Here is a 144,179-nt window from a genome sequence, read left to right as displayed (position 1 = left end):
CAGAGGAAGCCACAAGCTGCAGATCACTCCAAAGAGGCCCCAAACCAACAAACCCAGTGGCCAGCTTTAGATAACAGAGCAGGCCCCAGTAAGCTTCACAAGCAGTATATCCACAGGGAGATTTTACCTAAATGAATCTTTTAAATACACATACACATACTCTCACACACATATTTCATTGCCAACTTGGCGCCAGGCCCTGAGGTACAAGGGGAAGCCACAGCAGACTAAGGAACTGCCTTCTTGAAGCTCGGGGACTTAGGGGGAGAAGTTATCCAGCAGGCACACAAATGTGAACAAACCGACTCAGATAAACACCCTGAAAGAAATGAGAGGTTTCTCTGAGGAGGTGACATCCCATTAACAACCAAGAAAAAGGGGCTACACTGGAAGGAACAGCATCTTTTGCGGCTTTTTCGGTAAACTGGGGCCCTATGTTTCATTTATTCAGTCTCTCCAGTGAGGAAGGAAAGAAAAATGGAATCAGTCGTGCTACTTATCACCGGCTGAGAGCCAAGGGGAGCGCAGGAGGCCCAGGTCCCCCGCCACCTCGCGCCACCTCGCGCCACCTCCGCTCCGTTCTCACGACGTCCGCACGCGCTCAGAAGCCCTACAGGGTTGTGCGCGCGCGCGTGCACGTGCCCGGCTCGGGCGCATGCGCGAGGGCCTGCGCAGGGCTGAGCGGCCGTTAGCGCGCGCGGCCACCTGGCTGCGGGGCTCAGGGATGCCGCGTCTCCTCTGCTGGTGTCTGCTGTGTTTCGAGCTCCTGCTGGTTCGGGTCTCCCTTGAGCAAAGCTACAGAAGCAGTGCCAGAAAGCTGTGTGGCGAGCACCTCCTGAAAAGAATAGTAAAACTCTGTGGCGATGTTGACTGGAGCCACTTCGATGACAATACCCCTTTTAAAAAACAGCTGGTTCTCCAGGCCTTGAAGAAGGTCGACAGCGTCATCCCCGACCAGTGGGAAAGCTCCCTAACCACGGGGGGGAGAAGGACACACACAGGTAAAAATCTAAACCAAAGGCGTGTTTCTTTATCTCTGTATTTCTTATCCCCGAATCTGCTCTGCCAGTTGGGAAGCTTCCCCAAGAAATGGAATTTGTGCCAAGTGCACAGGTAAATAAACCAGTATATTGTGGATATACAAAACCTCTAAGAAGCGTTTTTTATTATTATTATTTAGAGGAAATAAATGTATATATGTAAGTCTACACATTTGTGTAAGAATGCTGCTTCTTCCCTGGTTTTCCCTTGCTTGAGTACCGTTGTCACCTGGCAAATTCCATTTTGTCCTTCAAAGGCTAACTTAGGTATCATTTTCCCTGGGAAGTCACTGCCCCTTCCATAGCCACTCCAGTGTCTGTCCCAGCACAGTATTAACACTGTGTTCTATTTGACCTCCACCCAGACTGGCCACATAACGGGGCCGGCCCAGTGCAAGAAGCAGGAAAGGGCCATTAAGGTTACTAAAATGCAAAGCTTTCCCCCCCGCCTTTCTTGGCATATCTCCTCTGCTCACATATGGTTGTCCCATCAGACTTCACTTAGAAGTTCAAAGATAAAATTGTTGAGAATTTCAAGACTGCGACAATACAGCACTAAACAAAATTCAGGGTTCTTCTAAGTGCTATGTCTGTACAACGACACAAGCCTTATTCCCGTAACTTCAGCCTCTTGTACCGTTCCTCCTCTCAGGCATGTTTTTATCTGAAATGCCTACCAGAGGGCCTAGCACATTGTATGTGCTTACTATATTTTGAAGTTATACTAAATGCTTTTAAGCAGTCTTTAGGAAGAATATTCTTGTTTCAGAGCTATTATTGCCTTCTAACTATGTTTTTACATTTTGTGACTGACACATTTTAGTCCCATATGGTTTGCCATTTTTTTAAAAAGAAAGTGTGCTTTATTTATAGGCTGTCCATAGCATAGTCTGATTGAAATTATTGCCTTATAAAAGTAATTACATTTATTTGATTTGGATATATTTTGCAAAAGTGAAGATTTCTGAAATTAAGGAAAGGATAGGACTATCGTGCCAAAATAAGAGACCCTAATGTTGATGACTGAAGCAATCCTATCTCACTATAGGCACTCATTAACTTTTTGAATGAATTAATTAATGAGTGAGTGAATGAATGAAACTTATAACATTAGTGCTGCTAAGGGCATAAAAACTTTTAAAGACAGAAACAGTAGAAACCATCAGACCAAATCTTGATCATTTTCCATCATTAAACCTACCTACATATAAACTCATTTTATCCTGCTCTTATAAAGGAAGCAGTGTCTCCCTGAAGTCTTTCACTTATATATTAATTTAGTGATTCTCACACTTTAAAGTGCATATAAATCACCTGGTGAATACTGTAAATATACAGTTTCTGATTCAGTAGGTCTGGGATGGGACCTGAGAGTCTACATTTTTAAAAGTTCTCAGGTGATGATGCTGCTAGTTGGATGCTTTTTGAGTAACAAGGGTCTAGTAAATCTCTCTATCTATTCCTTTTCTCCCAGAAATGCAAGGAGGACCTTCTCTTTCTACTTCATGTTGGGTGGGCATTTCTCTCACATCAAATATTGTGCTTTCACTACCTATACTACAATCAAAATTTTACTTTCAAAGATCCAAGCTCGAGTTTGTTGTTTTAAAAGAGCTTGGAATCCCTTTTCTTGACAAAGCCTGCTAGGGAGACTATTTTCTTTTTCTTTTTTATTTTTATTGTGGTACGTGCCCCTAGCAGGAACCGAACCTGGGACTCTCTGGTCCGCAGGCCGACGCTCAACCTCTGAGCCAAACTGGCCAGGGCAGAGACTATTTTCTTAATTCTTAAAAAAGTCACCTTTAAAACTCAGAGCTGATTAATGACCCGTTTGTTTCAGACATTATTCACACTCCCCTGGAGGAATGTGTCATTAATTCAATGAGGAGAGAGCTGCAATGCAACAAGATTTGTGGGAAATAAAAATACACCCGACAGTATTTCAGTATTGTCATACCCATTCAACATGTTACTGTGGGAACTATGTAAAGGGCATTTTGCTGAAGTGGAAATATCATGTGGCAATAAAGCCATGGTTTTTAACTATGTGGAAGAAGGAAAAATAGGTTTAGGTTATCAATATGAATTTGCATTAAAATTAAAAGTTTTTTTAATCTTTAAGGAAAGATAACATTTAATATGACTTATTAATTTCCAGTGAATAAATAGAAGTAGAGAGATACAGATCTCTCTGTATCTGTGTTTCTGTTCTGCTTGTTCATTTTGTGTTTTTAGATTCCATGTATAAGTGAAATCATCTAGCATTTTAATCTTCTGATGATCTATTTACCTCGGACACTGGAAAAGATAGTTTGGTACACTGACATTCAAAAGTGCTTTTCTTTCAAAGCAACTCATACATAACTTGAATCTGAAATTGTGTACTACTTGTTAGTGGATCTTAAAGGTATGGGCCATGTCTCCAAGACCTACCCCAAAATGAGGCTTCATGAAGCTGACATTACATTTCTACATTCTGGCTCAGTATAGTGCTTCCCAGCTCTTAGTGCCAGGTGAAACCATTAATGTTTCATCAGCAGCTTTTCATAATTCATAACACCTGTTCCGAACCCGAGACACTCTGATCCGCAGGCCAACGCTCCAACTGCTGAGCCAAACCAGCCAAGGTACCCCCTCTCTATATATTAATTCAAGAAAATTTGAGTGCCTATTATATGGTAGGTATTTCTCTTGGTACTAGGGATATAAGGTGAACAGTTTCACTCGGGAGGCAGGAAAGGCTCCTGTCCTCATGAAACTAGCAGAATAGTGAAGATAGATGATAAACATACATAAATTATACAGTATGTACACATACCACAACATGGATGAACTTTGAAAACAGTATGCTAAATGAAAGAGACCTGACACAAAAGGCCATGTGTAGTAGGACTTCATTTTCATAATAGGAAAATCCACAGAAATAGAAGATTAGTGGTTTCCAGGGACTGAAGGATGAGGGAAATGGGAGTGACCACCACTAATAGGTATGAGATTTCTTTTGGGGTTGATAGAAATGTCCTGCAATTACATGGTGGTGATGGTTGCACAACCTTATGCATACACTAAAAAATCACTGAACTGTATACTTTAGAATGCGGAATTTTATGCCATGTGATTAGTATCTCAAAAAATGCCTTTTTGCATAAAAATATGCCAGTGTTTCTAAGCCTTTTTTTTTTTTTATGGGAAAGCACTATCTACAAGTAGTTTAGTTAAAAATATATATTACTTTTGAATAACCATTTTATTATTTAAAATGTGATTACTTGCTTTTTAATAATTAACTAACTTTAGTATTCCAGTATTGTGATTAAATATTTAGCTAGAGGAAGATTTTAATAAAGTAGAATTTTTTCTTGTCTCTCAACAGTCTCTACTACTGCCTCTCAGGAAGAAACAACAAAAATGGATTTGGAGATTCATTCACCTCCTGTGTATCAGTATAAGAAGGACTTCATGCTACTTAATAAGACAAAAGAATTTGCCCCATCACAAGATATCAGTTCATATGTTAATGAGATTGTAGAATTTCAGGATAAAAATACAAACAAAGTTAAAACCTTAAGGAAATTGTTTTGGGGGAATCATCCCCAAAGAATACGCAGAGGGTACTCAGAAAAGTGTTGTATTAAAGGATGTACAGAAGAAGAACTTATTATTGCATGTCTTCCATATATTGATTATAAAAACTTAAAGAACGATAAGCATCCATTGTGACTGAGATATACTAATCATCATAGCATTTACTAACTTAATAAAAGCTTAATATATTTATTTTACTTTTTATTTATTTATTCATTTATTTTTAATAATTGTCCTTGTAGATTCTCTGCTGTGAACACCTGAATGTACTTGCAAGTACTTGACAATAAGTTATGGTGATAATAGAAATCTTAGTATTTTCTTTGTTGACCCCTATTTTTCATAATTCTTATATTTGAAGATGTTACTGGAAATGGCATGATCCATGTAGACATCTAAGAATTAACCTTTTCATCCTTGTCGTTATGGTTGAAACTCTCTTAACTGTATTTAAATGGATTATGGAGAGTTCTGCATTCCATGTGTATGACATACAGATTGAGGCCCATGACTATTAGGTTTACTCCAGTATGCCAATACATCTGTGCCACTAACTTAAAGATAACTAACCAACTACCACTCCTGTAATAGTAGGTACATTTTTAATTCCTTGAGTTTTATTAAAGTAACTGGTCAGAAATCTCTTTAGTTTCTATTGAGGACTTAAAAAGAGTTCATCTCTTTCAGTTGTAAAATCTCTCCAAGATACTCTGTCTTTGCTTGGAAGGTACTGATAAAATTAATGTGACAATCTATTCTGGCTTGATTTCTGTTTTGAGTAGACTTGAATGATAAAGTCCCTGACAGTGATTCAGATAGCAGTTCTGAATTGGTTTAGGGCAAAGGTGGTAAATGAGTTTCATCTTAAATGGAAACTGCAAATGATTAGTAGTGGCTTGCTTATTTGCAGTCCATGTCTCTACACATGCATTTCAGACCTCTTCAACAGTCTAGTTCAATTCTTCCTCCTGTCTTTTCTGCTATTTGTGCTATATCTTCTATTTCCACATCTATTATAAACCACACAATATATTTGTATTTTTTGTTTTAAATAATTTTCTTTTTTATTCATACACTTTTAATGAGATTATTGCCATTGTGTACATTTTCTTTAACTGATTTACATTAAGTCAATGTCTGTGATGTGGCCATCAAAAATCTGTAGTCCAATTTAGACTCTAGTTTCTTAAAATCAACCACTGCTGATTGCTTTCATGAAGTCTTTCTACACTGAAAACTCATAATCAGCATGAATTTTAAATATACCTTCTGCAGTGCAAACATTTCTCAGGTCTGCTCTATTAAAGCTATCTGGAAACGACATAATTGCTTCTAATAATCTATTTTATCATGCTTTGTAATGCTATCTCCATGTATTTTCAATATATCTAATTTTGCATATAAATAAATCTATCTGTATTTTTTCTACATGCCTAGAGACAGCAAAGCAGAATCCACTGTACTTATTGTAGCTATAATTTTTAACTCTGTGCACAGCATTGTATCATCCATTTGATTTAGTAACTCCATTAAAGTCCTCTGAATTTACCAACTGAAGAACTTTCAGAAAACCAACATCATCAGTGGCACCTATTTATCTATTAAAACGATGCATGGCTGATGATCTCTTTATAATTAAACATTTCTCTAATCATATAAGCATTTTCATTAATACACTTGTCTACAATAGAACTAGATAGAACGTTTAAGAAATTGCAGTCCAGCCCTGGCCAGTTTGGCTCAGCGGTTAGAGCGTCGGACTGCGGTCCGGAGAGACCCGGGTTCGGTTCCCGCTAAGGGCACGTACTTCGGTTGCAGTTTGTCCCCGGCCCTGGTTGGTCGTGCGGGTGGCAGCCACTCGATGTTTCCCTTCATGTCGATGTTTCTCTCTCTCTCTTCCTCTCTCTCCCTCCCACTCTATCTGTACAAAAAATGGAAAAATATCCTCGGGTGAGGATAAAAAAAAAAGAAAGAAATTGCAGTCCAGTTGGCTAACAGTAGCTCTTGTTACTAGTGTTTTTCCTATAACTGGTGGTCCACATAATAGTCTTTTAGAGGTAGTATTCGTACATTGGAATAATTCTAAGTTTTTTGGAGTTTTTGTTTGTTTGTTTTTTATCCTCACCTGAGGACATTTTTGCATTTATCTTCAGACAGAGCGGGAGGGAGAAAGGAAGACAAAGAGGGAGAGAAACATCTATGTGAAAGGGACACATCGGGTGGCTGCCACACACACGACCCCAACCAGTGCTGGGGACAAACTGCAACCGAGGTGCATGCCCTTAGCAGGAACCGAACCTGGGACTCTCTGGTCTGTGGGCCGACGCTCTAATCACTGAGCCAAACCGGCCAGGGCAAAGTTTTTAAAAGGTGATTCCATTATCTCTCTTAGTTCTCTGATCTGTTCTGATAAACCCCCAGTCTCAGAAAAAAATAAATATTCCCTGTGACTTTAGGAGACATGCTTTAAACCAGTGGATTTTAGCAAATATCATTGTAATCATATCCAAAGCAATTCTTATTCTGGCTTTAGCTTACTTTTTCAAGCTGACAGTGACAACCTACAACATATACAGATAGGTCCATTCGTAGATTTAACAATTATTTTTTTTTCCATTAGGAAGGGGACAATGGCGGGAAAGGGGGGGGACATCTGTAATACTTTCAACAATAAAAAAAATTTTTTTTCTTCCATTAATTCCTTAAGTACTTCACTCACAATCTGTCCAGATTTTGTGATTGTGGGGATGGCCTTCAGATCATTTTCAAACTTTTCATACTGATTATTCCCTAAGCTGTTTAAGGCAGCTGTTGATCTTGTGCTCCAACATCTTGTTTTGTGATAGTCTTGAAGTTCATTACCTCTATGGTCTACAATGATGAGATGTCATCACTCGTGGGGGATGCCAAGAATGCCCATGGCATATATGGCGAACCCACAGCTAACATTATACTCAATGGGGGAAAACTAAGTGTTTCCTTTAAGGTCAGGAACAAGACAGGGATGGTCCACTTTCACCACTCTTATTTAACATAGTACTGGAAGTCCTAGACAGCAGACAAGAAGAAATAAAAGGCATCCAAATTGGAAAGAGAAAATTCTCATTATTTGCAGATGACATGATAATGTATATAAAAAACCCTAAAGAGTCCCATCAAAAAACAATAGAACTGCCCGGCCAGTGTGGCTCAGTGGATTGAATGTCATCCCATGGACTGAGAGGTCCCAGTTAGATTCCTGGTCAGGGCACATGCCTGGGCGGCAGGCTCAATCCCAGGGGGAGTCATGCAGGAGGCAACTGATCAATGTTTCTATCTCTCTCCCCCTTCCTCTCTCTGTAAAATATCAATAAAAATAACAAATTTTTTTAAGCTACTAGAACTGGTAAATGAATTCATTATAGTAGCAGGATACAAAATTAATATTCAGAAATCAGTTGCATTTTTTGTATACCAATGATGAACTATCAGAAAGGGAAACTAAAACATCCCATTTATAATTGCATAAGAAAAAAACCTAAGAATAAATTTAATCAAGGATGTAAAGGACCTATACTCAGAAAATTATAAGGCACTGAAGAAAAATACTTAAGAAGATACAAATAAGTGGAAGCATATAGTGTTCATTGATAGGACAAATTAACATAATTAAAATGTCCATACTACCCACAGCAATCTATAGATTCAACACAATTCCTATCAAAATACCAATGGCATATCTCACAAAACTAGAACAGATAATCCAAAAATGTATATGGAACCATAAAAAAACCAAATAGCCATCAGCAATATTGAGAAAGAAGAACAAATTTGATGTATCTTATTACCTGATATCACGCTATAATGCAAGGCCGTAGAAATCAAAACAGCATGGTACTGGCATAAAAACAGATTTATAGATCAATGGAACAGAATAGAGAGGCTTAGAAATACACCTTTATGGTTAATTCATATTTGACAAAGGGGACAAGAACATACAATGGGGTAAAGACCGTCTCTTCAATAAATTGTGCTGAGAAAATGGGACAGATACTTGCAAAAAAAAAAAAGAGAGAGAGAAATTAGATCAACTTCTTACACCATACATGAGAATAAACTCAAAATGGATTAAGGATTTAAATGTAAGACTCAAAATCATAAAAATCCTAGAAGGAAACATAGACAATAATAACATTTCTCTTAGCAACATTTTTTTCTGCTGTATCTTCTCAGGCAAGAGAAACAAAAGGAAAAATAAACAAATGAAATTAAATCAAACTAAAAAGTTTTTGCACAGAAGAGGAAACCATCATCAAAACAAAGAGACAGCCCTGGCCGATTTGGCTCAGCCGTTAGAGCGTCAGCCTGCAGTCCAGAGAGACCTAGGTTCAGTTCCCACTAAGGGCACGTACCTCAGTTGCAGTTTGTCCCCGGCCCTGGTTGGTCATGCAGGTGGCAGCCACTTGATGTGTCCCTTTCATGTTGATGTTTCTCGCTCTCTTCCTCCCACTCCATCTGAACAAAAAATGGAAAAATGTCCTCGGGTGAGGATAAAAAAACAAAACAAAAAGACAGCCCTGGCCAGTTTGGCTCAGTGGTTGCAGTGTCAGCCTGTGGTCTGGAGAGACCCGGGTTCGGTTCCTGCTAAGAGCACGTACCTCGGTTGCAGTTTGTCTCTGGCCCTGGTTGGGTCGTGCGGGTGGCAACCACTCGATGTGTCCCTTTCACGTCAATGTCTCTCTCTCTCTCCCTCTCTCTCTTCCCCACTCTATCTGAACAAAAAAAAAAAAAAAAAGGAAAATGTCCTTGGATAAGGATAAAGGAAACAAAAACAAAGAGACAACCTGCTGAATGGGAGAACATATTTGCCAATGATATATCTGATAAGGGGTTAATATGCAAAATTATAAGAACTTTGATGACTAACACAAGAAAAACAACCCAATTATAAAGTGGGCAGAGGACTTGAATAGACACTTCTCCAACAAAGACATACCCATGGCCAAGAGACATAGTAAAAGTTGCACAGTATCACTAATTGTCAGAGAAATGCAAATCAAAATCACAATGAGATAGCACCTCACACTTGTCAGAATGGCTGTCATCAATAAATCCACAAATGGCAAGTGTTGGTGAGGATGTGGAGAAAAGGGAATCCTCCTGCACTATTGGTGGGAGTGCAGATTGGTGCAGCTGCTTAGAAACAGTATAGAGTTTCCTCAAAAAATTAAAAATGGAACCGCCTTATGGCCCAGTGATTCCACGTCTATGGATTTATCCAAAGAAACCTGATACACAAATTTGAAAGAATATATACACACCTGTGTTCATTGCAGCTTTATTTACAATAGCCAAGATAGGGAAGCAACCCATGTGCCCATCAACAGAAGAGTACATTAAAAAAGCAGTGGTACAGCCCTGACTGGTATTGCTTAGTGGTTAGAGCATTGGCCCACACACTGAAGAGTCTTAGGTTTGATTCCCAGTCAAGGGCAGTTACCTAGGTAGCAGGTTCAATCCCCAACCATGACTGGGGCACATGTGGGAGGCAACCAATCAGTGTGTCTCTCTCATATCAATGTTTCTATGTCTCTCTCTTAAAAAAAAAAAAAAATCAATCAAAGGAGCCCTGGCCAGTTTGGCTCAGTGGTAAGAGCGTCGGCCTGTGGTCCAGAGAGACCCAGGTTCGGTTCCCAGTAAGGGCACGTACCTCAGTTGCAGTTTGTCCCTGGCCCTGGTTGGGTCGTGCAGGAGGCAGCCACTCGATGTGTCCCTTTCACGTCGATGTTTCTCTCTCTCTCCCTCCCACTCTATCTGAACAAAAAATGGAAAAATGTCCTCAGGTGAGGATAAAAAAATAAAATCAATGGGAAAAATGTCCTTGGGTGAGGATTAACAACAACAACAACAAGCAGTGGTGTGTGTGTGTGTGTGTGTGTGTTTATATATATATATATATATATATATATATATATATATAAATAAATAACGGAATATTACTCAGCCATAAAAAAATAATGAAATCTTACCATTTGTGACAGCATGGATGGACCTGGAGGGTATAATACTCAGTGAAATAAGTCAATCAGAGAAAGACAAATACCATATGATTTCACTTATATGTGGAATCTAAAGAACAAAATAAACAAAATTGAAACAGACTCATAGACCCAGAGTGAGAACTGGTAATTGCCAGAGGGGATGGGGTTGGGGAACTGGGAGAAAGAGATGAAGGGATTAAGAAGTACAAATTGGTAGTTACCAAATAGTCACAGGGATATAAGTAAAGGGAATATAGTTACAGTCAATAATATTCCAGTAACTATGTAAGATGCCAGTTAGGGTACTGGAAATATACAGAGGAACACTACGTAAGCTATATGATTGAGTAACCACTAAGCTGTACACCTGAAACCAATACAAAATAAAATTGATAGAAAAAGAAAAAAGAAAAGGTGCCCTGGCCGGTTTTGCCTAGTGGTTAGAGCATTGGTCCACGGACCAGAGAGACTTGGATTCAGTTCCCACTAAGGGCGCGTAGTTTGTCTCCGACCTCAGTTGGGGTCGTGGGGCTGGCAACCACTCAATATGTCTCTCTCACATTGTTTCTCTCTCTCTCTCCCTCAACCTCTCCCTCCCACTCTATCTCAAGATAAATGCAAAAAAAAAAAAAAAAGGCCATGGCCCTGGGGTGGGGAAGAGGTAGGATGAGGGAGGAGAGCAGCACTGGAAGGAAGAGGATGAATGGCCCTGCCCTATCCTATTTTGAGGAAATCAAAAAGAAGGAAATATTTTATATTTGTCTTCATATTCATTATCTGGCTCTCTTTATTCCTTTATCATAGAATCAAGTTTTCATATGGTATAATTTTCTGTCCGTAAAACTTTATTATTTCTTGTAGTACAAGTAAGTTAATAAGTTTTCTCAGCCTCTGATTTTCTGAAAAAGTCTTTATTTTGGGTGATATTTTACATAAAAGTCTTTACTTTGAAGGATATTTTTATTATGGAGGATATTTTATATAATCCCAAGTTAACAGTTTTTAATGCACCTTGATGTGGCTTTATTGTGTTCCTTCTACTTAGGACTCATGATATTCTTGAATTTGTGGGCTTATTGTTTGGAATTTAGAAAAATTTCACTTATTCTTCAAACTTTTTAATTCTTCTTTAAAAAGACATTTTTTTAAATTGATTTTTTGAAAGAGAGAGGAACGGAGAGAGAGAAACATAGATGTGAAGAAGAAACATCGACTGGCTGCCTCCTGCTTGCCCCCTACTGGGGGTTGAGCCCACAGCCTGGGCATGTGTCCTGACTTGGGAATAGAAACTGGACATCTCAGTCCATGGGATGATGTTCAATACACTGAGCCATACTGGCTTGGCTAAATACTCCTTTTTATTTTGGAACTCCAATACACCGATTGTACTGCCTGATAGTATCCCTCAGGCCAATGAGGCTCTGTTTTTGTTCGTTTGTGTTTTCTTTGTGCTTCAGTTTAGATATCTTCTATTAGAACCATTATAAGACTCACCTCATTTGTTTCTCTTCGCTTAGGGAATCACAATTGTGCCTATTATCCAATATCTGAATTTAGGTGTTCTGTCCAGTTCTTCACGTGTTTATAGAGGAAGGGCAAATCTGGTCCAAGTTACTCCATATGACCAGAAGCAGAAGTCTCAGCTTAATTTTTGTTGTTGTTAATCCTCACTCAAGGCTATTTTTCCATTGATTTTTAGACAAAGTGGAAGGGAGGGAGGGAAAGAGAGAGGAACATCAATGTGAAAGACTCACATCGATTGGTTGCCTCCCACATGACCCTGACTGGGGCTAAGGATTGAACCTGCAACCCAGGTACATGCCCCTGATCAGGAATCAAACCTGCAACCCTCTGGTCTGCTAGGCGATGCTCTAACCCTGAACCAAACCGGCCAGGGCCTCAGCTTAATTTTTAAGGAAAGAATAATCAAACCAGATATGGGCATACCATCAAATTACCAGTCTTAGATGTCAATTTGACTTCAAATTTCAGTTTGAAAGTAGTTAGAGAAAAAAAACCCTCATGTTTCCATTGCCAAATCCTATAACTGCCTGTATTTACTCCATTTTATTACAATTGTAGAAGTGTCTGTGATCTATTAAAGAGCCATTTCTCTCTTGTGCTCTGGATTGCATTAAAAATTTCAGTCCTTTTTTAATTCTCTCCCCCATATTATCAGTCTCTCTTTTTTCTATGGCTCAAGCCATCTGCATATAAACTTGGTTCAAGATCTCCCAACTAATAACCAAGAATCCTCTCTTCGCGCCCACATGAAGTTTTCACATTATTTTCCTGATCTCCTTCATCACAAAACTTCTCAAAACAGTAGTCTACATTTACTGTCTCCACTTCTTTACCAATCTTATAACCTCTTCTGATAGAGTCTGGAAATTTGTCCTTTAAACTTATCCATCAGTTCACTGTGGCCAATTACAAGTCAGTTCACAGTGCTCATATTACTTGGTCCTTCAGTAAGTACATTCAACACAGTTGACCCCTTTCTCCTACTTAAAACACATTTTTCTCTTGCTTTTATGAAACTCCACTCTCTCACTTTACTAACAGTTCTCTGTCTTTACTTGTTGTCTCCTCATCCTCAATTGGTTGTCACAGATCCTGATCTTTACTTGCTTCCTTTTTCTAACAAGTTACCTTAACTATGTCCATTATTTTAAATGACCACCTACATGACATTTCTACTTGGATATCTTATAGGCAAAATTTAACATTTACAAAATGGACTTCTTCTAAACTCCCCACCACCACCACCACCACCACCACCACCATATACGTAGTTAAACCATCCATCTAATTGCTCAAAGCAAAATCTAAGAGACATGCTTGATTTGTTGTTTTTTTCTCACCCCTCCCATCTAATCCATCAGTAGCATACTTTTCTACTTTCCATTTCTATCCCCACCTCTCTAGTCTAAGCTACAAGATACTTTCAGAAAATGAATTATGAATAAACTGATTTAGCTGGATTGGAAAATTATTATTGATGAACAGTGGGAGATAAATCTAGGTAAGGAAGTTTGGGACATGTTTTGAAGGTCTTGGAATGACAGATAGAATCCTAGTTTACAAAGGGGAGGAGACAGAGTTATCCCTCCTAAGCATAATTCTCCTGAAAAGTGGTAATTTTTAAATAAAATGTATTTGACCCAGTGATCCCACTTCTAGGAATATACCCTAAGAAGCATAAAACACCAATCAGAAAGAATATATGTACTCCCATCTTTGTAGCAGCACTATTTACAATCGCTAAGATCTGGAAACAGCCCAAGTGCCCATCAGTAGACGAATGGATAAAAAAGCTGTGGTACATATACACAGTGGAGTACTATGCAGCGGTAAGAAAGAAAGATCTCTTATCCTTTGAGACTACATGGAGGGACCTGGAAAGTATCATCCTAAGTGAAACAAGCCAAACAGAGAAAGACAAATTTCATATGATCTCACTTATTTGTGGAATATAATGAACATAACAGTTTGAACGGGGTAGTCCCAGAGACGCGGAAGCGGGGTACAGACTGACAATCCCCTAAGGAGTGGGGAGGTGGGGGAGGGATGAACCACAGAACTTATACGCATGTATGCATGAACAGTGGACATGGACAATAATCTGGGGAAGGGGTAGGGAGGGGAGGGGGAGGGGGGAATCAGTGGGGGAAAAAAGGAGAATCATCTGTAACAAAAATTAATCAATAAAAAATAAATTAAAAAAAAATGTATTGACCTAACTGTTGTTAATATTATAATAAAAGGATGCTAGTTAAAGAAGTATGAAAGTAACACAAAAAGACTGGAAAAGGTAGTCAAATAATGGTGGTCTTTAAAAAGTAATTTCTTGAATATCATGAACAAAATAAGCTGTTGATCGAAATAGAGTCAGAGATAGAAGTAGGGAACAGTCTGACAAACCTCAGAGGGAAGAGAGTTGGGTGGGAAGGGTGGGAAGAGACAAACCAAAGAACTTATATGCATATATGCATAATGAATGGACACAGACAATAGTTTGGGGGATGCAGGAGGGGGGTGGGAGTGGGGAGGAGGGGTCAATGGGGGAAAGAAGGGGGGAACATCTGTAATACTTTCAACAATAAAGATAAAAAATTTAAAAAGAGCCCTGGCTGGTTTGGCTTAGCAGTTAGAGCGTTGGCCCATGGACCAAAGAGTCTCAGGTTTGATTCAGGTCAGGGGCATGTACCTCAGCTGCGGTTCAGTCCCCTGCCCTGGTTGGGGTCAAGTAGGAGGCAACCAGCCAATGTGTCTCTCTCACATCGATGTTTCTCTCTCTCTCTCTCTCTCTCTCAACTTCCCTCTCACTCTATCTGAAGAGAAATGGAAAAATATCCAAATATCCTCAGGTGAGGATTTTTTTAAAAAATAAAAAGTAATTTCTTCCTGTTGTTCAATCAGCAAGGCAGGCCCTACTCCAAATTTAACATTTTGATGTTAATTTTTTTTCTGCAGGAAATGGGGAGAACTGGAAAGGTTTTGAGTAGAAGAGTGACATGGCTAAAACTGTGCCAAGGAAATAATGGCCTGACAGTGATGTGCAGGGCTAATGAGAAAAGACAGGAAGAGTAATTAGGTTATAACACTAGTACAGTCTTGAAATTATAAGGTAGTGCAAGACAAGAGATTGACGGAGACAGTGAGGAGGAAGAATGGAAAGAGTACCAGAGATAAAAACAATAATCAAAGGTTTTTACTCAAGGGTTCTCAGCTCTGAAGACAAGAGAATTATCGTGCCATTATTTTGACTAAGTACATTAGGAAGGGAGGCTGCTTTGTGGAGAAAATACAATGTGTTCTGAACTGACAGTTGTGAATAATAGTTATGTATGGCTGTACTTGATGTAATTCTCTGGGTCATAGACCACACAATACTTAGAAGAAATCAGAGAAAAAAAGCTTTGTGACATTGGTTTTGGCAATGAATTCTTGGAAACAATACCAAAAGTAAAAATAAGTAGATTGGAATACATCAAAATTAAAAACTTGTGCAACATAGGACACACTCAACAAAGTAAAATGGCAATACACAGAATAGGAAAAGGCATTTGCAAATTATACATCTAATAAGAGGTAAAAATGTAGAATATATAAAGAATTCCTGTAACATAATAAAAAACAACCTGATCTTAAAATGGGCAAGACTTAGATATTTCTCTGAAGATACACAAATGGCCAATAAATTGCACATTAAGAGATGCTAAACATCATTAATCATTAGTGAAATGGAAATCAAAACCACAGTGCTATACCTTCATACTCATTAGGATGGCTATAATTAAAATAAAACCAGCATTTTTCAGTCAAAGATGAATATTGTGTCTTCTGGGTAAATTTTGTAGCATACACATCACCTTTATTTGGCATTAACTGTTAGTTTAGCTCCTTTTTCTCTTTGGAAATTTTATTTTGACTTTAATATATAGCAACAGGACATGGTTTTAATATCAAAAGGTACTTTCATCTTATCTCCTTTTATGACCAAGAAAAATTGTTAATATACTGCATGTTATTTTGCCCTATGTTAAGTTGTTTGAGAGACTCTTATTAATTTGTTATGAAATGTACAAACAAGCCAACAAAATGGTACTCAGGGATGTATCTCCACTGAACAGGACCCAATTACTGCATTATATCTTATAAGGAAAATCTTTAAGTCCTAGAAAGATTAACATTAGATTAACATTAACATCTTTTTAGAAAGATTATATGTCAACTAATTTTTCTCAGTTTGGATACACTAGAATATTTGCTTGAAGACCTAATACTCTCAGCTGTTTTGCCGTTAACAAAGCTACCCTCTCACTGAGGTCATTTCTGAGGTAGCACTGGTCCGGCTGATGCCCATGTGAGTACACTCCAGAGCGGTGATTCTCAACTTTCTTTCCATTATCCTCCTTCTCTTACTCTCTACCCCCAACCCAAAGAGATTTTACATTTTCCCCTAATCTCCACCATGAAATTTTAATACCACTGTATATGTTTGTGAACTTTGTGTGTTAATGTGCTTTATACCAAAAAAAAAAAAAAAAAGAGAGAGAGAGAGAGACTTTTCATTCCCCAACATCAAATTCATCCTTTAGGGGTAATATCACCTCTGTTGAAAAATCATGCCCTGGAGACTGAAACTCCGATTGTCACACTCGGCCCAGGCCAAAGATACCCTTTCTATGGGTCCTTTATATATACTATTGGGGCAACACCAAACTAGGTTCCCTGAAAACACCATGATTAGGGTTCATATCCTCAGAGATACAGCAGAACTGAAAGTTTTAATTTCATTTTTTGTCTGAATATTTGACAGGAAATTCTAAATGTATATGCCATCAGGATTTACCCTTACATATAGCCTGTACCTATCATTGGCTTATCTGCTCTCAATATGTGAATGGGATTTAGGATTTTATCAATTTAATGACACTGGCTTCCTGAAACACCAATCAGAAGGAATATATGTACCCCCGTGTTCGTAGCAGCACTATTTACAATAGCTAAGATCTGGAAACAGCCCAAATATCCATCAGTAGACGAATGGATAAAAAAGTTGTGGTACATATACACAATGGAGTACTATGCAGCTGTAAGAAAGAGAGATCTCTTATCCTTTGAGACTACATGGAGGGACCTGGAAAGTATCGTCCTAAGTGAAACAAGCCAAACAGAGAAAGACAAGTATCATATGATCTCACTTATTTGTGCAATATAATGAACACAACAGTCTGAGGAATGGGGTAGTCCCAGAGACGTGGAAGTGGGGTACAGACTAACAATCCCCAGAAGAGGGGGTGGGTGGTAAGGGAGGGATAAACCACAGAACTTATATGCATGTATGCATGAACAATGGACATGGATAACAAAGTTGGGGACAGGGTAGGGAGGGAGGGGGAGGGGGGAATCAGTGGGGGGGAAAAGGAGAAACATCTGTAACAAAAATAAATTAATAAATTAATAAATAAATACAATGGCTTCATTACCATAACCATTAACATGAATTACCTGGTACAACTTGAAAGTTGAGGGTAGCTTGCATTGTTAGCATTGATAAATGAATACAAATGTAGATGTGATATAAAATGTAGATAGTCCTTTTTTTTTAATTTATAAAGAAGAGAGGACTCGCCCTGGCCAGTTTGGCTCAGCGGTTAGAGCGTCGGCCTGCGGTCCGGAGAGACCCGGGTTCGGTTCCCGCTAAGGGCACGTACTTCGGTTGCGGTTTGTCCCCGGCCCTGGTTGGTCGAGCGGGTGGCAGCCACTCGATGTGTCCCTTCACGTCGATGTTTCCCTCTCTCTCTCTCCCACTCTATCTCTACAAAAAATGGAAAAATATCCTCGGGTGAGGATAAAAAAAAAAAAAAAAAAGAAGAGAGGACTCTACTAAAAATATGGCCATTAAGTAGGCAAGTTGTAGCTATAAGAAAATTACCTAGGTAATAACTAGAACCAAAGTATTTTTGACATTTGATTGAGTTATGCTCTAACTCAATACTCTATTTTTCCACAGTTATTATAGTAATCCTAAAATAGAACATTCAAAAAAGTTAGAAAAATGTAATTTAATAACAGATTTGACAAAAATTAAGAAATTCCCTTTTCCCAGTACCATACTCATGGTTCCTTAGGTCTCAGATTTCCAAATCATTTTTAGGACAGAAATTGTTCTTTACAGTACTATCAACTTTTGGAAATTTCTTCCTATGTGATAGTTTTGGAAATAAATGGGCCTCCTGAAGGAACTGTAATATATTCAAGATTCTAGAATTCAACTTCAATATTTTAAAGAAAAAGTTCTAGAATTCAACTTTAACATTATAAAATAAACTCATGTTTCAATTTTCTTTGTCAACAATACCTTTACTTATAAAAAATTTGTGTTCAACATGCTGCATTGCAGTGTTATAAAACATAACACAAAGTGGGGTAAAGTGGTACTAGGGAGATTCACAGTATTCTCAAAATCACTGATAGAAACAAGGAAAAAATATATATACATACATATATGTATATATATATATATACACATATACATATATCTATATTTAAAGGAAGGGAAAAAACACATTCTGGCAGGATTTGTGGGAAATATTGACTACAACTTTGTTTTTAAAATGGTCTCTGAACAGTAGTTAGTAAGTGCTATCATTCAACACAAATTACTTCCAATTTGTCATTTTTCTCTGGGCCACCTGATATTTGCACTTTGGTGATTCAGATTAAAAGTATTTTAATCAGTATTGTTAGATAATTTAGTTATTCTTAAGACTCACGATGAAGCCTTTGATTCTGCAAACAGCTTTCTTTTTACTTTTTCTCCAACCAAAAATTAAGGGGTCTTAAATGTTACTAAGAACATAAAATAATAAATTTTGTTCTAATATACTTAAAATTCAAAATAGCTATAAAGATTCATTGTAACAGCAACCTTCAAAAAAACTTTTATGCAGAGGAAGAAAGTATTATATGTGTATTTCAAGTAGTTGAAGATGAAAAGAAAATTTCAAATAGATATTTTCATAATTGAGTGCCTTGAGCGTTAGGCTTAACTTTCTTTTTTTTTTTAAAAAAAAAAATCCTCACCCAAGAATATTCTTCCATTTATCTTCAGATAGAGTGGGAGTGGGGGGGAGAAACACATTGATTGGCTGCCTCGTGCACGACCCCAGCCAGGGCCAGGGACTGAATGCCAACCGAGGCATGTGCTCTTGACTGGAACAGAACCCGAGACTCTTCAGTCTGTAGGCTGATGCTCTAACTGCTGAGCCAAACTGGCCAGGGCTGTTTTACCTTTCTTATTTTTTTCCATTTTCTTTAGTATCTATGATTTCCTTAATCTCTAATGTTTTTATTTCAGTAAATAAATTCCAATTAATAATTTTATATTGCTAACAGAAAACTCACACTGAAGTTTTTATATTTCTAACTTTTGAAAGACTCTAAATTTTTCATTGAAAATACTACCCACTTAATTATCTTTTTTGTGTGTGAAAAGCATACCTAAACATTTTTATCTATATATACAACTGTGCTTGAAAGGATAATTGGTCAACAAATCTTTCTACTGCATGCTATCATTTGCTTTTAGCACTTGTTCTGATGTCTAAATCATCCACAACTGATAATTTGCCTTCTCAGCTGCTTCCTGTCTTTCCAATATCCTGCTATACCATTGACAAGAGAAAAATTCTTAAGATATTCTAAATTAAATTACAGCAACTAGAGAGACAGACAAAAGTAGTTAACCAGTTAATAGCTGTGCAAGTGGGGTTCTTGCAGTGTTGTGAGAAAAAGCATTTTCAGGGACCCACAAGGGAGGATGAGGTCTGGTGGTAAGATTTATTTGGGTGGAAATAGAAGACTGCCCTTGGGTTTCCCATCTCCACCTGCCCTGCCATGGTAAAAGTCCAATCTTGTCTTCATCAAGGCCAGTGTACAGTTTCTGTTTCACATGAAAGCTTAGTCCTTTGAAGCCCACAGGGTCTGCTACAGGCCCCGGGTGGGGCTGCTACACCCTCATGGTTACTATGGAGGGAACAAACAGATGGGGCCAGTGCAAGTCGAGCAAAAGAGAACTCTTTGTTCCCTGGGATTATATTATCTCAGACTTAGGAAGGACCAGGAGCTTTTTCAAAATAATCAGCTTCCCAAGATTCAGGCTGCTGATGGGTCCACCTCCCAACCAATCACTTCTTTCCCAAGGTTAGATTGACAGGCCTCTATGGTCCACAGTTTTGCTCCTCCTGTGCATGCCTCATAGAAGCACCTCCACTTTCGCCATTTGGACTTCTACTGTGCATGTGCTCACCTCTGTCTTTATTGTTCATCACTTACTCCGATGGTTCCCTGGGAGTGTGTGAAGCTGTAACTTCCTGGTGAAGCAAGCAGGGTCATGCTTCCCATTTGATTTATACTTAATAATGTCCGATTCCCTTTGCTTCCTTCCTTCAGTAATATCTAGCTACCTATGCTAACAGCTGTAAACAATCATATAAACACTCAAATGGGCACTGCATAGTGCTTAGTTACACCTCATGGTTCTTTAATATCTTCAGCTGACTGCCCTCAGATATAGCCTTCTGGATCAGATCCATTCTTCAAATTGAACTTAGCATTTTGTTATTATAAAAACTTTTGCTGTTATAAGTTTTTGTTCTGCATAGATTGATGTTATAAAGACACCACTCTGATAATGGTTGCTCAATGATTTGAGATGATCTCTAAGACCTATGAGATTTAATATGAGAAATCTCAAGAAACTACGGAAGATACCCATCTTTAAAGAAATGTTGCAGTAAAAGCCTTTTTTGTTCTGGTATTCTTGTTGCTCAAATATGGCCTAAAGCTTCTAAAAAACCACTTTCCCTTCTCGTGGAATATCACATTCCAGGGATGAGCCTTCCTGGCTACAAAGGACTAAGAATGGGATGACATTCCAAAATGAGCCACCTGACAATGGAGGACCAATGATGCTTTAATAACTGATCCAATAATTGATCAGCAATGCTTTCAAGGAAAAATTGTGGTCAAAAGGGGGAAATGTAAATAATATAAACAGAGCCACTTTAAAATGGAACTGAAGCTACCATGCCAGCGGAATTGACTTGCATGTCTTACTTTGCAAAGATAACAAAAAAAAAAAAACACTTATTACAACAATTGGACTGACCACCAAACTCAAAATTAAATTTAAATGTTGTTTAAAATTAACATCACTATATTATGCCATCTGCACCACTAGAAATGCCTTTCTTCTTCTATTAATGTAATTGTTCCCCTTCCCTTTCTCATAAATACCCATTGCTTTGTCTCCTAATTGAAACACTATTTGGGTTACAGCCTAAATCAGTGAGTCCCAAATAGCTATTCTTAACTGATCTCAAATAAACACTTGTTGCCTCTCACATTGAAAGGCCTTTTTATTTTTATTTATTAGAGAAGAGAAACATTGATAGGAGAAACATCGATCAGTTGCCTTCCTTACACATCCTGACTGGTGATAGAAACCATAACCTAGGTATGTGCCTGGACTGGGAATCAAACTCACCACCTTTTGGTGCACAGGACAATGCTCCAACCAAATGAGCCACACCAGCGAGGGCCTCTTTTATTTTTAAGCTACCATAGTTGTGGGCCAACTAACAAAAGTCTACTCACATTCCTGAATGCATGTTGGAGCTTTGAATCAACCTCTAGGAGTCTATCAGGCAACCATCAGACATCACCGTATCCTGCATAGACATAAACTTTCAGGACTGTTGCCTATAACCAATCAAAAGTCATAAATATTTCTTCCTTACAGACTGTGCACCTATCATAGAACTGCTCCTACTTCACCTTTCCCCACTCCTCTTATCTGTAGCCAAAGTAAATTCTTTCAAAACACTTCATATTTTTTTCTTCCCCAAAACATAATGTATAAAAGTGCCCATCAACTCTAGAACAGCAGACATGTTTGTCTTTTCTTTATGACTCTGCTGATGTGGTTTAGACTTCATGCCCCAGGACCCAATCCTTTTCTGGCTAGCATATGGCTCAATAAATCCTTTAAGCTTTTAGCTGTGAAAGTTTTTGTTGTTCTTGTTGTTTAACACAATCTTTTCCTTACCACCCTGCACTATTTATTAATGTTATTTACCAACAGTCAGATCTAAACATCTATATTTGTCTGTTCATACTACTCAAAGCTGACCTACTTGAGTAGTTATTATTACTATTTTTTAATCCCCACCCAAGGGCATTTTTGCATGCATCTTTAGATAGAGTGGGAGGGAGAGAGGGAGGGAGAGAGAAACATTGATGTGAAAGAATGTGAAAGAGACACATCAAGTGGTTGCCACCCACAGGACCCCAAATGGGGCTGGGGACAAACTGTAACTGAGGTACCTGCCCGTAGCAGGAACTGAATCTGGGACTAGTCCGTGGGCCGATGCTCTGACCCCTGAGCCAAACCAGCCAGGGCAAGTTATTAAGATCAAAACTATTCACAACATCTGAGAATATCGATAACTAGAACAGGGATTCTTAGAGCTCTTTTAATTCTCTCATTTTGTAAATGTTATAGTTATATTAAAAAACAAGATGTTAAGCAATTGCTATGCCAAGAAAGTCCTTATAATGGAATAATGATTATGTAGTGTAAGCCCTGACACTTGAGTTTTCTCCTTTTCTGTAATGAAATGTATGACTCAAGCTTTGATTGATGAGGCATGCACTTCAAAGGCTATCTTCAATAAACACACTGCAGCCACAGGACTAGAACCAGGAGCCTCTCTCCACTAAGGCTCCTTTGTTTTAGAGATCTTGGTTAATTTCAATAAATGACCACTTGGGCTCCTTGTTTTTTCTCTTCCCATGCTTTAAATTCCTGCTCTTATGTTTCAAATTCTCCAATAAAGAGTGAGCCCATGGCCCTGGCCGGTTTGGCTCAGTGGTTAGAGCGTCGGCCTGCGGTCCTGAGAGACCCCGGTTCGGTTCCCGCTAAGGGCGCGTACCTCGGTTGCAGTTTGTCCCCGGCCCTGGTCAGTTGTGTGGGTGGCAGCCACTCGATGTGTTCCTTTCACATCGATGTTTCTCTCTCTCCCTCCCACTCTACTTGAACAAAAAAAAAAAAAGAGTGAGCCCATGAAACCCTGGGCCCCAAATTTTAAAAGCAGAACCTTAGGCCAATGCACATGCTTGCTTGGGCGCTCTTCCCCCACCAACCCCCCCAAAAAAACGATGGTTATTGCTAAATGGCCTCTTGCAATCATAAGAACCACAAGGACTAGTCTAACCACAACATTAGCTATTGATAGGCTTAGACTAACACACAAAACAAATCATTAACAAGTTTTTGTTTTGTTTTTTGTTGTTAATCCTCATGGGAGGATATTTTTCCATTGATTTTTAGACAGAATGGGAGGGAGGGAGGGAGGGAGGGAGGGAGGGAGGGAGGGAGGGAAACACTGATACAAAAAGACACATCTATGGGTTGCCTCCTGCACGACCCTGATGGGGCCAGGAACTGAACCTGCAATCAAACCTGAAACCCTTTGATCCTCAGGCCGACATTCTAACCACTGAGCAAAACTGACCAGGGCTAAGTCATTAACAAGTTTTAAAGCCATATTAATAAAGATTGGTGTTTCAAGTGGACACAAAGCTTTTCTTTATACATCTGTAAGACTGAAAAAGAACGAACCATATTTAGGGCCTGCACGAATTAAGCAATGCCATCTGGCATAAGTACAATAGAAATTAATTTAACATAAAGAACATATTACAATTAAAAAAATTAAATATTTTAATATTTACGTACATATGTACATTTTACTAAGAATCTGATTCGTATGAAAAGTTAAAGGCTATATGGTATGCATATTATACCAACTTGATTAATGTGAAAGGTTTTAAATTCTCTTCTCAGTTATTCTGAAGTCTCTCTAATGTTACTCTCAGGATCAGGAAAACACTTAGCAGCTAGCTACCTTGAAATTAATTACAACCAACCCAAATCTAGGAATAAATGCAAAGTAGATTTTCTGATATTCATACTCCAATTTTTCTTAAATTAAAATGAAATTCATTTCATATAATCTAGTCTTTTGTTTGGGTAAAAATCCTGCTGGCTTTACTTACTCTTATTATTTATTCTGATATAGCAAACTGAAAGATCTTTAGTAATACTGGAAAACTAGAGAAACTTTCATTAGAAATAATTTAAATACCAGAACTACAGTATATACAGCAATGTTTATAAAGAGTGCACAGTAGTTGATAGCCATCTTAGGAAGTATTTCTTTTTAAAAATCTAAAGGTAAATTTACTATTCTAAAAGACTTTCTCTGTATGTACCTAAACCAGTGTGTGTAACCCCACTTCCTTGGTTAGGTGACAATACAAAAGAAAATAACTTCTGAATACTTTTTACATCAATATTTCAATTTTGTGAGAACACGCTAAAGGCACAGTGAAGAAAATGACACAGTCTTCATAAACTGATCACATAATGCCACTCCATGGAGAATGGCTCCCAAGTATTGAACTGTAGATATTTTCTAATGTCTACTCAATAATAAAACTGTTTAAATAAAATTGAAATATCAGAGGTTATAGTTGTGATAAAAATTTCACTTGATTTTATATCAGAAGTCTTGGGTTGTAAGAAAGCATTCCCCCACAGCAAATTATAGTATGTACATAAATAACATAAAAAAGTGACTACTTCTCAAAGCAGGTAGCCATGGATATAAGGAATTATTTATATAAAGACTGTACAACTTAATATACCAGAATATTTACAGAATTACAGAATTCTAAGAAAATATTTATCCTCTTTTCTGAAGAATATTAATTTGAAGAAACAGTTTGGCATTAACTGGAACAATAATTACCTGTTTCTTGTGCAGAACCAACTAAACACCTGCAGGTTTAATTTCTTTTTATGTATAGTCAGAATCAAAATTTAAAACATCATTAATCCTTAATGAATGATAATTCTTTTAAAAACTTAACATTTTACGATAAGGTAGTAATCCCACTCTAAATACTTAAGAATGTTTATATAGTACTTTTTCTCTAAAACTAAAAACTGAAACATTAAAAATATTTTAAAAAGGAAATCTAGTTAACATCCTTGTTTTTAAAAACAAAATGCTTTAGACTTTTAAAATTCTCCCTTTTAGTACATAGGTGTTAGTACAAAAATCTTAAATCAAGCACATTATATGATATGCTACTTTTGACTTGAAAAGTAGCAAAACGGAAGATCTTTAATTGCACTATATTTACAGATCCTTGAAGAGTCTTTACAAATTAAATAAAAATTATATTCAACTTGCATCAAAATATCTACTAGAAATATTTTAAAATCTAATATATTGTTTCAGATAATTTTTTCATTTGGTAACCACTAAAATATTTTAAAGATCACGTAAAAAAGATTTATTTTTTTCTTCCTGCCAACCTCAAACTTCACATGTGAAACATTTTTTTCTTATATAATTTGCACTTTAAAATAAGCTTCAAAAAATAGGAAATCAAAAGTCTTAAGTACAAGTTTAAAAAAATACCATATACCACTGAAACTAGAGTAAGAAACTATTTTTTCTTTTTAACCAAAATACTAAGTATTTTAAACTTTGTGTAAATAATACAATAAACCCTGCCACACATTAGGTATGGTGTCTAAAATCGAGTAGCACTAAAACAAATGACAAAGACAACAAACAACTCTTTATACCTCGTTCAAAATATGTATACTCTCAGTCCTGGCCGGTTTGGCTCAGTGGCTGGAGCACTGGCCTGCAGACCAGAGTGTCCTGGGTTCGGTTCCTGCTAGGGGCACGTACCAAAAAAAAAAAAAGAATATGTATATTCTCATTTTTCTTAATGGCATATTATGAATTTTCTACTGGCATTCTTAAATAAAATAACAAGCATACTTTTTCACCAATTTACTCTCATTTTTCCCTTGTATATAAGACTCTCTAACAAGAGAAAATTTCTTCTGTGACTACAATAGAGATTTCTAAAATCCCTAAAATAGTCTTTAGAAAATAAAAATTCCTAACCCACATTATGAATCTTAATAGGTTTACACATTTAAAAAACAATGTATCTTATGGCTTACACTTAAATTTAATGCATGATTATAGGTTCCAGGGATTAAAAAATCTCATTGGCAGCCAACAGCTCAAGGGATGACAATATTCCTGTATTCGTAATCTCAAATTTTTAAAAGAAAACTATTTACTATAGTCTTAGAAAAACTTAGAGACAGTTCTATTTTAAAAACAAAAAACATACTCATCACAAATAGATACAAGGGAGACAAATAAGAAAATAGATTGTGTTACAGCTTTGTAAACTTGTTCCATTTCAAAATTTAGAGTCAGGGAGATTTCCTATACAAATAAAACTAAACATTTGTTCCCTTTTCTTTGAAAAATATTTACAGTACATAGACCGACAAGCGATAAGTGTACACCTGCTTACATTGCTGGCCAGTGATATAGATGAACAAGAACACAAAGGTGCTTATTCAATTATCTGAGCATCTTAATTTGTTTGTATAGTGAAGTTATAGATCAACTATGGAAAAATTAGAAAACACCATTAATGAATACCAGGCCTCATGTAAAACATCACACAAGATGCCAAGGTATTATACATTCATTGTGGTAAAAACTGTACATACATATTCTGTGTATCTTTAGCATTGCAAAATTTATATTACAATTTTTTCATCTCTCAAAATTCTGAGTTTAAAAAACGTCTAATTTTTTTCCTCTTGCCAAAGCAAGGTGATGTTAACTGACTGATTAGATTCATGAAACTTTTTACAAAATTCTTTGCCAAGAACTTTTCATCAATTTCTTTTACTGGTGTCCTCATAAAAACTCACTGAACTTTGAAAGTTTTGAGCAGATATTTCCACATCGTTGTGGCTAGCATCATGATATACATAATAATGGTATATGTAATAATAGTCCACAGCAATGTGAAATACAAAATTTTGTTCTCTAACTTTATTTTAGTCTCAGAGTAAAGTTCATTTCTTTCATCCAGTCATGTTGTCCCTTATTTGATCAACTCGAAGAGCTAGGTGTCTGAAAGAGGGGCGTTGATTTACATTGTTATTCCAGCATTCTGTCATGATCACATAAATCTGCAAAAGAGAAAAATAAATCAAAATTATAATGAGCACAAAGTGTTCTTTTTTGTCAGAAGACATGGATTCAGAACTCCCACTTAATTCTCCCATATAGGTAGCTGTCATGGCTAGGCCTAGATCCACAGTCATAAATTTCATAAAGTGACCTGAAGTCCTTATTTTAAAAGAGAAAGAAATTGTATGATTACTGTGAATTTAAAAAAAAAAAGTGTTACCTCATCTGGGCATCCATCTGGTCTTGGTAATCTTCCATTATTCTTCAAGAGTTCTATCAAATGAAACACAATCATCTGTCCTTGTTTGTCATTGCCAATCATACGCATGAATTCCTGAAACACAAACCCACATTTTAATGAGATTTTTTGCGTACATTTAATTTGAAGCAGAATTCTTTCTCAACTTCTTCCAATAAATGGGAAAAATTCTGTATATGTATGTTTTCTTATGTGTTTGAAACCTTTTAAAAACTATTTTAAGGATCAAAAACTTCCTTTTCAGTAATACTTCAGAAAAGATTGTTAAATGTGCAACCTCTATAATGCCATTTCCATAACTGTAATATACTCAACACAAATTCCCTGAGAGGGCCCAAAACAAGTGAACTAAAAACATATTCACACTTTTTTGGTTGTTATTGTTTTAACATGTCACATTACATTTCAGCTGAAATAACTTGAATGCAAAAGAGGATATAACAGAAAGAAAATGTAGAATGTATGTTTAAGCATAAATGCATGGAGAAAAAAATTGTTCAAATGTTAAAAATTCATAAAAGTCTGAACTGTAAGATAGAAAAATATTTACAATACATCATTTATTGAAATATAGAGAGCTCTTATAAATTGGTAAGAAAAAGTATCAATATAAAAATGGGCAAAGCACATGAGGAGACACACACATGCACCAAACACCCAATAGGAGAAATGCAAATTAAAATCAAATAGACACAACTTCTCTCCTACCAATCTGGCAAAACTGCATAAAAACATAATGATCAATACTGTCAAATGACATGTACATACTCTGGGCACTGCTACTGAGAGTATAATCTGATACAGCTTTTCTGGAAAGCATTTTGAAATAATCAAAAACCTTTATAAGAGTTCATATCCTTTCATCTGTTATTAAGCTTTATTCTAAGGTGACACACAGAGATAAACAAGTATCTATGTAGAAAGATGTTCACTGTGTTTATTGAGGTGTTACTTAAAAGACTGAAAAAATGAAAAATAATTGTTCAGAAATTATACCCTTATTATAAACACTACCCAAATTTAGAAGCCACATTTTCAGTAAATATTTACTAATATAAGAAAATATCCATGCTCTAATACTTAGTGAAAAAAACAGGATAGCAAGCTGTATAGTATAACCTTTATTTTATAAAAAAAATATTTTTAATAAAATTTCACAAAAGTAAAACATATAAAACATATAGTTAAAAGAAGCCTGGAAGAAAACATACCACAATACTAAAGTAGTTACCTCTGAGTAATTGAATTAGAGGTGATTTTTTTTTTTAATCCTCATCTGAGGACATTTTTCCATTTTTTGTTCAGATGGAGTGGGAGGAAGAGAGAGAGAGAGAGAGAGAGAGAGACATCGACGTGAAAGGGACACATCGAGTGGCTGCCTCCTGCACAACCCAACCAGGGCCAGGAACAAACTATAACCGAGGTACATGCCTTAGCGGGAACCGAACCCGGGTCTCTCGGGACCGCAGGCCGACGCTCTAACTAACCGCTGAGCCAAACCGGTTAGGGCTAGAGGTGACTTTTTTTTTCATACTCTTCTATATTACAAAAAGTTCTATAATGATCAGGAAAACATTACTTTAAAAAGTTTATTTTAACTTTTGCAGTAATTCCTATAATGAATGAGTTTATCAGATTTATTAAGAATAATATTAAGAAAATATAGTAAATAGTACTCTACACACCTCTTTTTAAAAATTCAAGTTAATTTGGAATAAGTTTAGGGTTATTTTATTGGATGCTGTCTTACAAATAAGCAATAAGAGGCTCTAAAATGGGTCTTTTCGAGGACACTTGTTGTATTCATCTTCAGATAGAGCGGGAGGGAGAGAGGGAGAAAGAGAGATGAACATCGATGTGAGAGATACACATCGAGTGGCTGCCATCCACATGACCCCACCGGGGCCGAGGTATGTGCCCTTAGTAGGAACAGAACCCAGGTCTCTCTGGTCCGTGGGTTGACGCTCTAACCACTGAGCAAAAATGGCGAGAGCTAAAATGGGTCTTAAGCTTACAACTGTTGTTTGGAAAAAAATTTTCTCATGTTAATAAAAAGCTGAAAGTAAATAAAAAACACACTGACCGCTGGTGGACTTTTACTCTTCTCAATATATGTGAAAAGTTCATACAGAACCACTCCAAAGCTCCAAACATCTGAGGCCACAGAAAACTTGCTCTCTGTCAGTGATTCTGGGGCATACCTGTGAAATAGGAAAAGCATTTAAAAGATGGTTACTTGATGTGCAACTCTTTATTTATTGTTGTTAATCTTCACCTGAGGATATTTCTCCACTGATTTTTAGGTAGAGTAGGAGGAAGGGAGAGACAGAGAGAAACATCACTGTGAGAGAAACACATTGATGGGTTGCCTCCTGGACAAGGATCAAACCTGCAACATAGGTACAGGCCCTTGACTGGGAATTGAACCCGAGACCCTTTGGTCCTCAGGCCAATACTCTAACCACTGAGCAAAACTGGCTAAGGCTGATATGCCAACTCTAGATTTTACCTGCAAACCATTGAATTAAAAAAATGCAAGGTGTATAGTTTAAAGTTAACAGAGCAGGCTTGAGGCCACCATCCTCAAAAAGGCCTGCTTGCAATGCTGACACTTTACTGGTACCTGGAACTTCGATTTCAGGAGGGTTTCCACAATTCTCTAAATGATAAGAGTGCCTCAACTGTACCCAAAATGTTTTTTGCAAACAGTATGGTTTGTGCTGAGTGCTTGCTTTCCCTCTAGGAATCTGGAATTTTGGTACATACAGATAGAGCATGCCTACGTGTCCAGTCCCAATAAAAACCCTGGGCACTGTGTTTTCACAATTTACTGCTGGGGAAATTAAGCGTGTCCCATATGACTTGACTGGGAGAGAACCCTTAAAAGATTATGCTTGGTTTCCTCCAGCTTTGCCCTAGACTCCTCTTCCTTTTGCTGATTTTGCTTTGTGTCCTTTCCCTGTAAGGAATCATAGCTACAAATATGATAGTATGCTGACTGTTATGAATCCTCCTAGTGAAGATCAAACCTGAAGGTGGTCTTGGGAACCTTCAACACACAAAGGTAACTAAAAAAATTTTTTATTTAATTTATTTTAATCATTTTTGTCTCTATAGGAAACACCAAGATTAACTGTAAAGTACTTTCTAAAAACTGAAAAATAAGCTGTTCTTTGCAAGTTATGCTTTAAATGAATACAGATAAGTATCATAAAAGGGAAAAAATGATTTCTAAACTGGAGCAAGACGTGAAGCTATTAAGATATAAAAGAGCCCTGGCCAGTTTGGCTCCGCGGTTGAAGCATCGACCTGAGGACCAGAGAATCCCGGGTTCGGTTCCCACTAGGGGCACATACCAAAAAATAAAAAAGGATATAAAAGAAAGAACCTGTTTATCCCAGGAAAGTGAAGGAGCACAGAAAAGAGAATGTTACAGGGGGAAATGGTGCTACTATCTACTCAAGTATCAACACTAACCAAGGGAGAATTTTGGCTGATGGGCTGTGAATATCCTGGTTACCTTGCTAAATTTATCCTTATTATAGAGGATAATGATAGAGAAATGCTTAAGACTGATGAGATTAAAAATATGAATTACAAGAATTTAATCTTTCCTTTAAAATATTCAGTTCCACAAATCCTTCTCTGACTACTCAAGGTCTTAATGACCCAATGCTACTGAATTTCTATAATACTTGTAGTCCACACCACACAATTAATGATGTAGTGCTATATTTGCTTTATATTTAGTTTCAGAAAACACTTTACATATTTAGTTATGATATATTTAAATGAATGTTAGCTTTGCCCTGGCCAATTTGGCTCAGCAATTAAGAGTGTTGGCCTGAAGGGTTGTAGGTTCCATTACCAGTTCAATTCCTGGTCAGGGCACATGCCTGGGTTTTGGGCTCAATCCCCAGTAGGAGGTGTGCAGGAGGCAGCCAATCAATGTTTCTCTCTCTCCCTCTTCCTAAAAAAACCCACACACAATAAAAACATACTTAAAAAAAAAAGAAACTGAATATTTAAAATTAGAAAAGAAGGAATTTTGGAAGGAAGGTGTTCTGGGAATATGCTTTGTTAGCTTCACTATAAACATGGCTCTGTACATGTGTTCTGCAATTGGTTTTTTAGAAATAATATTTCATAATATTACTATTCTTACTTGATTGAAAACTGAAGTCAAACATTTCTGTTGGAAATTAAATGTAATTTGTTTATGCTGGACATTGCCAGATGGGTTATAAAAAGGATATTCTTCATAAACTGACTCAATCTTTGAGGCAGCACAAAGATTTGCCATATTTAAATAATGTATTTAAAACATAATACAAGATGTTATCTTAAAATACTATATTAAAATTAGCAATATTCTATTTTTGCAACCTTTTCTGAATGCATCATTTTAAATAGCATGCTTCTAAATGAGAGTAACATCACGATTTCAATTTCTGGTATACTACTTCTCAAAGATGGAGAAAATGAATGACTCTAATGACTGGGTAGTTTATCCACTTTTGAAAATTAAGTGGCTTTAATTCTTTGCTTTCAACAGCAATGAAAAAGGAATGGATCTAATCAAATTACCAACCAAAAGAAAAATTTTAATGAAAGATCAATATATACTTTTTTACTATACATCTCAGAAGGAATCATAGAAATGAATGATACTATTATAATAAAACTTCCATTCCTATCTATTTATTTATACAAACTAGTTTTCTCAGTGTTTATATCTATAAAAATGCAAAATAAACAAAGAATTTATGCTAAATCTAGTCTAGTACAGAAATAAAAAATATTCATCCAAGGTAATATGAACTAATTGGAGAAAAGAACCCTCTAATTATCTCATTAAGAAATGTCTTCAATAAAAAGTTTGTGTTTTTTTAAACTTATTTGAGAGAGCGAGAAACATCAATAGGTTGCCTCTGCACTTGCCCAAGTCATGGGTCAAACCTACACCCTGGGTATGTGCCCTGACCGGGAATCGAACGGCCACCTCTTGGTATACGGGATGACACTAACCGAGTCACATCAGCCAGGGCTCCAATAAGACTTTTTATTGTTTTGTTTTTGCATTTATCTTCAGATAGAATGTGAGGGAGAGGGGGAGGGGGGGAGAGAGAGAGAGAGAGAGAGAGACATTGATGTGAGAGAGACACTTTGATCAGCTGCCTTCCACACAACAGGGAGTGAACCGCACCTGAGGTACGTGCCCTTGACCAGAATCGAACCTGCGACTCTTTGGTCCAAGGGTCAACGCTCTAACCACTGAGCAAAAACCTAGGTTTCAATAAAACTTTTTCAACAATTATCCAAATATGTAATTTATTTACATTGCTTAGGAAAACTGTATCCTGAAAACTTCATTAATAACTCAATCCAGAAGAAAAATGTGAATGCTTATAACTGTTGTGGTCAGAGACAATTTTAAAAATAATTTCAATTAATATACATACTTTGGTTACAAAGGAGATAGGTGATCGAAAGATCTTCCAAGTACAAAACATAATACAGTATGCAAAATTTGAGGCGGGAAGGGAAGTAGAAATATAATTTTAAAGAATAAAAGGAGTGACATAAAATTTCTATCAAAAATAAAATGTCTGCTCTTATACTTTAAGTGGATAACAATAGGTATCAAATTTTTGTGTTATTTAGATTTCATTAGAAACAACTAAAAGATTGATATACCTGTTATTTAAATGTCAGTATTTATAATATTTTAGACAATATATTATTTATGACTATTTAAATTTATAAGTAAAAACTTTGGCTATCAATTTTAAATGTGTGAGATAAAATACAGTTCTCATAATTCTTTCAGTGGATATATACAAACAAAGGGTTTAAAAACCAACAGCTCAGATTCCTGCAAAAGTTGCCTAACTTGCCTCTCCCTGCTGTTAGCCTTTCCTTAATATAATGCACTCTCTATACCAGTAGTTCTCCAAGCATTAGGTCAAAGGCCCCCTCCTATATACTCTTAAACATTATTAAAGTCCCACCCTGGCCAGTTTGGCTCAGCAGTTGGAGCTACGGCCTGCAGTCCAGAGAGACCCGGGTTCAGTTCCCGCTAAGGGCACATACCTTGGTTGCAGTTTGTCCCCGGCCCTGGTTGGTCGTGCAGGTGGCAGCCACTTGATGTGTCCCTTTCACGTTGATGTTTCTCTCTCTCTCTCCCTCCCAGTCTATCTGAACAAAAATTAGAAAAATGTCCTTGGGTGAGGAGTAAAAAAAAAAATTATTAAAGTCCCAAAAAAGCTTGTGTTTATGTGGGTTATTGCTACCAATATTTACCATATTAGATATTAAAACTAAGAAAATGTTAAACTATTTACTAATTCATTAAAAATAACAATAAGCTCTGGCCAGTTTGGCTCAGCGGTTAGAGTGTCGGCCTGCGGTCCAGAGAGACCCAGGTTTCGTTCCCGTTAGGGGCACGTACCTCAGTTGCAGTTTGTCCCCGACCATGGTTGGTCGTGCGGGTGGCAGCCACTCGATGTGTCCCTTTCACGTCGATGTTTCTCTCACTCTCTCTGTTCCTCTCTCTCCCTCCCAGTCTACCTGAACAAAAAATAGAAAAATGTCCTCCGGTGAGGATAAAAAATAATAATAATAATCCCTGGCCGGTTTGGCTCAGCGGTTAGAGCATCAGCCTGCGGTCCCGAGAGACCCGGGTTCGGTTCCCGCTAAGGGCACGTACCTCGGTTGTAGTTTGTCCCTGGCCCTGGTTGGTCGTGCGGGTGGCAGCCACTCGATGTGTCCCTTTTACATCGATGTTTCTCTCTCTCTCTCTCTTTCTTCCTCTTTCCCCTTCCCACTCTACCTGAACAAAAAAAAATGGAAAAAATGTCCTCGGGTGAGGATAAAAAAAAAAAAAAAAAAAAATTATAATAATAATAATAATAATAAAATCTCCCCAGTTGGAGGCAACTGATTGATGTTTCACTCTCACATCAATGTTTTTCTCTCTCTCTCCCTCCCTTCCTCTCTCTCTAAAAAAAAAAATCAATAAAAACATATCCTCAGGTGGGGATTAAAAAATAATAATAACAAATAACAATAAGCCCAGTACATGTTAACAAATAATTTTTTATGAAAAATAACTATTTTCGCCCTGGCCGGTTTGGTTCAGCGGTTAGAGCGTCGGCCTGCGGTCCTGAGAGACCCGGGTTCGGTTCCCTCTAAGGGTGCGTACCTCGGTTGCAGTTTGTCCCCGGCCCTGGTTGGTTGTGCGGGTGGCAGCCACTCGATGTGTTCCTTTCACATCGATGTTTCTCTCTCTCTCTCTGTTCCTCTCTCTCCCTCCCACTCTACCTGAACAAAAAATGGAAAATGTCCTCGGGTGAGGATAAAAAAAAAAAAGAAAAATAACTATTTTCTGTCCTGGCCTGTGTGCTTCAGTGGTTTGAGTGTTGTCCTGTACACCAAAAGGTCAAGGGGTTGATTCCCAGTCAAGGGCACGTACCTGGGTTGCAGGTTTGATCTCTAGTCCCAGTGGGGGCACATGCGAGAGTTAAACAATCGATGTGTCTCTGTCACATCGATGTTTCCCTCTTTTTCTCTCTCTCTCTCTTCCCCCTTCTTTACTTCCCCCTTTTCCTCTCCCTTCCACTGTCTCTATAAAAAAAAAAAAAAAAAAAAATCAATAGAAAAAACATCTTCCAGTGAGGATTAATCAAAACAATAAATAAATAGAGGAAAATTTCTAATTTCCAAGCTAGAATACTCTGGTGAGAAGAATAGTACTGTTCTACATTTTTAAAGTTTCTTTGACGTTTGGTTTAATAAAGACTAAGATTATAGACTATGGAAAACTCCACTATCAACATATGCAAAAATGAGAGTGAAAAAAGCAAATAACATCTTAGTATTATTATGAAAATAACTTTTGATAACAGAGACTCCCTAAAGGGGGTACTAGATGTCCCCACACTTTGAGAACTGCTGTTCTCCACCAAAAGTAAAGAGGTAAAGCCTCAATTTCTCACCTACACACTGTCTACCAAGTAAAGTCTGAACTCATTATCATGGTACACAGGGCTTAATACCATTCTAGCCCCAATTACTCAGTGTCTTCTGTAATTATGCCATTCACTCGTAAGCCCCTGGTCCTCTTGTTCTTGTTGTCCTCCTCATGAAATGCCTTTTCTCTGGTCTATCTGGTAAACTTTTAAAAAAAATTTAACTATTATTTTACTTCTTTTCTTTTTATTAAAGCACAGTTGACATAATATTATATGAATTTCTAGTGTACAACATAGTTATTCAACATTTATATACTTTATGAAGTGATCACTGTGATAAATCTAGTAACCATTTGTCACCATACAAAGTTATTATGATATCATTGACTATGTTCCTTATGCTGTACATTATATCCCTATGACTTATTTTATAACTGGAAGTTTGTACCACTTATTCCCTTTCACTCATCTCTCTAAGGACCCCAACACCTCTAGGGTGTCATGCTAAGTGCAATAAATCAGACAGAGAAGGACAAATACCCTATGATTTCACTTGATATAGTAGGTGGGATGTAAAAAACCTTGACCTTGAGTAAGCTACTTACTTACCCTGTCTACACTTCAGTTCCCTCATGCTTAAAATGACATACTAATACATATTCTCCAAGGGTTGTTATGAGCATTAAATGAGATAATCCAAGAAATACATTTAAATCCAATGTAAGTATATGATAAAATTTTGCTATGAGTATAAATATATAAATGACAGCCCAGCCAGTGTGGCTCAGTGGTTGAACGTTGACCCATGACCAAAAGGTCTCCAGTTTGATTCCCGGTCAGGGCACCTGCCCAGATTGTGGGCCAGATCCCCAGTGGGGTCATGCAGGAGGCGGCCAATCAATGTTCTTTCTCATTGATGTTTCTATCTCTCTCTCTCTGTCCCTTCCTCTCTCTCTAAAAATCAATAAAGAAAATTTTAATTAAAAAAATATATATAAATGACAAACTATCAATAATAGTAAAAATAATATTTGAAGTTTATGCTCTAAATTTTCATTTTATTTACTAAAATATACTCACCAGAATATAGGACTTTCACCAGGTTCTTTCACTTTGTAGTATTCTTTGTCTTGTGGCAAGACTTTGGTTAACCCAAAATCTCCAATTTTAACTCTGTTTTCATTCTCTACCAATATATTCCTTGTTGCCAGATCCCTGTGGATATACCTTTTTGTACCAAGATACTCCATACCCTACGGATAAAATAATATTTTTCTTTCAGCTGGTTTTGTAAACATAAACAACCTAAATGGTCTTGTCTATATATACACCTTTAATTATATAAAAAAACAACAACTAGAGAATTTTTTAGCAATTACTTCAACATGCCCACTTCATCTACAACAAATAATCAGAATATAAGGTACCTTGCATATTTGGGATGTATACTGCAGAAGTTTTTTATGATCGATTCGTTCTTTATGCTTTTGGAGATAGTCTCGTAAACTTCCATATGGTAAATATTCCATAATTAATCTTAGATTACGCCGGCCTTTTAAAATACAGATGGGAACATAATGCTATACTTTGCCATGTTTTACCAATGAAATATTAAAAAACAACCATACATAAATGATTCAAAGATATATCAAATCTGAGTCTAAGATGACAGAATGTGATTATGAATCAAAGGTGATATAGTAAAGAACACAGGCTTTTGGAATCAAAAAGTTTTAAAAATAGTTGTTTTAGTCTTCTGTAACCCTGTATACAAACCAAAATAAGCTGATGAGAAAACTTCCTTTCCCCTAATCTCGTATTGAACAAAAAGCATCTAATGTAAAATATAACGTTTTTAAAGAAAATGTGAGCAAAAACAATTTCTTTCTTTGAAAGTGATAATTGCCTGATAAGTGTAAGCAAGAGTGATAAGCACCATTTTCAGTGAAGAGAATGATTAAACAACTAGCCGAAGACTTCCTGTAGTTACAGTCCACCATCACCAAGCAGAGTCTCCAGTCTTCTCTCTCTGGGCACTGGTACAGTATAAGTCCACATCTTGTGTCAGTATATGTTTCAACATACCTTGAGTTCAAAATAGGTTTCAATGGGCAACATACCAGCACTGTAGCACACTCCCTTGTACTTCACAATGTTGTCATGCTGCAGGGACTTAAGGATTTCAATTTCCCTTTCAAAGTCTCTGAGGTGCTCTTCAGTACTGTGCTGGAGCTTTTTCACAGCCACCACCTCCCCAGTGTTGTCTTGTAAAGGGTCATACCGGCACATCTCAACACTCCCAAAATTACCCTAAACAGCACAGCAAATTAAGATAGAAGTCTCAGAATTCACACACGTCCCGAAACTTACATTAGGTTATTTTAGAACAAAAAAGGAAATAGTATTTCAACAGGTGGGTAGTAAACCTATATATTTAATTTCTTCAAAAGGAATTAAAAGCTGAAATACAAACAACTTCAAAAAAGCATTTAAACACAAATCATGAACATTAATTATTAAGACAACCCAAAAGACATGCTATCTATCACTAACTTCCTATCACTAAATTCCAGAAAGAACTTCCCTTTCTCACAGTACACCCTTTAATATCACCGTCAGTGAGCTGGATTGAGTAAGGGACTATTATGGGCTGAATATGCATAGGATAAAGCCCTAACCCCCAATATTAGTGTATTTGGAGACAGGGCTTGGGAAGAGACAATAAAGGATAAAAGAAGTCATAGGGTGAGGCTTTAATCTGATAGGGCTGGTGCCTTTATAAGAAGAGGAAGAGACACCAGAGTTCTGTCATGTGAGGACACAGCAAGAAAGTAGCCATAAGAAGGCCAAGAAGAGAGCCCTCACCAGCAACCAAACCCTGCCAGAACCTTGACTTCAGAATTTCCAGACTCTAGAACTATGAGAAATAAATATCTGATGTTTAAGCCACCAAGTCTAAGGTATTTTTTGATGGCAGCCTGAGCAGATTTATACAAAGTCTGATTTATTTGCTCAAGAAAGTAATTTTTAGCTTTTGGGGATATTCCTACTTTTTTTTTTTTTTTAAGGTAAGTCATTAAAGAAATCTGTTCTCTTTTTTATTAAAATTTATTATCTGTACAGAGTTGGTAAGTTGATATATAACATTTACAAATAAGTTTTGGGTATTAAAAAAAGTAGTATATTTTGGATAATTATGGCATTCTTAAAGAATAAAACAACAGTCCTGGCAGGTTTGGCTCAGCAGTTAGAGGGTTATCCTGTGGACCAAAGAATCGCACGTTCGATTCTGGTCAAGGCACATACTTCAGATGCGGTTCAGTCCCAGGCCCTGGTTGGGTCATGCGGGAAGCAACCAGTCGATGTGTGTCTCTCACATCTCTCTCTCTCTCTCTCTCACATCTCTCCCCCCCCAACCCCCAATCTATCTGAAGATAAAATAGAAAAATAACCTCGGGTGATGATTTAAAAAAAACAAAAAAAAACACAACATAGTCCTTGAGCTACAAGATTCTAAGTGACTATATTTTCAGTTATACAGTTGAAGCCAATTAAAAAAAAAACTTAGACCACATAAAAGCTCAAAGTTATTCTAATTATACAAGCCACACAACAAGTGATGAAATGTCTCTCCTGAGATTAGGTTAAAAAAACACCACCTTAGGTGTTTCTTCTCAGCTGCCATGTTATGATGCAGTCCTATGGAGAGGCCCATGTAAGTGAGCATAGTCCAGTCAACCTCTAGACTCTAAACAATCAGATTGTTTCTCCCTGAGATGATTAAAAAAGAAAATGAGTAGCAATACTTAATTTAGCCCTAGCCAGGTGACTCAGTTGGTTGGAGCATCGTCCCATCCACTGAAAGATATGGGTTCAGTTCCTGGTTGGGGCTCATATGAGAGGCAACTCTCTTTCTCTTCCTCTCTCTAAAATCAATAAACATATCTTTGGGTAAGGATTTTTTAAAAAGAAGCCCTGGCCAGCACTGCTCAGTGGTTAGAACATCAGCCCTTGCACCAGAGGGTTGCAGGTTTGATCCCCGGCCTTGGATGGGGCATGTGCAGGAGGCAATCAGTCCATGTTTCGCTCTCTCTCCTCTCTCCCCTCTATCTCTTTCCCCCAACCCCTCCCTTCCTCTTTCTCTAAAAAAAAAAAATCAATGTAAAAAATATCCTCAGGTGAAAATTACCAAAAACAAAAAATGGCTTAATTTAATTGTCCCTTTCTCTATTTCACAAATAAAGTGCCCTCTACCATGAAAGAGTCCCATGGCCAACTCAATTGGGGAAAATACTGCCTAATTTTCAAAGATGTTCAATGCACATTACATTTTAAGGGTTCTGAAAAGTTCTTCTTAAAGATAGCTGTTTAACACAGCACTTCTCAACATCTGATAACAAAACAAAACCCTTTTTTTCTGCTTAAAGTTTTGTGTAATGTGAACTTTAGAGAATTTCTAAAGCCTTTTTTCCCTAAATAAAAAGTTCTATGATTATAATTTAACTATTTAAAAAATTTCAGCCTGGCTGGCGTGTCACAGTGGACTGAGTGTTGTTCCATGGACTGAGAGGTACAGTTCGATTCCCAGTCAGGGCACATGCCTGGGTTGCAGGCTCGATCCCTAGTAGGGGGCATGCAGGGGGCATCGATGTTTCTTGCTCACGTTACTCTCTCTCTCTCTCTCTCCCTTCCTCTCTCTCTTTAAAAAGTCAATAAAAACATATTTTAAAAAAATTTCTGTCATCTTACTTTGCCAAGTTGCTGTAGAAATTTCAAGTGTCTCTCTTCAAACTGAGTAGGGTCTCGGTCTTCAAAAGCACCAGAAAACCCTAGGGCACCTATCCTCATATTTGGTAACATGTCATTCTCTGTTAATAGTTCATAATCTGCAGAAATAAAGAATATTACCACCATAAGCTGGAAAATACATTCTCTGGGTTAGATTAATATGTATTCAAACTGACCAAAAACATTAGAATGAGTTAGAAATACTAAATACAAATTAATACAGGGTAACACTAATAGTTTAGGTTATATTAATGGAGCCTTTAATTATTACCCATAATCTTACAGGTTTTCAAGAAAGATTTTTACAAAGAACAAATAATTACTTTACAAAACAGGTAGTTTTTATATTTATACCCTGGCCGGTTTGGCTCAGCAGTTAGAGCGTCGGTCAGTGGACCGGAGAGACCCGGGTTTGGTTCCCACTAAGGACATGTACCCTCTGTTGCGGTTTGTCCCCAGCCCTAGTTGGAGTTGTGTGAGTAGCAACCAGTCAATGTGTCTCTCTTATGTCAATGTCTCTCTCTCTCCCAATCCCCCCTCCCACTCTAAGATAAATGCAAAAATGTCCTCAGGTGAGGATTAAAAATAAGAATATATTCTGACTTTTGCTTGAAATTAGAGAGTAGTATTGGAACAGGAAATATCTGTGGGTCAAGACACATGCTAAACCTACATATTTTAAAGGAGAGGACAAACAAAAATAAATCTACCTCATGTTTAGAAAATCAATTATAAAATGTATGAAAACTAGTTTTTAAAAAACAAAGAGTTGCTTTTAAAAACTCAAACAAGACAAACTTCTGTAGTATATTACTCATCAAGTGGCAGATTAAAATGTAACTAAAGAAGAAAAAGCCTTGCCCTGGCCGGTTTGGCTCAGCGGTTAGAGCGTCGGCCTGCGGTCCCGAGAGACCCGGGTTTGGTTCCCGCTAAGGGCATGTACCTCGGTTGCAGTTTGTCCCCGGCCCTGGTTGGTCGTGCGGGTGGCAGCCACTCGATGTGTCCCTTTCACATCGATGTTTCTCTCTCTCTTCCTCTCTCCCCCTCCCACTCTACCTGAACAAAAAATGGAAAAATGTCCTCAGGTGAGGATAAAAAAAAAAGAAGAAAAAGCCTTTTTTTTTAAATGAAAAGATTGCTTAATCAAGGAGTCCAGAATACGTATAAAGTAGGAAAGTCATGTGACCATAAGAAATTCAGAAATTCTAGAAGATCAAAGAACTTATTGTAAGGGATTACACAGTTAGTAAAGATTTGTTCAATACAACAAAAATAGAAAGATAGCTGGAGAATCAGTAAGATTGCTCCATCAATACATACCTGGAGTAAACAAACTATTAAGATCTCGTATGATGGCTCTGAAAGAAGGTCTAAAATCTGGTTCATAATCCATACAATTATTAATAAGATTTGCTAATTCTGTCCACTTTGGTGCAGGAAGCTGGTGCCTATCTTCATAAAATTGTAGCTTCTATAATTAAAGAACCACACATTGAGAATTGCATAATGTCTTATCAACCTTCTTTTTAACATTAGATGGGCTAAAAAATATAAAATCATGTGAAAGAAACATAAAGGATCACAGAATTAATCTAACTCCACAGCCTATATAAACTTACTCTTTGAGAATCCAAAGCACTCAAAGGCTTATCTCCTCCACTGCAGATTTCCCACAAAGTGGTACCAAAACTCCATTTGTCTGTTGCCAAGTTTAAACTTTTAGGATTTTCAATGCATTCAGGTGGTACCCATGGTATTCTCTCCTGAAGAACTTTTAAAGATAGGAACACTGTATGGTTAAATAGTTCTCACAAGTAATTCTTTTATATGCAAATAATTTTCAAACGGTTTTGAATAATTATCTAATTCTTATCTCATCTTTAACAATGACAACAGAGATCCATAAAGACATAGTAATTTGCCCAAAGTCACACAATTTGTTAGTAGCACTAAGAGAATTAGAATCCTGTACAATAAATCCTGGATCAACTAAACTTCTTTCCAGTAAATCACTGATTTTCAACTGGTGTGCCATGAGAATTTTTAAAACATGCAATACCTGACTATTTAGTCAGGGGCAGTGACCTCTTTTCTCTCAGACTGTCAAATTAAAAAATAACAACAGCCAACACAACAATAGCCATCTAGTGAATGAATCAAAATTATACCTTTTTTTTCCAGATTGGCAAAAAACATATTTTTTGGTGTGCCACAGAATTTTAGTAATTAGATTAGTAATGCCATAGATGAAAAAGGTTGAAAATTGCTGCATTAAATCAGTGTCTCTCTACCCCTTCCTATTAAAATTCTGCATTTAAAAAAACATTTTTTTCCCCATAAAATTTGCCTCTTGATATTTTTTGTATTTCCTTACAATGTGTAAGCAGTAAAGATAACGTTAGCATCATTTGAATCTGTCTTAAATAGCAGTGGTAGTGCTATTTTGTGGGTGAAAAAATAAGGGCCAATAGGCAGATGGATGGCTAAATTATACCAAGATATTCTGGGTACAGAATCAATATATATAGGTTCTGCTCAGATCATGAAATTTTCCCTCCAAAAGGGTATTCAGAAAATAGCATATTAACTGCACCTTCTGGTATTCTGGCATAAAGATACATAAGAATGAAGGATAATCTGCTGTATTTTTTGGTATATTCAAAGAGTACATGTACCTTTCTCATTCACCATATGAATATATTTTCTCTTTCTTCACCTCCCATTCCAAAGGGTAAAATTTCACTGAGTACTGGGTCCAAGATTCTACAACATTTTCTGCCTTATAATCTATCTTCACTGTCAGATGAGCCATGAAGTTTAAGTACTATGGGCTCAAACAGGATAGCATGCATCAATACACAAAAAAAGTTGGTCAATTTTGATTCTAAATTTAGAACATTCTATTAGAGAAATTAGCTAAGATAATGAAATACAATTACATTATTTGGACCAAAATAACTCCTCTCAACTATTTAACTAAAATTTTCATTTAAATTAAATGGGTTAAAAACGCATAAGGAAGGTTATTTTATTTTTAAAAAGGTTTTAAAAGTCAGAATTAGCTGAATAATTAAACTAAATAAGATCTCAAAGTACATAAACATATCTTCTCAAATTTTTATTTAGTAACTAAGGAAAGAAAAATTTAGAAAATTTACTTGTGGTTCATAGAATGATATTTGAAATTTTCACTTAGAAAATGGATAAAATCTGCCCTTCCATACATAATTAGGAATTAAAACTGTTTTTTAAAAGTATGGATAAAGTAATAAAACAAAGGTCATTTGACACAGGTAAGAGAAGTACGCGTCTAAAGCACATCCCAGTATTAAGAGGAATACAGTAGATGACAAACGAAGGACACATTAATTAATACCAAAGAAACAGTGGGTAAAACTGGCTAAGTCCTCCAAAAAATGTCAATTTAGATACACTGCACATCAAAATAAACTCCAGTTCAATGAGAATAAGATGTAAACAAAGAACATAAAATATCTAGAAAAACATTATGTGAATATTTGATCTGTGTATTGAAAAGAACTTTCAAAGCATAAAAGCAATGGAAGAAATTATAGAGAAAATTATCAACAAATTTTAGTATTTAAACAATCTTAATGTTAAAAAAATTAAAAGGTAAATCAGAATTGTAAAGAATTTGACACAAAATGAGAAAGGTTAATATTACTCCATGAAGAATACACAGGGATCAATAAAAAGTTCACTAAGACCCGCAGAGAAAAATGAACCAAAGATGTTAAGAAAAAGTGCAGTAAAAAGCAAATACAAACATACAATAAATTTATGAAAAACTCTTCAGTGTCATGAATAATCACAGAACAGCAAAGCAAAACAGTGAGATGTGATTTTCATCTATGAAATTAAGAGTGCTCCAAAGCTTGAAAGCCATCTGAGGTCAGTTGAATACCACTTTTTCAGAGAGCTCCCTGATGACTTGATTCGAGAGCCTTAAAAATGTTCCCATCCCTGGATCCAGCAATTACACTGTAAGGATCTATTTTAAGAAAATATTTAGGAAGAGCCAAGATTTTTGCGTATTATCATAGTCTCTAAATAAATAAATAAATATGAAGAAAATCTGACCTTCCATACATAATTAGGGGTTAAAACTGTTTTTAAAAATCATCTACAGTACTGTGGCCCCTGAGAAAGATGCCTACTAAGAAGGGCTCCTGATGGCTAATTGAGCTCAAATTAAAATAAACAAAAAACAAGAACAGAGTCTAGCAGCCAAGTCTACACAAGGGCCTCTCATGCAAACTGCACTTTAGGGAAAAGCCGGAACTGTGTTTCTGCCATCTAAGCCAACCCTTATAAAGGAGTTCCTGAAATCCTATTTCAACCAACAGAACTTGGGCTTTCCCCATCCAACTGGAGCTGCTCAGCTGCAACCAATAAGAGCGGTTCTATTCTGACCAATCAGGACAGTGCCTTTTGGACTAATCAAACTGTGAGGATTTGTAGTATTCATTTACATGAGGACAGACCAATCAGGGACCAGGGGCAGGAACTTCTATTTATATAAGCCAGCTCTTCTCTGACTCTGGAGACACTTTCCCTTTCCACCAAAGGCTGGAAACTACATTTCGCTGGCTTCTCAATGGGGCAGAAGGGAGCAGCCCAGCACAGTGCAAAGCAGACTGGCAAAAAGCAGAGCAGACCATCAAGGAGCAAAGAGGGCTGTCTAGCCAGACAGGGGTCTGGCCCTAGGGTTGCTTCACAGCCATGATGTTTTCACAGCCATGCTATATCACAATTAAGCTATTTTGTACTGAATAAAATTGCCTTTTCACCACACCCCAATTTGGGGATTCCTGTTGGCAATGAATTAGCACCAATGACCATCAGCTGACACCCTAGTAACAGGTTTACAAAAACAAATGGACAGAAAGACGATATAACTATAACTTTAGATTTCTAAAAATGGTAGGTACATTTTATTATTAATCAAGACTATCTCAATAAAATAGTTTTAAAAAATTAACAGGTTTTTATGCAACCCTCCAAGTAAAACTTTATAAAGTTAAATATGATTCCTGTAGAACTTACTGTCCTTTGGCAAAACTGTAACACTAATACCAGGATCACTAAGTTTGATGAAAGGAGGATTTCCTGTCTTCCTGTCTTCTTCTCTGATAAGTAGAATATTTTTGGCACACACATTCCCATGAATAAGGGTTTTTTCTTCCTATTAGAGTAAAATATACATACATTCAAATATGAATCCACAAATATATGAGCACTTAATATGTCTTAGGCCTCAAAATGGATTTAAAGAATAAAAATAAGACAGTATTAATTAATAAACATTAATTTGGAGGTATGCTTTGAAATAATAAAAGAAAATTTTATGGCAACACTGTGCTTTCTGTTTTACATTTTAAATGACACAATAACCTATACCCATAATAAAACAAATACATTAAAACCACCCAATGCCACTTCACTTTCTAAAGTTGAGATTTTAAGTAGTATCTATTTCTAAGTGTTGCTGAAGTGACAAAACTATTTCTTTTAAAAGTGATTTTCATAAACATTTGCCTAAAATAATACCTTTCATAAAATAACACAGATTATTTTAAATAACTCAACATCCATTTACAGATTTATTTCTTATTCCCAGGTTAAGATCCTTTCTACATTGCTTCATAAGATAAAACAAACTCCTAATAAAAGAATATACTGCCGTGGCCTGGTGGCTCAGTTGGTAAGAGCATCATCCTGTATACCAAAAGGTTGTGGGTTTAATTCCTAGTCAGGGTACATACCTAGATTGCGGGTTCGATCCCCAATTGGGTGAGTACAAGAGGCAACCAATGTTTTTCTCTCACTCTCTCTCAAATCAATATATCCTTGAGTGAGGATTTAAAAAAAAAAAAGAATATACTAATTACTTACTAGAAAATGCATGGCCCATGCCAATTGTTTAGCCACTTCAAGTTTCCATAATATATTTATAGAATTTTTATTCTTTTTCAAATATGTATCTAGTGATCCAAATTTCACAAACTCCTGAACCAGAATATCTGCATCAAAATATAATAATGATAAGGCTCAAGTACACATACAATAGAAAATATAATTTTAAACTTGTATAAATATATTTATAGTTATATGTGGGTATTATAGGAAAAGAGATTAAACTACATAAAATTCACTTGTTTAAAGAAAGCTAAACAGCTATATACCATTTAGGGGGTTAGTTTACTTACAACAGCAAGAAGTAGAAATCTAAACAATTTTATATATATAATATTATACATAATTATGAATTACATATATATGTAATATATAACAATACACATAACATATTGTATAATGCTATTATATATTTATATATACATGACATGTAATATATATGTATATACATAAATATAACGTGTGTGTGTGTGTATGAAATGTTACTTCAGCATACCTTATGTATCATTACTGAATTAGGGCTGTTTTTTTAAAACAAATAAAAATTTCTCACATAAGTAATTTTTCTTCCATGAAACTATTTACATTCAAAACTTCCTGAATTTCTTCTTTCGCACACAAAAATTAATAAGAATTTCATGTCTATTCTATTGGAGGCATAAAGGATAATCTGAGTTTGAACTGCATCCATTCCTTTAATTTATGCTGTAAAAAAATCAGTGATTTTCATTGCTTTATCTTTAAAACAATTTTTTAAAAATACTATTAAGATATATTTTGCCAGAGAAACAAGTATTGCTCTTAAAAACAGTGCTGACTGCCTTTAAGACACAGTAAAAATTCCCAACCCTGTTAATATTGACTTAGTTCCTGAAAGCCAAGACTGTTTCTACATAAATGCATGTTATTTAATAAAGTAATTAACTAGGTTTAGGGTTTATTTATATTCATCTAGTAATAATTTGTAATAGAATAAAAAGTTCTCGATTTTAAATTTGAATTAATTGTGGTTATTTTGCTTCTTTTACAAAGCATAAATAGTGCTGTTTTCAAAATTAAATAGTGAAAAACTAAGATACAAAATAAAAACAACAAAAATTCAAGAATTGTAAGTACGTTATCATGATATATATTTTTAAAGAAATTCTGACTTCAGCCCCGGCCAGTCTGGCTCAGCAGTTAGAGCGTTGGCCTGCGGTCCAGAGAGACCCGGGTTCGGTTCCCGCCAAGGGCACGTACCTTAGTTGCAGTTTGTCCCCGACCCTGGTTGGGTTGTGCATGCAGGAGGCAGCCACTCAATGAGTCCCTTTCACAGTGATGTCTCTCTCTCTCTCTCTCTCTCTCTCTCTCTCTTTTCCTCCCACTCTATCTGAACAAAAAATGAAAAAATGTCCTTGGGTGAGGATAAAAAAGAAATTCTGACTTCACATAGTAATCCATGTTAGTTCATGACTCAGTGAGTTATTAAGTGCATATACTTCAAACATGCCTAAGTGTCGTGTATTTGCTTTAAAATGCATACTGTATATCTAATCTCAAATTGTTATTCTGCTTGATTTAATATTAAAATGACTTAGTTTTCATTTGATAGGTAACAACTGTTGGTGACAAAAGTTGCCTTTGGATTTTGCTGGGTAACAAAAACAAGTTAAATTAATAGATAATTTGAAGAACAATCCACATAACAATAATTAAAAATTGACTAATGTTACCCCAATAAATTTAATTAAAAGAAATTGCCCGCAGCTAAATTTGTCAGGGAAAGTGTCAGAGGAAAGAGAGAGAGAGAGAAAGAGAGGGAGGGAGGGAGGAAGGGAGGAAGGGAGGAAGGGAGGAAGGGAGGAAGGAAGGAAATCTAGGAGTTACAATGAACAGGAGCTTAATAAAACCTTTTTATGTGGCATTTAAGACCTACTATGTTTCATAGGTACATATATAGATTGTCATATGTCCTCTTATTTTGTCATAAAAGAAAAAATTACCCATTAAACTGACATGACATCAATTATATCACAACTTCTAAATTTCAGATATTTTTAAATGTGAAAAAGTGCATACAGAAACAATAAGTACAAAAGCAAGTGTAAAATTGGGATTATATGCTCTAAGTGTATTCTTTCTTTTCCCCGAGTGAAAAATCATGAGAAACATCAATAAATAAAAGAGATAAATACAGAGCCACTCTCTTTTGTGGTGATGGGGCAGAACTCTCCACTATTTTATTAACCCCCTGAAATACCTGAGGAACTTCCAGAAAATGTATTTGAAAGCCACTGCCTTTGAAAAGACTATCAATTTTCAAATATATGAAGCAATGTTATATAAGTATGGGTGCATATCTAATCCATATTACTAATAGGAAAATGGGGAATTACATAAAGTTTCTGAATGTAAACCTTGTGAGTTTTATGAACAGTTTAAATTTAGACAGAATATATCTAATATCAACATTTAATCATTTCAGTCAGTTTCATTAAAAAAAGGTCTAACCCTGGCCAGTTTAGCTCAGCGGTTAGAGCATCGGCCTGCAGACCAGAGATGTCTGGGTTCGTTCCCACTAAGGGCACGTGCTTCAGTTGCAGTTTGTCCCCAGCCCTGGTTGGGGTTGTGTGGGTGGCAACCACTCGATATGTCTCTCTCACATTGATGTTTCTCTCTCTCTTAAATAAAAAAAAAAAATAGGTCTAGCCCTGGCCAGTGTGGCTCAGTTGGCTGGGTGTCATCCTGTGCACAGAAAGGTTGCCAATTCAATTCATGGTCAGGGCACATGCCCGTGTTGTGGGCTCAATCCACAGTAGGAGGCATGCAGAAGGCAGCCAATCGATGTTGCACTCTCACATCAATGTTACTCTCTCTCTAAAAATCAATATATTATTTTTAAAAATCAGTCTACAGTGTATATGCTTTGGCTTTATAATTCCAAATAAATGGGTACTATAGTGAAATGGCCAGTTATCCCAATGTTATATTAACCAGCCATAATCTACAGGGTTGGGCAAAAGTAGGTTTACAGTTGTTTATATGGAAAATAATTAACAAATAATAATACAAGAATAAACTCTGTCTTGCATACTCACAACTGTAAACCTACTTTTGCCCCACCCTGTATATTGTTGGGGTATTAGTACACATTGTTCACTGTAATACACTTTATTGTTTTAGCATGTTAACATAAGCCATATTAACTATTTTCTGCATTTCAATTTCATTCATTTGCTTCCTTTTTTAGAAGACCTAACCAAATAGTTCTACAACATTTTGGTTTCAAGAATATTTAATTCCTATTAAACTATGGTTTATATTGATACATAACTATGATCCTGAAATTGAATTTTCTATATAATTCAAACAAAAATGGATGTACTGAGAAATGCTTAACATTAATATAAAGAAGCCAGAGATTTACTTACTCTCCTCTCCACAGACACATACTCCATAATTTAAAACCAGATGCTTGTGAGAAAGCTGGCTCATCATACTTGCTGCTTCAAAGAAAGACTAAGGAAAAGAAAACCATACAAAAAATGCAAAAGAATTATTATTTGTGCCTATAAGTATTCACAGTTCAGAAAGGTACTCTTTGACATAAGATAAACAAACTTTCTCCTATTCTCAGCAGAACTATATAGATAAGGCTACAATGTGGTTTGGTCCCCTTTCAGCAGTTCTCAACCTGTGGGTCGCGACCTCTTTGCAAGTCAACGGCCCTTTCACAGGGGTCGCCTAAGACATAACAGTGGCAAAATTAGTTATGAAGTAGCAACAAAAATAATTTTATGGTTGGGGGTCACCACAACATGAGGAACTGTATTAAAGGGTCACAGCATTAGGAAGGTTGAAAACCACTGCCTTATATGGTCTTGCAATGTCATCAGCCTAAATGCTAGAGTTCACTCAGAGGAAACCCCTCAATAAAGCTGAACTAGGGATAGCAATGAAAATGAAAGAGAGCAAGAGTGGTATCGGGCAACATGAATGATGGAAGATAAACAGGCTTAGACCCATGGCACCTAGAGTAGAAGACAGAGGTACAAACAGAAGTAGACACCAAGATAGTAATATGGGACTGAAGTAAATGGATGGGAGCTTCAAATAACACTTCCTAAAGAATTAAGAATAATTTCTGTGCAGATAAAATATCATGACAACTATGTTGGGAGATTAGCATGGTATTAACATCACTCTAACTCAATTACACTTTGACTAGAACTTCTGGCTATGGTTGTTGAGACTCACATTCATCAACACTTGATGGTAACTGGGTTTCTGTGGGCTGGTATATTTGGAATCCATATTTTACCCTAAATGTTCCTTAGTACGAACTTTCTCTTTTTTTTTTTTTCTTAAATGATTTTTAGAGAACGTGGAAGGGAGAGGGAGAGGGAAAGGGGAGAGAGAGACAGACAGACAGACATCGATGTGAGAATAAAACAGCAGTAGGCTGCCTCATGCACACCCCCTACCAGGGATTAAGCCTGCAGTCAGGGCATGTGCCCTGACCAGGAATCAAACCGGCAACCCTTCAGTGCACAGGACAACACTCAACAATCTGAGTCACACCAGTCAGGGCTAACTCTCTCTTGTTTTTTTTAAGTAGATGAAATTGTGAAGGAAATCTGTGTAACCCATAAAGCTCTAGGAACCAACTTTGCAAACCACTGCCTTAGTATATGCAGAGACATAATAATGCTCATAACACAATGCTAAATGTAATTAGTTTGGAAATATTATTATAAAAAATATTCTATAGTTTTCTGTAACCACAGTAGAAGGCATCCTGAGAAAGGTCCTTGATAGATATACTTTTTAAAGTTACAATTTTGAAAAACTGCAAACATGAATGTGTTGTGTGCATATGAGACCACATCTTTAAATATTGTAAACTACATGAACTACACAAAGAACATACGCACCTCTGAATAGTTTCTATGTGCTTTATCCAGAACTTTTAAAAGAACTTCTGTTTCATGCAGTTGACCATAGTCTCCTACTTCTCTTCTTACACCTTTAAAAATTTTTGTAAAAGTGCCTTGGCCAAGGCTTTCATTCTTTAAAAGAAAGAAAGAAAAGAGTGAGTCAAGATGGATGAAGATGTCCAAATTAGGAAGTATGTTCAATGACAAAGAGTTAAAAAAAAAATCCATGAGCAAATATTTCCCTTACAAACTAAATGCAGATTTAAGACTCCAAATTAATTATGTTTCCTTGCACCATAATAGAAGACAAGAAAACAAGGATTAATGAAAAAGCACATTTTGGTTCTACCTAGTTCTTAAGTCCCTCTGAATTAGCTATAATTATCACTTATTTACAGTGGCAGTGTTTTACCTACATTTATTTACATGCGAATATTTGTTGTTGTTGTTTGCCTTTCCTAATAGTGCAGTAGAAAGGCAGTGCAGTATGGTCTGTGGTGGTAGAATATCTGACTTGTTCCAAATTACCTACCACCTTCTAGTTGTGTGACCCTGTACAGGCAATTTAATTTCTCTCTGCTGCAGCTGTCTTGGTTTCATCATTGGAGAAATGGGAATAACTACTTTTCCATAGACTGTTATGAATAATAAGTGAATAATACATGAAAGCACTTAGTACAGTCCATAACATATAGTAAATGCTCAATAATTAGCTATTACTAATATTACTAGTATTGCTTGCATATCCTTACAGGGTAATTGTTGAAACCCTGAACTCTGAAGCAGGGCTGCCTATGTTCAAACTGAAACTCTGCTATTATTAGTTTTGTACTGTTAGGTTACCTGGAGACTCTTTGCTCCCCATTATTCACCTGAGGATTCATATCTTTATAATTCATGATAATTATATCTACTGTCTCTCTTTTTTTTTTTTTATCCTCACCCGAGGATATTTTTCCATTTTTTGTACAGATAGAGTGGGAGGGAGAGTGAGGAAGGGAGAGAGAGAGAGAAACATCGATGTGAAGGGACACATCGAGTGGCTGCCACCCGCATGACCAACCAGGGCCGGGGACAAACTGCAACTGAAGTACGTGCCCTTAGCGGGAACCGAACCCGGGTCTCTCCAGACCGCAGGCCGACGCTCTAACTGCTGAGCCAAACTGGCCAGGGCTATCTACTGTCTCTTTATGGAACTCGGGTATCAGTTGATCTTACTCTTTCTCATTCTGCTCACTATGTTCCTTAATATCTCTCTCATAATTTCCATTTCTTTCTCCCTATCTACTATATCTGAATAATTTTCAGATCTGTCTTCCAACTTACTAATTACCTCCTCAATGATAAATAATCTGCTTATTAGCCTGTCCATTCTGTTTTAATGTCAATGAGTATATTTTTCATATCTATATTTTTCTTCTCTAAATATTTTGGTCTTTTTTCCCACGTTTTCAACTCCTTTTATATCTTTAAAAATATGTATGCATTTTATAATCTCTTTCTAGAAAGTCTGTTATATAAAATACTTTTTATGTTTGTTGGTCTGCTGACTCTTGCTTACTCTTGGATTATTTCTTTGAATTTTTTCAATTAAAAGCTCATGTTTGAAGTCATTTCATCTGTGGGGTCCTAGGTGACCTAGGTCAAGAGTATGTTCTTCCAAAAAGATGTTGTTTCTGCTTCTGCCAAGCACCACAGAGTATAACTAGGGGAGTATAATTTTTTATTTTAATTTATTAGCTTAGGGTTTCTCAGATCATGCAGGTGGTATAAAGAAACCCAAACTCAAAAGCCTATGATTACAAATTCTCAGGAGACACTTTTTTCCTAAGAGCCCAACTAAAACAACACTCCTCTTCCCCTTTTGCTAGTGGGTGAATTTTTCACAATCCACATACTGTTTTACTGAGAATGCATTTATTTGAAGGTCCTGGCTTTATTCAGAGAAGGCCTCGCTTTTAACTCCTGGTCTTCTGTAGGCCTTAAAACTTGGCCCTGCGTTTAGATCTTAATCCCTTTAATTAGTGAGACTAATCCCAACCCCCAACACTAGCCAAAACATGAGCTCTTATGTACTACTTTGTTTTCAGTTTCTTCTTTATTTATTTATTTTTTTAATCCTCACTCGAGGACATTTTTCCATTTTTTGTTCAGATAGAGCGGGAGGGAGAGAGAGGAAGAGAGAGAGAGAGAAACATCGATGTGAAGGGACACATCGAGTGGCTGCCACCCGCACGATCAACCAGGGCCGGGGACAAACTGCAACCGAGGTACATGCCCTTAGCGGGAACCGAACCCGGGGTCTCTGTACTGCAGGCCGACACTCCAACCGCTGAGCCAAACCGGCCAGGGCATCTTCTTTATTTTTAACCACTTGAACTTCCCTTACTTTCTCTATACCTTGAGAATTAAGATAGAGGTCTTTTGTATAAGAATATTTTTTATTTTTAATTTAAGATTTACAAAAAAACTTTTTTAATCCTGCAAAAAATACAATTCCCTTCTTTTTTTTTTTTATCCTCACCCGAGGACATTTTTCCATTTTTTGTTCAGAGCGGGAGGGAGAGAGAGGAAGAGAGAGAGAGAGAAACATCAACATGAAAGGGATACATCAGGTGGCTGCCACCCACACAACCCAGCCAGGGCCGGGGACAAACTGCAACCAAGGTACTTGCCCTTAGCGGGAACTGAACCCAGGTCTCTCTCGACCACAGGCCGACACTCTAACCGCTGAGCCAAACTGGCCAGTGCCCCTTATTAAACGAATTAATTTTACTAATTTCTAACTCGTTTGGTATTACACTTTCACAAGAAATAAAAATATTTAAACTGCAATAAAATTTTAACAATATAGGTTATAATAAAATAGTTCCAAATTTTACATGAATGAAAATGGGAAACAGTTGTTATTTTAAAAGGACAAAAAGACAATAATTAGCATCTAATGACTTACAAATACTAAATCTTCATTTCTGATTTTGTGAAACACCATTTGGTTCACATTATTATGCCTCTGTAATGTTGGTGAGGTTGGTACATCAGAAACACTATTCGTTCTGAAAACTAGAAGGTTTGATTTATCTGTAAAAAATAATAATGATGATGAAAAACATATATAATCAAAACATACTGAGGATATAAACTGCTCCAAAAGGGGTAAAATAAAATGTGTTCCAAATATAAGGAATGCTTAACAACTTCTTACTGTTCACTTTATTCCATAGAAAATTATTTTAGTAGTTTACTCATTGAATTTTAATGTATTCTATCTAGCCAGTTATTTCAAATATTCAAAGTTATAATCTCTTCCTTAACTAATATAAATTTTCAGGAATTTAATAATTTTTATAATCATATTATTTCATGAGATTTCCAACCTTACTGTTTTTATTTTAAAAGTATAGAAATTGAAATTCTAAAAGAATACGAAAGTTTTCACTTAGAGCCACATATGTGAATTTGGAAGTGAGGTCTTTCTTTCACTTTAATAAGTAAGTGACTGATTTATATTCAGCATTATTATTTTTAAATATCATTTTAGAATTATGGAACTTTATATCACTTCTAGAAAATCCAAACCAAACTGAACAATCCTATTTGAGGATCTATCTATAAAAGAATCCTATTTGAGGATTTATTTATAAAATTAATTTGTTTTTAAAGCTGCTTCTTTCATATTTCTTTTTAAATCAATATACTGAAGATATCACTCACTATATACACAAGCCATGACCCATACTTTTAAAATAACTAGAAAAGTATTTTACCTTTTGGCTTTGGGGGACAGCATTTTGTAAACTGGAAAATTATATTGTCTGAGCGAACAGTTTCCATCTGGTAGCAATTCAAAAGATCTTTAAGATTACTGAAGTTCTTCTTAGTCCCATTGAGGTTATATTCTCCATTCTCATTTTTTGTAATCAAACAGTGCTTATATTCAATGACATTTTCTCGCTATATACATTTAATTATAAAGAGAGGGAGGGAAAATCACAATGAACACCATAATGACTATTTTGACAAAAAGGACTTCACAAAAATAACCAAGATATTTAGATATTTGAATCATGAATCTTAATGTAGTATCAGTTTAGGGTGATAGAAGTGCTTGATTCCTCAAAAAGGAATGTATTGTATAGCCTACAGAAATAGCTTAAGAGTTGACTTTATTAAAAAAAAAAAGAAATGATAATTAATAATAACACCATCCTTAACAGTTTTCCATCATTTATAAGATAAAGTCCATTACTAATTTAGTGTATAATAAGGCGTTCCCTGAGCAGGCTTCTGCTCCCATCTCTAATCTCAACTTCTGCCACTCCTAAAATACAGCATATGTTCTAGCTATATTAAAGTGACTCAAAATATTCCAAGCAAGTGCTATGCTATTTCATGCCTTGATAACTGTATAAGCTCTCTCTCCACCTATAAATGTGTATCTTCTTCTGAGCAATGGACTTTTATTCATTCTTAAAACTCAGTTCAAGTACCACTTTCTGTGAGGTCCTCCCTACAACTCTCTCCACATTCCACAAGCAAAGGTGATTACCCATTCCACTGTGTGACTACTGTATTTGTAAAATTGTATTTGTGTATTTGTATAATTGTTTTTATGGACAATAAATCCACTCTACATATGCTAAATATAAGATAATTATATTTTATAGAACTTAAAATAACTGAATAATAAAATCCTTACTTTATTCTTAAAAAGCAAGATAAATTTTGGAACCTGATATAAAGTTTCTCAAGATTTATACCATGAAACTGCCTTATAAGTGATAGTATCTTTTTAGGTAATTTTAGATAGTAAACAATCTTAGGTGACATCCAAATAATCTGTATTAACAGTGAGGTTTCATTGTAATTTTATGCTTAAAACCACATTAAGATTGTTATTCTTAATATTGAAAAACCACTATTTAGCCCTGGTTGGGCTACTCAGTCAGTTGGAGCACCATCCCATATACCAAAAGGTTAAGGGTTTGATTCCCAGTCAGGGCACATATCTAGGTTTTGGGTTTGACACCCCGTCAGGGTGCAAATGGGAGGCAACCGATTGATGTTTCTCTCTCACATCAATGATTTTCTCTCTCCCCCTTTCGTTCTCTTTAAAATCAATTAATAAAATATATCCTCGGGTGAGGATTTAAAAAAAAATTTAAAAAGAAAAACCACTAGCTGAAAGTTTAATAATGTTTGCTCTTTGCTATTACCCTATTTCACTCAAATCTTGTAACCATTACTAGTAAAAGGAAAGTTTGGTTCTGATTTATTTTGTTCTATATGTTTTGGTAAAGGTTTGCATTTTTCTGAAAAAAGAGACTTGATGCAATTTGACACGCTTGTGACACCCAAACATCAAAAAAATAAAGTAAAATAAATTCCACATTAAAAGACAGAAGGTCAGTATATATTACTTTATATTTTTATATAAATCCTAGGAATTGTGTTTTATTATATATGCACAATCCCTAGGTACATTAAACATTATTATGTTAGTTATACTGGGAGCTATAATTCAGAGTATTAAGAAGGAAATATATATGGTAGATAAACATGAAGGGGAAATTATATAGACTAAATAAAGATGTTACTGTTAATTAATATGACATACTAACCTCAACAGCAAACGTCAAAAAATATTTGTTAAACTCCTTAGGACTGCATCGCAGTACATAGAGTCCAGTCTGATTACCTGCTTTCTTCAGTTTACTTATGGCAAAATCCATTCTAAAGGTAAAGAAGTAATGTGAATGATAACATAGCAATATGTCATCTAAACAATCAAAAGTCAAATCTAAAACTCAGAATTTTTAGAAGTCTCCTCTACTTCATAAATTTATCAATAATCTTATATGGAAAAATACTGAAAGTTCAAACCAATTCAAGGCACAATTATATTGCTTTAAAAACAAATAAGGTATTACAAGACACACAAAATCACAAAAAATAATTCATTCATTTGAATTTTCTGCCTTCTAATTGCAAACTTAGTATTTTAAAAACCATACTCACACCCTGGCCGGTTTGGCTCAGTGGTTAGAGCATCGGCCTGTGGTCCAGAGAGACCCAGGTTCAGTTCCCGCTAAGGGCACATACCTTGGTTGCGGTTTGTCCCCGGCCCTGGTTGGGTCGTGCGGGTGGCAGCCACTCGATGTGTCCCTTTCACATCAATGTTTTTTTCTCTCTCTCTCTTCCTCCCACTCTATCTGAACAAAAAATGGGAAAAATGTCCTCAGGTGAGGATAAAAAAAAATAATAATAATAAAAAACCATACTCACTCTCATAAAACTTCATTTAACTATGCAAACAATATATTATAAAATACTTGTGTCTTCTACCATAGCAATTTCTAATAAAAATATTTATGTGCATTATTTTAATATAATACCAAAGTCTAGTTGAAGACCCATGACAAGTAACAAAGACTACTGAATTTTAAAATTTGCTATATGTCTGCCCGGCTGGTGTAGCTCAGTGGTTTGAGCATCATCCCATGGACTGAGAGGTCCCAGTTTGATTCCCAATCAGGGTATATGCCCGAGTTGCAGGCTTGATTCCCAGTGTGGAGCATGCAGGAGGCAGCCAATCAATGTTTATTTCTCACATCGTGTTTCTATCTCTCTAAAAGATATCAATGAATAAATAAAATAAAATGTAATATCCACTAATGAGTTCTTAAAAAAATTGTTTGCTGTATGTTTTATTTGCTGCACATTTTTAAAGAAAAGTCAAAATGCAATCTACATGAAAGCAGGAATCATCTGTTTCACTTTTCACTATCTCATAACACACCTAGAAAACTAAATGTCAAACTTATACTGGTAAGAAGTATTCCAGATTGAGATACAGGTGATAAATTATATCCAAAATAATTCTAATTATTATTTAATCTGATTGTAAATAGACTTTGTTATGAAAAACAACTTTAGTTAAGAGTTTTTCTAAATTCCTAAACCTATGTATATCATTCTGTTGTGTAAAACCTTCTTTGTAAATATCTCATTTACTATTTTAAAATTTACTTCTAAAGTCTGTATTACTCACGAAATTGGACCATGACAGTTGCTTTGTATATTTTCAAGCACCACTGGAGATGCTACTTCTTTACAGAGGTAATGATGTGCATCTGCAGTTAATCTATAATATCCATCAATTAACGACACAAAAGACAAAGCCTCCCTTAATGAACTAAGTTCAATTTCCTAAGGAGAGAAAAGAAAAAAGGTATCATTTACAAGTCAACTGCATGCTACGTACTAAAAAATCTCTCTGCTCCATGTTGTTAGATTAATTCTCCTAAATTTTGTTCTAAATTGCTCAAATCTTTTTTATGGTCTGATTTGAATTATAAATTCTTCTGTCTAATATTTAAGACCTTTTGAATATGGGCTTATCATTAAGTTCACTTTACATCCATAATTTTACTATATTTTCCAGTATCACCATTAGAAAAATGTGCCAGTCATCTCAATTAGAAATCTATCCAATCCAATATAAAAGTTGGTATTAATTAGAAATAACGAGCACTTATTTTTACATATCAAATATACACTGCTAAGTTAAAGTATTCATGCTATAGCCTGGCCGGCTGCAGTTCAGTGGTTAAGCATCAACCTATAAACCAAGAGGTCGCTGGTTCAATTCCTGGTCAAGGCACATGGGCCTGAACCCCAGTGGGGGACATGCAGGAGGCAGCCAATTGATGTTCTTTCTCATCTGTTTCTATCTCTCTCCCCCTTCCTTTTTCTCGCTCTAAAATCAATTATTAACTAAAATGTATATAGTATAAACTAAAATCTTATATAGCTATGCTATGATTATATCATGCATATATATGTAAACATATAGTCAGTCTAAAATACAGCATCTTATTTAATGGGAGAACACTGAAACAACTTCTTCTAAAATCAGGAATAAGAAAGCCTATGATTTAATAGTGTATTCTATTGTGTTATACTAACATAGGAAGCAAATATAAATACAGAAATTAAAAACAAAGAGAGCCCTGGCCAGTTTTTCTCAGTGGTTAGAGCGTCGGTCTGTGGTCCGGAGAGACCCGGGTTCGGTTCCCGCTAGGGGCATGTACCTCGGTTGCAGTTTGTCCCCAGCCCTGGTTGGTTGTGCAGGTGGCAGCCACTCAATGTGTCCCTTTCACATCAATGTTTCTCTCTCTCTCTCCCCCTCCCACTCTATCTGAACAAAACATCAAAAAATGTCCTCGGGTGAGGATAAAAAAATAAAATAGATTTCCAAAAAACCCTCAGAAGAGGGGATGGTGGGGGGTGGGAAGAGATAAACCACAGAACTTATATGCGTGTATGCACAACCAACGGACATGGACAACAAAGCCAGGGATGGGGCGGGGGGAGGACTGGAGAGGAAGGTGTCAATGGAGTAAAAGAGGAGAAACATCTGTAATAAAAATAAAATTAAAAACTAAATAAAATAAATAATAAATAAATAAATAAATAAAATAAAAAAGAAATTAAAAACAAGGAGATAAACTATCTCTATTTGGAGATTATATGGCTGAATACTTGGAGAACCCAAAAGAAAACTGCAAAACTATTACAATAGTAAGATAATTTATTAAGATAACAGGATGCAGAAATCAATATCTTTCACACATAATAGTCAATTAGATCATATAATTTAAAAGTATAGCCCTTATGTATAATAACAAAAAAAGTAATATCTAGAATTAAAATTAACCAAAAATGTGCAAAATCATTTTTAGAAAAACTTCAAAACACTCTTGTGAGATACATCGTTTTACTTGAATATATAGAAGATTTACTACGTTCCTGAATTTCCTATTCAAAACTCCCATTATAAAGATATAAAAGTCTTCCCTAAATTAATTTTCTAATTTGTCACAATCCCTATAAAAATACCAACAGGTACTGGAGGATGTACCCAGAAAAACAAGGCAAATATGAGATTCAGAAAACAGGAATCCATTTTAAGAGAGAAAAAGACAACTTCCATGAAATACTTATCAAACTCTTTCTAAACTAGAGCACTATGCAAGGTGCAGAGATTGAACACACACATACACAAATATGATCCTTATCTTCAAGATGCTCATAGTCTAGTAGGGAGTAGGTGCACACTATTACTTTTTTTTTTTTTTTATCCTCACCCAAGGACATTTTTCCATTTTTTGTTCAGATAGAGTGGGAGAGAGAGGAAGAGAGAGAGAGAGAAACATCGACGTGAAAGGGACACATCGAGTGGCTGCTTCCCGCACGACCAACCAGGGCTGGGGAAAAACTGCAACCAAACTCCACGCCCTTAGTGGGAACCGAACCCAGGTCTCTCTGGACTGCAGGCTGATGTTCTAACCGCTGAGCCAAACTGGCCAGGGCTATTACTTATATTTTTATCTAAGAACAGGAAAGCATACTGACTAAAATGAACTGCAAGTTAGTTATAATTTTGGTAATATAAACCTGAAATGGCCAGAGAGGTACATTCAGATACTTAAGTTAAATGAACAAATAATATTAATATGACATTTAAGCCAGGAAGTTAAGAAGCATCTGAGTTAGCCCCACTGGTGTGGCTCAGTGGACTGCACTGGTGTGGCTCAGTGGACTGTCGTCCCATGGACTGAGAGGTCCCAGTTCAATTTCCTGTTAGGGCACATAACCCCAGTTTTGGGCTCAATCCTCAGTAGGGGGTGTGGAGGAAACAGCCGACCAATGTTTCTCTCTCACATAGATGTTTCTATCTCTCTCTCCCTTGCTCTCTTTCTAAAAAGTCTATAAAAACATATTTAAAAAAATAAAACACATGGGATTTCTGAAGCTATTTAATAAAAGAGAAAAGGTTAAATCTTTTAGAATTAATCATGTCTTACAGCTTGAGTAGGGTTGACCTGGGATTGGTTTAAATTTTGTTATATAAATTCCTAGGAGTATTGTTTGATTTCTTTCTCTCCTTTAATTAGGCAGTATGACTGGTATTATTCACATCTCTATTGATAAAAAAAAAGAAGAAGAAGAAATGATAGTCAGGAATAAGAACTATAACAGGGAACTAGTGCAACCCAGAATGGGAAGAAAAAGTAACTAGTGCTATGCTCAACATAAAAATGAGTGAATACATTAATGTATAAGAAACTCTGTGGGAAGATAGTCTTGGTAGTGACACAAAAAGCTGTATGTAAGAAAAAAAGCTCACTAAACTGATATTTATGTTTAGAGCTATATTTAAAACTATAATAAAAATTTATATAAGATAGTAACTCAGATATTAAGAAGAAATACTTCTAAAAACTGTATAACATAATGACTTTTTACTTATAAAGCAAACTTACCAGACTTTTACCATCTTGCTTATGGATAGTTACAATTCTGCTTTCATTTGAGCTTTCCTGGTTTGCCTGCTTAATACTGACATCAATAATATCAGGAAAATCACAATATAACTGTAAATCCTATAATTAAGAGCATTTGAAATTAAAAACAGGTAGAATCTATGGAGTCATTTTAAAACAAGACTTATAAAAGAGACAACATTCATAACAAATTATTTAAGAAAAGAAAGTATTTATAGCAATAGATAAGCATTAAATGGGATTGCTCCCCCAATATTCTAACCCTAGACTACATTGTATCTTGCTCTGACTTAAAAATGAGAGCATTAAAGGGTTCCAAGAATCTTAGGTGTGCTCTAGTACCCTTCAATCCAATCAATATTAATAGAAACCACTGCCAGAAAATTGAAAGCTTATCACAGAATAAAGATCAATAAATTTTTAAATCTCTAATAATCTAAGAATAACAGATAAGAACAAACTTAAAACTTATAATGCAATCCTAAGACAAACTACATTATTTAACAGGTATACATCATCATAATATCAATTAAAATTAAATTTTCTAAGATATTAAAGTTTATTATAGTGCCTTCTATATCAACAATAAAATATAAAAATTAAATATAAGTAAAAGAAAAAAAGGAGGCAAAAGTACTTTTTCTCATGCCTTTTCTAAAACTATAAAAATACCATTACTAATTATTTTGTCATAATTACATAAAATACATATAAGAACAACCAGAAAAGAACTATAGAACTTGATGGCTTTATACCATTAAAAATTTTTACTTCTACCAATGGAAGAAGAAAAGTACAAGGCCATGCTTCAAATGACTTGAATTATTTTGCTTCTATTGCCATTCTACTTAAATTAACAAAGAATGAGAACGTATCATTAAGAATTACCTGTTCTGTCAGTGTCTCACTTTCTTTATGTTTCCCTCTTGACCACTGAATTCCACCGTTTCCAGTTATTATAACGGTTGCAAAAATCTCCTCACCTGAAGGACCTCTTCCAGATTCTTTTACTTCAAATTGCTCTGTGTAAAAGGCAGACTGAAGAGTTTCCAGATTTATAAGATACTTAAGTTTCAAGTTCCTGGCAGTGGCTTTGCAATGGCTGAACTGTTCAATAAATCTGCGAAATCTGTATCTTATTCGCTTTCTTGTCAAAATATGATAGTCTTGGATCTTTGCTCGAATACATTTTGGTAGGAATGTCTTGTAGCTAGGGATAAAGAGTACATACAGAGAAACAAAACAAATTGGAATATATATCTAAAACAAAATTACAACTAAAATCCCTCCCATTGACATGCCAACAGCCACAAAGACTCAATTACAATAGAAGGGTAGACAGTCTACACAAGGGGTACACAGTGAGGGCCCAGCTAGGGTAACCAGGGAGGCTGTGCCACTGGACTCTATAGGACACCTGCTACAATAGGCCACCCTAGGATGCCTAGGAGACATAGAAACTCTACCTAATACATAGAAACAAACACAGGGAGACAGCCAAAATGAGGAGACAAAGCAACATGTCCCAAATGAAAGAACAGAACAAAACTCCAGAAAAAGAACTAAACGAAACAGAAATAAGCAATCTAACAGATGCAAAGTTAAAAACACTGGTTACAAGGATGCTCAAGAAACTTAGTGAGGGGACTTCCGGTCAAGATGGCGGCGTAGGTAAACGCGGTATCGTGTCCTCCCACAACAACATCAAAGTTACAACTAAACTACAGAACAACCATCATTCTAAACCACCTGAAATCAAGCTAAATGGAAGTCCTACAACTACGGAATTAAAGCAGCAGCCACATCCAAACTGGGCGGAGGGAAGGAGGGGCGGAGGCATGAGGGCTGGTGGAGAGAGGAGCTGGTCCCACACCCACGTGTGGTGGATAAAAATCAGGAGGACACCTCGGCTGGGAAGGTCCTCCCTGAGGACTGAAGGATCCCTGTCCCACACCAGGTGCCCCGCTCAGGGTTCCAGTACCAGGAAGAGAAGTCCCCATAACTTCTGGCTGGAAAAACTAGCAGGAACTGAGGCTCAGGGAAGCTGAAGCGGCTGGAGCCCCAGGCAGCTCCTTAAAGGGCCCACGCATGAACTTATAGGACTCTCTCCCTCTAAGCTCTAGGAGCACCAGAGACATACAGGGAACAACTGAGCTGTTTGGCACTGGAGCAAGGGCTGGAGAGGGGGCTTTCTCCAGGACAAACGTGCTGTTAGAGACCTTTGTTCCTTTGGTGAGCCCTTCCCAGGGGGGCGGCAGACAGCGGCCACATCTGGGACTCCAGCAACCAGGCTCACATTGGTAGCCCCACCCTGGTGACTCCCTGAGGCCCCGCCCCACCCAACTTTCAGGCCCACCCAAGCTGTTGCCACTTGCTTAACCATAGGATTGGCCTGTCTTGGATCCTGCTTCAGGTTTTTCCTAAATTCTTTCAAACGAGCAGCATCTGGTCTCAGCTAGCCCCATACCTCTCGTTAAGTAATACATGGAAACAAACACTGGGAGGCAGCCAAAATGAGGAGACAAAGAAACATGTCCCAAATGAAAGAACAGAACTAAACCCCAAGGAAAGAACTAAGTGAAATGGAGATAAGCAACCTAACAGACGCTGAGTTCAAAATACTGCTTATAAGGATGCTCCATGAACTTAGGGCCTCAAGAGCATAAAAAAGGATCAGTCAGAAATTATGGACACACAATCAGAATTGAAGGAGGAATTAACTGAAATAAAAAATAATTTACACAGATTCTATAGTAGAGTATGTAAATCCAAGAAGCAAACCATCGATTTGGAATACAAGGAAGCAAAAAATGCCCAATCAGAACAGCAAAAAGAAAAAAGAATCCAAAAAAAAAAATGAGGATAGTGTAAGGAGCCTCTAGGACAACTTCAAGCGTGCCAACATTCGCATCTTGGGGGTGCCAGAAGGAGAAGAGAGACAACAAGAAATCGAAAACCTGTTTGAAACAATAATGGCAGAAAACTTTCCTAACTTGGTGAAGGAAACAGACATACAAGTCCAGGAAGCACAGAGAGTCCCAAACAAGATGAACCCCAAGAGGCCCACACCAAGACACATCATCAAAATGCAAAAGGTTCAAGACAAAGAGAGAATCTGAAAAGCAGCAAGACAAAGGCAGCTAGTTACCTATAAGGGAATTCCCATAAGGCTGTCAGCTGATTTCTCAAAAGAAACTTTGCAGGCCAGAAGGGAGTGACAAGAAATATTCAGAGTGATGAAAAGCAAGAACCTACAACCAAGATTACTCTATCCTGCAAAGCTGTCATTTAGAATCAATGGCCATATAAAGACTTTCCCAGACAAGAAAAAGTTAAAGGAGTTCATCACCACCAAACCATTATTATTTGAAATGATGAAGGGCCTTTCTGAAGAAAAAGATAAAATATATGAACAAACAAAATGGCAATGAATACATATCTATCGACAATGGAATCTACAAACAAAATGAACAGTAGAACAGAAACATTCTCATAGATACAGAGAACATTTTGTTGGTTGCGAGATGGGAGGGGGTTTGGGGGAATGGGTGACAAAGATGAAGGGATTAAGAAGTACAAATTCTTTGCTAGACTGACAAACCTCAAAGGGAAAGGAGTTGGGGCGGTGGGAAGAAATAAACCAAAGAACTTATATGCATAACCAATGGATACAGACAATAGTGTGGGAAAAGGCGGGAGGGGGGCAGGAGTGGAGAGGAGAGGGTCAATGGGGGGAAAATGTGGAACATCTGTAATGCATTTTACATTCAACAATAAAGATTTAAAAAAATAAAAAGAAACTTAGTGAGAATTTCAAGGAACTTAGTGAAGACCTCAGGAGCATAAAAAAGGACCAGTTAGAAAAGAAGGATGTACTAACTGAAATAAAGAATAATTTACAGGGAATCAATAGTAGAGTCGGTGAAGCCAAGAAGCAAACCATGGATTTGGAATATAAGGAAGCAAAATACACCCAATCAGAACAGCAAAAAGAAAAAAGAATGCAAAACAAAAAAAAAAGGATAGGATAAGGAGCCTGTGGGACAACTTCAAGCAAACCAACATTCGCATCATGGGAGTACCAAAAGGAGAAGAGAGAGGGCAAGAAACTGAAAACCTATTTGAAAAAATGACAGAAAACTTCCCTAACTTGGTGAAGGAAACAGACATACAACTCCAGGAAGCACAGAGTCCCAAACAAGATGCACCCAAAGAGGTCCACACCAAGACACATCATCATCAAAATGCTGAAGGTTAAATACAAAGAGAGAATCTTAAAAGCAGCAAGAGGAAAGCAGTTTGCTACCTACAAAGGAGCTCCCATAAGACTGTCAGCTTATTTCTCAAAGGAAACGTTGCAGGCCAGAAAGAAGTGGCAAGACATATTAAAGGTGATGAAAAGCAAGGACCTACAACCAAGATTATTCTATCCTGCAAAACTATCATTTAGACTCAATAGACATATAATGAATTTCCCAGATAAGTAAAAGCTGAAGGAGTTCATCACCACCAAACCAGTATTATATGAAATGTTGACAGTCTTCTTGAAGAACAAAAATATGAACAATAAAATGGCAATTAATACATATCTATCAACAATTAAATCTACAAACAAAATGAGCAAGCAGGAAATAGAGAACTTTTTCTAGGTTGCCAGATGGGAGGGGGTTGAGGGGATGGGTGAAAAAGGTGAAGGAATTAAGAAGTACAAATTGGTTGTTAAACAGATGAACTTCAAAGGGAAGAGGGCGGGGGAGATAAACCAAAGAACTTATATGCATATATGCATAAAAATGGACACAGACAATACTGTGGGGAGGGCAGTGGGGTGGGGGGAAACGAGGAGTGGGGGAGTCAATGGGGAAAAAAAGGGGGGACACCTATAATACATTCAACAATAAAGATAAGTTTAAATAAATAAAGATAATTAAAAATTTTTTTAAATGCTTCTCTAATAAGGTAGTTATTATAAACCAGGTAGTTAAAACCATTTCTTTAACATATATTTCCTATACCATACCTTCCTCTAATATACATCCTTCTTCAGGGAACTTTTACTCCACTTATACTTTCTCTTCTATCCACGTATCTTAAAAATACTAATGCTCTGTCTGGCCAGTGTGGGTCAGTGTTTGAGCATCAACCGATGCGCCAAGAGGTCTTCAGGTCAATTCTGGGTCAGGGAACATGCCCAGGTCGTGGGCCAAATCCCCAGCCAGGGGGCATGCTGGAGGCAACCAATCAATATTCTCTCTCATCAATGTTACTATCTCTCTCTCCCTCTCTGTTCCTCTCTCTCTAAAAATCAATAAAGGGGAAAAAAAATTTTTTTAATACTAATGCTCTTCCCATCTTAAATGTAAAATCTCTTTATTGCACATCCTCTCCAGCTACAGCCTACCTAGCCTCTTTTTGAAAAGTTTAAAACAGCCATTTCTATTTTCTTGCTTTCCATTTACTCAACTCACTCTAATTCGGTTTCTGCTCCACAGTCCCACATAAATTGCTCTTACTAAAATAAAATGAAAATTTCCATGTTACTAAAAACCCAGATTCTTTTGTTTATTTTTCTTGTAAATTTTCAGCAGCATCCAACATTGTTGATCATTCTCTCTTTGAAAGTCTCTCCCCTTAGCTTTCCTGATTTTATTCCCATCTCTTTGGTTACTCCTTTTCAACCTCCTTTACAGGTTCATTCCTCTTTACCTGGTGATTTAATGTTGAAGTTCCTTGAGACTTAATTATGAGCCCTCTTCTTATGTATACACATTCTCTTTCTTCTAGATACTCTATATGCAAATCACTTGCTATTTCCATCTCTAGCCCTGACCTCTAAACTCCAGACCCTTATCTTCCACAGTCTAGTCAATCTACCCATTTTAATTTGGATGGCCCAAACGCTTCTCAATGTGTCAAACCAAACTCATGAGTCTCCCTAACATCCCCCCAAGATCCTCTTACAACATTCCCTTTCTGAGGAAACAGCACCACAATTACCTATTTCTGCAAGTCCCAGAAACCCAGGAATCACCCTTTACACTACCTTTTCCCTCAAACCCCATTATTCATTCAATCCATCACCACATTCCCTTGATTTTACCTTTTATATATTTCTCTCATTTGTCCATTTTTCTCATTACTAACCCATTCAACTGCATCTCCTGAAACAACTACTATAATGCCTTACTCTCTGATTGACCCTCATTTCCATTTACTCTTATACCCCTCTGATTTGTTTTCTACACTGAGTCATGGGGATCTTTTAAAAACACAAATCTAATCATTTCACCCTTACTTGATTTCTTGGTGTTTTGTTTGTTTGTTTGTTTGTTTTTTAAAGAGAGGGGGGGGAGGGAGAGGGAGAGGGAGAGACAGAGAGAAATATTCATGATAGAGAATCACTGATCGACTGCCTTCTGCACATCCTCTACGGGGGATCGAGCTCACAACCCGGGCATGTGCCCTGACTAAGAATCAAACCAGTGACCTCTTGGTTCCTGGGACAATGCTAAACCACTGAACCACATTGGCTAGGTTCTTAGTGTTCTTAACCTTGACAACATGACTAAGGTTTTACATGATCAAGCTCCTGCCTCATCTCCTACTAACTCTTTGAGCTCTGATTTACTCTCTTCAGTCTTCCTATGCTCCCTTCTACTACAAGGCCTTTTCCATCCCTTATCTCTCTTTACTCATTAAATTCTACTTATTTTTCAGACACTAAAAGCCATACTCTGTTCCTTTTCATAGTAATTATACATTTGTAAATAAATATATAAAAAAATTTAATAAAAGTCTAGATAGTATTTAGGAGATCCTCAGTAAGTGTAGAAAACACTGAAAAAGAAAGATTAAAAATACAATCAGAATGCAAGTTCAAATGCCTACTTTATCTATTTCTGTCAAAAAATTAGTTACCAAGAGCCTCACTAAATTTGGGCAATTTACATAATAAGGCTCTGGAAAACTAATCTGAAGATTAAAAAGAAGAATTTAAGACAACATCATACAACAAGGCTTTCCACTTTGATTCCTAGAATAAAGGACCAAACATATACTTTTTGGGAATACCACAGGAGTGTGTGGTTCTTGAATATGATGAATACACGTCAGTGTCATGCTATCAGAACCAGACTTGTTAGAAACACTAAAATATTTCAAGAGACACAAGTTATTAACTCTTGAAGCATAAAAACATTTGTTTCTGATGCTTCTCTTATACTGAGTTTTTAAAGAATCCTACAATTAAGGTGCTAAAAGGCTCTGAAATTGAGCTTTGCTTTAGAAATTGTACTGTATTTTGTACTGTAAATGTAATCTTCATCTTATTGTTACAATTGAAGTAGGTCATTGGCTATTCTAGTATTAGCTTAGTTGTTTAGAAAGGGAGTCTTAGTGACATGAGGTATGTAGCTTAGTCACTATGTAAGTGCCCTTGGCCCTGGCCCAATGTTTGCAAATTCAAGAGTCTCCTTTAAATTTCTTCCATTCTCCAGTTCTCTTCATCACACCCTTTAGCAAATGTAAGATTTTAAAGAGCATATGAAGAATTGTGTCCTTCACTTTCTGTACTCCACACCTAAGCAAAACTATCCAGTTAGGAATTGGCACACAGAAAATTAAGTATCTAATACATACACGTGCACAAACACATATATGCAGGTGCATAAGGAAAGAGGCATGTGCTCACAGACACACCTAATACACAAGTACAGATACAAAGAGATGCACCTTACATGTATTTTTATTTTAAGTCTGGGAAAGGATATGTATTTAGTTATACTAATCAGAGATCCATACTCTACTAGATATTTCTGGGAACAAAGCAGCTTATTTAATTCTGTCCCAAACTAGTCATTCATTTGTTCTCCCATCAATCCTGAATATTTTACATTGAGCAGAGTCTTTGATTATTTCTCAGAAATGAGCACTAAATGAGAATTCAGAAACCAGCAGTGAGTTAAATTATATTAAGAAGGCAAGCAAGGCAGGCATGTTTTTTGCTTCAGGCATTAATTATTTATCTAACATTAAAATATCATGGTACAAGAGACAAAAGAAAAAACAGAAAAATTAGACTACTACAAAATTTAAACTCTTGTGCTGCAAATGATACTTTCAAGAAAGTCAAAAAAACAATCCAAAGAATGGTAAAAATATTTGCAAAACATATATATGATAATTTATATCTAGAAATTTGTATCCAGAATATATAAAGCCCTTACAACTCAATAATAAAAATACTAAATTATACATTTTAAATGTGTGAACTTTATGGTATGTGAATTATATCTCAATAAAGCTGTTTTAAAAATCATGGAATTTTATAATGTATGTTTGATATCTGTACAATTTTAAAAGTAAAACAAAAATAAATAATGCAGAAATTTACAGATGCTTTTATATCCTGATTAAGAAAAAACAGAGAAACACAATTACTAAACATTCACTGAGTTTGGGAGGCTAGACTAAATAATATAGGGAGAATAAAGAGGGCATGATTCCTGACCTCAAAGAAACCACAGATTGTGCCAAGACTTTGAACAATATCATGGTTTCCAAAGCAGAAGTGTTCCAACATAGCATAAACCTAGAAACAGCTTCATATTTATAAAATTTATTTTCAGTGGCTCAAAGCTTCTCTGTGCTTCACCTGTGTTCCCTTCAATTCCTTCAGTTTCCATTAATTGTATGCAAGATACACCTTCCCTTATATATTTGGTGTTTTCCTATGGTCTGGCATCTAGCAGATATTCAGTAAATGCTGTTAAATGAGTGAATAAATGAACAAATGAATAAATAAATTAATATCCAAAAGGGTGTCCAATCTTTAATCTTTAATAAAGATTGAGGCTTTAGTGAAAACAGAAATGTTTTTGGTTTTCCTTTGGGATTTGGAATCTTCTAGATTCCTCAGTGAGTTCCTGAAATCATACCCTATGGCCTACACCCTTAGGTTAAGTCCTAATGGACATCTAAAAGCAAGACAAGATTATTTAAAACCAAAGAGGGAAACATAAAATTGATACCCTGCAAACTGCATATGAACTGTTCTGAAGGCACTCAAGGAAGAAGTGACTGAAGCCAATTATTGAGAGAAGCATTTCAAGGAATAAGAGGAGTTTAAACCAGATTCATGGCATATTCAAACTTTTAATCTGCCTAGTATGTAATAAGTAAGACATATATTTACTATTCAAACATAAAAAAACAACAATAAAGCATTCCTATATATACCCATATTCATATACACCTTTAAAAAGACTTTCCAGCTATTAAAGCTGGACTGCAGGAGTACTGTTTCAAAAATTATATTTAGCATGATTGTCAAAATTCAATGTGCATAAGAATAACTTGGAGAATGTGGAGTGTATAAGATTCTGCTGAATCAGCTATAAGATGAATAAGGTCTGACGATCTAATGTACAACACAGTGACTATAATTAACACTATATATGTATAACTAAAATTTGCTAAAGAAAACAGAACTTAAATAGTCTCCCCAGCTCTCACCTTCAAAAAACAAAACAAAAAGAAAAGATAAATGTGAGGTGATGGATGTATTATATTAATAAACTTCATAGGGGATCCTTTCACAATGTATACGTACATCAAATCATCATGATGTACAATTCAAATACCTTACATTTTTATATATCAATTATACCTCACTAAAGCCAATTTTTTTAAAAATATGCTGAAACATTTATAAAAATTCCTATTTGCAGACTTTACCTCAGATTTACTGAAACCAAATTCTCGGGTTAGAGCCCAAGAACCTTCCATCTTAGCAGGAACCTCAGGTGATACTACTTCAAGTAAAATATGGACACTATCACAGCCTGGCTGGTGGGGCTCAGTGGATTAAGCATCATCGGAGTGGTCCCAGTTCGATTCCCAGTCAGGACACACATGTGGGCTCGATCCCCAGTGGGGGGTGTGCAGGAGGCAGCCAATCAATGTTTCTCTCTCACACATCAATATTTCTATCTCTCTCTCCCTTCTTCTCTCTCTCTCTAAAAAAAAAAAAAAATCAATAAAGACATATTTTATTTTATTTTATTTTATTTTTATTTTTTTATTTTTTTTTATTTTTTATCCTCACCAGAGGACATTTTTCCATTTTTTGTTCAGGTAGAGTGGGAGGGAGAGAGAGAAACAGAGAGAGAGAGAGAGAAACATCGACGTGAAAGGGACACATCGAGTGGCTGCCACCCGCACAACCGACCAGGGCCGGGGACAAACTGCAACCGAGGTACATGCCCTTAGCGGGAACCGAACCCAGGTCTCTCTGTACCGCAGGCCGACGCTCTAACCGCTGAGCCAAACTGGCCAGGGCAATAAAGACATATTTTAAAATAAATAAATAAGATATGGACATGATCAGAAACATTCTGATTCAGAATTATTTATACAGACAATGTGAGAATCTGCTGGCAGAAATTATGCCTCCAGGTACTCTTTTCAGCTCTCTGACCTTCCAGCCTTTTCAGAATAAATAAATCAAATAATACATAGGTAGTGAACACCTATGATATTTTCTGTAGTACACCAACTCAGTAATTTCTTTTTGTTATAAGATAAATAAGTATTACTCAGGTGCAATGTACATACACTATAATAACTAGAGTTTATGCTGCGGTATGGTACACATGAAAGTTGTTAAGGCAGTGGATCCTAAGAGTTCTCATCTCAAGGAAAAAATATTTTTTCTTTCTCTTTTTTCTTTCTATCTATATGAAATGATTGATGTTAACCGAATTCATAGTGGTAATCATTTCATGATATATATAAGTCAAATCATTATGTTGTATGCCTTATATACAGTGTTTATGTCAATATTTCAATAAAAAAGGAAGAAAGTATGTTGTTCACAAGAAGGAAAAGTTACCCGTACAACTTTTAACCATTATAAAATGAAAAATATGGGCAAACACATTAAATACAAGTAAATCATATAAAAAGTCCATATTTATATATATGGATTTACATAAGGAATTTACCTGACAGAGCTATAGATGTCCAGTGGGGTTTGATCATTTTCTTTGGCTATTCTCATCATATCTAACACTGCCATCCCAAGACATTCTTCCTGTGTTTCATGAGTCACAGGTACTTTTATCCATCCATGCAAAAAATCATGGCGCCACTAAAGGAAAAATATATTTAGAAGAAAATATCTCATAAGTTTCAATCACATTTTAATCTATTATTGCATTTTAACCTATAATGTAATTTCCAGAACACATATATTTAAAAAGAACACCAACTCCGTTTTTCAACCATTTTGCCATGAAATTTTAGTTAAAGTTCCTTTGCGAATGGAAACTGATTGAAATTTGTTAGCAACTACAGAGTGCATATATCAATCTATTTCACTGCTTATATCTTCAAATTAAATCTTCTACATCAAAACTACCTAAATTTAAATAGATATTAATTAAATATGTACTGAGTTCTAAATATCTTCAAAAAGCCAAGGTTGAAGGTTTGATCTCCAGTTAAGGCACATACAAGAATCAATCAATGAATGCATAAGTAGAACAACAAATCGATGCTTCTCTCCCCATTCACCCACCCACACGCCCTTCCTCTCTCTCAAATCAATCAATTAAAAAAAAAGGTGTTATATTAAAAACAGTTGGATACAGTATAAGATATGGTCTCAACCCTCAAGGAGACTGAAATCTAGCAGAGAAGCTAAACATGTAAATAGAAAATTAGGATGCCAGATACTGTATAGTAAGGGTCACACAACAGATAGTTCAGGATTATATCCAGTTGGCATAATCAAAGTTGGTTTCATGGAAAATTCGGTAATTCATGTATTCTTTGAAGATAAAGTAAATTTTAATGGACAAAAAGTCATGGTCAAGAAATCATACAAGAACAAAGCATGTTCAAAGATTCAAGCTAGTTTGATTGTAACAGACAATTTATGTAAGAAAATAGTATGAACTAAAACTTGGAAAAGTAAGTTGGGGTCTGACAGCAGGAACCCTTGTGTGACTTGATCCTGAAAGCAATAGAGAACCAGTTTCCTAAAGCATCTCTTCTTAAAGCTTCAAGACTTTTATTCATTGGCAGAAGGACCAATGATAGCAGTGCTTTAAGAAAATAAAGTGTACTCTGGGAGACTCTTTTTTTTTTTTTTTTTAATCCTCACCCGAGGACATTTTTCCATTTTTTGTTCAGATAGAGCGGGAGGGAGAGAGAGGAAGAGAGAGAGAGCGAAACATCGATGTGAAGGGACGCATAGAGGGGCTGCCACCCGCACAACCAACCAGGGCCGGGGACAAACTGCAACCAAGGTACATGCCCTTAGCAGGAACCGAACCCGGGTCTCTCTGTACCGCAGGCCGACGCTCCAACCACTGAGCCAAACTGGCCAGGGCCCGGGAGACTCTTTAAGAGGCTGCTATAATGGTTCAGATATGAGGAAATAAGAACCTGATGTGGGGAACAGAAGACATTAAAAGAGTCTAAAAAATTGATAACTTTGTAATAACATATATATAATTATATATAAAGAATGAAGAGCCCTGGCCCGTTTGGCTCAGCGGTTAGAGCGTCGGCCTGAGGACCGAAGAGAGCCGGGTTCAGTTCCCGCTAAGGGCACGTACCCTGGCTGCAGTTTGTCCCTGGCCCTGGTTGGGTCATGTGGGTGGCGACCACTCGAGGAGTCCGTTTCACATCGATGTTTGTCTCTCTCTCCCTCCCTCCCACTCTATCTGAACAAAATATCAAAAAATGTCCTCGGGTGAGGATAAAAAAAAGAATGAAGAAAAGGGGAAAACAGAAGTTCTAAGATTTTGACCAGACTACTTTAGAGATAAAGATAAAATCAGATTGAATATGTTATGCGAGAAAAGGGTAGAACACAAAAATCACCAATATTCTAAAAGTAATAGCAATTTCCTTTATAAGAAAGGTAAGAGCTATAATATTAGCTGAAATACAAATATTTAACCAAGGTTTAAAACTGGATAAAAGAAAAATAGGGCCTTCTTCTATATTTCTTTTTATGTAGCTTCCTTCTTTTGATGTGATAACTTATCTCATGAACTTCAAGTTTACATAAATTTTTAAAAATAATTTTATTAAAAAATAAGTATGCATTTATAAGTAGGTTTGTTTGTTAGCTTTCTATTAACTAATTAGAAAATATTTTTGTATAAGAAAATAAACTATATTACTTAAAAGGCACAAACAATGAAATAATCAGCCTTAACCAAAACAAAGGCCCAAATGTTGGTAATAAAAAATTAATTCAGGGAAGGAGCTGAATTTCTTTATGCTCTATTCTAACCAACCCTTATTTCACCACACTTTTGAAAATGGGCATGTAAGGCAGCCAATTGATGTTCTCTCTCATCAATGTTTCTATCTCTCTCTCCCTCTCATTTCCTCTCTCTGTAAAATCAATAAAGAAAAAAAATTTTTTTTTAAAAAGAGGTAACTACACTGCAAGGTATTTATCATTGAACACATGTAGAAATAGATAATATAATCATACCTGAGCAAAAAGGTAAGACATGACAAAATCGTCAAGAAGAGGAGCTTCAGCACCTCGAGATATTCCATGCCGATAGGTTCTGTTGCTGCTGTTACAATACCAGTAAGGAAAGTAAAATCTACAAGACAGTTAAAACATTCCATTAGCCTCCAAATAATTCAAATATAAATGTACTGTGCATCTATAACCACTTCTAACATACTGAAAGGTATTATCCCATAATCAGAAAACACAGCTGATAGTGTTAAACACAAGTTAAGAAAAAAGGAAATCTGGATAAGACCATAAAAAAAATATAGGTAGAAAATACAAGAAACATAAATGTAAAATCAATATACTGCCTTCTTCCATGCACAGAATGTAGAAGCAATAATAGGATTCTTAAAATATCATCTCTAACTAATGACTTTTTGCTTCTTTGTTCTCAATTATTAAACTTTTTAAAATTTCCTTTCTTACTGCACTTGTCAGGAACTCCACTAAAATCCTAAACAAAAGCAGTAACTGCTGTTGTTGTCTTTGTTCCTTATTTTATTTATTTATTTATTTTTTTTTATCCTCACCTGAGGATATTTTTCCATTTTTTGTCCAGATAGAATGGGAGGGAGAGAGAGGAAGAGAGAGAAAGAGAAAAAAACATCGACATGAAAGGGACACATCGAGTGGTTGCCACTCACACAACCCAAGCAGGGCCGGGGACAAACTGCAACCGAGGTACGCGCCCTTAGTGGGAACTGAACCCAGGTCTCTCTGGACCGCAGGCCAACACTCTAACCGCTGAGCCAAACTGGCCAGGGCTATTATTATTTTTCATTTATTTTTTTTATCCTCACCCAAGGACATTTTTGCATTTATCTTCAGATAGAGCAGGAGGGAGAGAGGGAGGAAGAGAAAGAGAAAAACATCAATGTGAGAGAGACACACTGACCGATTGCCACCCACACAACCCCAAATGGGGCCAGGACAAACTGCAATAAAGCTATGTGCCCTTAGCGGGAACCGAACCCAGGTCTCTCCGGTCCGTGGGCCAACACTCTAACCGCTAAGCAAATCAGCCAGGGCTTTGTTCTCAATTTTAAAGAGACAGTTTCTAGTATTTTATCATTTAAGAATATTATTTGCTACATGTTTTTTATAGACACCCTTTATTATGGAAATGACATTTTTGAGTCTTAGTTAATTAAGGATTCCTTTACCTTTCTTTTTAAAATTATAAATGGGTCCATGTTCTTTTTTACTGCAACACTGGACTCTCTGCATTGAATGGATCTATTTCATAAGTAAGAGCCACAGATCAAACTAAACTCTTTTTTTCTTTAAAGATTTTTTATTGATTTCCAGAAAGAGAGGAAAGGAGAAGGAAAGAGAAACACTGACGTGAGAGCAAAACATCAACTGGCTGCCTCCTTACATACCTCCTTCAAGTGATCAATCCCGCAACCCATAAGCCCTGACCAAGAATCGAACCATCAACCTTTTAGTGTGTGGGATGACACCCAACCAACTGAGCCACACTGGCCAGGCAAACTTAACTTCTTTGTTTCATCCTTCTGAATAGAAAAGTACCTCTAGATTTCTCTAAATCAGTATTACATGTTACCATAAATTATTAAATAAATTAACATTATAATTTGAGACTGTAAAGAACACTGGCAAAATCAACAAATCATCAAACAACAAGTGTTGGCGAGGGTGTGGAGAAAAGGGGACTCTAGTGCACTGCTGGTGGGAATGCAGACTGGTGCAGCCACTATGGAAAACAATATGGTGTTACCTCAAAAAATTAACAATTGAACTTCCATTTGACCCAGTGATTCCACTCCTAGGAATATACCCTAAGAAACCTGAAACACCAATCAGAAAGAATATATGTACCCCCATGTTTGTAGCAGCACTATTTACAATAGCTAAGATCTGGAAACAGCCCAAATGTCCATCAGTAGACGAATGGATAAAAAAGCAATGGTACATATGCACAATGGAGTACTACGCAGCTGTAAGAAAGAAAGATCTCTTATCCTTTGAGACTACATGGAGGGACCTGGAAAGTATCATCCTAAGTGAAACAAGCCAAACAGAGAAAAACAAGTATCATATGATCTCACTTATTTGTGCAATATAATGAACATAAAAGTCTGAGAAATGGGGTAGTCCCAGAGATGTGGAAGTGGGGTACAGACTGACAATCTCCAGGAGAGGGGGTGGTGAGGGAGAGATAAACCACAGAAATTATATGCATGTATGCATGAATAATGGACATGGACAACAAACTGGGGAAAGGGCAGGAAGGGAGGGGGAGGGGGGAATCAGTGGGAGAAAAAGGAGAAACATCTGTAACAAAAATTAACTAATAAAAAAACAAATAAATAAAATAAAATAAAAAAGAACACTGGCAAAATCTTCTCTTCAACTTTTAGAACAGTTATTAAAAAGAAGAGGTGTGAGATTAAATTTTACTGCACAAAACCTCTAATTTCCTGGAAAATTATCAATATTCCAATTAGTTAAGATTTTGCTAATAAAGCCATGCTCGCCTTTTAAAAATGTAATTTTAAGTGGTAAAGTAGCATCTCATCAGAAGAGCTTTATTGTCAGAGCATTCTAGTTAAAGAACATGTATGGACAATTCCTCTAATGGAGAGTCTTAAATGAAGAAAATTAAATGCGAATCAGTTTTAGTCTCTGATATTAAGTAAATTGCAATTAAAAATATGTTCAATAATTAATCCCACTTTGTTCTTTCACCATTAAGTGGAGTCATTTTACTGAAGAAAGTACCTTATTCTGTAGAGTACATTATGCCTGGTTGAATCATCTATATGGAAGACGTGGTTGGGCGGATACCAGATCCTTTCTGTTTCACTCATTAAAGCAAACATACTATGATACACTGGTGTGATTCCTAGGAAAGAAGCGGAGAAAAAAAAAATGAGTACAGATAATTAAAACTACATTTACATAACATCTATAATTTGTAGTGGGTCTGAAGTAACAACCAGTACCAGCACAAAATGCAGTAGTAAGTTGAAATCTTTTGGTTCAACACAACCTACAACTGAATTCTTAACTAAGTATCTTTTTGTGTGTTTTTTTATCCTCACCCGAGGACATTTTTCCATTTTTTGTTCAGACAGAGTGGGAGAGAGAGGGAGGGAGGGAGCTAGGGTGGGAGGGAGGGAGGGAGGGAGCTAGGGTGGGAGAGGGGGAGAGAGAGAGAGAGAGAGAGAGAGAGAGAGAGAGAGAGAGAGAGAGAGAGAGAAACATCAACATGAAAGGGACATATCGAGTGGCTGCAACCCACACGACCAACCAGGGCAGGGACAAACTGAAACCGAAGTACGCGCCCTTAGCCAGAACCAAACCTGGGTCTCTCTGGACCGCAGGCCGATGCTCTACCTGCTGAGCCAAATCGGCCAGGGCTTAACTAAATATCTTTTTTCCCTATATTTTAAAATATACTTGCTGGGACTTTTTCAAGCAAAATTTTTAAATTATTCAATTTTTTAGATGTCTCTATAGAAAAACTGATTCAAATCTGTGTGTGTTTTAATTGATAATGAGGACATATTTAGAAGTCACTGGAGCCCTGGCCTGTTTGGTTCAGTGGTTAAAGCATCAGCAGGCAGACCACAAGGACGAGGGTTTGATTCCCAGTCAAGGGCACGTCCCTGGATTGCATGTTCTATCCCTGGCCCCAGTCCAGTTCGTGTGGGAGGTAACCAATCAATGTGACTCTCTCATATCAACGTTTCTCTTTTTCCCTCCCTTCCTTTCTTCCTCCCTTCCTCCCTCCCTCCCTTCAACTCTATCTAAAAAATCAATGAAAAAATATCCTCAAATGAGGATTAACAACAACAAAAAAAGAAGTCAATGGATCCTGTTAAGAAAGCAGTGAAGCAGCTTTATTTTTAAATATCAAGTTTATGTAATACACTAATAATTATATTCTCTACACTATTTAAACTTACAATGCAAAATTTTAATTGTGAACTTAAAATGCAAGCATATTAATTTTTTTTCAAAGATATTTTAGGATGTACATGAACAAAAACTTGAAGGCCACTGAACTTTTTTTTTTTTGGTATGTGCTCCTAGTGGGAACTGAACCTGGGACTCTCTGGTCTGTGGACCGACGCTCCAACCACTTGAGTCAAACCGGCAAGGACTGAACATTTTTTAAAATGTTTTTATTGATTTTTTTTTAGAGAGAGAGAGATAGAGGCATCGATGTGAGAGAGAAACATCAATTGGCTGCCTCCTGCATGTCCCCTACTGGGGATCGAGCCCACAACCCAGGCATGTGCCCTGACCAGTAACTGAACTGGAACCTCTCAGTCAATAGGACAATGCTCAGTCCACTGAGCCACACCAGCCAGACAGCCGCTGAACTTTTTAAAAACCATATAAAATATCTAAGCCACACAATTACTGCTTTTTATTTCCCAGCACATATAGAACATTTACACACACACACACACACACACACACACACCCCAATCATGTGGAGATTAAAAACAAGTCTCCAAAAATGCCACAGAATAACCATACACAGCATGTTCTCTAATCATGCCTCAATTAACTCAGAAATGAATACTTAAAATTTTTAATTCTATATATTTGAAAATATAAGCCTCCAAAACAAGAGCATTTTTATTTTAGTGATATTTTCATTCTTTTCTACTGTAGGCAAAAATGACATGGACCTTGACACAGTAACAACAAAACATTTAAATTTGTAGTTATGTTATTAAAACAACTGTCTATTCATAGATGTGTAATAATTTCAGTAAGTTACATATAAAAAGCTTATTCAGTAAAAACTCTGTAACAAATGTATCCTTGCATTCATTCTTATATTTAAAAATACTTCTAAATATCTCACAAGTCACAGGAGAAATTATACCATAAATTTAAACGCATTTATAGTAAATGATCATCAACACCACGTATTAAAAATTATAATATATAACTACTGTGAAACTCAAGAGGGAAAATTGTGGCTTTAATCTAATTACATTGGAAAATAAGTGACTGATCTCAGTTATCTAAGTCAAGACGTCAGCAAAACAGAGTAATCCCAAAAACAGCTGAAAAGAGGACATGACACAATAGCAGTTAACAGGGAATAAAAATATAATAAAGAGAATCAACAAGATAAAAGCTGATTATTTGCAATGACTAAATAAACTTTTGTCAATTCTGATTTTTTTAAAAAGGCACAGATAAACACTAAGATTTTTTTGTTGTTCAGATAGAGTGGAAGGTAGAGAGAGGAAGAGAGAGAGAGAAACATCGATGTGAAAGGGACACATCGAGTGGCTGTCACCCGCACAACCCAACCAGAGCCGGGGACAAACTGCAACCGAGATACGTGCCCTTAGTGGGAACTGAATCCGGGTCTCCATGGACCGCAGGCCAGACGCTCTAACTGCTGAGCCAAACCGGCCAGGGCCACTAAGAATTTTTTAAATATAAGTTATGAAGACAAAAGAGAGTGCTAGAATAAATTAAGCCAATAAAATTGAAAATGTAAACAAATGAACAATTAAAAATATATAACTTAAAAATGGATTTAATAACAAATTTCAAATGAACTATAATCACTAAAAAAACAATCTCCCACTTTAAAAAATACAGAGGAGAAGAAAGGAAGAGGAAGAAGGAACAAGAAATATGGAAGAATCAGAAAGAAGAAAGGACAACCACCATCAGGCCCAGATGAAGTTTATATGAGTTCAACCAAATATAAAAGACAATTCAATCTCAATTACAGAGTACAAAAAAAGAGAAAGAAAAAATGACACAAAATGTGGGTTTAGTTTGACCAAAATACCAAAACCAGACAAAGACATCATAAAAGGATATTAAAAATAGATATTAAAATTTTTTAAATAAATATTAGCAAACCAAATCCAGAAATGTTTCTTTTTAAAAAATTAATGAAGTTCATTCATCCTAAGATTGCAAAGATGGCTAAATTAGAAAACTCTATTAATGTAATTTATGACAATAACATACTGGAGAAAAATCCGCAGCAAAATGGCAAAATCATAGATTTAAAAAATTGGGTGGTGAGTATACTGATATGTATTATATTTTTCTATACAAAGTATTAAAATATTTTATAATAAAGAAATCAAAAAGAAAAAGGCAAAATAAAAAAATTTAAGTGGAAAAATGGAACTGGAGCAAGTCTACATGACTAACACAAAAAGATGGTAATACCTAGTAGTGAAAGAAACACAAATTAAAATTATGTGACATCACTTTATACCTATTCAACTAGCAAAAATAATAAGAGGAATAACATCCAGTGTTGATTAAGTTGTAGTGAAAAGGGTACCATTACATAACTGCTAGAAATGTAAACTGGTAGAGCTTCTGAGAAAGTAATATTGATATAAATTTAAGAAATCAATATCAATAAAAAAATTTTAAATCCTTTAAACCCAGTAATCTCTCCTGTGTACTCCTAAAAGTATAGTATATTATTAATAAGAAAATAAAAATAAAATGTAAATTCAAGAGCAGAAGATAAGAAAAAATTATGGTAGTATAATCTATGCCATGGACTGTTATGAAATTTTTTTTTTTGTACATGCCCCTAGCGGGAACCAAACCAGAACTCTCTGGTCGGCGGGCCTATGCTCCAACTGCTGAGCCAAACCAGCCAAGGCCTGTTATGAAATTAAATAAAAGAATGTGTTAGTGAAAAAGTAGTTGGCTTGAATAGATTTTACACAATGTACACAAGGGTATATAATATGAGTCCATTTTATAAAATAACCTCAAAATGCTAATGACTGTGTGTATAGGAGGAAGGGAGATAGTGTGTCCATTATGCAATTATATGATCATGGCGAACACTATAAAAGGATTCACAAGAGAGTATTACCCTAGTTAACAGAATGGGAATAAGAAAAAAGGAAGACCAGAATAGTGGAGAAGAAACTTTTTCAAATAATTTAATAAATTAAAACAGTAAGCCCTGGCCGGTTTTGCTCAGCGGTTAGAGCATTAGCCCACAGACCAATGAGTCACAGGTTTGATTCTGGTCAAGGGTACATACCTCAGTTGCAATTTGTCCCCAGCCCAGGTTTGGGTCCTACGGGAAGCAGTCACTCGATGTGTCCCTTTCACATCAATGTTTCTGTTTCTGTTTTTCTCTCTCTCTCTCTTTCCCCCTCTCTCTCTCCCTTCCTCCCTCCCTCTCCCCCACTCCCACTCTATCCGAACAAAAGTGGAAAAATGTCCTCGGGTAAGGATAAAAAACAAAAACAAGAAAACAGTAAGCCCTCACGTCAAAAGAAAGAAAAGTGAAGGGGGGGCGGTACTAATCAATACCAAAATAAGGGTTTACCATGTAAACCACTTTGAAACTATAGAGAATGATAACTTGCCATTCTCTAAACTTTAAAATAACAATAAGTTGACAGCAAATGCCATTCAAATAACTTGAAAAATAGTTATTTTATCTAAATAGTATTTTCATCCACATGAATTCTGAAAAATATTTTAAACTTGAACTTTTAAATAATGTCATCTAATCAAGTAGTTAGTATCATAATTCCATGTCTCTGTGCATTGCACTACTTCTTTTATCTAGAAGGTACTACTTCTCCTCTAACTGCAAAATATTTCACATAAGCCAGTATTCTAGGTACATAAGAGACACAGTGGGAGATGACAATGCCGAGGACAGAGCCATAAAAGACCTGATATGAGATTATCTTGGAAAAAGAAAATACTGAGAAGAGAACTTTAACAAGGAGCTAGCATTTAGTTTAAATGTAATCATACAAACAAAATTATACATGGAACTATTATTCTTAGCATGTGTTGATAGGGATTTTTTTAGAACAAAATGATCAGATTTTGAACAAAAATATATCATGATTTTCAAACAATGACATAACTACACAAAGCAGGAAAAGTGAATTCAAACTATGAGTCATCAGATTTTTTAAATGATGAATAATGATTTCTTAACATAAGAAAGATTCTATTTTTTAATTATAGGTATCAAAATAGAAAAATGAATATATCCATATAAATTGCCACAAAGGTGTCAGAAAAAAGGGAGTACACACTAAAAGAAAATGGTTACGTCAGCCCTGCAATAACAAAAAACAATGCTTGTAGTCATGTTTAATCACAATGAAACCTTATTTCAAAATGGCAATTATATACTAATACTTATTTCATTATTTTTTCATTTTAATTGGGTTGTTCTAAAAGGGGAGAAAAAGCAGTGACACTGTATTTGAGATATACAGCGTACTGAAAAAACAGAACCTCAAAGAAATTTCTGTCATTTTTAACTCCCTTTTCTTTCCCTACATACCAATTCTAAATTCTTTTTATTTTTATTTATTAAAATCACTTCAGTGTGTTTCTTCTTTTCCAAGCCATTACCAGATTTGCAGTGTAGTTTTGTATCATTCTAGAGCAAGAACAGTCATCACTCCACTAATATTAACAGAGTCCCTATCTATAATAAGCACAAGATGGGTATGGGAAATACAAAAAATGAAAAATAGTGCTGAACTTGAAGGATCTCACAGAGCAGACGATGGTACAGAGAAGCCGTTTGAGAATTATAATTAAAGAGGGTAAGTAAAATGATAGTGAGGACCACAAGAAAACATAGAGGTACAGAGGAGACGTGACAAAGATTCTCGGCTAGACCAAACTTTAGTCAGACTCCACTGAACTCTCCCCAACAAGGTCCACATGTACTTCCTCACAGAATTCAGTTTTAGCAAGAATCCTGGTAAGTCCCTTCAGCAAGAATTCCCTACCTTTGATAGATCATCAAACTCCTTTCCCTATTATCCCCCAGGTGATATCTGATCACTTTGGCCTGCCTTGAGCAAGAATCCTGTTAGTGTGTAACCACCAACAGAATAATATAAAACTGTAACAAAAAATCTAATAGAAACTATAAATTAAAAATACAAAAACCATCTGATTGACCTTAAAAAAGTTAGGAAAGAAGGAAAATAGAAAACAATAACAAATAAAACAAAAGCAAATAGTAAGATAAAAGATTTAAACATGATTATATTAGTAATTACATTACAACATATGTAAATGTAAACAAGCCAATTAAAGCACACAGCCTTTTATTCCAGCTTATAAGAAAAGATGCTGTGTTAATTAAAAGATATACTTTAATTAAAAGACACAGATAGGTTGAAGCTAAAAATAAGAAAAATGATATATCATGCAAACACAAAGCAAAAGGAACCTGGTGAGTGAGAAAACTAAATTTTAAGAAAGAAGTATTTGTTGAGATAAAAAGAAACACTTTATGGTGATAAGAAGGTCAATTCAACAAAAAGACATAAAAATATTAAATCTGTATGCAACTAATAACAAGGCTTCAAAATATATGAAGCAAAAGTGGATGGAACCAGAAAAGAAACAGACCCATTCAAAATCTCTAAACATGGGAGAAGACAAAAAAAATAAAAGAACATAAAAAATTTAAACTATTAACCAACTTAAACTTAGTTTACATTTAGAGAACACTGTACCTAGCAAGTGCAGAATAAATACTGCACATGAAACAGCCCGGCCGTGTGGCTCAGTGGTTGAGCATCGACCCATGCACCAAGAGGTTGCAGGTTCATGCCTGGACACATGCCTGGGTTGTGGGCCTGATCCCCAGTGGGGGGCATGCAGGAGGCAGCCGATCGATGTCCTCTCTCATCAATGTTTCTATTTCTCTCTCCCTCTCCCTTTCTCTCTCTCTAAAAACCAATAAAAAAGAAAAAAATTTTTTTAAGTTACAAAAGACAAAGGACACTATGAAAGTTTCAATCATTCAAGAAATATAACAATTATAAACACATATACCTAACAAATAGCCCCAAAACATATAAACCAAAAACTGAAAACTAAAGGGAGAAATAAACAATTCACCAGAATACTTAGAAAGTTCAATACCCCATTCTCAATAATGGAGAGAAAAACTATAACAAAGAGCAATAAAGAAGTAGGGAATTTAAATAACACTATAAATCAACTATATCTAACAGACATATATAACACTTCCCCAGAATACACACTTTTCTGAAACATGAATGGAATATTCTCCAGGATAGGCCATATGTTAAGTCACAAAAGAAATCTCAATACATCTATAAAGACTGAAATTATCCAAATTATCTTCTCAGACCACAAGGGAATAAAACTAGAAATCATAACAGAAGGAAAACTAAAAAAAATTCGCAAATATATGAAAATTAAACAACACACTGAAATAAGCAATCCATCAAAGAAGAAATTATAAGGGAAATTTAAAAATACACTGAGACAAATGAAAACACAAGATATAGGAGGAAATATTGGCTGTAAACACCTACCTTATAAAATACAAAGATCTCAAATCAATACCCTCACTCTACTCCTTAAGGAACTTAAAAAAAAAAAAAGTAGACCAAGCCCAAAGCCAACAGAAAAGAGGAAATAATAAGACTAAAGTACTGATAAGGGAAAGTACGAATAGAAAAACAACAGAGAAAAATCAGTGAAACCAAACATTGGTTCTAAGAAAAGATTTTTAAAAAGCCACTTTTGGTCAAGATGACAGAGTAGGTAATCATCATACTCGCCTCCTCCAACAACAACATCAAAATTACAACTATACTACAGAACAACCATCATTCAGAGCTGCCTGAAATAGAGCTGAATGGAAGTACTACAACTATGAAATTAAAGAAGTAGTCACATGGAAACCGGTAGGAGGGGCAGAGACACAGACCAGCTGGTCCCACACCCACATGTGGCGGATAAACATCAGGAGGGATACCTCACCTGTGAAGGTCCTCTCTAAGAAGTGAGGGGTCCCCATCCCACACCAGGCTCCCAGCTCAGGGTTCCAGTGCCAGGAAGAGAAGTCCCCATAACTTCTGGCTATAAAAACCAGCGGGGATTGAGGCTGAGAGTGGTTAAGGCTGCTGGAGCCCCTGGCAGTTTCTCTTAAAGGGCCTGTGCACGCGCGGACTTACTCAAACTCGCACCCTCCAAGCTCCAGCGTTGGAGAGGCAGCATGAAAGGCACCAGAGACATACAGTAAAGAACTGAGTTGTTTGGCATCGGGGCGAGTGCTGGAGGGGCGGCTTTCTCCCAGACAGACATGCTGGTGGAGGCCTTTGCTTCTTTGGTGAGCCCTTTCCCCACAGGGCAGGCAGGCAGCCAGCAACCTGGCTCACAGTTTCCCACCCTGGGGATTTCCTGAGCCAACTTTCAGGCCCACCCCAGCTGTTTTCAATGGCTGTACCACAGGATTGGCCTGTCTTGGATCCTTCTTCAGAGTTTCCTAAAATCTCTCACAAAAGCAACATCTGGTCTAAGCGAGCCCCACACCTCTCAGTAAGTGGCCCCAGTCCTGGCACTAGAAGCATCCAGCCTTGGTTCACAACTTGGCTTTTCCTGGGCACCTCCAAGCCCTGCACAAGAAGCAGCCATCAGCAGATCACTTTGTAGTTTATGCCAGGTGCCCCAGGTAGAACACAGGCAGTGGCTGACCTTACCCCAGAGCCAGCACACTCAGTGGACAGCTTCAGACCACATCGAAGCACCACCACCAACCACCTCCAAAGTGACACACTCAATGAGCAGACTCAGTGGGTACCAGAGCCCTGATGAAGTAATTCTTGCTCTGTGTGGTGGGTCCCTACACAGCTGATCCTCCAAGGTAGTCAGAGGCCAGTGGTCAGTGGGCACAGATAGTCTTTGCAGCTGATCAATCTGAGTAAATCCCTCCCATGACCTGCCAACAGCAATCAAGACTTCAATTACAACAGAAGGGTGTACTGTCCACTTAGGGATGCATCTCGAGGGCCCAGCTGGGGTGATCAGGGAGGCTGTGCCACTGGATCCTATAGGACACCTACAACAATAGGCCACCCTACAAAGCCTAGGAGACATAGCAACTCTACCTAATACATAGAAACAATCACAGGGAAGCAGCCAAATTGAGGAGACAAAGAAACATGTCCCAAAAGAAAGAATACAACAAAACACCAGGAAAAAAAACTTAACAAAATGGAGATAAGCAATCAATCAGATGCAGAGTTCAAAACACTGGTTATAAGGATGCTCGAAGAGCCCTGGCCGGTTGCTCAGTGGTTAGAGCGTCAGGCTGCAGACCAATGAGCCGCGGGTTCAATTCCAGTCAAGGGCATGTGTCTCGGTTGCAGTTCATCCTTGGTCGGGTCGTGTGGGAGGCAACCAGTCGATGTGGCTCTATCACATCGATGTTTTTTTTTCTCTCTCTCTCCCTCCCACTCTGTCTGAACAAAATATCAAAAAAATGTCCTCAGGGGAAAAGAAAAAAAAAAAAAGGAAAAAACGAGAAAAGGTTCAAATGACCAAAATCAGAAATGAAAGTGGGAACATTGCTACTGACATTATAAAAATAAAAAGTATAAGACAATATTATAAAAAAAATATTTTGCCAAATTAGATAACCTAGATAAAATGAAAAAATTCCTAGAAACACACAAACTATCAAAACTGACTCACGAAAGAAAAAACCTAAACAGATCTATAAGAAATAAAGAGATGACTGAATCCATAATCAAAAATTTCCTGCCCTGGTTGGTTTGAGTCAGTGGTTAGAGTGTCAGCCCCCAGACTAAAGAGTCACGGGTTCAAAAATAAATAAATAAAAAACAAAACAAAACAAAAGAATCATGGGTTCAATTCCAGTCAAGGGAATGTACCGGTGTTGCAGGTTTGATCCCCAGCCCTGGTTGGGGGTCTTTCAGGAGGCAACTGGTTGATGTGTCTCTCTCACATGAATGTTTCTCTCTCTCTCTCCTCCTCCCTCCCTTCCACCCTACCTAAAAATCAATGGAAAAATATCCTCAGGTGAGGATTCACACACACACACACACACACACACACACACACACACACACACAATTTCCCGGACAAAGAAAAGCCCAAGACCAACTGGCTTCACTGGTGAATTCTATCAATCATTGAAAGAAGAAATGATAACAACCCTTTTCAAAATCTTCAAAAAATAAAATAAAGAGGGAATGTTTCCTAACTTACTCAATTAGGCCAGCATTACCTTGATACCAAAGAAAAACAAAGACACTACAGGAAAACTACAGACCAATATACTTGATGAAAATAGATACAAATATCCTCAACAAAATAGTGGCAAACCACATCCAGCAAAATATTAAAAGAATTATACACCATGACCAGGTGGGATTTATACTAGAAATAAAAGGGTGGCTCAACATATGAAAATAAGATAATGAAGGGGAAGAAAACTACATTATCATCTCAGTCTATACACAAAAAATATGTGACAAAGTCTAATACTCTTTTATGACTTAAAAAGATAATTAGCCCTGCCTGGTTTGGCTCAGTGGTTGAGTGTCGGCCTGTGGTCCAGAGAGACCCAGGTTCGGTTCCCACTAGGGGTGCGTACCTCGGTTGCAGTTTGTCCCCGGCCCTCGTTGGTCGTGCGGGTGGCAGCCACTCGATGTGTCCCTTTCACATCGATGTTTCTCTCTTTCTTCCTCTCTCTCCCTCCCACTCTACCTGAACAAAGAATGAAAAAATGTCCTCCGATGATAAAAAAAAAAAAAGATAATTAAACTAGAAACAGAAAGGAACTTCCTGTATGTGATAATAAGCACTGATGAAACACCCACAAGTAACATCACACTGGTGAAAGATTAAAAACCTACCCTTAAGATCAGAAACAAGATAAAGATGCCCCATTCACACTTTACTTCTATTCAACACTGTAACTGAAGTTCTAGGCAGAGCAATTAAGTAAAAAAAGAAAAAAGCACCCAAATCGGGAAGGAAGAATTAAAACTGTCCCTGTTTGTACATGGTATGATCTTAAGTACAGAAAATAATAAATAAACCCTCCTCAAAATGATTAGAGCTTTAAATGAATTCAGCAAAGTTGCAGAATACAAGATCAACAGGCAAAAATCAGTTGTATTTCTATACACTAGCAATGCACAATCCAAAAAGATTAATTTAAAAATCCATTTACAATAACATCCAAGTAAATAAAACACCTATGAATAAACTTAAGAGGTGAAAGACTTATATGCTGAATATTATAAAACACTACAGACAAAAAAAAATTAAAGAAGACCAAATAGACAAAAAGACATCTAATGTTCATGGATTGGAAGGCTTACTTAAGATGCCAATCTTTCCAAATTGACCTATATATTCAATGCAATCTCTACTAAAATCTCAGCTATCATCATTGCAAAAATTGACAAGTTAATCATAAAATTCATTTAAAAACCAAAGTTCAAAAACAATCTTTAAAAAGAACAAAAAAGTCGGAAGACTCACACTTCCTGATTTCAAAACATAGTACAAAGCTACAGTGAAGAGAGTGGTACTGGCATTAAAACAGACACACAGACAAATGGAACAGAATTGGAAATCCAGAAATAAATCTATTTTTCTACGAGCAAATGATATTTTAACAAGGATTCTAAGACAATTGAGTAGGAAAATCATAGCTTCTTCATCAAATGATGCTGTGATTTACATGTGAATAACCATTTGTAACTACTGGCTTGCCATAACGTTCATCATGTACCATTTACTTGATATTATTCAGCAGAATATTATTCAGTCATAAAAGAATAATGTATTAATACATGGTGCAACATGGATGAACTTATAAACACTATGGGAGAAGTCAGTAACCAATGGATACTCACATGGAAAAGAAGGATAAATTACCTTAAACAATCAGCAAAAATTAACTCAAAACAGATTCAAGCTAAAAGTTGAAAACTAGAAAAAAACTGCAGGGGCAAGTCTTCATGACGTTGGCTCTAGTAATGGGTTCTTAGACATGACTAAAAACGCAAGTACCAGAAGAAAAAATAAATAAATTAGACTTCATTAAAATTAAAAATCTTTCTTTCAGAGGACACTATCCAGATCCACACAAGTGAAAAGACAAAGCAGAAAATGAAAGAAAATATTTTCAAATTATATATTTGATAATAGGTCTATATCTAGAAAACATAACTATTAACAACTCAATAACATGAAACACACCATTTTAAAAGTGGGCAAAGGAATTAAAAAGACATTTATTCAAAGAAGATATACAAATGGCCAATTAGCAATGCAAAGATGCTCAAAATCATTAGTAATCAGAAAAAAATATCAAAACCACAATAAGATACCACTTCAGCCCTGGCCGGTTTGGCTCAGCGGTTAGAGCACCCACCTGCGGTCCGGAGAGACCCGGGTTCGGTTCCCGCTAAGGGCATGTACCTCGGTTGCAGTTTGTCCCCGGCCCTGGTTGGTCGTGTGGGTGGCAGCCACTCGATGTGTCCCTTTCACATCGATGTTTCCCTCTCTCTCTCTCTCTCTCTTCCTCTCTCTCCCTCCCACTCTATCTGTGCAAAAAATGGAAAAATGTCCTCGGGTGAGGATAAAAAAAAAAAAAAGATACCACTTCACACCTACTAGAATGGATATAATTTTAAAAGTCAGATAACACTAGTGCTAATCTGTCAAACAACAAGTGTTGGCGAGGATGTGGAGAAAAGGGGACTCTAGTACACTGCTGGTGGGAATGCAGACTGATGCAGCCACTATGGAAAACAATATGGTATTACCTCAAAAAATTAAAAATTGAACTTCCATTTGACCCAGTGATCCCGCTTCTAGGAATATACCCTAAGAAGCCTGAAACACCAATCAGAAAGAATATATTGTACCCCCATGTTCATAGCAGCACTATTTACAATAGCTAAGATCTGGAAACAGCCCAAGGGTCCATCAGTAGACGAATGGATAAAAAAGCAATGGTACATATACACAATGGAGTACTATGCAGCTGTAAGAAAGAAAGATCTCTTATCCTTTGAGACTACATGGAGGGATCTGGAAAGTAATATCCTAAGTGAAACAAGCCAAGCAGAAAAAGACACATACCACATGATCTCACTTATATATGAAATATAATGAACATAACAGTCTGAGAAATTCGGTAGACCCAGAAACATGGAAGTAGGGTACAGACTGACAACCCTCAGAAGAGGGGTTGGTGGGGGTAGGAAGAGATAAACCACAGAACTTATATGCATGTACACATAACCAATGGACATGGACAACAAAGCTGGGGATGGGGCGGGGGGTATGGGGAGGAGGGTGCCAATGGGGTAAAAAAGGAGAATCATCTGTAACAAAAATAAAAGTAAAAAAATAAATTTAAAAAAAAACACTAGTGCTAATCTGGTAGTTCCTCAAAAAGTTAAATGTGGAGCTACTATCTGACACAGCAATTTCACTCCTACATATAGGTATGTACCCAGGAGAAATTACATCTTATGTCCACACAAAAATCTATATATAAATGTTCACAGAAACATTACTCATGATACCCAAAAGGAGAAAACAGTCAAAATGTCTATCAACTGATCAAAAGTTAAACAATATGTGGTATTATCTATACAATGGAATATTATTCAGCCATAAAAGAATGAAGTACTGACAGATGGTACAACATGGATGAACTTCATATTATCATCAAAAAGACAGGTATTAACAAGTGTTGATGAGGATGCAGAGAAACTGAGGCCTTCATACACTCTTGGTGGGAATGTGAAATGGTGTCAGTGCCTTGAAAACATTCTGGCAGTTCCTCAAAACATTAAGAACATAGTTACCATGACTCAGGAATTCAACTCCGAGTCAAAAAGAAACACATATTGCATGATTCCATTTATATGAAATGTCCCAAATATGCAAATTCCTAAAGACAGAAATAGATAGGTGGTTGGGGGAGCTAAGGAAGAAATGCAGAGTTATTTCTGCTAGGTATAGGTGAGGTGGTGAAAATTGAATTGAAGATTGTACAGCTCTGTAAATACACTAAAAATACTGAATTATTTAAAAAATAAAGAAGGAAGTCTCAAAAGCAGCAAAGTAAACCACAAGTTCCCTAACTATCTTCCAGAACAAAGTCCATCACTATTTAAACAATACAACAAAATATAGCAGCTAACAATGTAAATTACAAACTTATGTTATGATGTCCAGCATCCAATTAAAAATTGTAGGTATTCCAAGAAGCAGGAAGCCTGGCTGGTGTGGCTCAGTGGCTGAGTGTCGACCCTGCAGGAGGTCGCCAGTTTGATTCCTGGTCAGGGCACATGCCCAGGTTGTGGACAAAATCCCCAGTTGGAGGCATGCAGGATGTTTTCCAATCAATATTTTCTCTCATTGATGTTTCTATCCCTCTATCTCTCTCCCTTCCTCTCTCTCTAAAATCAAAAGAGAAAAAAAATTTAAACTATAAACTACAGAAAAAAAGATTGGTAAATATGAAAAAGACATAGCAACAGAAACCAAATGAAATGAAGCCAAATACAGAGAACTAAGACTGAAAAAAAAAAAAAAAAAGTAAAAGTGATGTCGGAAAATATTAAAAGGTCTAACTGTTCCCAGGGCTGGGAAGGGGATCTTTGAGTAATATGACTTCTGTCCTATAAGAGAGTGATTTGGCACAAAACTCCCAGTGTCCTCCCAGCTCTCCAAACTCCCGAGTTTCTCCACACAGTTCCAATCCAGTCTTCCCTCCCTCTGCTGGAACCCAAGACCATCAAGACTAATTAACAGCAAGCCTTTATATCTAGATTTGTTCCCATTAGAAGTCCTCGTGTCCTTGACGAAACAGGTAAGCTGGAGCAAAGATGAAAACCTGGACTTGTCTGAAGACTGCCACATATACATATCTGCCGGTTGATGCTCCCTGTCAGCTGAGACCTTGGCTGGGGTGGTGACTGGAACACCTACATATAGCCTCTCTATTTCACCGGGCTTCCTCCCAATATGGGGTCTAGGTTCCATGGACAAGCATTCCAAGAAGAGAGCCAAAGGCATAACACCTTTTCTGATTTAGTCTCAGAGGTTACAGAGCACCATTATCTGCCACATTCTAGATATCCAGCTAGTGTAATAGGCCCACACAGTACCAAGGCAGGGGAAAGAGATCACCATTTTATGGGGGAACAGCAAAGTTTGGGAATGGCATCTAAAATTGAAAATACTGCTGTGATCACTTTTAGAAAATACAACTGGTCTTAACTTTGCTTCATTCATTGACATGCTTTCATTTATTTTCTGTGTTTCAGAATTTTGTTCAATTTTTTATTTTCTCACTTACATCTAATTCTTGTTTGATTTTATGGGTACATATACTTAGTCATCCCTTAGCTGACATCACAGTTGAGTTTTATGAGAAAACATAGGCATATGTATGATTCAGACCATTATTTTAAACTGAAACCTTTTTCATTTTTTCTCTGACCAGCTATGTTGATTTTGAATAAAAGTACCTTTGAGAGAAAAATAAGATCTAACTAATGAGGTTCAGAAGATGAGGAACAAAAAAGGAGTACATAAATGTAATGAAATTTATAAACTCATAGATCCAAGAGGCTCAACAAACCACAAGAAAGAAATCTGCATCAAAGTACATCATAATCAAATGTCCAAAAACAAGATAAAAAGAAAATCACAAAAACCATCAGAGAAAAAAGACACATTAAATACAAAGAAACAAAGATAAGAATGGTAGCTTATTCCTCATCTGAAACAACTCAAGCCAGAAACAGTGAAAGAAGTACTGAAAGAAAACACTGTAGACATTTCACATAATCAGCTAAAATGTCTTGCAAAAATAATGGTAAAAAGTTTCAACCAAGCAAACGTTGAGATAATTTATATCCAGCAGACCGGAACTACAAAAAATTAAGACTAAAACTAAAACTAAAAGAAGTTCTTCAAAAGAAGAATGATGCCAAATGGACATCTGAATTCACATAAAGGAATAAAGACTGCTGAAAATTGTACTTATGCTGATAAATATAAAAGATAGTCTTCAAATCTCTTTAAAAGTTATTCAAAACATTAGAAATGCTGCTTCTAAATAGGCAGCATTAAAAAATTAATCCTACCCTAATGAGATCTTCGTTATTTTTTCCTCATCAAAGTAGAGTTGACAATGGTTTCCAACATCATTTTAGAACCTTTTTTTTTCTTTTACTCTCTTTACACAACAGAGCTAACCTATTTATTCATTTGTCAAATTATTCAGGGTTAAATGGCTCCACTGGGTGTTGGCTTGGCTGAATGAATGCCTGAACATGATTAATCACAATTTTCAATGTTAAAAATCAGGGGCCTGAAAACTCTCCTTCCAAAACCGCCAAAAGGAATTCTAAGGTCAGGTTAAAGAATAAGAGTGACTTGGGTAATTTTCTTATCTTTAAAAAAAAGATAGCAATAGTACCTACATACCCTAGGGTTGTTGTAAGTACTGAATAGCACATGTAAAGTACTTAGCACAGTGTCAATAAGTTTTAGCTACCTGAAAAATGTTGTACAACATGGTGCACAGCTGTAACATTAACTCCATATTCTATTCTACTCTTTAGGGACTAAGTTAAAAATAAAGGTCATTTAAAAGTATATATTTCCTCTAAACATTTTTTACAATTAGAGATTATTATAGATCAAAATATTTCACTAAATACAAATATTTCGATACTAAAACTATCATTTATAACTTATAATAAAATATTTTATCAGATAATCAAAACCATACTAAATAAAGGGCTATTAATTTAAGTTTTGATTGCAGTTAAATACAATGAAGAGCATGGGAAGGGAAGGTACCAGGTACCTAGTCAAGGAAGAGTAATTAGCAAAGGGCTCAGAGAGAGGTGGGAGGATTTCAACAGGTAATTCTAAACAGCCATTTTGTCTAAACCTTATTGTATCATGCTACAAAAAATTATCCCATATACTATCTTTGACATATAACTTGTCAAGGCTGTAGATATATCAGAAAAACTGGCTCTTCAGTTCACAGATTTCTGACTCAAGCAGTATAACATCTGGACATGATACAGAGAATATCAGGAGAGCCTGGATTTTGAGCCTGATGCTATGATTGGATGACAACTATTGGGTATACTCCTTGGGGAAAGGAAAACTTTATTTTAAATGCCAAATAAGGGAAAACTAATATTGTGACCAAGAGGGAAAACTGTGGTATACTACATTATTGTTCAGCAAATATTCCCTCCTCTCTTCCCAGTCTCTGAAAGGACCACCTCATCTGATTAACACTGTCTAAGCCATATGACTGTTTGGCCAATGGAATTTGAGCAGAAGTGTTAGTGTGTTGGTTCCAAGCAGAGTCATTTAGAGGTATTTCAAGTTCCCAGACTCCTGCCTTCCAACATGAAAACATAATGTCCCAGACAGGGGGTACTCCTTCAGCCTGGAATCCAAACTGAGAACATACATAGAGCAAATAGCTACCAGCTACCTCAGTTTCCCACATGTGGTATGAGCCATAGCCATTGATTATGTGGTGTTACAACTTCCCATCTGATTTCAGATACTTTTTCTTCCACCACTTCAAAATAACTCACAAGCTGAAATCATTCCAACACCCACTTCCAGAAGCAAACTGACTTTTTAAAGTGTCATATTAATTGCAGCATTTATGTATTTCTTTACCATTTAATATGTGTTGTTTTATTAGGTTTTTACCATTTTTTAAGGTCACAAAGTTTTTGAGTTTTATGCCCCAACCTCATTTTTCATACAAGTCCTGAAATTTTTATAGAAAAATGCAGCAGAGCACACTGCATTTTAGGAATACATGTCGCATTATAACATAACTGACTGTATCTTTAAAAAGAAACAAATATTCATAATCCAAAGAGACAAGTTCTATAATTAAGTCACATAGGGATGGAAAAGCAACTGAACTAAGGTGATATTTTAACCTCATGATCCATTCATCTCCCAAAGACACCACTGCCAAATAGGTTTCAACACATGAATTTTGGGGGGTGGGAAGCACAAACATTCAGCCTATAGCATTCTGCCCCAGGTCTCCCAAAACTCATGTCCTTTTCACATTCAAAATATATTAATTCCTTCCCAACAGCATTAAGTCTTAACTCATTTTAACATCAACTCAAAAGTCTGAAGTTCAAAGTCTCATCTAAATATCATCAAAATCAGATGTGAGTGAGACTCAAGGTACAATATATCCTGCAGCAAACTGCTCTCCAACTGTGAACCTGTGAAATCAAACAAGTTATGTGCTTCCAAAACACAATGATGGGACAGGCATAGAATAGATATTTCCATCCCACAAGGAGAAAAAAAGAAAGGAGTGACAACAGGTCCCAAGCAAGTCTAAAACACAACAGGGCAAATTCCATTAGACCTTAAGGCTTGAGAATATTCCTCTTAGACTTGATTCTCTGACCTCCAGGTCCACTGAGGCAGAGGTCCTGCCTACAGGACACTTTGGGGCAGCATTCCTGCCCCTATACCTTGTGAGACAGAGTTTGGGCCTCCAGGGCTTCAGGAACCCCGTCCCCATGGATTTGGGTGCCTCCATCCTTTGAAATCTAGGTTGAAGCAGCCATGCCCCCTGGGACTACACACTCTTGGCTGGCAGAAACAGCTTATTCCACCAAAGTTTGCTGCCTGCACCCACAGAGGAGCAGCTGCTGCACTAGGGACTACCAGAGCTGAACCTGAGCAGCCAAGGAGCTCAGCACTGCAGTGTACCAGAGGAGCCCCCTCAATATGAGGCAGCATCAGGAAGTAAGCAGGAGGTCTCTAAGATGTGGCAGCTCCTCCTTTGAAATTGCTCTCCACCAGGACTCGGGTACTCAGTCTATGATAGAAGGGGCAACCCAGATGATTTCTGAACTGCCTTTGAAGTCACTTCTATTGTCTAAGGGAATAGCTTAAGGCACCTGTTGAAATGGTTGATCCACATTAATTATCAAATGGTTTCTTGGTCCCCGCCTTAGTGTTCTCTTCTGACCACACTTTCTCATATTTTACAAGATGGATTGGCTCAGAATTTTCCAAATCTTTAAGTGTTGTTTCCTTTTTGCTTAACAATTCCATCTTTAAGTCATTTCTCTTTCTTCACACTTTACTATAAGCAGTCAGGATTCGTCCACCCACACTTTTCAACAGTTTGCTTAGGTAAATATCCAATTTTATTGCTCACAAAACTCTACCTTCCACAAAACACTAAAACATAAACACAACTCAGGCAAGCTCTTTGCAACTTTACAACAAGGATCACTTTTCCTCCAGTTTCCAATAACATGTTCTTCATATGCATCTACTACCTCATCAGAATGGCCTTCATCATCCATATTTCTACCAACATTCTGTTCAAGATTACTTAAATATTCTCTAAGAAGATTGAGGCTTTCTCTACAGCTCTCCTCTTTTATTTCTGAGTCCTTACCAGAACTGCACAATAATGTAGGTTTTTTGTAGCATGTACCTAAAAATCCTTCCATTACCCATTACCCAATTTCAAAGTATTTGTAACAGCATCTCCCTACTTCTCAGTACCAATATTTGTCTTAATCAATTTAGAATGCTATAACAAAAATACCATACTAAGTGGCTTATAAACAACAGGAGTTTCTCACAATTCTAAAGGCTGGAAAATACAAAATCTAAGCATTGGCAGATTCAGTGTCTAATGAGGATCCCCTCCTGGCTCACAGATGGTTCATCTTCTGATTCATTTTACTATGTCCTCACTTGGCAGAAGGGGCAAAGGTGCTCTCTGGGGTCTCTTTTATAAGAGTACTAATCTCACTGAGGAGGCATCTGCCTGAGAACCTGAAAACCTCCCAAAGGCCCTACATCCAAATACCATCACACTAGGGGAATAGATTTCAATATAAATTTGAAGGGGAACACAAACATTCAGTTTATAGAACTAGACCAAGGCATATTTGCCTTAAATTCTACTCTAGTGATGTCCTCACTTTTTATGAATATGAAAACACACCTGTCAGCCATACAAGCATTAAAAAATTAACATGTTATATATGTACATTGTATTAGAGTAGCATAATTAAAGCAATCATCTATTAATAAAAAGAAAAAAGAACTATTTTTAATAGTTACCACAGGCTTTAGAAGCAGCAACACAAATTTCTTCTGCAACATACTCCCCATTTGTAAACTTCAGGTAATCGCCCTCAGTTTTCACAAGGGAATGATAAAGATACACCTGTAGGACTGGATCTATTTGTTTCACAGAATCAGCAATTCCAGGAATATCACCATTCTGATGTATAGGAGATGTGCATGTTCCTTCCATTTCTGTCATTGTAAGGCAAGCCATTTCCATGCAGAGTCTTTTTCAAAACATTTGCCTATAGGAGAAAAACAACCTAGTTAACAAATGAAAGTGATATTGATAAGGCATCCTTTATACTCAAAGGAGTCTTTACTGACAACAATGACACTGTCAAATCCATTACTTAAATATCGTGTACTACCATATACCAAGCACTGTGAAAGACATCAAGATTATGTGCCCTGGCCGGTGTTGATTAGTGGTTAGAGCACTGGCCCACACACGGAAGGATTGCAGGTTTGGTTCCAGGTCAAAGGCTCATAACCTGGGTTGCAGGTTTGATCCCTGGCCCCTGTCCAAGCATGTGTGGGAGGAGGCAACAACCTGATGTGTCTCTCTCACATCAATGTCCCCCCCCCCCCACTCTCTCTAAATATCAATGGGAACAAATATACCCTCAGATGAGGATTAACAACAAAAATATTATCGGCTCTCTTATTATTTTTATTATTATTTTTTTAATCCTCACTCAAGGATATTTTTCCATTTATCATTAGATAAAGTGGAAGGGAGTTAGAGAGAAAGAGACAGAGAGAAACATCAAAGTGAACGAGCCACATCGACTGGTTGCCTCCTGCACAACCCCGACCAGGGCCAGGGATGAACCACAACTGAGGTACATGCCCTTGGCTGGAGTCAAACCTGCAAGTCATTGGTCTGTGGGCCAATGTTCTAACCACTGAGCCAAACCAACCAGGGCTATGTGCTCTCTTTTTAAAAAATTTTTTTGTTAACCCTCACCTGAGGATATATATTTTTTTCCATTGACTTTAGAGACAGTAGAAGGGAGGGAAGGAGAAGAAGGGACAAAGAGAGAAAAACATCGATGTGAGAGAGACACGTGGATTGGTTGCCTCCTGCACGTACCCTGACTGGGGCCAGGAATTGAACCTGCAATCCAGATACATGCCCTTGACCAGGAATGAAACCCACGACCCTTCAGTGTTGCTGGGGGTGGAGGAGAGGCGGGGGGGTGGGGGTGGGGGGCTCTAAACACAGAGCCACACTGGCCAGGGCAGCACATAATCGTGTTAACTCTCCTGTAGTGCCTTTTCCCACCTCCACGTCATTTCTTAGGTCCTTCCTTCAAATGCATGAGAGGCTGCAAAACTGTTACCGTATAAAGCATGAGATCTTGCTCCTGGCATATGTTGTCAGTTTGGCTCAAATAAAGTCATATACAAGTTTTCTATATGTTTGCACATTTGTTATGTTAACACATCCCTTTCAAGTGTACAAAGAATATTCAGTTCACAAAGCTGTACTATATGCTGGTCTGCACTATAAGTTTCAGTGAATTTGAGAAGACTAAATTTATAAGAATTATGTTCTTAGCCCTGCCAGTGTGGCTCAGTGGCTGAGTGTCAGCCCAAGAAACAAGAGGTTGCTAGTTTGATTCCTGGTCAGGGCACATGCCTGGGTTGCAGGCTCGATCCCCAGTAGGGGTGGTGCTGGAGGCAGCTGATCAATGTTTCTCTCTCACATCAATGTTTCTATTTTTCTCCCTCTCCTTTCTTCTCTCTCTAAAATCAATAAACATATTTTTTAATAAATAAAGAATTATGTCCTTGGACCACAATAAAATTAAATTATAAATTAATATTAAAAGATTATCTAGGAAACTTCCAATACTGTAAAGTTAACATATTTCTAAATAACATAGAAAACCCTTTCCTCCTGTTCCTTTGTCCATAATACTATTCCAGAAGACCAAGTGTTATCTCCATAATTCCTCACCTTCACCTAATAAACCTAAAAAGTTCTTTGAGAATGGTTTGAGAAAAGTACAAAATCTACTGTTAAAGCTGTTGAGAATAATATCTAAAAACAATTTCTCTAGTCCTGTTCATGTGAGGGAAGGAAAAAATTCCCTCTTCTTTCTCTGGTTCTTTTGGATAGTTAAATAATAAAATTGACATGAGACAGATAAACAGGAGAATATCAAACTTAATTTCATACATGAGAGGCTCAGGGACAGAAAGTTAAAATGAGGTGGACATAGCATTCCGAGCTAAGGATGAAGTCAGGCACCTTGGGGCTTCAGAGGGGAGGAAGGTCATTACAGGATAAGAAGAGTAGTCGTTCAGTAATTAGTAATTTGCTCTGCCATATAGATAGGTCAAAAACGTTATCCTTTATTATCTCTTGTTATGGGCAAGACCACTAATTTAAATTCTTCCAGTAGTTAAGAAGCGTGGGCAAAAGTTCTCTTGAGCCCGCAGTCCCTGTTGCCTTTAGCTCAAAATAATTTGCATACCACAGAGGCACATCTTGGATTACATATTCTGAACCTCTACATTCAATAGATTCTAATTTTGCTTCTTCAATTTAAAACAAAAATGTATGGCTAGGGGTGAATTGTATGGTATGTGAATTATGTCTCAAACTGTTTTTTAAAAAGTATGTCAATTCTTAGAAAGAAAGGTTAAACAATTCCCCCAGATAACTGTTAGCATCAAAACAAACTTTTGTTGTCTTTACCTATTCTCATGTTTACTTTAGGTTTGTTGGTTTCTACAAATATTTGGCTACCCAGACACATTTTCAAGTGCACATCTGGCCAATTATCTAATGCAATACCTCTCTAAACTGTAATCAAACATCCAAGTAAGGGCACAGCCAAGAAAAGTTACATAACATGAATTGCACAAGGGTAGAGTCCAATTTGAGCTTCTTGTCAATGATAATAGGAACATCATGTCTTTAAACAGAAATCATCAGTGATAAAAACTGGGATCTACTTTTCAGCAACTACTGTTTAAAAAAAGGTCTCAGGTCCTGGTCAGGTAGCTCAGTTAGTTAGAGTGTCATCCCGATACACCAAGGTTTCAGGTTCGATCTCTGGTTAGGGCACATACAAGAAGCAATCAATGAATGTATAAATAAGTAGAACAACAAATCAACATTTCTTTCTTTTCTCTCTCTTTCTCTCTCTCTCTCTCTCTCTCTCTTTCTCTCTCTCTCTTTCTCTTTCTTCTGTCTCTCTCCCTCCCTCCTTCCTTGCCTCTCTCCCTCTCGCAAATCAATATTTAAAAAAAAAAATTTAAGACTTCATTAAAAACATATCTCAGATATTTTTTATGAAATATAATTTTCCATGGTAATGACAAACATTGGCTCAGAACTAGAGTATCAGAGTGCTATAAAAAGACGCTTTCCTAAAAAAACATTTTCCGGGGTCAGCAATATTTTCCCTATATTTATCTCTATCATCTCTTTCAATTAAGTAGAATTGTTCTATTATATACTATTAAAAATTACTTCATCCCAGCTGGGTGAGTCAGGTTGATTGGATCGCCAGGACATATACCAAAAAGGTTGCTGGTTCTATCTCCCAACAGGGCATGTACAAGAGGCAGGTGATGGATGTTTCTCTCCCCTCTCTCCCTTCCTTGCTCTCTAAAAACAAAAACAAAAATCAATAAACATATCCTCGGGTGAGGATTGAAACAAGTTTTTTAAACAAATAAAAATAAAATGTACTTCATTAATTAACCTCTGAGCTAACCTTAAAACAATTTTGATGCACAGTTTATAAATATTTTTGTATTAATTGCTAATATTTGGAATTTATTATGATTAATTTGTTGGAATTTAGCTATATTTTCTTTAAGTGAATGCTGGCTTTCATTATTCTCTATTATTATTTGTAAAAAATTAAAAGGAGACAAGAAAATCACTTAAAACCGATGTTAATAGAGACTATTTTTGACAGTATACCACAATAATCTATGACACAGAAATTTCCTGGTGATAAAGTAAAATATATAACTACTTTATAAATCTTTGACAAAACAAGGTAAAATGTCATTATAATACCAAACTTATAATTTTCCATCTTTACAGAGATATTTTTGGAGTAATTCAGCTAAGACCTAGATAAAACACAAATGTACCATATTTGTTAGTTTATGAGAAATTTTAGAATTTTAAAACATGTCCATGTCAAATGTTCTACTCTAAATGCATTTTATCACTTTTCTGTTTACATGTCATTTGCCTTTATTTCCATTTACCCCCTATTAATTTATTCATGCACTCAATATGTTCCAAAAGAAAGACAAACCCTTTGCCTCAAAAGATGTTCATCTGAAATGCAAGGAACGTAATGCAGACAGATATGAAATAATACATGAAGCACTGCAGAAACTGTACAAAGTGAAATGGACAAGGCTATGCACTGCATAAATCTACCTTGATCCCCAATCGGATATAAGAAAAAGGGAGGAATCTAACCTGAATCTGAGATTTCTGGCTGAGAGGTATTTAGAAAACACTGCTAAGCACCAGATAAGAAGAGCTAGTTTGAAAGGAAAGATGAATTTAAGATATTTGGGATCTGAAGCACCTGTGAGACAATTAACTTAAAGATTCAGAGTAATCAGCTTGATACGTGAGGAATTAAGAATAATTTCTTGGTTTGGGGTTTGAGAGGCTGGATGTCCAGTGTTACAATTCACAAAGTAGGATGTATGAAAGAATAACTTCAGAGGAATGACGAATCTCATTTGGCGCATAATGGATTTGAGCTACCTATAATACATCCAGATTTGGACAGCCTATACGCAGCTAGATATACGAAGGCTAAGGGGGACATTATGTGCTTTTGTTACAAATTTCAGAGTAATCATGCAAACAGAAGGAAGCCATATCATTGACTTACAATGATGTCTGGACATAAGGTATAAAGTGGGTCAGAAACTAAATTTTTGAGGTCATAAAAAAAATATTGAAGCTAGTTAGAATTGTTGAAGCTAGTTAGAATTGTCAAAGATAGGGGGCATAGAGAGGATTGTAGCCAAGATCCTTGCAAAGAAATGGCCAGAGAAGTGGGAGAAAAACTAGAAGTATTCACTTCATAAAAATTCATTCTTCTATACGTATAGTTCTGATTAGTCATTTTTGTATGTATATTTTAATAAAAATGAGGTTCTCTTTTTTAAAAAAAGAAGAGAGTTTCACGAGGAGAGTTATCAATGCTACAAAGAGGTTAAATAAAACAGAAACAAAGGAAAAAGAATCCACTGACTTGGCAATTAAAAAGTTAGAAGAAGACTATCTGTAGAAAAAAGATCTGAAAGGTAAGGATGACTTTTCCTTTTCATTTTGTATCATCATTTTGAATTTTCTAATCTCATACATGGTTTTCAACTTAGAATTCTTACCCAGTAGAAAAAGGCTTTTTTTTTTTCTTTTTTTATCCTCACCCAAGGACATTTTTCCATTTTTTGTTCAGGTAGAGTGGGAGGGAGAGAGAGAAAGAGAGGGAGGAAGGGAGAGAGAGAGAGAGAGAAACATCGACGTGAAATGGACACATCGAGTGGCTGCCATCCACACGACCAACCAGGGCCGGGGACAAACTGCAACCGAGGTATGTTCCCTTAGTGGGAACAGAACCTGAGTCTCTCTGGACCGCAGGCCAACGCTCTAACCGCTGAGCCAAACCAGCCAGGGTGAAAAAGGCATTTTCAAACATTCAAAGTTTACCTCAAAAGCAGCATTTAAGAAGTTATTTTCCTGAGATAAAACATACCAAACCAAAGGAGCAAATAAAAAAAGGATGACATCTAGTCCAGAAAATAGATCTAATCCCATAAAGCAGTAAAGTCAAATCATATGATTAACAGCTGGGCAACAGGCCTGAGACACACTCAGCCCAGACAGGACAGCAGAGAGACTCTAGAAGACTTGAGAAGAAACTGGCATTATGCTGCTTACTAAGATGGAGTTAAAAATGAAACTAAACAAAACAGAAATACCTACAGATGATATAATAAAGGAAAGCAAAGAAAAAATTCAATTTCAATGGAAGACTACTTGGCAAGGGGATAACAGTATAGTATACTACTTGGCTCTGTAACAAACAACCCTCAATATAATATAGGCAATGTTATTGTTTTTGCAAATTAGTCACCTACAAAGCATTAAAGATTTAATTATAGTTACTAAACAGAAAGGTAATCAGCTGAAGAAGTGGATATAGTAAGACAAGAATATGTAAGCAAATATTTTCTGGCAGTATATAAAAATCTTGAAGACAATCAAACCTGTAAAACATCAATTAACAGGAAATGCAGAGAACAGAGAAACATATTATGATCAACAAAATCCAAATTGTGGAAAACTATAACCAATCTGGTTTAAAAAGAAAAAAGAGAAGCAATGCAGGAAATAAAAAGATTAATGGAGACTATAAAGTCACAATGTGTGGACCTTATGTGGATCGTGGTTTAAAAAAACTATAAAAAGGAAAAACCATTTATGATAATATCAGACAATTAGAAATTTGATTACTTGCTGGATATTTAAAGATATTAAGGAATTGTGCCCGGCCAGGGTGGCTCAGTAGTTGAGTGTCGACCCATGCACCAAGAGGTCACCGGTTCAATTCCTGGTCAGGGCACATACCCCGGTTGTGGGCCCAATCCCCAGTGAGGGGCATGCAGGAAGCGGTCAGTTGATGTTCTCTCTCATCGATGTTTCCATCTCTCTCTTCCTTCTCCCTTCCTCTTCTCTAAAATCAATAAAGGGAAACAAAAATTTTTTAAGATATTAAGATATTAAGGAATTGTGATTTTTTTTATTAATAAAAATGTTCTTATATTTTAAATGTTGGTGTTTTTTTAATCCTCACCCAAGGATATTTTTCCATTTATCCTCAGATAGAGTGGGAAAAAGAGAGAAACATCGATGTAAGAGACACATCGATTGGTTGCCTTCCGCACAACCCTAACCAGGGCCGTGGACCAAACTGCAATCGAGGTACATGCCCTTGACAAGAATCAAACTCCCGACCCTGTGTTCATAGCAGAGATATTTACAATAGCCAAGATCTGGAAACAGCCCAAGTATCCATCAGTAGATGAGTGGATAAAAAAGCTGTGTACATTTACACAGTGGAATACTATGCAGCTGTAAGAAAAAAAGATCTCCTATCCTTTGAGACGACATGGAGGGACATGCAGAGTATTATGCTAAGTGAAATAAGCCAGTCAGAGAAAGACAAGTACCACATGATCTTACTTATTTATGGAATATAATAAACAAAATAAGCTGAAAATCAAAATAGATCCAGATACATGGAAGTAGGGAACAGACTGACAAACCTGAGAGGGAAGGGGGATGAGGGGACAGAAACAGATAAACCTAAGAACTTATATGCATATATGTATAATCAATGGACACAGACAACAGTGTGGGGAAGAGAAGATGGGGTGGGAGGGGAAAGGAGGGGGTCAGTGTGGGGAAAGGGGAGGATATCCGTAATATTTTCACAAATACAAATTAAAAAATAAAGTTTAAATTCAATTTAATAGTACCATATTATTGCCCTGGCCAGTTTGGTTCAATGGTTATAGCATCAGCCAGCAGAAGAAAGGGGTCATGGGTTTGTCTCCTGGTCAAGGGTATGTATCTGGGTTGCAGGTTCAATCTCTGGTCCTGGTAGTGGTCCTGTGGGAGGCAACCAATCCATGTGTCTCTCTCACATGAATGTTTTTCTTTCTCTTCCCCCCCTCCCTCCCTCCCTTGCACTCTTTCTAAAAATCAATAGAAAAATATCCTCAGGCAAAGATTAACAACAACAACAAAATAGTACCAGATTATTTATTGATACATATGTGTAGTAAAAGTTTAAAATATGCATGAAAACAATACTAATTTCAGGCTAATGAATAGCTCTAGTGAAGTAAATGGGAGAGATATAAGAGTAGGAATAGGTAGATGAGTTTCAACTATATGTTTATTTCTCAAAATAAATAAGACATAAAGCAAAAAGTGGCCAAATATTATTTGAACTAAATGGTAAATGCAGGCAGATAAATTGTTTTCTTTTTCTCAATTTCCTATATGTTAAGAATATTTCAAAAAAAATTTTAATATTAAAATGAAAAGAAAAAAAGGAAGAATGTAGCCTTTGGTTTAAGATCCAAGTTGAAACAGAACTAGATTTGAATCCTGACCCCTGTGCTCTTATTCTGAAAAAATTATTTAATCTTTCTGAGCCTGTTTCCTAATTTCTCTTTAAAAAAGAAATCAGTGGTTGAGCATCAACCCACGCACCAAGAGGCTGCCGATTCAATTCCTGGTCAGGGCACATGACCAGGTTGTGGGCCAAATCCCCAGGAGGGACATGCAGGAGGTGGCCAATTGATGTTCTCTCTCAATGATGTCTCTCTCTCTCTCTCTCTCTCTCTCCCCCCTTCCTTCCTCTCTCTGTCGAATCAATAGAAAAATAAATATTAAAAAAATAAAAATAAAAAATAACAGCCACTATTTCATAGGGTTATTATAAGGATTAAATGAGAATCCATTTGAAATAATCTCACCCAGAAACTAGCACTTTCCCTTCTCTTCACACTTTATAAAACAATGCTGGGCTTTTTTTTTTTTGGTCCCCTCCCAATTAATCCCCCTTCCCCCCCAATATTCAGGCAATGAGGGTTAAAATGTATGGTAATTCATACATGTTGAAAAAGGAAACTCTGAAAAATAAACCTTCTCATTGAAGTTTGGTCACATTACCACCAAAGGCAAGCTGTCTTCGTTTTGTTTTTTGTTTTTTTCCTCTTATATGCTGTCTCAGTTTAAATATTCCTAGAAGCAAAACCTGGTACAGGATTTGAATGAAACGACATTAGCTTTGAAGTTCAGGTAACAATGACATAGAAATAAAGAAAAGATATAGGGGAGGGAAGGTAGCCAGTAAAACTGCACTCTTAAACCAGCTACCACAGTGGACTTAATCCTTCATAAAAGCTCTAGGAAACAACATAAAACATGTCTCAGAATTATCCCATCCAGGAGATCAGATGCACTATTCATAGAGTACCAACCCCTAAGAGTAGCTGGTTGAGTGAAGGCTGCTCCCAGTAGTGTTACTTCCACAAAATATCTAGCCTGCCACAAACATGGCTACCTCCAGTTCCACGAAAAAGAGTCAGCAGGTAGAGATGCAAATCCTAACAGAAGTTTGCTAAAGCACACAGAATGCCAGGGGATAAGAGTGGGACATAAACAACATCAACTTCAATTGCTATACTATACAATTATGCTATTACTTAAATAGAACAAAAGGAGAAAAGGAGATGATATGGTCTCAGCTCTACTGGCTAATTAGTTCAGAACTTGTTCTTCTATTTCTGCTTTAAAACTAAGTTACATTAGTCTTAATTACATTAAACTGAACAATGCAAATGTTTTCCTTTTTCTCATATGTATTTATAAGATTTTTAAAGATGGAATGTCCTCCTCACAAGGCATAAGAAAAATATATTCTAGATATAACAGAAAAATAATTTAGGAAAAAGTTTTAAAAAAAGAGATAGCTTTTCTAAATCTTTTAAAGATGTTTTTATCTTACATTCAGACCATCTAATCTATTATGCTACCACTTAAATTGAATATAAACATTAGATGAAAAATGTTATCAAGTCAGAAATGATAAAGACTATTAAGCACATTTAGTACAAAGCCATAGGATAAATTTTGTAAAGACAGGAGTTTTGAATGCTTTAAAACCAAAGTAATTTGGTTGTAGAAGGGGAAGTGTTATATAATTTCATTATCCAAAATTTAGAAGTGTATGCTAAAGTAAAAGGTACCCTGTGAATTTGATTAAACCAAAAGATGGTACACAAAAAGCAGCTGGATGCTTGCTAATCTTTCTTTACTTGTGCATACAGATTATCCTTCACCTAAAATATACTTACAAAAGCTGTAATAATATAAAAGAATCCCTTTTTGGATTAATAAAGAGGAACAGTGAGTGTCTGGGATAATAGAAAAATCTCACTTATTACATAAAAACATGTGTATCTCCTATAAACGAGACTAAAGGCAAATAATGCATTTTTTAAAAATCTAGATCCTGTTAAATTCTGTTTGAATGTATTTGATAGGCAGTTAAAACCAAAATAGTATTGGTATACAGATAGACAGATCAGTAGACCAAAACAACATCCAGAAATAAATCCAAGGATATATGGGAACATAATAAAACAATATTTTAATACAGTAGAAAAAGTTTATTTACAAAAAGCATTTGCATACAGACAATACAACCAGAGCTAACATACTAAACCTATACTTTAGCATGTAAAACCTATACTTTAGCATGTAAAACCTATACTTTACATAAAGTATATATAAATTAAATGTTTAATGTAAAATACAAAAGAATGAAAATACTGAAAGAAACTTTGAGATGACTTTTACCTGTAATGGAAAAATTTTCTCATGCAAACTGAAAAATCCAAAATCCATATAACAAAAATCACACAAATTGGCTCTCTGAGTCATTTTCTTTGGCTAATAAAGTGTTTTTTTACTCCCACTTGAAATTTCAATGCCTTAGGCAGAACTTGCACTGTCCAGTTCCCCATGGTCTGCCCTTCTCCCTACTATCTTACATAACAAGCCTCTTTATACACATTAACAACACTGAAATCAATCAAGTATTTTACCTGTACAATAAAGAAAAAGATCTATATTACATTTTCAATTTCTCTAGAAAAAAAGAATTATAAAACCAAAAGACAGACTGAGAAAAAATATTTGCAATGCAGTTGTCAAACAAGGAGTACCACTACTATACAAAGAGATCCACAAACTGATAAAAGACAATCCACTGGAAAAATGACTAGTTCATTACAACCTTCCACCAAAACTATATTTTGAACACATATGAAATATTTACAAAAGTTGATCATAAGAAAATATGTCCTCAAAAATTAAAGAAAGAAAACTAAAACTAAGCATAACAAAATCTAAAAAATCACCTTATTAGACTAACTGCTACTAGAAAACAATTTCTATAATGAGTATACATGCCTTTATTTCTTTTCTCTTTATCTTTGTACTTTATTCTTTCAAAATGACTTAAAATATTTTCAAGTGCTTGTAAATACTCTATTTTTCTTTTATCCTCACCAGAGGACATTTTTTGTTCAGGTAGAGTGGGAGGGAGAGAGAGGAAGAGAGAAAGAGAAACACTGACGTGAAAGGGACATATCGAGTGGCTGCCACCAGCACAACCAACCAGGGCCAGGGACAAACTGCAACCGAGGTAGGCGCCCTTAGCAGGAACCGAACCTGGGTCTCTCTGGACTGCAGGCCGACGCTCTAACCACTGAGCAAACTGGCCAGGGCATAAATACTCTCTTTAAAAATAATTTTTGTCAACTCTTCTTAATGCTCTTTGACGCATCTCCTTACATATTTGAAGTTGGACATTTTCAGTAATTTCTTTGGTGTGCTTTAAATCCATCCACTTTAATTATTTCTATCCAAAAATGCTTTCACATATATAACCAGAGCTAACATACATCCTTTCCAAACCTTAACATCTAAGAAAAAAATAAATTAAATAAATACTGATAAACTTGACTACATAAAATTATAATCATAATCATGTTTTTTAGAGGAAAAAACATATCATAAACATATAATATATTTATACAAGTAATCCTTACAAATCAATGAGAAAATGAACAAAGAACATTAATAGACATTTCACAAAAGAAATGCAAATGTTCCCTAAAATGAAGACATGGTCAACATCATTATTAATAAGAGAAAAGTAAATAAAAATGAAATATAGCTACTCTGGTCAGTTTGGCTCAGCGGTTAGAGCGTCGGTCTAAGGACCAATGAGTCTAGGATTTGATTCCAGTCAATGGCATGTACCTCAGTTGCGGTTTGGTCCCCAGCCCTGGTCCGGGTTGTGTGGGAGGTAACCAGTTGATTTGTTTCTCTCGCGTCAATGTTTGTCTGTTTCCCTCTCTCTTTCTCTCTGTCTCCCTCCCACTCTATCTGAAGATAGATGAAAAAATATCCTCGGGCGAGGATTAAAATACAAAAAGAATTGTTTCTTCCTTATCAGACTGGCAAAAATTAAGATAGGCAATACTCAGTGTTGGCAAGGATATAAAAAAAAGAATATCTAAGAATTGTTCCTTTTTCAAAGGACAAGAATAGGAGGATGTGTATCTAAGAATTCCATTAAACACTGTTAATAATAATGAAAAAATTTTAAATGACATTAAAGGGATCCGATAAATATACTATGGTATACATAGCCAATAGAATAGTATGAAGACATTAAAAATGATATCCATGGCCCAGCTGGTGTGGCTCAGTGGTTGAGCATCGATCCATGCACCAAGAAGTCACCAGTTCGATTCCTGGTCAGGGCACATGCCCAGGTTGTGGGCCCAATCCCCAGTGGGAGGCATGCAGGAGGCAGCCAATCAGTGTTCTCTCTCATCAATGTTTCTCTCTCTCCCTCTCCCTTCCTCCTTCTCTAAAATCAATAAAGAAAAAAGTATTTTTTAAATAAATGAATAAAAATAAAAATGATATCCATGGCTTACATTATCATCTTAGCACCGTATCCTGTGCATAACACAAAATGAACACCAATTATTTATTGAATAATTATACATTAATGATTTATTTAATGAGTGAACATTGATGGTTGCTTGAGTGTGCGGGTGGGGGGGGGGGGTGACTGACCAACTAAGTGACCCACTGAGTAACCAACTGACCCACTGAGTGAGTGGCTTGAGTGACTAACTGATGAGCTGAATAAATGAAGGACTGACTGAGTAAGTGATAACCCTACAAGATGACCCTATCTATTCAAAACTGTATCTGAATCTGTCACTATACACAAACATCCAGAAAGGTATTAAAACTTGTTAAGCAAGTTCTGTCAGTCACAAGAAGCACTTGCAATTCTTTTTGCCCCTTTCATCAATGAATGTAATTTTTAAATGACCAACATAGAAATATTCCCTGACTTAGAAATCACAAATTAGTTTCACAGCACCCAATGTTGGAACAAAACAGTCTGGATATAGGACCAACTATATACATAATTTAAAATACTACCATTTTACAACAGCGAAGAAAAATGGATTATTGAACAAATAGTGTTGGAACAACCAGACAACCATCTGAAGGAAAAAAGTTGGATCCCATCTTATACCTTGCACCATAAATTCCAGATAAATCAAGAAAACATGGGAGAGTTTCAAAATACAACTTCAGGGTTAAGAATGGATTTTTTTAAAGTAATAAAAGGACTAACAAAAAAGAACAGCATAAGAACCAAAAATGTATGCATGACAAAAAAAAAAATCACACTATAAACAGTCAAAAAGATAAAAAGGCAACCTAGTGAAAATATTTACAAGTCATTTCACAAACACAGAGCTATTTTTCTTAGCCTAGAAAGAGCTCCCACAAATCAAAGTAAAAGGTCAACAATCAGACTGAAAATGGGCCAGGATATGAGTGAATAGTTCCCAAAGAGAAAAATTCAAAACAAATTAAAATTATGAGATTCCATTTTTCACATCTCAAATTGACAAATATCAAACCATCTGAAAACAGGTGTAGAAAAGTATAAGCTGGCATTTCTATAGAGATCAATTGGGCAATATTGATCTTAGAAATATACTGTAATAACATATTACTTTTAATCAGCAATTTCTCTTCTATGCAATCTAGAGTTGTGGTCCTACACATGCAAATTAACATTAGAGATATCCACTACTTTTTGAATTCTAAAACATTTAAAATGTCACCTGTTCAGAGTAGATAAAATTTTTGAGAGAATAAAGAGACAAATACAGACAACCCTTTCAAAGAGCTTTGTTAAGTGGAAAATGTGGCAGTACCTTGAAGAGAATGTGTCAAGTAATGTTACCCTGGGAATTACATTGGGAATTGGCAAACTCGTGCTTACAAGTCAAATTCAGCCAGTTGCCTGTTTGTAAATAAAGCTTTGTGAATCATTTCATTTTTGTATTGTCCTTTGTTGTTTTTGCACCACAAAGGCAGAGCTGAGTAGTTGCAATAGGGACAATCTTGTCGGCAAAGGCTAAAATATTTACTCTCTGTTCCTTACTAGAAAAACTTTGCCAACCCTGGTTCACATCAGTGAACAGTCTGGTCCCCAAACCAATAACATCAGCATGACATGGGAACTTGTTAGCAATGCAAATTCTTAGGTCCCACTCCAGACCAGCTGAAACAGAAACTCAGGGAATGGGGACTATTAAGCTGTGTTTCAATCAGCCCTCTAGGTAATTCTAATAAGAACCCCTGGGTTATGGAACAGTTTTAACATAGACAGGAACAGATGAAGATCCATCTGAGGTTTGTGTTCACAAATATAAAGGGCCTTGAGATTTCATGGAAGCCTAATAAGCCTCAGGGAGGCTGTCAGAGCCTAAAGGAAAGTGAGGAAAACACTATTGAAGATTCTTGTTATATAGTAGTTGAAAGTTTGACAAACTATCACCTACAGTAACATGGAAAATAAAATATATACAGTTGACCTTTGAACAACACAGGAATTAAGGGTGTTGATCCCTGTGCAGTCAAAAATCTGCATATAACTTTGGACTCCCCAAAAACTCAACTATTAATAGCCTACTACTGGCCTGACCAATAACATAATCAATTAACACAAAAGTTGTATAAGTTTTATATATTTTTTCTTATAATAACTTAGAGAAAATAAAATGTTAAGGAAATTATAAAAAAAAGAAAATACATTTACAGTACTGTATTTTTCAATACAGTAAGTTTATATCATCTGATGATTATTTACACTTCAGCAAGTTGTAGTGAATCATCACCAAAGTCTTCACCCTCGATTTCACCTTGAGCAGGCTGAGGAGGAGAAGAAAGAGGAGGCACTTGTCTTGCTGTTTCAGGGGTAGCCAAGGCAGAATATGTGGAGGAAGTGGAAAGGGAGACAGGAGAGGCAGGCACCCTTGATGTAACTTTATGAAAATACATTGTAATTTTATGACTTTTTTGCTTTTCATTTCTCTAAAAATGTTTCTACCCAGTACTAATCCTTCTCCCACCATTTACTTTATTTTCAGTGCCTATATCATAGAAGGGTCCATGTTGTAAAAGCAGCCCTGAGTAATCAGAACCCTTCTGCCAGACTAATGTCAATTTGTTTTCTGGCACTGCTTCTCCTACATCTTCTTCCTCATAGTATGGCACTGGTTCTGAAGCACTCATCTCCATCAAGTCATCTTCTTTTAATTGCTCTGGTGTGGTGCCTATTAGCCCTTTCATTTCTCCAAGATCCATATCTTGAAACCCTTCATCCCCATCTTTTTTGCCATATCCACAATTTCTTTCATGATTTCTTCAATTGGTTCTGTTGTAAATCCTTAGAATTCATGTGCAACATCTGGACAGAGGTTTCTCCAGCAGGAATTTATTATTTCAGCTTGATGACTTTCACAGATTTTTTTATAATGATGGTATCTTCAATGAATATGATCCTTTCAGATTTGCATGATGTTCTATGAGGGTTCTCTTCCATAGTGTTGACAATCCTTTCCATAGTACTCATGTGTAACAAGTCTTAAAGTCCTTATGATCGCCTCAATCTAGAGGCTAAATTAGAAACTGTGTATTTGGGGACAAGTAGACCATTTTGATGCCTTCATTGTTGAACTCATGGGGTTCTGGGTGGCCAAGAGCATTATCCAGTATCAAACGAACTTTAAAAAGCAGTCCTTTACTGGCAAGGTACTTACTGACTTCGGGGACAAAGCATCAAAAAAACAACCACCACCAGAAAAAGGGTTCTCGTTGTTTAGGCTTTCTTGTACAAGCAAAAGACTGGCAGCTGGTGTTTATCTTTCCCCTTCAAGGCTCTGGGGTTAGCACCTTTATAGATAGGGGCAGTCCTGATCATAAACCCAACAGTATTTGCACAAAACAGTAGAGTTAGCCTAATCTTGCCTGAAATCCTAGTGTTCATTTCTCTTCCTTAACTAATAAATGTCCTTTGTGGCATCCTCCAGAATAGGGCACTTTTGTCTATACTAAAAACCTGTTCAGGCAGATATCCTTTCTCCTCAGTGATATTCTTAATGATGTCCAGGAACTCATCTGCTGCTTCTTGTTTGGCAGAAGCTATTTCTCCTGTTATCTTGACATTTTTTTACACCAAATCTTTCTAAAACTATCAAACCATCCTTTGCTGGCATTAAATTCTCCAGCATCCGCCCTGGCCGGTTTGGCTCAGCGGTTGGAGCGTCGGCCTGCGGTCCAGAGAGACCCGGGTTCGGTTCCCACTAAGGGCACGTACCTCAGTTGCAGTTTGTCCCCGGCCCTGGTTGGTCGTGTGGGTGGCAGCCACTCGATGTGTCCCTTCACGTCAATGTTTCTCTCTCTCTCTCTTCTTCTCTCTCCCTCCCGCTCTATCTGAACAAAAAATGGAAAAATGTCCTAGGGTGAGGATAAAAAAATAAAAATAAAAAATAAATTCTCCAGCATCAGATCCTTTACCTCCCTTTTGCTTTAAGGTATCATATGATGATTTCGCTTTTTTGGAATTATATTACAGTCCATACTTAGGCCTTTCTTATACCAATCCTGCACCCATATATAAGGTGCATTTTCAATACAAGATAAAAAGGTATTTAGCAAAAAGTATATAGTTTCCATGCATGCTGCAGTGACAGCTTCACAGCTTTGCAGTAACAAAATTTTTTTACAGTGGTCCTTATACTAGATTCATTTATCTTGAAATGGTGGGCAACTGCAGCTGCATACCTCAATCTACGGTACAATGTCAAGCAATTCAACTTTTTGTGAGGAGTTATATCCAAAATGGCACTATGTATGGGTCCCATGGTGTTATCCAAGGTTCACAATATTGCAGTAAACAATGAAAATACACAAGTACTGCAAGGGATCACTTTGATTGCGATATACAATTTACTGGAGAGATGAACTGCTAACATGGAAATAATTAATGTCACAGTATTTTAAATGGATACTCACAACATTTGAGCTCACTGCTATAGCAACAGGAGGTGGATATAAAATTATTACAGTAGTATAGTACTACAGTTAATTTTATGCACTTATGACTTAACTACATATTTATTTACATTCATCTTGGCAGCAAATGGTGCCATGTACAGTCTGTATTGTGTGCCTAAATTTTGATAAATTTTAATTTTCTATGTGTGTGTATATTTTATGTTACTATCATAAAATAAGACTAGTATCTACATATATTTATGTATTCATGACATACCTTTTTCTTAATTTTTTCAATATTTCTAAACTATGCAGTTCGTTGGTGAGCTTTTCAAATTATCACATATCTCCAAAATTTTTTCCAATATATTTATTGAAAAAAAATATAAGTGGACCCATGCAAATCAAATCAGTGTTGTTCAAGGGTCAACTGTACTTAACGAATTGAGGAGATTATAGTTGAAGAAGCAGCTGGCTTCTTCTAGCTGCCTTTATAGTGTGGCAGTATACTGCCTATCACGTGATTTAGGTTCCCAAAGGCCTCCTTTTATTTCATATAGTCAGTACCTCACAGATTCTTCCAGACACAAGAGTATGTAAGGATTATAACAATGTTGTGTCACAGCAGCCTCACAGGAAGCCTAAGGTAGGAAAAAGACTGCTGTAAGAGATGTATGGGTATGGCTTTTGTCTGGTGGAGTCAATTATAAACTAATACACAGGAAGTCCACAAAGTTTTTAAAGGATATAACTATATGAAATAAAAGGAGGCTTTTGGGGACCTAAAGCACACTATAGGCAATAAACAAGTTCAGATTACTCAGTTACAAATACAGATAAATTCTTATTGGGAAAAAATGAATGATTCAGTACGTGAGACCACAGACCAAAAGAAGTGACTGTGGCCACTAAGAACACCTAGGGAAGGGTAGGACTGAGCCCCAATCAAGAAACTACCAACATGCACCCAGCCAGATTTTAGAATTGCTAGACTGCAACATGCCTCCCTCATCCTTCTTTTTGAACAGAAATGTCTACTGTGCTTAACAAGTGCCTTTCCAATCTTGTATGTTAATTATATGGGGACATATTACTTGTCTCTTCACAAGTCTTCAGTTAAAGAGCAGCCATTCTCAAGAATCCATACCCAAGGAATCTGATCTGTATCTGGACCTGATTTAGATAATGACTTACTGGATTTTGAGCTGATGTCATAATGGGATGTGAATTAGAGGTCTCTGAGGAGGAGGTCAGTGTCTTTTGCATGTGTTTTGGATGTGGGAGAGGTGTGAAGTATGGCAAAAGTGTAAACTATGGCAATAGTATTGTCCAGAGATGGCCATAACAATATCTCCCATCCCACATGTTTTCTTCCACAATGTGACCTTGCCACCCTCCTATTAATAAAGTGGAGTCTAATCCTCAAGTCCCTCCCCCCACCAACATGTTCACTAAAACACTAGCTTTTAAACCCTGACTCGCCATGTAAGAAAGTCAACTACCTTGAGGCCCCCATGTTGTAAGGAAGTCCAGGCCACATGTACATGCTCCAATTAACAGCTCCAGCTGAGATCTTAGTCAACTGCTAGCATCAGCTACCAGTCATATCAGTGAAGACTCTCCGAATGATTCTAGTCCCCCATCTTCAGGTTACCCCCAACCAACAAGCATTCCCAACTGAGATCCTAAACATTGTGGAGTAGAAATGAGCCATTATTGGTGTGCCCTATCTGAGTTACTGGACCCATAATATCTGTGAGTCTAATAAATAGTTGTTTTACACTGCAGCAAAAGCAACCAGACTACATACTGATGGAAATGATCTAGTAGAGAGAAAAAATAGAGAATACAATAAAAAGAGGGAGAAATACAGTGGCAAAGTCTTTGAATGCAAAAGGAGATGGATTCCTCTACACAAGTAGATGGAGAAGCTGCAGATGTGGCACTGAACAGTTCGCTCATTGCAAAGGGGAAATGGGCAGAGTATAGGTACAGACACAGAATGGGGGAGGGAGGAAATTGATGGTAGATTGTTATTTAGAAATACAGAGGTAAACACCAGAAGACACTATTGTGAAATTTATACACACTTTACCACATGATTCCACCCTGTTAAAATAAAGTTGTTTTTTTTAAAGATTCAGTCCATTCCTCATTTTCTAAATATGGAAAATATAAGGCTAAATGATTAAATTATAAGGCTCAAAATCACACACCATGTTGACAGAGTCAGTCCCTGATCACCTGATTTCCAAAACATTACATTACTTTTTATATTACAAAAATATTACCTAGTGGCATCATATTTCATGATAAGAATTTGTTAAAGTCATTTAGTAAGCAACAATTAATACCCTACTTCCAAAGACAGATATCAAAAAAGCAGGCTGAAAGATGGCCTTGGGAAAATCAAAATAAGCATTCAAACAAAACAAATAGCCCTTGGACTATCCCAACCTAGTCCGCCTCTGGTAACTATACTATACAGGTTTCAAAAACAGATAATGCTTTCTTTTCCCTTTCCAATTCTCCAAAACTGAACACTCTTAATCACGATAACTTCCATTTTAAGTTATCTATCAAGAATTTATCTTCTTTTTATTGATTTTAAAGAAAGGACAGGAAAGGGGGATAGGGAGGGAGGGAAAGAGAGAAAGAGAGAGAGAGAGAGAAACAACAACATATGCCTCCTATATACACACCTACTGAGGATTAAGCTCACAACCCTGCCATGTGCCCTGACTGAGAATCAAAACCACCATCCTTCAGTGTATGGATGATGCTCCAACCAACTGAGCCACACTGGCCAGGGCAAATTTTTCTTCCTTTTAAAAACTCATACCTTATCATTTTATTCAGATTTTACAAGTACAATAACATCCAGAGATCACTTGTTTAGCCCACTGGATCACTAAATGTCTAATACTTAAATAATACAAATGCAGGGCTAATGTCCACAAGGTATAGCAGTACCTGTGTAATGTGAAATGAAAGGACACAGAAAAATGACAAACATTCTGTCAAAAATACCTCCCAGTCTTTATTATTCCCAAAATTCTCATCATTAGTCTCAGTGACAAGAGCTTTGGATAGAAGTCTCCATTGTTCAGCCAACTGTCAAATCCAAAGATCGTCTGTCATACTAGAAAGAATAAAATATTAACAGCAGTTATTTCTGCATGAGGAAACTATAAGGAATTTTCATCTTTTTTTCTGCTTTTCTAGCTTTCATTCCAGGTAAAATAAAACACTAGCACACATTTTTAAGGTCTTTTTTCAGTTCTGATTCTTTTCATTTGTTGGCAGTAATCAACAATGATCAACACTTTTAATCATTCTCACCTTCTTAGCCTACCCATCCACTTGCCTCTCATACTAACCACTCCTTTTTTGTCTCCTTTGCCAATTGTTCTTTCACCCACTCTCTAGTAACAGGCAATTCCCAAGACTCAATCTCAGGTCTACTGCTCTTCACTCTGAGCACCACAATTCCAGCCTTAAATTTCTCTACCAAGTTCTAGTTATATGTCCCACACTCTGGCTATCTATTTTCACTTGACTATACCACTGTCGCCTCAAATTCAACATATCTAAAATATAAGTCGACCCAGCCAGTGTGGCTCAGTGGCTGAGTGTCAACCCATGCACCAAGAGGTCGCTGGTTTGATTCCCGGTCAGGGAACATGCCCAGGTTATGGGCCCAATCCCCAGCGGGGAGGCATGCAGGAGGTGGCCAATCGATGTTCTTTCTCATTGACGTTTCTTTCTCACCCTCTCCCTTCCTCTCTTTCTAAATAAAATCAATACAGAAAAAAAAAATTTTTTTTAATATATGTCAAGCTTGTATCTATATCTCCTCAACCAGCTACTAATATTTTCATACCTATTTCTGTCAATACTGCCATTATAAAATTCTAGTTCTTTCTTTGTCACTAACTAGCTGAGTAACTTTGGACGTATTTTTAAATCTCTCTGGGTCTCATATTCCTAATACACAAAATGTATACATTATGACCCAGAGGTTCTCAGATGTCTTGGAGTTGCAACACTTCATTTCCTGTGTCACTAAAGATCAAAACCTCAAAGTCATCTTTGATTACTCTTCTTCTTCCGGGCCAGCCACCACCGCCCCCTCCCCACCCCATCCCACATCCTCCTTTCTTATCCAATCCATATGAAGTCTTGCATGATATCTCTCCAGTCTTACTTCCACTATAAGTGCAAATCCTCATTACTTTGGGCCTAGATTATTTTCCTACTCTATCACGTCTCACCCCAATTCATACTAAGACTAGCATAGGTGCCTCTCTGATTTTCCTAAAATACTCCTTTCAGCAAGCTCTTTCTCAATCCAAAATTTTTAAAACTTCTCTGTTGCCTATGGAGCAAAGTACATTCTTCTCATCCCAGCTCTTAAAGGCATCCATAATCTAATTCTAGCCCACATTTTCAACCTTATTTCTTACTACTCTCCCATATAAACCTTCGTTTCAGTCAAGTTGTTTTATGTAATGTTTTCTGACTGTGTCATGCATATCTCACCTTTATATCTCACCACCTATACAAATTCCTTACTCTTAGGCAAAATCATATCTTCCCTACATTTGATTCTACCTCTTCTCCGGAGACTTTTATGCTCACTTTTGGCCTCAAATATCTATAACTTTCATTATTTATCTCCCAAATTACATTTTAGGTTCTCAGTAGAAGAAACCTATTTTATATTTTTTTACATCTCTTTTGAACATAGCAATGTACCTTTTACATTGTAAGTACTAATAAAGATTTGTTTGGTGACTGACTCAAGTTCCTTTTTAACACATAGCATTTACTGAATGCACCCCATGTGCTTAGCACTCTGTGTGTGTGTGTGTGTGCTGTTTCTAGGTATTGTTCATCAAAGCATACACAATCAATTTTTTAAAATATGGTTAACACTAGAGAAATAACTATGAACGAACCAAAGTAACCTATGCAAAGATATTCTAAGACTAAATGAACTATAGAAGTATAGAGAGGAAAAAAAGCAATATTTGGTGAAACAGTTTCACAAGAAACAGAATTTTAACAGGAAGTATAGTCACAGTAATAATAATAAATAATTATAATAATAGCTAAAAGTTAGGGTGTGCTTAATGTGCTAGGCACTGGTCTTGAGGATTTCTCATGTATTAACTCAATTCTCCCTCTAAAACTATGGCAAAAATAATTCTCCTCATTTTTCAGATGAGGAGACTGAGGCCCTGCTCAGTTATTCCATACCTAGTAAGTAGTGCAATAGGATACAGAACTAGGCTTGGTGGAAGACGTGTGGAAAACATGAATGAACATTAACAGGCGGAATAAGTATAGCTTTTAGAAAATGTAGAAAGCAGCCCAAGCCAGTGTGGCTCAATGATCAGAGTGCTGGCCCACACACAGAAGGGCACATACCTCGGTTGCAGGTTTGATTCCCAGCCTCAGTCAGGGCACATGCAGGAGGCAACCGATCAATTCGCCTCTCACATCAATATTTCTCTCTCTCTCTCTCTCTCTTCCTCCCTCTAAAAAAATAATAATAATAAATCAATGGAAAAAATATCCGCCTGTGAGAATTAACAACAAAAAAAGAAAGAAAATGTAAAAAACAGCTTGCAAGATGATAGCACAGAATGCTTACTGAGGGACCTTAAACAAAAGACTGAATAAATAGGGTAGTGACTGATGACAGAGTATCTTGAAAGCCATAAAAAGGAAGTTATATTTAATAGGTAGAAAGTGGAAAGCCAGTGAAGATATGAGAAAGAGAATGACACAATAAGGAGTATCAGAGTGACATTTTTATTAAAGATAACTAGAAGGAAGACATGCTGGATTCTGAGAAGTTGCTATGACCTTCAATATTCTAGGCTGAGGAAATGAGTCCTGGGATTCAGGTGGTAAAGTGGGGGAAGCAAAAATAGAGGGACAAAAGAAATATGGACAGGACATGTTGAAAGGTTAATATGAGTGGTAAATGAAAGAGGTAGTTTTACAATGATGCCTAGTTTAAATTTTACATAACCAGGAAAGAAGGAGATTACAAAGGAATATAAAATAATGATTGTTTTTCTTTACTGATTTTTAGAAAGAGAGAGAGAGAGAGAGAGATAGAAACATCGATGAGAAAGAATATCAACTGGCCTTCTCCTGCATGCCTCCCACTGGGGATTTGGCCCACAACCTGGGCATGTGCCCTGACCAGGGATCCAACCGGCGACCTCTTTAGTGCATGCGTCGATGCTCAACCACTGAGCCAAACAGGTCAGGCTAAAATAATGATTTTCATTTGGGGCATGTTGAGCTTGAGGAGATGGTCAAAAACACTAGAAGACCGTACTATGACTAGAATGACAAATGAGCAACAAAATTAGTTTTGCAATGAAAGAACTGAACCGAAGCTATGAAGATACTAAATAAGAGAGAAACTTCATTAAGCCATAATCAGCTGGTACTAACCTTGTATCAATAATTTTGGTGGAGAAGGGATCAATTAGTGACCAACATTAGAAAAATGCAGTTTTTCCATTAAAGAAAGTTTTTTAATCAGAAAAGCTAAGGCAGAGGTTCTCAAACTTTCTCCACTCAGGGAGTCCTCAGTCTTAATAATTTTTCCCCGGGCATCTGAGGTTTACTAAAAGAAATACTTAAGTAGGTAGGTTCAAATCATTTAAGTGTTAATGTCCTTACAACTTAGTGCTTGTTGGGCACTGTACAACTTCTCAATCCTTGGAATTAAATCAGACAACATCACACTCTAATTGCCTGTATCATTAATTTTCATGCAGTATTTGCTTTTTATCAGAGCAACCTTTAAAAATACATCTTTTTGTAAAGCCATAACATTGTAGAAAGGATTGTGTCCATTTCACGTTGAAACTGTGAACTACCTCAAACGAATAATTCAGACCTGAGTTCACTGGTGCTCTGAGGCACCTCAGCCTGCAATTTTGAAAACCGGGAGCAAAGGGAAGGGGCCTAAAAAGAGACCCCAAAAAAATGCAACGTGGGAGGAGCAAAAGAAAGTTCTTAGCACAACTAACCACAAGAGGGCAGCACAATAGTTGGTAGGGACAGCACAACGTGGGAGGGGGTGTCAAGGAGGTTTGAAATCCCTTAACCAGTTAAAGATCTAAAAGTACTTTTTCTCCTTATACTAAAGAGGAAGAAACACTGGTCACTGGCAGACCACCTTATGCAGAGTCATTCTGCCCTTCTCTGAATCTCCTTGGCCTGCCCAGCCATGATAGCAGCCAAGACTTTTACAGCAGCCAAGCAAAGTACTACTTTGCAGGCATAATCTCATTTAATCTTCACATCATAAGAAAAGTGAGATTCAAAGAGATTTTAAATAATACAACACCAGAATTCAAACCCAGATCTGACTCCAAAGCCAGTGCTATTTCCTAGTCGGTCTCAAAAGCATACCACCTTTCACAATAGCCAGGTGAAGGTAGACAGAAGATATCAGTTCCCTCCCCATACCTCAGACACGTCTCAAATCACCAGGAAAAAAAAAAACAGTAAATGGTCCCCCCAAACTATTCCATAAATGGTCTCTAAAACACTATAAACTCCAAACACAGGTCATTCAGTTAGAGCAAAAACAAGCATTATGTTTTTATTTAGTCAGCAAGTAGGACAGCTTTCCTATACAGGTATATACACATACTTAAGGCAAGTGTTGGACACATCCAGTCTGCAGATATGTTTGTTACACATTAACACATATGTGTATATACAAGCAAATGATTCTCACACTTTAAGTGGCAAAAGATGAAGGGGTAGGGAGAGAGAGGCCAAAGGTTGATTATTCATCTTCAAATCTGCTGGGTGTTATATCAGAATATTTTCTGGAGCCCAACAACTCATTCGTACAAACCTATTATGAAAGCAAAAGCATTTGCCATTTCTTTTATTCCCACTTCTGGTTTCCTTCTCCACATTCCTTTCTCCTTTCCACTATGTATGACACACCTTAACTGCCTCTATTCCTTCATTCAGAAAAAAAGGGAGTTTCTCCTGACAGATTAATGACCACCGGAAAGCAAACTGGGTAAATTCAACCGACACAGCAAACTTAGGCAGATAAAACCATCCAGGAAGCATTCAGTGTGGTAGCAGAAACCCCAGCAAGAACGGCTAATGTGTTCTCTCCTTAGGTATCTCTTAGTACTAGAAAATGTTCCTCTTCGAAAGATTAAGAATCTCTGACGGCTCGAAAAGAAAGGGTAACTGACAACGTTGTTTCTGCAAAGCCGCGTTATTTGCACAATCAGCAGAGAAAGAAACAATGAATGTTTCTTAAAGGATCCAAGAGCAACAATAAACACCCCCAAAACACCCTCCCGGACCCACGTCGGAAGTTCAGCACCGCCGTTCTCGGAGGAGTGAAGCCCCGAGCCCTGCCCGTCCGCACTCGCTGCCGGCCGCCCTGGGCTCGCGCTCACAGCTCGTGATACGCTCACCTTGACCGCAGCGCAAAGCACAGCAGCCAGGACCGCACACCCACCTTCACGGGAAGAGGAGGAGGGGCCTCTTTTTCTGCAGGAAAAAAAAAAAAACCAGTTCACATCTTGTTCCTTTGCCTGTTTCTGAAACCTAAAGACGAAGGAGAAGTTACTGCCGCAGAAATCCAGGGGAAATACATGTTTCTTTTCTAGGCTGTTTGGATATCTAGATTTTTAAAGAGGGATAAATAAAGGGTGGGGGTGGGGGTCGGGCATCAGGCATACACGGGTGCAAACATCAACAGCAAAACACTCTGCTGTTTTCTCATAAAGAGGAAGGTTTCTTGCTGTCAAGTTTACTGCCACGAGCAAGGGGACAGCGGGGCTCGGGGGGTGGGAGGGCGGTGGAGAGACAAGTGCGGTCCGCCACCCGGAGACCAGGCAGCAACAACAGCCACCCGCTGCACGATCGGCGACGGGGACGCGCCCCCAAGCCCACAGGCTGCTCCTACCAGGCGCCTCCGGCCGGCCAAGGTCTGCGAAGCCCCGGGAGCCGACACGGGTCCGAGCGTCCGCCAGGCTGGGACCTCCGGGGCCCTCCGGTGCGATTCCGGTTCCCACTCACATCCCTCGGCGGCGAGCGTCCGGCCTCTCCCAGCGCCCGGGCAGCAGCTCCTCGCCCAGGCGCCGCAAGTCCCGGCCCAGGAGCCGCGCGGTCGAGGCGGCGGCGCGAACTCCCGAGCGAGTCGCTCGCCGGCCCAGCGGGTCAGCGCCCAGGGAGGCCGTTAGCCGCGGCCGGGGCTGCCCCCTCCAGCTCCTCTTCCTCTCTACTTCCTGCAGCCCACACCACTCTTAGTTCGGGGAGCCGGGAAGCCTGTCACAGTCGTCTCCACCCTCTCCGGGGCCACCCAGTTTCTCAGAAGCGCAGGCGACACTCCGACTGAGCCTACCGGTTGGCCTTCGGTCGGTCCGGCAGCCTGTCCACCGCTGACTGAGGCCGCACCGGAGCCAGGCGGGGGCGGGAGCGCGGCCTGGCGCGCGCCCCCAGACTGCGCGTGCGCCGCTCCGGGCCGCGCTGCTCCCGGCGCGCGCCGCGGGGCCCGCAGGGGAGGGCCTCTCGGGACGATGGCCTCACGCGGAGCTGGCGAGCGCGCGCGGAGATTCCCGATCCGGCCCCGGGCCCGAGCGGTAGAGAAGCCGAGCTGACCGGGCTAGGGGGAACGGCCCTCCCCAAGATGGGCGGGTGTGTGTGGCCGCCGCCCGCAGAGGAGACGGCTGGGAATGAGTCATCTCGGCCCGGAAGGCGCCCCCTGCGCGCAGCCTGGCACAGCACAGACTTTCCCCGCCCGCGCACTGTCGGCTCCTTTCTGTCTTTGCTTCCACGTTCCCGGGGCTGCAAACCTGTGCTTTCGCAGGCTCGGCCTCCAGACCGAGAGGAGGTGGCGCCCGGGGCTGGGGCTCCGCGTTTACCTGCCGTTTCGCGCCAGTGCGATCCCGAGGGCCTAACTCCAATTTGTCTCCTCTGCTAGACAGCAGTGAGGGTGGGATAAGGCTCCCAGCTGCCTGCAGATTGACCGCCAGGCCCGGGCGATTGAGTAGAAACAACTTCTAACCAAAGAGCTGCATTCATTCATTCATTCAGTATTTACTAGGTGCCATGCTGGAGGCCCCCAAGGATGCTATGTGATCACTCACGGCACACTCCTTTGTGGTGGAGCTAAGCAAGTATTCTGACAAAGTGACGAAAAACGCCATAAATGTATGATGTGTGGGCGTATAATTTCCACTAAAAAAAATAATAATAATAGTGCAAAGTGAAGGACTAGATATGAGCAGGCAGTGTGCTATTTTAATTAGAGTGGCCAGGAAAGACCCAGAATAACTGACATTTTAGCAAAGATCTGGAGAATGAGAATGGGCCAGTCCTGCGATTACCATGGAAAAGAGCTTCAGGCAGAGGGACTAGCAAACAATGTGCTTGACAAGTTCAAAGACCAGGGAACAGGTCACTGTGGCTGAAGGACAGTGAAGGAAGGGGCAATGATAAGAGGTGAGGTCAAAGAAGTAGCCTTTAACCGACTGTGTAAGGCTTTTTTCACTTATTAGTAGCCCTGTTTCTGTCAATTGGGAAGAACTGATGCATTTATAGACCCTGTTTCTCCATATACAAATGATGCTGCCATTCAGGTATAACTTGTATTTAATGGTTTCTTCAAATAAACTTCACCAACGCCACTCCTGCATTTCTTCTTACATGAGATCCATTGCAGAAAGTCTTTGAGCAAATGATAGCAGGATAGAAAATGACTTGAATTCACACTGACTTCTTTAAAGTAAATAATGAACTAGAGTCCCATTTTTTCATAAGAGAAAGAGATTATAGGGAAATTGCTTTCCTATGGTGCAATATTGTGATTTATAAGATATTTGGCATTTATCATCCACTGGCGCCCAAAACCCTTGGAATTTCCTAAGTGATGAGAGTAATCAAGGGGTCTTTTGTTATGTTAATGAGGTGACTTTTGGACCCCCACCAAAGGGTGGGATCTGGTTGTCAAGAGAGCCAGACAAGTGATTAGAGGTTTGTAACTTTGAGTCCCATCCACCCCACCTACCCCCATTTGGGGATAAGGGAAAGAGGCTGGAAATTAAGTCCAAGTGTCAATGCTCAATAACTCAGTCAATCATGACCGTGTAATGAAGCCTCCATAAAAACCCAGGAGGACAGCTTTTCCTTTTTTGGAGAGCTCCCACATTGGGAAACTAGAATGTTTCCATGTGATTGCCACCTTGTAAGGGGCCTCAAATCCCACATGGACAGATCTCCTTTGTTCTGAACCTTGCACTAGGTATCTTTTCATCTGGCTGTATTCTTTAGTATCCTTTTTTAATGAGTTGATAATTTAGTAAGTAAAATGTTTCTCTGAGTTCTGTGAGCCATTCTAACAAATTAATCAAATCCAAGGAGGGGGTTGTGGAAACCTCTGATTTATTTTCAGTTGGTCAGAAGTACAGGTAACAACTTGGACTTGAGATTGGCATCCTGAATTGGGGGGGTGGGGGGGATCTTTATAGTTAGTTGGTCAGAAGCACAGGTAAGAGTCTGGGCTTTCATTTGACATCTGAAGTGTGTGTGTTCTAAGGAGGAAGGGAGGGGTGCAGTCTTGTAGTTCTGACCCCCTAACATGTGGAATCTGATGCCAGGTAGATAGTGTCAGAATTGAGTTGAATTCTTGGACACTCAGCTGGTGTCTGAGCAAGAACTATTGGTTGGTGTAAGGGGAACCCGCCTTCCCATGATGGAATTGGGTCAGGAAACCCTATTCATATGGCTACTGTCTTATAAGCAAAATATGCTGCAGAGTTCCTTTAAAAAAAAGAAAGAAAAATAGAAATGTAAGTTGTGGGGATGGCCTCCTATTTAATTAAATTAAAACTTTTTAATGTTAAAAATGTCATGTATATGATCTCTTTTATTTAGAAATAAAACAACAAAAAATATGTCAGTGAAATGGAGCACTACCTTCCAAGCCACCAGTTAGCCAACGGGAGTGGCTAGTAACACTCTAGTCTCACCCCATCAGGCCATTTGTGACTTTGTCATTGTATTTTGTAATCAGAGAAAATGTGGAAATGATGAGTCTTTTCAGATGTCAGCATAAAGTTCCAAGCTATGTGGAGTACGTTCATCTGTTCATCTAGATCTACCAACAAAAGGTCATGAAGAGCTGCAATATGTTGGGCTAACTGACTACAACCTCAGTAGAGGCTTTGCGGAGAAGGAATGGATATGGTACTACAGCCCCACCATACTGGGCATGGAAGCGTGCTCCAAACTCAGAGGTTCCATTCAGGGATTTGCAGCAGAAGCATAGCAACTAGCACTAATTCTCTGGCAATTAAAGGCCTTCAGCATGATGGACAAAGTAATTGAGGATATACAAAAAATGCTGAAATTGTGAATAAGGATGAGAGAGACAAAGTTTATATGCTTTTACCAAAAATGTGTGCATGTATTTCAAACCTACCTGTTTACGAAGAAAGTCCAAGAATTCTAATAATGATATACATCACTCACTCACAGTTGAGCAGAGCCAAATTAGTCTCTAGATACATAATACATGCACATACATATAAAAGTGTGCTCATGGACAATTGGAGATGATCTATGAGTTTTATACTGCTATAATTCTAATAAAGCTGTATTTTGTATTACAAATTAAAAAGTATTAAAAAAAAAAAAAAAAGAAAGAAAGAAAGAAATGTAAGTAGTGACTCAAATGGCAAATCTAAAACCTGCTTAGAATATTAAGGCTGAAATTACAAGCATCAACCACTATGACAGTTCTCCTTTCCTGTAAACAAAAACTGTTACTGTAGTAGAAACCAGAACACAGGCCCACACAAAAGAAGATAAAGTACTGAATGTGGTTTTAAGGTCAGGGTTAAAGTGAAAAGCATTTCAACTGTGGAAATAGAAACATTCTCTTTTGTGAGGAAAAAAATGTCTATTTTAGACCTCTGAAACAGTGCAGATACATTCAGTGTAATTAAGTGATGTTTCTGTATTTTGCAATGATGTGTTTATTCAACCAGGCATGGTTTCTGTTACTGTCCACTGCCTGTTTGCAGGAAAAAGCCATTTGGAACTAGTGAATATTGAGGGTTTCTTGTGGGGAAATGGATTCTTTTTCATATTAGAGATTTGGATATGGAAGACAGGTGTACAAGGGAAATATATATTCATAGTCTTATCCAACTGAGAAATCAATATACCCACGCAGAGCGATAAAATTACTTGCTTCGTGTCTGTCATTCAGATGGTGAAAGCCTCTCTTCTTACTAAAATATTAGGATTTTAAGTTAATACTACCCTGGAATATTTAGCTCTTTTCACTCTGTATAGAATTTTTTAGCTCTTTATGTGATCCCCGGTAGCTAGAAATTTTCTTCCAGGGAAAACATTTCAGAAAGTTTGCCCTATTCTTTGATAAAGACAAAAGAGAGTACCAAAAATTTTGACCAAGTCTTTCACAACATTCTTTCACACAATATGGAGAAACAAGAAATGTGGGTTAAATGATAACACATTTAGATTCAAAACTGATTGTATGGCCCATATCTAAAAATAAAAATTAGGCCCTGGCCAGTTTGGCTCAGCAGTTAGAGCGTCGGCCTGCGGTCCTGAGAGACCCGGGTTCGGTTCCCGCTAAGGGCGCGTGCCTCGGCTGCAGTTTGTCCCCGGCCCTGGTCGGTTGTGCGGGTGGCAGCCACTCGATGTGTCCCTTTCACATCGATGTTTCTCTCTCTCTCTCTGTTCCTCTCTCTCCCTCCCACTCTACCTGAACAAAAAATGGAAAAATGTCCTCGGGTGAGGATAAAAAAAAATAAAAATAAAAATAAAAAATAAAAATTAGCAGGTAATTGTCAACTATGGAGCAGTGTGTAGTGGTATGCAGTAAAATTCTGTCCTTCCACTGTAGTAGAACCTGGCAGCAGTGGTTCTTGACCCCTAAACCCATGCCTGCAAAAAAACTGTGACCAGCCCTGGCTAGGTGGCTCATTTGGTTGGAGCATCATCCTATACATCAAAAATGTTGCAGGTTTGATTCCCTGGTCGTGGTTCAAACAGGAGGCAACTGATCAATACTTCTCTCTCACATCAATCTCTCTCTCTCTCTCTCTCTCTCTCTCTCTCTCTATCACTATCTCTCCCTTCTTTTCTCTCTAAAATAAATAAACAGCCATGGCCAGTTTTGCTCAGTGGTTAGAACATCGGCCCGCAGACCAAAGATTCGTCGGTTCGATTCCAGTCAAGGGCACGTACCTTGATTTTGGTTTGGTCCCTGGTCCTGGTAGGGGTCCTGCAGGAGGCAACCAGTTGATGTGTCTCTCACATCGATGTTTCTCCCTCTCCCCTAACCCCACTTTCTCTCTCCCTCCCACCCTCTCTCCTACACTATCTGAAGATAAATGGAAAGAAATATCCTTGGGTGAGGATTAAAATAATAATAATAATAATAATAATAATAATAATAATAAACATATCCTTGGGTAAGGATTAAAAAAAAAACACCTGTGACTATATGTGTGAGATGGGGTCTTGGTTTCTATCTCTTTTGAAAATTCTTAGGTGGTTTCAGTAGAAAGCCAAGGTTGAATATCCAGGGCCAGGGGTTGAAGAACTTAAGCGTGAGAGTCTGGCCAAGATTTGAATCACAGCTTTCATCAAGGAAGTCATTTAGATTTTCTAAACTTCCATTTCCTCATCAGTATGATGGGGATGATACCATCTTCCTTAAAGAGTTGTTTTAAAGATTAGATGAAAAAAGTATTTTTAAACCCTTAGCACAGTTATTAAATGCCTATTAGAGTTGTTGTAGTGACAATTTATAGATATTACCAAGTTAGGAGGTATAAGAAAAATGTTGGATTTTCTTTGTAATTTTGAAGGATTTGTCACAATTTGTTGCATTACACATAACTGTGTGGGTTGGCATGATTAAGGCTGAGTTGTAATAGATAAATGCCAATACCTGCATTTGGATTAAAAAAAATAAAACCATGCCATTAAATGATGAAATAATAAAAACAATCTTAAGGGGATCATAGATGTGAGAGCAAAAAAGATATAGGAAAGTCCATGGAAGGAGAAACAGGTCCAAGCAAAGGGCTGGGGATAGATCCTGCAGTTTGTTTGTTTCTTTCCAGGATAGGGAAAGTGTACTTTTCTGAAGGCAGAAAGGAAGTAGCTGTGAAGAGAGGCTGATTAATCACAGGTCTAATAATATAAGGCAAAGGCCGGACTATGAATCACGTGGACAGACAAGGAAGTAATGTTTTTTACTTTGAATCATCCAGATGTTTTAGGACTATTCATTTCAAAGTTTGGTTGAATATGGCAAAAAATTTTCCAAAACCTTCTCTGCACTTCAGACTGTGTCTCTGTATCAGTCCTCTCATCTTTCCTTCTAGTCCCCAAGAAAAACATGTTCCTGGCAAACAGGTCCCTCCTTCCCTTGAGATAACCAGATAAGTTTAACTTCCGTGCATGAAAACCCAAACACTATCCCCCTCTGTAAGCCAGGAATGAATAATCGCCTTCAAGTGAGGATAGTTACATTAGGTAATATGTTAATTATAATTATGCTCCACTTTACCAAAAAAAAAAAAAAAAAAATTAACTGAAACAGAGGTGAGATTAGCAATTCACTAAAAATATTTTTCTTTGTAAAAGGATTCATACCAAGATGTACTCTTAAATATAGAAATTCCCCTGTCATAATTGTTAGTTTACAGAGTATTAATTCCTGAATCCTTATTTAGATTAAGGATTGTGCCCTCTTTCTTTGAGAATCATCCCCTTCACCCAGAGTAGCCAGCCTCTAGTCCCTATCTTATTGTTTGTAACCCAGCCCCCACACCCTTGATTGCACCATGAGTTGTCACCTAACTGAGCCAATCAGGTCTCCCTCCTGGGGAAGTTGGAACTGGAATTCAAAGACTTTTGTTCTCTTAAAATAAAGTTACCCAGGCTCTAAGTTAACCACAGTGAGGTTGCCATCTTTATTCCAGTACATGGAGTTGCACAGAAAGCTGATTTGCTGTGGGAGAAAAGAATGAGAGAAGAGAGAAAAAGAGAGAGCATTCACCAGGAATAGGCCTCATAGTTTGTTAGTTTCCTCTTCCTTATAAGGCCCAAAGAAACTTCCTGTATTTGGTATCTTGAAAATACTTCCTTATGAGAAATGTCCCTTTTTCACTTACGCTGGGTATAGTAACATCAGAGTACTTGCAATAAAATAACCTGGAGAAAAACAGTTGTTATTGTACACTGATAAGAAGAAAAGAGAAAATGCCGTCTCAGATTATAACAGAGAAAATGTATGTCTTTTAAAAATCCAATTTACCCACAAATTTTGAAAGTCTATCTTCAATCTTAAAGTCAGGCATAACTGTGTAAGTATTTGTCACAATCTAAGACATTACATGAACCCAGAAGTTAACAGAAAATAAGCTATCTTTGAGCATGATGGATAGTTCCTACAGGGAAATTTTTCTCACCTCAGCTCCTCTTTTCTATCATTACTCCCCTCACCACGGTTCAGTTTTCTTTTCCCACTTGCTTCACTCTACTTCCTCTATAACTGAATTCTGTGAATCTTCTGGGCTGTAGCTACAATAATTGCTTGGTCACTCCACTCTAGCTATACTACTGACCAAATCAAAATCCAATTTTATATTAAAGCATCATAAACAGAAATCATTTAAATACTGTGTATTTCCGTTTTCCCCACGAAATACATAATTGCACCAGAAAACACTGCAAGAAACAGTTCTCAATTTTAACTTCTACTTCTACCTGGCTACATATCCCCAATGCCTATGATTTGTCCTTCATTAGGCCTTTTTTTCTCCATCTTGTCTTTCCCCTTTCTTCTAAGGCTTTGAGGCTGTACCTTTTTTTTTTGCAAGTGAGTAAAACAGTAACAAATGAATAAGAGAAGAGGTCTAGAAAACACTTCTTTACAGGCATAAGAAACTGGTTTTCTTCCTAGTTTTTCAATAATTTCTGTTAACTTACCTGACCCTCAGCTTTTCTCATCTGGGATACATCACCCCTAAGGATGAGTTTACAAGATAGTGAATCTGAAAGCGTTTGGTAAAACATAGACACACAGCAAGTTGGAGGTCTTATTATCAGTATTACAGAGATGAAAGAGGAAAAATAGAGATTTCCAAGAAGGGAAAAAATAGTTTCAGATGCTACAGACTATCAGAAGAAAATTTATTTTCACTCCAATTCATTTGGTTTGTGATTTAAGGAAGTTAAGGAAGGGAGTGATATCTATTCTCTAATTACTTAGAGTATTTGGGGATATAGTATTTTCAAACATATGGGGCATGTGTCCCTGGTAGTACAGAAGATGGTTTTGGATTTGACACAGGATGGCACAGTGAGCAAGTCATTCTTCTGTTTCTCTTTTAACCCTTCTGATTTATATTAAGGGGGAAAGTCTCAGTTGGGGCAAATAAGTCTGTAATATCTAACACTGGCTAATCTCCCTTTTCAATAACTTCTTCAGGTTGTCAACATTATCTATATAGAATTTAACAAGATCATGTTAACTTTAAGGTTAATGTCACCCTGGCTGGTGTGGCTCAGTTGGTTGAACATTGTCCCATGCACTGAGCTTTCGCTGGTTCGACTACTGAGCACGTGCCCAGGTTTCGGGCTCAATTCCCAGTAGAGTGCATACAGGAGGCAGCTGATCTATGTTTCTCTCTCATAGATGTTTCTATTTCTCTCTCTCCTTCTCCCTTCCTCTCTCTCTAAAATCAATAAATATTTAACAAATATTACCATCTACAATACCTTCTTATTTTGACAGGGAATACCAGTTTTCCAGTTACAGTAATGATATAAAGATTTCTTTTAAAATAAGTTATTTTGCCCTGGCCGGTTTTGCTCAGCACTTAGATCATCAGCCCTCAGACCAAAGGGTCACAGGTTCAGTTCTGGGCAAGAGCACATGTACCTGGATTGCAGGTTTGATCCCCAGCCCCAGTCAGGGTCGTGTGAGAGGCAGCCAATTGATGTGTCTCTCTCAAATCAATGTCTCTCTCTCTCTCTCTCTCTCTCTCTCTCTGTCTCTCCCTCCCTCCCTCCCTCCCTCCCTTCCTCACTCCCTCTCTTCCACTCTATATAAAAATCAATGGAAAAATATCCTCCAGTGAGGATTAGCAAAAAAATAAATTAAATAAAATATGTTATTTTAAGAGGCTGTACCTCTTTATCTCTATATTATGAGACTTGGCCAAAGGGAAAACCAGTGTTTTCCTCCTAGCAGAGACAGCTGGTGAACACCTTTTTAGGGTGATCTTACTTTATCCCCATTTCTGTTCTCTCAGTTGTCTTCTTGACCTAAAATCCATCACAGTAACCTATGCTTGAATTTGTTTACCTGAAATTTGCTTCTTAAAAAAACACCACTGTCACTCTGGGCTATTGTTGAGATTATTATAATTGAATGACTGAGAAGTACTTTAAAACCCACTGAATCAGTCTTATGCAAAAGTCATACATTTTAGCCCTGGCCCATTTGGCTCAGTGGTTAGAGTGTCGGCCTTCAGATCACATCAATGTTTCTCTCTCCCTTCCCCACCCCTCCCTTCCACTCTATCTAAAAAACAAAAAACATCTATGGAAAAATATCCCTTGGTGAGAATTAACAACAACAAAAAAGTCATACATTTAAAATAACTATTATTAATAATTGATTAGGCTTCAACCCATCTATTCTGCATGGAATTGTGCTCCCTTTCCCCAGAAAAATACATATGTTGAAGTCCTAAACACCAGTACCTTTATTTGGAAATAGGGTCTTTGTAGATATAATCACGTTAAGATGAGTTCATTAGGGTGTGCCCCATTCCAAAATTATTGATATCTTATAAGAAGAGGAGAAAGACACACTCAGGGAGAAAACAGCCATGTATAACAAAGGCAGAGATTGGAGTGAGGTATCTACAGCAAAGGAACACCTTGGGCTACCAGAAGCTGGAGGAGGCAAGGAAGGAATCTCCCCCAGGGCTTTGGAGGGAGCATGGCACTGCTAACACCTTTATTTGGAAGTCTAGCCTCCAGAACTATGAGACAATACATTTTTTAGTTTTAAGCCACCCAGTCAGTGATAGTTTGTTATGGAAGTCTAGGAAACCAATCCACTACACTACATTCCTCAAATTGAAACTGAGAAACTCTTGAGACTTTCTCTTTTCTCATCCACACCTAATTGTCTCCTATTGAACATTCATTTGAAGGGGGAAAAAATACTGTTTCTTTGCTTTCTCCTTTTGTGTAGTGGTGCTTTTGTTTATTTGGGGGTTTTTGTTTGTTTGTTTCTGTTTTTTTGTTTGTTTGCATTTTATTGTCACCTTTATCTCTTCCAGATCAAGCATGACATGATGTAACAGTCCTAAGGCAAACTCCCTTGGTGAGACACTAATGCTACAAGAATTTTAGTATCATGTGTTTTCCACTCAGATGCCAATTCAGCTCTTTTACAACTCACAGGAAATATTCCAGGAATTAACAACATTACAAGTAATAGTTTTTAATAAGTATGATGACTGGAAATTTTAAAAAATAACTGCTAATTACTAAAATAGGCATGTTTTAAGGCTTGTAAAAGCTTCCTCTTGATGCCCTGGTTAGTTTGGCTCAGCGGTTAGAGAGTTCTGGGTTCGGTTCCCACTAAGGACATGTACCTTGGTTGTGGTTTGTCCCTGCCCCGGTTGGGGTCGTGTGGGTGGCAACCACTCGATGTGTCTCTCTCACATAGATGTTTCTCTTTCTCTCTCTTCCTCCCCCCTCCCGCTCTATCTGAAGATAAATGCAAAAAATAAAAAAAGCTTCCTCTTGTATATTTTAGCATCTATTATCCTTATTAAAGTGTTGTTAAGTATATTTGTTAAGCAAGCTCCTTTTTTCTTTTTTCATCTCAAAAGTAAACAATACTACCAGTTATAGAAAATCCAAATAATATAGAATATAAAATGTACAAAGTGGAAGTGCCTCTTGATCCTCTTTTCCTAGCCTTCTTGACTTCCCAGGTAACCGCTGTTAACTCTGGTGTGTAACTTTTCCAACTTTTTCCTAAACATTTTCCTATACATCCTATAAATGTAGGTTTGAGCTGTGTGAACAAAATGGATAATTAGATACTTTTTTCTGTTACCACTTGGTCACTTAACACATCCTGAAGATCTTTTATTCCAATGTGTATCACTGTCCCTCATTCTTTTTAACTTTTATATAGTGTCCAATAAAATAGGCGGCTCATAATTTATTAAATAATTCCTTCATTTCTGAACACTTAGGTTTGTAATTTTCACAATTAAAAACAGTGCTAGCCCGGCCAGTGTGGCTCAGTGCTTGAGCGTCAACCCATGCACCAAGAGGTCATCAGTTTGATTCCCAGTCAGGGTAACATGCCCAGGTTGTGGGCCCAATCCCCAGTGGAGGGAATGCAGGAGGTGTCTAATCGATGTTCTCTCTCATCAATGTTTCTCTCTCTCTCTCTCCCTTCCTCTCTCTCCAAAAATCAGTAAAGAAAAAAAAATTTTTTTAATCATTTAAAAATTAAATTTAGAAAAGAAACAGTGCTAAATTTGGATATGATTATACACACATTTCATGGGACATAGAATCATTTACTAGGATAGACACACAGACTCTCTGGGCCAAAGGAAATATATATATTTAAAATGTGGTGGCTATTGCCAAAATGACTTCCAAAAATCTCATAATAGTATATCAATGCCCATTTCTATATATGTTATCTCACTAACTCTGGACATTATGAATCTTTAATTTTAGGTAATTTTAATTCCAAATCACATTCATTCTAATAGTTCAACAAATATTTATTAAAAACATTATGTGACAGGTACTGTACAAATATTATACACTCACTAGCATGTTATTATACCTATTATGCCTCCATTATTTGTCTTTAATACATTTTAAAGCAGATATAACAATATTAGATTATAAAATTCACTAATCATCTTTATCAAGCAAGTAATTATTCAATCATATTCAAATGTTCCTTTGAAATTAGCTTCCCTATACCACTTTTCTTATGGGAGAACATAATTCCTTTGAGGAAACTCTGGTGAAATACAAAGACCAGAGATTTTGACTAGCTGGGGGGATCTTTCTGAACTTCTGTTTCCTAGTCTCTACAGTGAGAATAATAGAAGTGCTTACTTTTTAGGACTGATTTTAGGTTACAAAGAGATAACAAAGAAAACACTCCACAAATTCCTAATATTAATAAGATCTGTAACATCGTAACACACACAACACACCATTCATTCTTCAGGGGCTTTACAGGTAGTAAATCATCTGAACCTCACAACTCTGCAATGATTACTTCCAATATTGTCATTTCAAAAGTAAGAAACTGAGACACAAGAAAATAACATTCCGAGGGTTTTCCATAAATCCTGCCTCCTCAGGACTGAACCCCAGAGGACCTGGTTTCAGAGCTAACTCTCCTACCAACCCCACTTTGCTATCTCCCATATAGGCAATCAAGCAATAAGTATTATTTCCTTTATGATTCTTGCATTATAGTAGAGTCTACTAAATACACATTCCTAACTACAGAATGTTAAACATGGTGATAGAAGATGACTCATTAAATTCTTAAGCTTTATATTAACATACAAAAAAATCAGGTGACATTATGTAAAACAAAAGCTTCCACCCAGGATGAGTCTTGTTGCTCCCAAATACTAAGTTGTAGAGCAGTGGTTCTCAAAATTTGATCCCTGGACCAGAAGTGATAGCACTACCTGGGAGCTTGTTAGAAATGTAACTTCTTGAGCTCCAAATCAGACCTCCTGCATCAAACTCTGGAGGTGAGGCCCAGCCACTTGTGTTTTAAACAAGACTTCCAGGTGATTCTGGTGCCTGCTCAAGTTTAAGAACCACTGTAGCAGAGAATCACATAATGGGTGAAGTGAAAAGAAAAGAAATAAACAAAAGAGTTTAAGTTGACTTTCCTAATAAACAGTGATACAAAGAAGGGGGGTGCAGGGGAGAGGAAGGATGAAAGGTACATAAGGCCCAGATGTAGTACCCGACTTAAGAGATGAACAAAAAGACGAGATCTTTAGTTCAAGTTGCTGCAGTTATATGGAGGGAGATAAGAGATGGATGTTATAAATTGGACTACTTTCATGCCTTTAAAAAAAAAGAAAAGAAAAACCCCTCAGATTTTCTCTTCAATTACTCTTGGCTATTAAATTTGTTTTTATTTGAATGCCTAGACCAAATAGAAACCTCTAGACATCATATTATAATACAATGAATTTAAGTCAAATGCTGAACGAATGTTGTATAAGTGAATTAATGAATAAGAACAATGGCAGAATAAGATGAAGGTTGGTGACCAAATCCTCTGTACTACTAATACCTCTAAGCTACTAGGAAAAAAGTTACCACTTAACTCCTTGAGCAGAGAGGCCTAGATATGGAGGTAACTCACCTTAAGGTAAGAATTTGAGTTGCAGAGCCCTGGCCAGTTTGGCTCAGCGGTTAGAGCGTCGGCCGCTGCGGTCCGGAGAGACCCGGGTTCGGTTCCCGCTAAGGGCACGTACTTCGGTTGCAGTTTGTCCCCGGCCCTGGTTGGTCGTGCGGGTGGCAGCCACTCGATGTGTCCCTTCACGTCGATGTTTCTCACTCTCTCTCCCTCCCATTCTATCTGTACAAAAAATGGAAAAATATCCTCGGGTTAGGATAAAAAATAAAAAACAAAACAAAGAATTTGAGTTGTAGAAATTTAGCCTGGAGAAAATGATAAGTATCAGGAGGTGTGGTGAGTAATAACTTAGTTCAGTACAGAATGGTTTTATTCAAAACTTCCCTCCAGCCCAGCCATACAACACCTGTGTCAGAGTCAGAAGGGGGATGGCGAGAAGGAGATGTTATTAAGAGTATGCCAAATAAAATACATATATATCCAGCGCCTTTGTAGGAAATAGAGAGCTCAAGTCAGGGCAATTTGTGGTTCGGTTATAGAGTGCAAGCAGGGAGGGACCCCACTGAAAGACTTTAGTCTGAAGTTTTAGAATTCAGAGTTGCTCTTCAGGGACACCAGTGTGGGTCATTACAAGAGCTACAACCATAACCTCAGTCACAGGCAGTAATTAAGGCAGTGACCTTCCCTGGCCCTTTCTTTACCTTCCTGTACCCACATGGCTTGCTCCATCACCTCCTTCAGGTATGATGCAATTGATATTGCAATGTCGCCCTGGCTGGATGGCTCAGTTGGTTGGAGCATTGTCCCATACACCTAAAGGTGGTGGGTTCAATTCCCAGTCAGGGCACATACCTAGGTTTCGGGTTTGATCCCCGGTGGGGATGCATATGGGAGGTAACCAATGGATCTCTCTCTCTCTCTCTCTCTCTCTCTCTCTCTCTCTCTCCCTTCTGCTCTCTCTAAAAAAAAATCAATAAACATATTCTCAGGTGAAAAAATGCTTTAAAAACAAAAAAAAGAAATCGCAATGTCTTCTAGCCCCCAGCACTTCTTATACCAGTTGCCTGTTTTGTTTTTCTCCATAGCACTTATTTCATTTATTTATTATCATTTCACACATATTTCATTTATTTATTTGTCTGTCTTCCCTCAAGTAGAAGGTGAATCCCATGTCTATTATATTCATACTATATACCTACCACCTAGGACAGTGCCAGGTATGTGGTAGGAGCCAATAAATGTCTAGTGAATGGATGAACTTTTCATTATTTTGTTGTACATACTATTAGGTAAGTGTTATTATCTCTATTTTACAGACAAGAAATGAAATTCAGCCAAGTTAACTGGCCCAAAATAATATAACCACTAAGTATTAAAGTTGCTATTTGAAGCTATCTCTGCCTCCCCACAAAGGATGTTCTCTTAAAGTAGATGTCATTTGAGCTTAACAAAATGGGTAGTATATTGGGACTGTTTTGTAACTTACATTATTTCTTTTAAAAATTTACATTTTTTTCTGTAGCTATAATCTCCACATTTACTTCATTCTTAGCTCTACAATAAAAGAGATTCAGGTCCTGGCCGGGTAGCTCAGTTTGTTAGAGTGTTGTCTCCATACACCAAAGTTGCGGGCTCAATCCCCAGTCAGGGCACATACAAGAATCAACCAGTGAATGCATAAATAAATGGAACAACAAATCGATGTTTTTCTCTCTCTTTCAAAATCAATACATTTTTAAAAAGAAACATATGGCAACTGAGCTATTTTATTAAGTTTTCATTCATCTATTTGTAAAAATGGGATGTTTTTCACACATGGAAATAATGCTACTTATTCTGCAAGTCAGTAGTTATTCTTTTTGATTTATTTGAATCAATCCATTTACACATTGTCCCCTGATGGCAGTTTAGATCATTGTTCTCACACCTCCCTCTGCAATGTGAACGTCTAATGGGAGAGATTTCCCCCATTGCACTAATGTTGGGTACAGTCATGTATGTGACTTGCTTGGCCTATTGAATAATAGCAGACATGAGTACAGGCCTTAAATGAGTGATCTGACTTCATCTCTTCTGCTTGTTGATCCACTGGGTGTGTGTGTGTGGGGGGGGGGATCTGTGTATCTCAAGTAGCTAATGGGATTGTGAGGACATTTGGAGTAGACATGATCCCAACCTCTAGCTCTGAGACAAGCCTACCTGACCTGCCATAGACACACAGTAATCCTAGCTTATCTACAGACCATGAACAAAAATAAATAAATAAATGCTTGTTTTTATAAGCCACTGAGTTTGGGGGCTGGTTGATACTCAGATTTAGTGTAACAATAGCAAATTGATATATGCCACATTTTTGTGTGTTGAGTTGTATACACATGTGAAAACTGACTGGCAGAGTCATGCTGTTGTATTAACTCTTGTCCCACAGTCCTCAGTGACCAAGAGCTTCGGAGACTCAAATAATCAAGCACATCCCAATAGCCAGTATTTCTTGCTACTATCAGTGGAGGCCAGACAAATTGGAAACACCAGATAATCTTCCATGATGAAGTTGGAGAAGAAAAATGGAGTAAAGAGATCAACCAAAATATGTAAAAATTCTAAAACTTTTGTAAAGCCCAGTAGAAACAGCAAGAGTAGGGAAGAGGTCTATATTTAACCAAGCAATCTGCCACTACTCCACTGGCCAAAGAACCATATAGCCCTGCTCTGACTACTCTGGGTGTCAGAGGGCCTGGAGATTTTCTCTCTGCCAGCATCTCTAACAATTTCCTCCCTTTCATTTGCAACTAGCCACATCAGTAATTTTTTTCTCTTTTTTTCTTAAGAGAAAGGGAGAGAGAAAGAAACACCAACGTGAGAGGGTCACATTGACTGGTCGCCTCCTGCATAACCCTGACCAGGGCCGGGGACAAACTGCAACTGAGGTACGTGCCCCTTGCTGGAATCGAACCTATGATTCATGGGTCCATGGGCTGACACTTTAACCACTGAACCAAATCAGCCAGGGACACATTAGTACTTTTTCCTCCCAGAGCACAGGGTACAGTGAGCAGGGTATTTTAGAGAAGGGCTTATCTATCTGTTAGCTTCTTGCTGATACTTCAAAAATCTGCTTCTGGAAAAGCTCTGTGGTCTTGTTAATACTTACCCAAGGATATTTTTCCACTGATTTTTAGATAAAATGGAAGGAAGGGAGGGAGAGAGAGAGAAACATCAATGTAAGTAAGACACATTGATTGGTTGCCCCCCACAAGACCCCAATCCTGACTAGGGCCTGGGATCAAACCTGCAACCCAGGTACGTGCCCTTGACTGGGAATCAAACCCGTGACCCCTCAGTGGGCTGATGCTCTAACCACTGAACCAAACTGGCCAGGGCTCTCTCCAGTTTTGTTAGAGGAGCTGTACAGGAAGGAATAAGAGGTTGGATATATCCCTGAGACGCTTATTTTTTAGAGAAGGGTTTTCACATTTACATTCTTGTTACATTCCCAACAAGAAAATAGTAATAGTTTTATATTTCTGCTAGTCAAGGTTAGTGATGCAGTCTTGGCAATAGTCCAGAGGAAAATTAATTTATTTTTTTATTTTACTTATTTTTTTATCCTCACCCTAGGACATTTTTGTATGTATCCTCAGATAGGGCAGGAGGGAGAGAGGGAGGAGGAGGAGAGAGAGAGAAACATCAATGTGAGAGAGACACATCGACTGGTTGCCACCCACATGACCCAACTAGGGCTGGGGACAAACCGCAACCAAGGTACATGCCCTTAGTGGGAACTGAACCCGGGACTCTCTGGTCTGCGGGCCAATGCTCTAACCACTGAGTCAAACCGGCCAGGGTGGAAAATTAATTTATATGGCACTTTTTGGTTAAAAAATGAGCACTGGGTTATTATCTTAATGAATTATAAAATTCTTCTCCCATCTATCATAAGAATAATTTCAGTGTAATTCTTTGTATATATGATTTTTTAATATACTGTAATAATTTTTTATATGGCTACAAACTAATGAATCTCAACATTTTCCTGTTTCCATACCAATGACTTACTTATGATTTTTCCACTAGATTACACAGGAATAAGAATATACTTATTATTTCCTGTGCAGTTCCTCTAGATTTTTTTCATAATCATTACTTGTAATGGTAGCCTTGTCTCCCATTGAGTGGTTGTTATATAATATAATGAATCATTTCCTACTGTCGGATTTTTAGTCTGTGACCAATTTTTTGCTATTACAATAACTTACCTATAATAGATAGCAAATTTTCATCAGACACTTTTAAATCTTTTGATTATTTCCTTAGTACAAATTCCCAGAAGACTCTACTGGGCCAAAGGATATGTATATTTTAAAATCTCTTGGTAGATATTGCTAAATTGATTTCTAAAAGACTTTTGTAATACCAACAGTAATGTATGAGAACTAGTTTTACCCCTTCCTAACAAATATTGAATATTATCATGGGTGTTATTTTGTTTTACAACTAAATGATAGAAATAAAAAGGTACCCCAGTATTATTTTAATTGTTACTTTTTAAAATTGAAAGTGCAGTGGAAGTGAAATGAGTTAGAGAAAAACAAATATGATTTTTTTTTTATCCTCACTCGAGGACATCCTTCCACTTTTTGTTTAGATACAGTGGGAGGGAGGGAGGGAGAGGAAGAGAGAGAGAGAGAGAGAGAGAGAGAGAGAGAGAGAAACATTGATGTGAAAGGGACACATCGAGTGGCCGCCACCCGCATGACCAACTAGGGCTGGGGACAAACTGCAACTGAGGTACGCGCCCTTAGCGGGAACCGAACCCGGGTCTTTTCTGGACCACAGGCCGATGCTCTAACCGCTGAGCCAAACTGGCCAGGGCCATATGATTTTATTTATATGTGAAATCTAAAGGACAGAATAAGTGAACAAAGAAAATTGAAACAAACTCATAGACACAGAGAACAGACTGATGGTTGTCAGGCCAGATAAGAGGGGTTTGGAAGGCTGGGTGAAAAAAGTGAAGGGATTAAAAAGTACAAATTGATATTCACAAAATATTCATGGGGATATGAAGTGCAGCATAGGAAATATAGTCAATATATTACAATAATTGTATAGTTCCAGGTACGTACTAGAAATATTGGGGAAACATTTTATAAGTATATGACTGTCTAACCACTATGCTATATACCTGAAACTAATACAAAATAATATGGAATGTAAATTGTAATTGAAAAATAAAATTAAAAAACTAAAAGTGAAGTGGAACACTTTTCCAAGTTGGTTAACTAGATGGTCTCCTCAAAATCTATTTAATTTACTATCCCACAGAAGAACGGAAGTAGCTTTCAAGCAGTGCCTATCAATAAGACAACATACTTACTGGGTTTTTAAAATATGGATTACTCTGTGGATTTGTATATAATGCTGTTCTCACATGAATCTTAAGTTGAGAGCATTTTCTTTCTTAAACAGAGCAGAATTAAAATCTTTCTGAAAAAATAAATAATAGAACATTTTACCAGAATTTACCTTAATCTGAAAGCACTGCGTTTATAGAGGGATCAAATCAATTTAGCAAATCAGCCAAAAACAACAGTACACGACAGATCAAATTCCCTGTGAACAAATACCACACAGACTGAGCAATTCCAGAGGGCAGAAATAGGACCAAAGAGGGGAAGTTGAAGGGAGACAAAATTTTTGCTAATGATAGGCAGGACTTTCTAACAATTAGCTCAAACCCAACATGGACATGGACTGTCCCGTAAAGCAGCAAGTTTCTTATCACCCTGTTCCAGCAAAAATGGTCAGGGGTAGTTCAGGGTAATGAATGGGTGTGGGGAGGCCCGCTGGTAAGTAGGGTTGATAGGCTCTAAAGTCCTCCCCAACTCTATTTTCCCCTGGACCTGGACCTCTTGGTCCTGGGAATAGGGGACTGACTTATACAGGAGAGAGAAAGAGGAAGAACCTGTCTTTCTATTCTTGAGGGTGGGGCTAACACTAGCCAGAATTTTGAAATCTTCAGATTTATCTTGACATCTTCCCACTTCTCTTTTTGTACTTTTGTTTACCATTTCATCCAGACCTCAGCTGCCTCCCATTTCCGTGAAGGCCTTAGTCCACTCTACTGCATTCCTTCGCTCTCTCCAACCATTTCAAATATCCCCTTCTTGGAATACAGGTAATCTCGGCTAGATGTAACGAGGAAAGCAATCTGTTTAAACAATTTCACTCTAAAATGTAAATGACTGGCCGGTGTGGCTCAGTTGGTTGGAGCATTGTCCCACACACTGAAACATCACAGGTTCTATTCCCAGTCAGGGCACACTCCCAGGCTGAGGGTTCAATTCTTGGTCAGGTGCATACGGGAGGCAACCAATCAATGTTTCTCTTCCACACTGATGTTTCTTTCGCTCTCCCTCTCTCTCTAAAGTCAATAAAACTTATCCTCAGGTGAGGATGAAAAAAAAACAGTAAATGACTAATAGCCCCATGACCTTTCCAGATAGGTATGAGTTTTCAAAACAAGATGTTTCTAAAACCAGTGGCAACTGAC

The 144,179-nt window shown here is 37.2% G+C and overlaps 2 protein-coding genes across 13 annotated transcripts; one reads left to right on the top strand and one right to left on the bottom strand.

Annotated features, from left to right (window-relative positions):
* Positions 1 to 724: 724 nt before the first annotated feature.
* Positions 725 to 4,760, top strand: INSL6 (insulin like 6). Its single transcript, XM_036261884.1, has 2 exons — positions 725 to 1,001; positions 4,414 to 4,760. Exons 1-2 carry the CDS (start codon positions 725 to 727, stop codon positions 4,758 to 4,760), a joined length of 624 nt encoding a protein of 207 aa, XP_036117777.1.
* A 21,044-nt stretch (positions 4,761 to 25,804) lies between these two features.
* Positions 25,805 to 124,583, bottom strand: JAK2 (Janus kinase 2). Of its 12 annotated transcripts, none has more exons than XM_036261217.1 (25): positions 123,635 to 123,675; positions 98,061 to 98,311; positions 77,826 to 77,949; positions 75,048 to 75,165; positions 72,535 to 72,680; positions 62,420 to 62,741; positions 61,511 to 61,630; positions 58,234 to 58,391; positions 56,804 to 56,915; positions 54,950 to 55,136; positions 54,136 to 54,263; positions 51,180 to 51,314; positions 49,677 to 49,764; positions 46,246 to 46,373; positions 45,397 to 45,535; positions 41,949 to 42,100; positions 41,650 to 41,800; positions 40,291 to 40,427; positions 37,662 to 37,851; positions 36,969 to 37,093; positions 36,622 to 36,794; positions 29,652 to 29,769; positions 27,530 to 27,643; positions 27,273 to 27,308; positions 25,805 to 25,975 (listed from the first exon to the last, which is right to left on the bottom strand). In XM_036261217.1, exons 2-25 carry the CDS (start codon positions 98,284 to 98,286, stop codon positions 25,886 to 25,888), a joined length of 3,417 nt encoding a protein of 1,138 aa, XP_036117110.1. In that variant the 5' UTR covers positions 98,287 to 98,311; positions 123,635 to 123,675; the 3' UTR covers positions 25,805 to 25,885. The 12 variants fall into 12 exon arrangements, 11 of the variants coding, with proteins under 11 accessions (XP_036117110.1, XP_036117111.1, XP_036117108.1 ...); XM_036261218.1 differs by lacking the exon at positions 123,635 to 123,675 and adding an exon at positions 123,591 to 123,613; XM_036261215.1 differs by lacking the exon at positions 123,635 to 123,675 and adding an exon at positions 118,135 to 118,259.
* Between the last annotated feature and the right edge of the window lie 19,596 nt (positions 124,584 to 144,179).

Source organism: Molossus molossus, unplaced genomic scaffold (genome assembly GCF_014108415.1).
Source record: "Molossus molossus isolate mMolMol1 unplaced genomic scaffold, mMolMol1.p scaffold_m16_p_14, whole genome shotgun sequence".
NCBI lineage: Eukaryota > Metazoa > Chordata > Mammalia > Chiroptera > Molossidae > Molossus > Molossus molossus.
The sequence above is the reverse complement of the archived record's forward strand: the minus strand, read 5'-3'. Positions and strand labels throughout refer to the sequence as shown.

Bases quoted from the DNA above. Each gene is read 5' to 3' on its own strand.
- JAK2 (XM_036261217.1), bottom strand. From the start codon at position 98,286: ATGGAAATGGCTTGCCTTACAATGACAGAAATGGAAGGAACATGCACA. The intron at 61,631-62,419 runs GTAATTCTTAAT...TCTTAATTATAG, and splicing joins GTGAGACACTGACAGAACAG to GATTTACAGTTATATTGTGA. The intron at 51,315-54,135 runs GTAAGTCATTAG...TTTCTTTTAAAG, and splicing joins GAAATGAAGATTTAGTATTT to AATGAAAGCCTTGGCCAAGG.
- INSL6 (XM_036261884.1), top strand. From the start codon at position 725: ATGCCGCGTCTCCTCTGCTGGTGTCTGCTGTGTTTCGAGCTCCTGCTG. The intron at 1,002-4,413 runs GTAAAAATCTAA...GTCTCTCAACAG, and splicing joins GGGGAGAAGGACACACACAG to TCTCTACTACTGCCTCTCAG.